This window comes from Anopheles ziemanni, chromosome 2 (assembly GCF_943734765.1).
Source record: "Anopheles ziemanni chromosome 2, idAnoZiCoDA_A2_x.2, whole genome shotgun sequence".
In the NCBI taxonomy this organism is placed as follows: Eukaryota; Metazoa; Arthropoda; class Insecta; order Diptera; family Culicidae; genus Anopheles; species Anopheles ziemanni.
The window spans coordinates 22,573,466-22,717,644 of NC_080705.1; the positions used below are offsets into that span (position 1 = coordinate 22,573,466).

General features: G+C 44.2%; 4 protein-coding genes across 4 annotated transcripts; 2 read left to right on the plus strand and 2 right to left on the minus strand.

Annotated features, from left to right (window-relative positions):
• Nucleotides 1–1,513: 1,513 nt before the first annotated feature.
• LOC131289987 (dedicator of cytokinesis protein 9) lies at nucleotides 1,514–69,384 on the plus strand. The gene is made up of 12 exons (XM_058319363.1): nucleotides 1,514–1,612; nucleotides 58,248–58,364; nucleotides 58,433–58,749; nucleotides 59,043–59,919; nucleotides 62,988–63,675; nucleotides 63,737–63,990; nucleotides 64,056–64,394; nucleotides 65,078–68,191; nucleotides 68,258–68,404; nucleotides 68,495–68,705; nucleotides 68,776–69,070; nucleotides 69,147–69,384. Exons 1-12 carry the CDS (start codon nucleotides 1,514–1,516, stop codon nucleotides 69,382–69,384), a joined length of 6,696 nt encoding a protein of 2,231 aa, XP_058175346.1.
• LOC131289996 (UBX domain-containing protein 7) lies at nucleotides 60,618–62,278 on the minus strand. The gene has a single exon (XM_058319375.1). The coding sequence runs from the start codon at nucleotides 62,276–62,278 to the stop codon at nucleotides 60,674–60,676; it is 1,605 nt and encodes a 534-aa protein (XP_058175358.1). The 3' UTR covers nucleotides 60,618–60,673.
• A 6,345-nt stretch (nucleotides 69,385–75,729) lies between the features above and the next one.
• On the plus strand, nucleotides 75,730–118,275 carry LOC131294835 (putative uncharacterized protein DDB_G0286901). The gene is made up of 5 exons (XM_058322883.1): nucleotides 75,730–76,982; nucleotides 77,019–77,078; nucleotides 110,014–110,151; nucleotides 116,514–116,719; nucleotides 117,985–118,275. Exons 1-5 carry the CDS (start codon nucleotides 75,765–75,767, stop codon nucleotides 118,136–118,138), a joined length of 1,776 nt encoding a protein of 591 aa, XP_058178866.1. The 5' UTR covers nucleotides 75,730–75,764; the 3' UTR covers nucleotides 118,139–118,275.
• Nucleotides 118,276–124,059: 5,784 nt separating this feature from the next.
• Nucleotides 124,060–126,884, minus strand: LOC131293192 (uncharacterized). The gene is made up of 3 exons (XM_058321272.1): nucleotides 126,324–126,884; nucleotides 125,516–125,606; nucleotides 124,060–125,441 (listed from the first exon to the last, which is right to left on the minus strand). The coding sequence occupies exons 1-3, from the start codon at nucleotides 126,882–126,884 to the stop codon at nucleotides 124,060–124,062; spliced, it is 2,034 nt and encodes a 677-aa protein (XP_058177255.1).
• Nucleotides 126,885–144,179: the final 17,295 nt, after the last annotated feature.

Consider the following 144,179-nt stretch of genomic DNA (forward strand, 5'->3'; position numbering starts at 1 on the left):
GACGTTCCGTTTTCGTCTCGCCAGCGTATCGCGTGCTGTTATCAGTTTTGAGCGGATGGACACTGCTGCACTGCGCGTTGGACAAAACCAAGCAAACGGCTTCGAACGATGGCATTTCCGTGCCGTTTTTGTGTGCCAATTTGCTCAGTAACGAGAAACCGCGACAAAATCGATTAGACGACTTTTAACCACGCAAAGGATGGTTTCGGAGTGTGCGTACAAACGGAGCGTGCTGTAGGTGTGCATATTTTCGTTCGAATTGTCCATTTCCAAGGATCTCGACTGGGCATTAGAAATTGTTTGGTTCATTGATGATTCGCTTTTAATCGAACGCCGTCGTTAGTCGGTGTGCGTTAGCGTCCGTTATCGGGTGTGTGTGAATGATGTGTTCTTCAAGATGATCTTCAGGATTTAATCAATCCTTGGAAGCGACACGGAGGAAGTGAGCAATAAAAGTCCCCCGAAGTGCCTGGAAGAGGCAGCAATTGCATGTGCTGGCGCATACTGGTGATAACAAATGATGTTCTGGGTGCTTCATTGAGAGCGAATATTTGCGAGTTTGATTCCCGCACATCCCCCAGCGAAAGTGATAAAGTTTGCTGACCACAATTCCCCGGGCGTGTCCCTTTTGGAAAAAATATCCCACACACGGCACACCGAGCATCCGAAACCCCGAACCAGTCGCCTGCGAGCCAGCATCCCAACCACAGGTGCACACGAGTGTTTCTCACGAAGCGTTTGGCGTTTGTTTCTAGTTTTTTTTTTGTTATAGGCAGGCCATGATGGTGGTGAACGTGTTGCTTGCGTGTTTTCTGTTTTTCTTCCTTCGCCAGAACAGAATCTTCGCCTTCTTCGGAGACGGCGGAGTCCTTCAGGAGGACCGGTTTTCTTTGTGTGGTCCCGCCTACCCCCGCGCGGTCCCATCGAACACCTTGCGCAAGAACGCGCATGAACGCATGCTGCTGTGTGTTCATTTTTCGTAACAACCGGTGTTTGGTGGCTTTGTGGAATTTAAAATACAAACCAAAAATATTCAACCAATTTGTAGGCACCTGCATCGGCATTAATTTCACCTTTCCCCTTTACGTTTTCAGGAGTGAGTGCTAATGTGATGTGACGAAAGTGAAACTTCCGAAAACGAAAAGTGTACAAAAAATTGTTACTATATAAAGTGGTTTGATCAACGCACCGCAGAGTGCCTGGTGAAATTGTACGATACGAAAGAAGCACGCGATCGGATGGGAAAGTGATCCATCGTCAGAAAAAGAGCGGTCGTCAAGTGTCGTCGACGCAACGTGCCACTATCGCCGCAGGGCATTTGCATTTGAATCGTGTTTGAAAGTGTGTTTGGCCAGTGAATGTGCCATCACGCCCGCTTACCATACAACCTCTCACTCGTCCCGTCGATGCATCTGACACATCCGGAAGGGTGGAAAGAAATTGAATTGAAACGGGAGCACGCAGAATTGATTAAAACTTCCAGCCCAGCACAGTTCGTCCATTCGACACTACAATGACCGAGCGGAAGTTCACCCGAGGGCTTAACAAGCCCGGCATGGCGGCCCAGCTGAGGGAAAACATCTCGCAAGTTGTACGTGAATCTACTTCACTTGTATGTATTTAATTTTGTTTATTTTAATTTAATACCTCCATCCCGATCCGTCCCCGTGCCCGAATTTTCCTACCCCTGAAAAAAAAACACCCCCAACATTTCCCTCCGAGACAAACACACACGCCCAATTGGAGTAAAATATTTTGCGTGTGCAAACAAAGTGAGATAATACATGGAAATAAATCTCGTCGGAAGTTACATCTGCGTTGGAGATCCGATGATGAGGCCGGGTAGGTTTGTGTGGGCGTAACAATCGATTCCCCCACCACTGCGGGGGGGGGGGGGGGGGGGGGAGTTGTGGGGCTGCTAAAGGGGTAGTTAAATTTAAAGTTTACGCTTGCATGGTTTCAAACTGAAGAGCCTGTCCAAAGAGGGGGTGCACACATCACAACAACCAACATTCCCCGCGGAAACGCGTTTTTCCGTGCATTCCCGGATTATGGGCTGGGGATTGCGGGTGATTTTCTTTTTCCGTTCACCCTCCTGCTGGTTTTATTTGGAGCAAAGTTTGCCAGTGGGCCATTCGAAGAGGGTTAAAACCGGGGGTTGCATCCGATTTGTTATGCGCTCAAAACTTTTCCAGCCGGTGTGTCGGGAAATTTTGCTCGCCTCAACGGTTGGATGCAACTAAGTGGATCAAACGGTGTTCGGTTTTATGTTGGCGTTTGTTTGGGAAACGATTGATTTAGCCAAACTCTTTATGGATTAGGCGCTTATAATGTGCCATGGAGTTTATTTGGGTCACTGGTTTATGGTTAGGGTTGGATTAAAAAGACACCAAAAAAAAAAATTGCAAAATAAGTTTATAATTATATAAGAGGCTTATTTTTTGGATCATTTCCACCATATTAACACCATTTCAAATGAGCCGTATTTCAATGAATCCATCCGTAAAAACACACGTTTCTTCATAGCTATCAGCACAAGGGTAATGTTTCCCCGGCACAAGCAATACGATCACTTTGGAATGCAATAAACAGACCGACAAAAAATGTAGAAAAAAAACACGTGTGCGCAGAATGTGTCAGTTTTCCGCCAAACCGCGTCTCGGTTCGCGTTTCTTCCTGCATCTTTTTTTCTCCTCCACGTTATCATCTTTTGGCGCTATTTGCACAATTTCGCTCCGTCGACGGGAAGGGTCGATGAGTCATCATCGCCCTATCCACCACCCAGCGTGCAGTCATCACGCCGACGTCATCGTATTTCCCGGTACGGCTGTGTCTGTGCGTTTCCCCTTGCCATTTGTTCCCGAAAACGCGCGGGAAGGAACAGATCCGCGATACAGCACGTGTTGTGAAACCTCTTTTATTTCCCGCCCTGATCAAATAGCAAACATGATCTGCAACATAATCTTTTCCCAATAGATGGTTTCCAATGGCCGGCTCTTTGTGTTGTCATTGTGCTTTTCCTGCAACTTTGGTTTATATTATTTCGTCATTTTTCCCGAGCCCCGAGAGTGGTATGCGAAAAATATGTTTTGCAAATAATCACGCCGCCAAAGTGGAACCCGTGGAATGGGCAATCAGTTCGACTTGCGGAACGAACGATTTATTGCAGCGCCATCAGAAATGGTAATGAGTCGAGTGTGGCTTTATCTAGTGGTGGAAGTATGCAGACTCTATTAAGTCGCTCACTAGCCAGGGATTGTTTGGGACTAAGCGGCTTTTCTTAGGTGCAAGTGGCAAACACTTTTTGATGAACATTTTTATGGCAGAAAGTTGAATTGAAAAACTCAAGTTCAGATAAAAACTTTCTCAGCTTCTTTTCAGCTTCCTTTAACGTATCTAAACGTATTTTTGCTAAATAAAAACAAATTCCAACTGTGAGTTCTTGCTCAAATACGCATCATTTTCACACGCCTCATGGGCCAAACACATTACCAACTCTTGAAAAGTGAATAAGTGAATAATTGGTACTTTTTAATATTTAGCTGACAAACATGGACCAACGTTCCAGAGTGATGAATTTATTTATTAATCGTTCGCCATTGTTGTGTGCGTTGCAAATCAACCAAATAAAAACGTACCTTCGGTGGGGGTGTGAATGAAAATCGACAAGAAAAGCAGCACGCGCAGTATTGGGAAAGGGAACGACGACGAAGAGGAGGGCATCAAGATGAGCTCATGGCGTGATGAGATGAGCCTGATGAAAACAAACTCGTTGTCGTCGTCGTTCCCACATCGACACATCTACTTGATGGGTAAACCACTTGTCAACCGGGGTTGACCTTTGACCGAAGGTTACCACGACGTTGCTCTGTGTTTGCGATTTCTTTCCACTACAGTTCGGTTTTCAGGTGATGCTGTTGTTGTGGCTGTTATTTACAGAAGATCAAGATCGCCTTGAGGCGCGATTTTTCATCTGATCTGTCCATTTCAAAGCGAACATTCCACTCGGTCGGTTTGTTTACCTTTCGGTGTTCACCGTGAACAAGGTGGGGAATCGCGATTTGAGTTTCGCGAGTGTTCATTTGTGCCATCTTCTCCCCCAGACGACATGTGGATGCTGTCGTGTCGGGGCGAGTTCACACTGTGTAGTTTTTCTACCCAACGGCGGGTCGTTTTGCTGAAAATATGTCGAATGTGTCCTTGCCAGGAGAAAATGGGATTAGTATCTTAAATAACCAGATTTCTGTGAAGCTTATAGCAGCACTTGATGCCAGTTTAAAACCGCCATTCAAGCAAGAGAAGTTGGTTCGCTGTGTCGGGTGCGTCACCCGGTCCGTCTAGCGACTGTCTGGAGTTTCTGTGGGAGTCGCAGATTTTGCGCAATGCCTCGACCTAACCTGTTCCAAAACCTACACTCCCTTTCGGTGATGGCAGATTTCTCCCCCTCCGTACTCGGTTTTTCATCCATTCGCTTTGCTTTGCTCGGGCGAGTTTTCATGCGAGAGCAAATCGAATGATGGAAGGTGATGCAATGGAAATTAAAAACACCCCCTCATATCTGGGGTTTCAAACAGAGTCTCTCGTTTGGATCGGCAGTGAATTGGGTCACTCCACGGTGAGGGTGAATTTTTGCGCAACGGAAACAGTTCGCCGGAGCCTTCGCCGAACGACCGAACAAACAAACAGGACGTGCCCACAGGATGTTGTGCCATTCTGCACGACGAGAAAAAGAGAGAGAGAGAGATAGTGTGTGTGTGTTGGGATGGGAGTTTGGCATCCGTTTTGTCTGTCTGGCCGCCGCCCTCTCTGCTTACTTACGTAACCCGATGCGCTCACGGCAGGATCCAATTTCCTGGCCCCATTCTACGTCCTTGTGGTGGGGCCGGACGATGAACTTTTCATCCCTGGAACTCCGACGGTGGTGGGAAGGATGGCAGGATCAATATATTTATTCAAGTACTTCGATAGTCGGGATCCTGTGATCTCTCTCTCTCTCCTTCTCTCTCTTTCCGCTGCAATTGTTCTTCAAACGTTCTCTCTTAATTGTTGCCATTGCGGTTAAATTGTGGCTCAGACGATTGGAACCTATTTTTTACCTTTGGAGTGGCCTGATTTCGAGCCTCCTATCATGACCAGAAAAGCGGGAAGAGTGTTCCGGTATGGTTCTAGTAAATGCAGCACCGGAAAGCAAATCTATCTACTAGTAAGTCTCTTTAATCCGTGCAATTTGTGGCAAATAAATACACAATCAGTCCATTCTGGGCAACCGTTTTACTAACGGTTGGGTGGAATTGGAATTTAAAGCTATGCTTGTGACGTTTTGGGAGTTTCATGGAAATAAAAACGACATTTTTTTTGTTAGGTTATAGATTTTACGGATTCTAGAAATAACGACACGAAATTGTGTTGTATTTAATTCAAAATTATTCTAATTTTATCCACAACATCTTTGGCCATTGTTCTCCCTTCGCTCCATCTGCGAAAGAAGGAAATCGCCTATCAACGCCATTAACATACTGTTACCCTTCTACACCCCCCGCGGTCCCTTCCTCGAGGAACGGCAGTTGATCTCTGAACCTTCCGGAGGTTACCACCAGCAGAGTTCTGAACCGAGGTCGTGCCCATGAATGTGCACTGCGGCGTTAATTACAAACAACTCGCTCGACTGTCGAGTCTTCCCAAAATCCACCAGCACCACCACCACCACCACCGACGTCTTGCCCTCCCAATGCCACTTAAGCAGCAATTAAATGCCTCAACCAACGATCTCGCTTTTGCTGCTGGCCGTAGTGGATGAAACGCAAACATGTTGCGAACAGTTTAAGCAGCTCCAGCTTTGAGAAGATGCAGTTTTGGGATTGTCTGTACTGTTCTATGTGCCCTCGGCTACACACATTCTCTAAATAAACACACCACGGTTCTGGGAATGGTGAGAAGTGAACGCAAACACTCAAGCGCTAAAACTACCATTGCGTGAAACATTCTTGTTGAAGTGGATCTTCTGGTAGATCCGCTTTGAGTAATCTGCAGCCTGCGGCTTGAACGTTTTGTAAAACATCTCTTCGATGAAATACTTTACGGCCTCCCACCGATCGGCTACGTTCGATATGAAAATAAAAGACCGGAAAAATCGTTCTCCAGAAACCCCGACGCACCCTCACTGGTGGAAGCAAAAGCGGGAAAAGCGTAGTACTATAAGCGATGTGCGCTCGAAAAACGTGCTCGTAAAAGTAAATGTACACCATGTTGCTAATATTTTGCATTCGGTAGCTCAAATGTAAACAACACCGGGCCGACTAAGTGCGACGCACAGTTTTGTTCAACAAGAGTGCGTACGTCATCGTGGGAGGTTTTTTCACGTTTCCTTCGGTTCGGATGGTGAAGGAAACTTGTTGGGATGAGGAGCAGTACTCCCGCCTTGCTATTTATGCACGCAAAACCTTTTGGTAGTGGATAATTTCTTTGAAAGTTACAGCGTTGTTTAAGTTTTCCGCTCTATACGAGACTAAATAATGGTATTTTATTTCATTCCATGTTAAATTGTGGTTCAAAACAAATCATTTTAAGAATAGAATTGTTTTACAAAGGAGTTACTGACGCTCAGCAGATGTTTGAAGAGTGAATGAATTAAAAACTTTCAATTAAAAAAAGATTATCGATGATGATTTCATTTTTATCTCCACAACCAGAATGTGATAATTGTAAATCCAATTATTTTTGTTTAGTAACATATTGAGGTACTTGATCAATGTCTGCTTGATTGCAATATTTTTTTTTTGACAACTTGTTATCGCTTACATTATCGTGTCAGTCATAATTCGCATAGAATACATTAGACACACCGATGAATATTTTCTATTACTTCATTTTGTGTACAATGGCTTAGTTTAGAAAGAGTCGTGCATTTTACCCCGGTGGGGTGCATCTTGCCACAGTTTCCCCTAACTTAACTACAAAATTCCTCAAGCAATAATCCATGTAAACATGACTCAATATATATAGATGAATTTAGTGATAGAATTGTATTGCAAGGTAGTTATGGTCGCTCCCACAAAATTCTGTATCATTTTGAGACCATATTGAAAGGTAAAAACCAAATCATTTAAATTTCTTCTACTACCAGTCGGTATAATTTTGACTTTTTTTTAACTAAAGGGACTATACTACTAAAAGATCTCTGTGATCTTGCAACTGCATGAATCTGGTGACGATGATTTGTGTTTATTATGTTAAGTGGTTGCCTTCGATTGGTATCGTTCCTGAAGCTTCTCGTTAGATCGTCATACCGTATACCAGCGCTATTAATTTAATTGATTCACCAAACGGTCCAACCTCTGCTAGCGAGATGACACATTTAGGGCAGAAAAATAAAGGTTGCTCACTTGCCTTGTTCGTACAACGATAGCAACACTTTCCCTTTCGTCGCCGTACTCGGTCGGATACGGGTTCTATTGATTGCTACCATATGGGCATAAATTCACCCTTTTGCTCCTCCATTGCTATACTCGTGGTGGATCAGGCGATTACTATCGAAATTCACGTTCCGCATCGGCCAAGAAATACCACAGATCATAGACAACGACGACGACGACGACGACGCAACAGGCGCAACGTTTGTTGGGCCTCGTTTTTGTGGATTTGTGGAAGGCAGAAGATGAAACAGCACTAGATCGGGGCGATCCCTAGCAGAAACAGCATCCGTTTGGCAATGGTTTGACTCGCCGTACGCGAGTGTAGTGGCGAGTGTCTATAAATAGTCATTTGTTTGGATCACGATCACGCGTCCTCGGTCCATTATGTCCCACCACTACCGTCCAATCCCCCCCAACAAGATCGACTGTGCTGTCTAAACAAGGCTCGCCAACCATCGCCCGGTCGGTGGATTTGTCATAATTTGACTCGAGTTCATTTCAAACATGCCCAACTGATCGCGACAGCTCGTCGGAGGGGCCTTAGCTTGTTGGAGATCACGCGTTGATCGCCGATTGAACATGGAAGGAACTGAACTCTGACACGCGACGAGGTCAACACTTGTCCATCGCGCGCAACAGAGTCCGCAGCCATAAAACGAGCGTTTTTAAAAGGCCATAATCCGCATCATCCACAACCCGTGAACGAATGGGTGTGAGTGCCTCGACTCGGTCACTCGAAGCACGCGAATCCACGGGGGAGATCGCGAACGCGCGCCATATGACGCGAGATCTGGTGGAGCTCGCGTGAATCTCGTCGTTCGCTGTATGCGTGTCAACCGGCCAGAATGGCGCGACCATGTGGAATCCCAGGGGCGGGAGGGTTTCTTTTTTTTCCTCGAGCCCCCCAACCTCCCCTAATTCGTGACTTGTTTGGTTTACGCGCTTTTATTGTGGTGTGGAGCTGCACGCTTGGCCACCTTCTCCGGTTCGGGGATGATCTCATCCCGTTTCGACCAATGCCGGTTCTTTCGCTTCCCAGTAAAAAGCGCATAAACGAGAGAAGACAACAAACACGACGGCACAGGGTGATTCGTCCAGAAAACCGGAAAAGAAACCGCCCGTTGTATCTAAAGAATGAAATCTAATAACTTGTTTGGCTGAGCGAATTTTCGAGGTATTGTTGTTTGGAAGAAAAGAACACTAGACAGTGCCCTTTTTTGATCGTTACAGAAGATTTTATTAAAGGCAAAGAAGACGTCACACGTTATGTGCACCGCAGAGAGCAGCTTGCTTACGATCGTAAATATAAACATTCCTAGAAAATCACATCTTGGCACCGTTTGTCCCTCCGAAGTGGCCGGATCTTTATCCGTTGGACGTTTGAGCGGACGGCAGCTGTCTTCGATTAAAGAAATTGCGATCGTAAAAAGGAACCCCCTGCTGGGAGTCGCACTAACTCACTTTAATCGACGTTTTGTCGCCTCTCGGCTTGGGCGGATCATCTCGGAAGATCATAAGGCGACTAGGCGGGGATGAAAACGAGGGATTCACACACCCCGAAGGCTGGCAGATAGACCATTCACATGCTTTTGCTGACTGCTGTCAATTGAAATAAATGGTTTGGCAAACATATTTTTCTGCCATCCTCGCAGAGCTGAGTGTCACCACCTTTGCGGTTCTTTAGCGTGCTCGCAAGTTTGGTCATAGCCAAAGGTGTAGTTCAGGTTTTCTGACCAGGTTGTGAGGTTGTGGCATCACGTCATCCCCTGCCTTCGTCATTGGAATTCAATTCGAATCCTTCCGTTCAATAATGGATGTCAGAAATCAATTCAGGAAGGTATCATATTAGGCGGCACAAATCTAAATAACCCGGGATGGCGATCGACACCAATGTTTACTCGGGATGGTCAAACGGTTTGACATTAGTTTCGTAGAGGTTCACGCCGTCACCCTACGAAAAAAAAAATACACAGCAGATCCACGTGAGGGGTCATACATAAACGGATTTACATAACAAGTTGCTGTCTAATCAGCTTCGTTCGTTTGTTACCCTTCGCCGCGCGTTTCTTCAGCTCCGTTGTGTCTTGGACCGCCTCCCAACATCGGGGCCTTTGTCAGCGAAAACGTGCCTGAAATGAATGAACCCTACGCGACGAGGCCTGCGGTCTTCGTTCGTTCGTAGTCAGCGAACGGTAGCTACTGCACTGCTGGCGTGTGAAGATAATGAGGATTGGAATTTGGTGGTTTTTTTCCCCCACTCCGCTTTAAGCCCTTTTTCTTCCAACGCCGACGAACGCAAGGAAACTGGACTCGCGTGGTAATGTTTGCTACAAACGGCGCGTCTAAGATGATCGCACATCGGAAGCCGGAAACGATCAAAGGAAGGCGGTAGGATTTTCTGTGCCCCGTGCATTCGACACGCAAATGATATGACGCTCGTTAATTTGATACGTCGGATGCATCAGTGCGAGGTATATTAAAAAAAAGTAATAAAATCACACGGCGTGTCAGTCTTGGTTACTTTTGCGTTACATGTGTATATTAAATGATAGACTGGGTGGAAAATTGTCACGTTTTCACTTAAGTACGCATGTCAATAAATATGTAACTTACTTTGTAGATGATAAGATTATCACAAGGAAGTCATTTTTCACGCTTACACGTACAGGACAAATAATTTATCCTTGAAGCTGAAGCATCTTCCTCGTATTTTGAAATTTTAGTAAAACTGTAACTTAACACTAGAATACATTGATTTGGAATCTTGGCCGAATGCTTTTTAGAGGTCATTTGGAAAAAAAGTTAATAGGTTACGGATTTGAAAAATCTGCAAAAATAGTGAAGTTATAGCGTTTTAAAAATAGGGGTAAAAATGACCCCTAAAAAGCATTCTAGGGATAGTCAAGTTAGGTCTCGGAACTGGTATAACAGAAAAATCTGAAATTTTTGTTTTGGATGTAGCTTTGGACTTTTTGGATGAAGCTTTTTTTTTGTAAAAATATTCAGCCGTTTTTGAGATATTAAAATCGAAAATTGCGTTGGGTTCAAAATGACCCCAATTTGGATTCTAGTGTTAAAAAAGGTTATGAAAATTTCCTATTTACATTCCTTAAGATACCATCTCGAGAGGTTTCCATTTACATTCGTTTTCTCTTATCTAATGATTCAATTAGAGGAATAAACCGCCGCACCCTTCGCAGTGTCCTAGCGTTTGTCAATATTTTCCTAACGTTGGGATCAAAGGTTGGAGAAGAAAAAACTCAACACAAGTTAAAAAAAAAATACAAATAACCATCGGCCATAGAAGGGCAGACCATTAATTGAGACAATGTCAAACAATCGATTGCCGGTTTCCTACTTCGAATCGATTGGCGTCTCAAACCGCGTTGTATTTATGCGGCGTGTTCCGTTGCCTTAGGCCTTTCCCTGTATGTAAATGTTTGCCCTGGGGATCTCTTTTTTCCTATCAGCACGGGATCCACTCGATGCACTTGATCAGCGTTTGCACGACATGTCGGACAGGTTCCACTCCCGTGCGCACGATTGAACCCTTCGGTGTTCAGTTCGAATTTTCACTTCGGTTTGTTTGTCTTAAAATAAAAGTATATATTTCCCAAATAAAACAAATATGCTGGTTTTAGCATATTGAACAGGTGCTTTTCATATATGGAAGCTACGTTAGAAGACACTTTAAAAGTCGTTAAATTACATGTTAAATAAGTAACGATGACATTTTACACAGAGAGCCACGAATGAAAGCGGAATTGATCAATCATCCGCAGATGAAAGTTGTTGTCCCCAACGAGCGGAGACCAACGCACGTTCACGGTCATCTGTTGCCAACCCTACGCTGCGACCCTTCGGAGTCGAGTTACGGGTAAAGCAACACGGGAAAAGCAAAAAACATTTCCCTCCGGCGCTGATGTGTTAACTGAAAGTGATCCCTATCCTTTCGCTCGTGCGTCGTCTTCCCATCGTCTGGCGACCGAGCGGTCATCTTCTTATCACCAAACACATTCCATTGCCCCCGTCTGCTGGACGCCACCCGGGCGGAGAAAAAAGGGAAAGCCAGCTGGCAGGCAGTGCGTTGCATCTTCTTCGGGGCCAACGTTACTCGTCGGTTCCTAGCGAAACCATAGCCCGGCTAATGGCTAAGCTCCCTCCGGGCGAGAGTGTATCGATCTTCTGCCGCCAGCTCGAAAGCAAGCGTTTCCCACATTTTCCAGTTGCACTTTCCTCTCTCTCTCCGAGGCGCTAAGCGCACTAATGTAGACACGGTCGACAGAAAGTGCGCCCTTTCCGGCTTTCCTCCAGCAGACGCCGGGAAGGCGCTGTCGCTGGTTGGCCAGAAGGGGACCGATTAGCGATAGTTAGTCGTGAAGAAAATCAATTACGGGAAGTTCCTCGTTTTACCCATTTCAGACATTTGTTTTCCTTTTTTTCTCTACCATTTTGAAGTTTTGTTTTTGTTTTTCAAATTTATGTTTTAGGGAATTCTATTTAAAAATAGTTCCAACAATAAGTAAAACAAAATCAATGCATAAGGAAGTGAAAAATCTTGTATCGAAGTTTTGCTCCGGCAAGCAAAAACACACCTTGCTATCCTGCTGCGTTTTCTCCATTAACACCACGCTGTGTGTGCTCTTAATTGCGTTCGTCATCAGGTTTAGCGATCAATTTCTGCAGCCCGGGCAGACCAACCGGTTGCAAATTGCATTACATTGCCCTTCGATGTGGGTTAACGGCAAGACGACATAAATCCCCAATCCTGTCCTGTCACCACACCCTTTTATGCCGGGCGTGGAAAGCATTTCCAACCGCCAGACAACTCAAGGTTACTGTGGATGGTGGCACTTTTTCAAGGGAGAAAAATGTCGAGGGCAGCAATTGGAGCAAGTGAAGTCCGGATTAAAAAACCTAAACGAAAAGAAACGGGTTACCGAGGGGAGGAAAGGGCATTCCAGTATGCGTGCACCAGACATCGTGGAGCAATTATGCTGACACCTAATTGTGTCAGCGCACGTCGTTAAACAGCAGCACGTTGAAACCGATTTTATTTACGCTCGTCTGTGCTACCGTTTAAGCAGTTAAGATAATCGGTACAATAATAAATGCAAATGCTTATGCAAAAGTGAATTTGCATTCGCTTTCTCTCCGATGCATTTTCAGTTTTCTATAGAAAAGTTGGAAATTTCTTGTTTCTAGCTGCGTTGAAAAGGGCATTACTGAATGTTGATTCTAAATTGTCTGAGAATTTTTTCGTTTTTGTTTATTTGCTGATCGTTTTCTTTAATTATTTGTAAAATATTCCATATTTCAATCGACAATTAGTATGGACATGTTTACACTCCATCCACAGTTGCTACTTGCCGCAGTATGTTTCACAAAACGCTTCACCCATGTTCTGTGCTTAATTTCACGTCAAAAGAACGACGGCTTAACGATTTAATGCAATCACCTTACCAATGTCCTAATTGGAGCTGAAGTTTAATGCTTTTTTAGGGCGCTTTACTTTGCGAAACGATTGCCTAAAGCTGGCCCAGGCAGGTGAAACAAGCCTACAGAGCTGTTGTTCCAGATAATGTGAACAACAAGTTTGTTTTGTTTTTCTGACCTGCATCACCGACAGTTTACATCCTTTCTCTCGAACATACAATTTTGAGTGTTTTTTTTCTTATTCGCCCGTACGCATGAATCATGAAGATATTCTACTTTTTATTCTTTTGCCGTTCTTCGGTTGATCAGCTTAAAAGCTGTTGTGTATTGTTATGTGTTTTTTGGTCCAAATTTTACGACCCCATAACCGTCACAAGCAATGTCTTGATTTAGATAATTTGTTGAAAGCTGTTTGTGCAGTTAACCACTTTGTTTGTGAGATAATCCGCCGAACCGACCTGTTGGAAAGGAAAGTAGCCTCTTTATCAATTCTGTACATTTATTTCTTGCATACCGATTCCCGAACCACCAATTTGGTTGTTTTGCATTCATGGACTCATAAATTCTCATTACATCTTGCGTTCTGCCCGTCACCTGAAGAAATATTGGATCGTAAAGATGAAAACCTTCCGTTACCATACTGATACTTGGGTCTCTCATTACGTGTGATCCAAATATGCTGTTGAACCAATCGAGATTAGCAGGGTATTTTGTGTTTTAATCAGTTTACAATCTGCAGTATGTTACAAATATTTTAATCTAGTTTAACTTCATTACTGCGTGATTATGTGCAACTTATACGTTTTTGTGTTGTATGCAGCCGGTTATGAAACTTCCAGCTTTCCTGTTCCTGTGTTTATCTGCATTAAAAAGGATATTCTTGTTCGAAAGCAGAACAAAATAAAATTAGATCAAATCGCCATGCGCCCAAAGCCGCTGTTGGTTTGGCAATACCTACGGTGTGCACTTTTGTAGTTAAATACAAAAAAAAAACAAAAGAATCATTCGTACCATGTTGAGAATAAAATAAAAACGGTAAAAAAAATGCAAAATCTTTCCCAAAGACATGCATCACTGTGGCATTTAGTATAAGAAAGCGGTCGTGAGCAGCATAGGCTAATGTGGCGCTAAAACGGTTGACAAACCAACGGTAAATTAAAGAGCATCCAAAGGAAAACAGGACGTTGACTAAAAAGGTGGATATATCTTCCATTGTTGTTTTTTTTTTTAAACCTCTTCAATTACTAATTTAGTAAAATATTTTAAGTTTTCTGCTTACTGTTTCTGCTTATGTTGAATTTTTTAAGGGAAAAAAATGAACCAAAGTTGCTTGATTAAGATGCAAAATCAGTCACTAGTGTGCATTTTACGATGTTTTCTACGACTTTCGCATTCTACGACTTTTTCTTCTCATTTTTTAAAAGTTATGATTCTATCCGGTTGAGCCACGGTTGGCGAAGCGCAGTGATTGAAATTTATTACCTATTTTATGCTGTTTTTGCATTGTGCATTCTTTTCGTTCGTATTGTGCCAACAAAAACGCATTTCCTGGGTCGCCCGTGCCTGCGTGATCAGACAAAGGGCAAATCGATCCCTTCGCTTTTTATGGGTGACCCTTTGCATCGATCTTTTTATGACTTGGCTCCACCACGATGCCAGTTGGTTGATGTTGCGTACGCTTTTGTGGTTATCATCTCTCTGTGGTTTACGGGTTGCAATGCGGGATGGTCGTGATCTTGCAGGATTACGATGATGTTTTCTTTTCTTTATTTCAATAAATAAATGTAAAGAATTCCAGGAAATTTGCTTATGCATCATAATCATTAATTGTTATTGATTTTATATACATTGTGCCAGGCCTTGCTTGTGGCGAGGGAAGATTACAATGGTAATACATCACTCTAGATCTCTTGGTTTGCTGTTTAACGATTTCTGTACACTCTGTTTTTTTTATACGCATGGTTCGTTCAATCTGAGAAGATTTGAATATTTCTGTCACACTGTGGTGTTCAAGTTCAGTTCAGTGGAATATTCCTTGATGACGCCGAATGCGGCTTTGTTGCATCATCTAATTAGTGTTTTGGGCCTTCAAAATGCTGCATTATCATGAACGAATACAAAGAGGAGTGAAATTAAAAGGGTATGCTTCAGTGGCACTTTTTTCATCTCTTTTCTATAATAATAATGCCATCAACTTGCCTTCAATTACAGATCACTTTACATACTGCATGCGACCGTTGGGCAGAAACTGAACGAAGTCCAGTATTATTTACTAAATCTCTTCTTTAGAAAAACCAGTTTTCAAAAATGTATTTCAATGCCCCATTTTGCAAATCATTTCATGCATCTTTTTGTGCTCAAGTCGTAAAATGCACCACAAAAGCATGACGAGTTGAAAACAGCAATACAATGAAGTGGTTTGCTAGTTTCCCGCTCCTTTGTCTCTGGGAGTAATTATAATGTATCCTACAGAGATCGTGTTCACCATTGTGTTTATCCAGCATTAAATATGCTAATCATCAGGATGTGTAGCAGTGTTCTTGCATACGTGTCTGTTTGGCATTTAACCGTAGTGCTAAAGGATGATGGAGTAGTTATTCATAATAACGTATACTTTAAACAAATGGACGAAATCTTACCGATTATAGCAAAACAAGTACGCAAGATAATCGGATGAAGTGAATTTTATTGTAAACTTACATCAGTTTAGTTACTAAAAAAATTCGAATTTTCAGTACCCAACAAAACTATGCTTGTTGACATGTTTTCAGCTGTCTTGTGACCTTCACGACCCCCTGCTGCTCCTTTTGAGCTTTAAAATGGTTGAGATTTGTTAAAGTGTTGTGTATATTTATGATATCTAAACGGTTCAGCACCTCCGACGATATTTAGGCATGATACTGTAGATTTGTCGAATACACTGCATCGTCCAAACGTATGATGTTTTCTGATAGAACTACACACTTCTGGAAGGCATTTCGTTCCGTAGGCACAATAGGGCCTTCTTTGAGAATGTTGTTTTGGAGGATCTCCACAACATTTCATATATGTTGTAATATTCTTCAAAAGGAACGTAAAGTACCAGTGGTTGCTACTTGTTGTTGGAATCAGGCTTCAAATAAGTTACAACATTCATAATGGTCATGATGTTGCAATTTTCCGAAAACATGTGTTACAACATTAAACGTGTCCATAATCTAAGATATAGTTGGAAGTGCAAACAAACTTTTCAATGTAGTTGGTTCGCTGTTTTGGCCGCAGCGGATTCAATTGAAATGATAACGATGTCAAACTTGAATGCCATTCTTGATTATGCTTTCTAAGGAAAGTTATTAGCATTTTTTTGTTTTTCCTTGAAACATCGTCAAAATTTGTTAATTTTTCTAAGTCGATTCATTATGATAATAGTTCTGTTCTTTTAAATCCTTCTTTCTTGATTATTGGTTCACTTCATTTAAACCAACGCATGTGTGATCATGCTAAAATGATCAAATCAACTTTTCGATTCCGTCATATTAGTGCTCGAAATGATACTTTGCAAATACACTGGCGCATCCTCGCAAGTCACTGCATTTAATTTGCATTTGCAACATTGCAACACAGTTTCGCTCAGCTACCTCGCGGGAATTTGTCAACGGGTGAATTGCCCGCCTCAGCCTGTCAAATGAGAAAAAAAACCCTACCAAAAGTACTTACGACGCTCGGTTTCGTCGCTCACGCAGATGGTGGACTGCAGTTGCAGGTGATGGTACCGCTGGCAGATCATGCTGGTCGCCATCCGCCGCATCCGGCCGCGGCTTATCACCTCCACCTCCAACAGCTTTTCTTTCCCTTCCGCACGATCGCCACCAAGGTCCTCGTTCGTCCGACCGTCGGTCACACGACAATCACCACCGTTGGGGTTGTTTCCCCCGGTCACCGACGCCTTCTCCCCGACCCCCGTTCCAACAACGGTGGAGGCGGAAGGCAGCATCAGTGCCGCCGCCGTGGCTACTAAACTCATCTGCCACACTACGCTCACGCACACACATCAACCCACTCCGACAGGGAACTAGAACATAAACATCCCGTCACGCCACTCGAACTCGCGCCTCAATGGTTGGGGGAGGGGGGTGGGTTTGTTGACTAACACTGGCGGGGCCAAGGGGTTGGAATATGCCACTCGGATGTCAAAAGTTGACGTTTCACTGCCCCTCCGGAGGTTTTTTTTTGTATTTCCCTCTCTCCTTCTCGGTTGCACTTGTTTGAACCACTTCACTTTAACAACCCCCGTGACGTCACGGGGAACGGTGATAAGCGTGACGAGCGAGTTGCACGTTTTAGCTAATCTCAAACGAGCGTTAAAATGAAACGCAAAAATTTGCGTCGTGAAACTGCGCAACGCACGAGAAGTAACACTTGAGTGTAGAACCTGTGGCGTCCAGCTTCGACGCGGATTCGGCACAAATGAAATGAAAAGCAACGATTTTCTCCTCTGATCATGGGGATTGTCGAAATCCCCACCCGTCGCGGAAAACCCGCCACAAACCGTGGTTCAAACGGTGGGGTAAAAACCCAATCCTCCCGTTTTGACAGGTCACCCGGGGACAACACGATCACGAACTTGTTCGAACTGACCGCACCGAGGGGGATTTGATCGGGAAGTCACCTTGCCACACGACGTTGCTCCCGAAAGGGCTCAATGATTTCACTCACAAGGCGGCGTCACCCCTTCCTCTGCACCTTCTTGTGTAGATCTTCCACCGGCCGAAAAAAAAAAAAGAAAACCGGTAGCCCGCGCGACCGATCGAGATCAGAGACTAGGTGTGTGCAGCGGGTTGCGCGATCGCGCTCTGATGGCGCGCACGAACGAATGGCTCGGTTCGGGAGTCCGGCGCACCGTTTTCCACCCAAAAACCCGGCCGAAAAACTCGAAAGGACACAAACTAGCAAACCACCACAACCGCCCAGCGCGGTGGACAAAGACGAAAGAACAACAACGCAAAGGTTGCTGGGGACAAACAAGCAAAAACAAAAAATCTAGAAATTACATCGCCATGAGATAACGAATGAGCGGCCGACGAAGCCGATCGTAGTAACGATGATGGCGCGACAATCAAGACACAGCACGAAGGCGAAAACCGGCGAGACACCGGCGAGTGTGGGGGTTAAGGTGAAGGTTGAGATTAAATCGTCCCGAAAAATAAATAGCACAAGGTTTTGCGAAACCCCCCTTCACCACCCTCGGCCGGTTGTTTCACGCTTTTCCCGTCACCCGGAAAGGGGGTGGATTCGGAAGGGAACGATAAAGCGTTCGGAAGGGGGGTGGGTGAGATGCAGTTTTTCTTTTTTTTTATGAAAGAGGTCGGGAAATAATGAGCAAACAAACAAATGTCACCAATTGTGTGTATGTGTCTGTGCGCGCGGATGCGCGTTTGACTTTGACAACGTTTTCGTCACGCTTTGCACATGCGCCTCCATTCTGTGGCGTAGCAAATTTTTGTTACAAAATTTATTATGCTTAGATTACACTCCACCTGATGCTCCATGCGGTGCCCTCGTTTTTGGTTATCACGTTTTCCTTCTTTTTTAAAGTTTTATTTTATTTCCAAAAACCGAATTGCCCAAGGTTATTCGTGGAATTATGTTGAATGATTTTTTGTTCGCTCCTGTTATAATCAAACGCAAAGTCGTGCTTTCGTTTTCATTCATTCGCGTTAACTATCAATTAGCATTGGGCGGGGAATGCAAATAAAAAAACAAAACGGAACCTAACCTAGGAAACTTTAATGAACATGACGTAAGTTATTAGAATTGGTTACGAAGCAGAAACATACACGCTTTCTTATCAGCGACTGTAGGAAGGCAGTTTTTATTCCATATTTTTTCTACTTGGTCCAAAACTATCCAACCAAGTGTGGTGTGTGAGGTAGTAAAACTATATTGCTTATTAAATGGACTAGGCTGTGGGGGAAGGTAGTTTTTGTGGTTCAATATTTCATCCCGGTTGTTCGGTTGTTATGGCAATTTCCATTTGGTGATTTCCAAATCATACTAATACGAACATGAAGGTATGCAAATTATCACCATAAATCTCTAGCTTTTTCCGAACAGAACACATGACGCATGACGACACAAATTACCGAATGGTGTGTGTATGTACCAATTTGCGCGGAAAGAATATCGCGGTGGCTCACTTTTGTGGTGCCCTTGCCCTCAAAGTAAAATAAAAAAGAAAAACGGTGGCTCCAACACTGGCTCCATCGAATGTCGTAACCTCATTAGCGTCGTTGTTAGAAACAGATTTTTTTTCCGAATTTTGTTTGGCGGACCACTTTTGCTCAATTGAACCTACGATAATAAATACTTTGGCAAACATGCTTTTCGAGGCGTGACGTTTTGCGCCAAACTGGAGTGGACGAGCGATGGATGGGAAGAAGAAAAATGGGCATTGCCAGTTGGAGGAAAAAAACAAACTAAAGGTATGATGCTGCACTGATCGTGAAATGGCGATCGGTTGGTCGGCAAAAGGCGCAAACGTAACATTTCGGCCAAGGTAAAAATGTATGGCAAAGAATGGGCGATATTTATGGGGAGTATAAAAGACTCAACACTTCAATTCATTGTGTACTTTTAATTTTTACACAATATTTTGACGAGTTTTGTGTTGTATATCAAGTGATCGGAATAGGTTCAATGTTTAACTAAATCCCCAAAAGTTAAGTTAAAATAACTTCAATTCTTAGCATTTCTAGTTTAGCTCGAATGGTCAAGCACACACCTTCGACTGAGAGCTGAGACTCGTACATATTTGCCACCCGGGAATAAATTTTACGATTTTAATGCTAATGACAGTCATGCGCGTCAAAGCGACGGTCGTTCAATGCCACTCAATCCCACTTTGAACGCCACCCGTAGGGCTTGGTATGGGTTTTTAGTCCATTAAACTCTTGGTGAAACGTGCGATGCGCCTCGCAAGTACCCGGGCAAAGGCACACAAGCTATGGAAATGTGACCGACCCCCGATGGGAGTTCCTCCGATGTTTAGGCAAATTTGCAGTCACCTTCATCGGCATTCCGGTTGGGTGATGTGTTTTTTTCCAGCCCCATCCGCTGGAACGCGATACACAAAAGCAGCAGACCAAAACTTTCCCCCGATTTGGGTGTTTCTCTATGCGATTTCAATGTTCGTTTTAACCTTCAAAAATAGAAAAAAAAACGTCCGTCTAGCCAGTGGGACCCCACGGCTAATAGACGCGTAATTAGTTAATTCCTAGTCGACGATTAGTGGACGTTGCCCGGGTTCGCTGTTGTGTTCCCAGCTGACGTGAAACCTGTCAAGAGAAAGGTGCATCGATTAGCCAGCTAGCTCGGTTTTAATCGCATCGCAATGATGGATTAAATTTCATTTTCGTTTTCACCGCAAGTGCGATGCAATGTAGGGTTTTTCGTAATGCCAATGCTTTGAGTTTTGTATTGTAACGTAATTTTGATTGAAAAGTTCGTCAGTAGGAAGCTACAAGTGCAATTCTAACTGAAACTAGGATTTTAACTACCCATTCCCTCTTACGGACGTTTTTTTACGGTCTTTCCTATTCAAACCGACATGTTGTAACCGATGTCTTAATGCGATGTACTTCCGCAAACCGAAGCTTCATTATTCCAAATAAGCACACAACGGTAGTTTTACGATAGATCTTACTTAATGTTTGAATCACCCGCATAACAAGTGGAAATGATCTAACGCTGTTTAAGCTCATAATGTATGCTTTCGCATAAAACCCTTAATGATGGTTCTAGTGAGGTAAAAACCCTCGATGCAAGGGGAACAATTAGTCACGCCATTCGGCTGTTACGAACGCACGATGTACTGAGCCCCGGGAAAGAAAGGGCATTTTGGGAGAAAAAGGTGCTAAAGGCCATGTTTGGAAAGGCGAGTGAGTCCAAAAACTGGTGGTGCTGTAGTTTTTTAATGGCAGTGGTGTTTGAGTTTTTTAATGTAAAATATAGAAAACGAAAAGCAATGAAAAAAAAAAACAAATAGTTGTTGGTTCTATTTTCTAGAACTTACAATATCATTACTCTAGGTCTGTCCGTAAACTGTTTTAAAGTTTTAAATATTTTGATTACATCTTGTAGAGAAGAGTGTGTACAAGATGCGGTAAATGGACCGGGACTTTTTGCTTTTATTTGAAGCTGGAAGCACATTCTTTATGATTGAATTGGAGGTAATAAAAAAATATCAAATTATGCAAAATAGCTCTAATTGAACTATTATTAACAGGGTGTGTCCTGTCCTACTATCTGGGCCATTTTGCCCCTCAATTTCAAATATCGTATGGAAAAGAGTGCTCCTAAAAATGTTTGTTTTGATAAGTCTTAATTTTTGACAGTAGAAGAGGAGACAGAGAATCGATTTGTGAAAATTTAGGTTATTTTTCTGGAATGGTATGCAAGAAATTAATGTGTTTGCTTTTTTTAACGGGTGCATCTTGCCTCACATAACCTTGTATTTGTCTTTCTTATATGCACCCAGTCCTCCCGGGATGCGTTTGTTTTCATTCGATTTACGAGTATTTTGTCCACTGTGAGGGAAGATGAAAATTGTAGAAGATTGAAAACTCCCTCAGTTAATTAACAACCCATCACTTGTGTAGGCCAAAACTGGACCTTTTTCATTCTGGCTGCTACTTTCAATGGCCGGGAAGCCGTTGGTAAATAGTTCCATGTTTAAGAAAGCAATAGAAAATCAACACCGGCGTACCACGTGAAACATTCCCCCGATGAGTTTCCCCCCTGGTGTTAATGCTGATGTACGGGGTTCTCGAAGGTGTGTGAATTTTAGCGACCTCACTGTCTGCATATTTGTTTGCCCGCCGAACGCTTTCTAATGGCTACATGTCGTTTGTGCTAAAGTGGGCCCACGAACGTCAAACAACAAATTGACCAACAAATCGAACGGGTGATAACCCAATCCCATGGTCGTGGAGTAGAAAGCCGAACTAATTTACGGTACGAACTACTTTACGGAACAGTTTAGCGCGGGTCAGCAATGTTGATCTACTTGTTCTACGCCTAAAAGACTTGTTTGGTTAAGAATTAGGGTTGTCTTCTCTTTGTGCGATAGAAACAATGGGGATATGAGAATGTGGTTCATTTAAATTGCTCAAACTGGAAACATATCCTTACTCCTCCTGTTTATCTAATCCACTATTTTTTTATTTTCGCTAGGGAAATACTGTAAATACATTACAAGCGAATGGCTTTTTTATAGCATACTACTTTAAGACAAAATGATAATAATACTTCCAGCATAGCAAATCTACCTGCACACACTTATCTGCTAACACTTTATGTACAGCAAAACAAATATATTTCGTGTTGTCTCTACTCACTTGCACCCCCTTGTTGTTCCTCAATGTCCCACCGTAAAATAATGAATTTGAAATAATAATAGCGTGTTTTCTTTCCGCTTTTTATTCTTTACTTTCAGGTAAGTCCACTCTTCAGAGCGCTGGATTTAGAAAGCAATGAATGCTGGAATAGTTTCGCCGGAATGTTCATAAATATTTTGTTTTATGACTGTTATGATGCAAGCCGCTTGCATTTATGTTGTGTCAATTTATGCTACAATCTCCCGTCGTCGGCCTTGCTGTGTTTTTTAATCGTTCTCACACATTTCTGCATATTATTAACACCTTAAGCTGCGAAGAAACGGCCCCACTTAGAGCCGTTTCCTGTAAGCTGGAAATTCTAATTATGCTCAGCCGAAATTAATCTCCTTCCCGGCGGGAGGTCCTTCGAGCCCGAAACTGCATCATCACCCATGGTGTGGCGCGTAAAATCCCCCCGTATTGCAATTGATCCCAACCGTTCCACGGACCTGTCCGAGCCGGTCGCCTTCGGGGGAAAAAAGGGATAAAACATTAAAAAAAACATCCTCCTCCTGCTGGGGTGTGCATGTCCAAACCGACGTCTCGCCGTCTGGCCACGTAAGTTCCGATTTCATTATGTGTGTGCCGCGTTTCACACCACCGTGACCAATAATCCTCGGACGGAGGAGTTCCTTCGGGGGGACGACAGTGTGTTCCGCTTTTCTTCAAGTGTGTCCTCGCACGACGGAAAAGGCTTTCGTCGACGGGCTTCTTGCTTGCCTCTTTCCTGTGTTACTTTCGGCACGCTGCAAACATTATACTCCGCTTTATGATTATCGCTTCCTCCTCCATGCTGCAGTTTTGCGCTCGCGCGCGCGTCTACGCATGGACTAGCGCGTATGCATTTTATGATTTATTTCCCTGATTTACGTACGTTACGAGTTACAGGACACCAGAAGGAAGAGGAAGAGGATCAGAAACCCTGGACATTGGGAAGCAGGGATTATTTTTTGTTTACCGGACGGGGACCGCAAACCGCAGTCCGAATCTCTCCCGAGGGGAATATAAATTTCTGCATTTTAACAGCATACCGTGGGTCTTATGATTGCTGCTCGGTGGAAAATAAAGAAGCATAATCTAACGCGCTGTATTGCCACAATCTCACCGTTCTTCAAAATCCACCCGAAACGGAACGGGCGGAACGTGACCGGACCGAGCGTCAGCTCTGTTCGTCCAATTGCTCCAAAACTTCCATCCAACTCGATGCACAATGCGGAAAAAAAAAATGCGGACACGAGGGCACTCGGCAGTGTACACAGAAAGGCTTGTTTTCTTGATTTTCCTCCATTTTATACTCTCTTGTTACATTGTTCTCGGCGGATCGGTACAATATTGGAACGATCGCATCTTGCCCCGGCGATCTGTGTCGATTTAAAGAGACCGCTATCGTTGGTATTTGTATGGTTGCCTTGCAGATGTTACTCAATGGATCGTTTGGGTAGTTTTGTTTGTTTGACTTTTTTTACCTTCTTTGAATCTTCCTACCCCTTATTGAAAGGGGTTTTTTTTAGATTAGATGCGGGCTTAATTAATCATAGTTAGTTTTTATGTTGTTTATGTGCAATTATGTTGTATGTACAGTATAGTTTTACGACAATGAATTTTATTTGAAGGTTGAGCAGCCCTGGTTTGCACTTTTATACAGTTCCGCTAGCGTCCACTAGAGGACGCTATGCCGCTGATAAATTAGAGAGAGACGAGCATACGAGACAGCATGATGCCAAGATACCGGTCTGTGATTGGCTCCGTTGGATGAATGGAGGGGCAGAAAACAAGAAAGTCGAGCTGTGATTGGATAATCGAACCGGTAGTTGTAAATTAAAGAACCGGTAATTTGAGCCTCAAAGTAAAAAACTGATGAGTTCTCAAAAATCTTTCTTCCCCAAATTTGTTTGTCTTGAAGAGACCTTTCATTTGAGGGGTCATTTGTCCAGATCGGTACAGAAACAAAAAAGTTTTTAACAAATTGGCTATTTAAGCCACCTTTTCAACTTGTGATGTTCTTCGCAGCTTTGTTCGAAAACCTTTTCGTGGAAATGAAATGTTTCATCGTCTTAAGCGAAAGCTGAAACGAAAAGATGTTCGAACTCAACTTTTTCTCTTCCCCTTTCTCCGCCCCGCTAGTACAGAGAGTTAGCGGGAAAACCGCGGGGCGTTTGTTCCGCCCAAGGTCAGCGAACCGGTTATCGGACGCACAGGTTGGAACGAATTCAAAACGGGAGATAGAATTGTTTATTTTGATACAATCAGTCGTCGCGTGCAGACGTGAAAGTGCCGGTGCTGCGGTTAGTCGCGGCGCCGCTTTTCGCGGTTGCACATCGCGACTCGTTTTTCGCGCGCGTGTTCTTGGGCATCTTTGTTTGCCTCCTAACACCTTTTCTTCGCTATTCTTGGATCATGGATCTGCAACAGATCCTTTTTTTTAACTATAAATAAGTGATACAGTGATCGTCTGCCACCCGTGTCTTCCCTGCTTGCGGTTTTCAACGCTTCAACCAGTAGCAGCTATTCGCTTGACAGATGTCAAATTAGCTCGTCGCGAACGTGTTTCGGTGGGGAAATTCGATCCAATTCCTGCATCACATGCGCGTGTGCACAGGATGGAGGAGCATCAAGAGATCGAGCGCCGAGATGCACATAACTTAACACCATAACACTTGCCACCGCCGAACGAAAGCCGACACCAAACCCCAGCGGTAGTCAAATGCAAATCAAATCAAGATTGGTGGGAAAACTAATAAATCTCCCGAGTAAATTATTGCAAACTATGTGAGAAACGTAGTTTTTCCGGTAAAATGTCTGACAACCACTCATCACAACAAGCCGCTTTCCATACATTGTAGTGTACAAACCGCAACCAAACCGACGTGTTATCGCCGCGTGATCGTGTGAAAAGTGTGATGATGGACGTCTAGAAAATGATCTATTAGTGCCTAATTCGTCCGGCGTAAAGCCGTGTAAATATGTTGTACCGTTAAGGAATAGTTAGTTAAATCGTCGTTCCCAAAAGCGACAACGTGTTTGTGTTGCAGTGTTGTGCAGAACGAAGAAATTCAAATCAAAGCAAAATGTTCACATAAATGTAACATATTTTGCATGCGTTTGAGCACAAGAATTTGTGTGTGTGTGTGTTTGTATTTAAAGAAATCGTTTCAAATCAAGCTAGTCTGAGAGCTGAGTTTGAGTTAGCAGCCGCAAAAGAAAACATAAAATTCAGGTAACGGTTCACGACAGTTTCATAAATTAAGTAACTTAATCAACCTTCCAAGAATCCGGTAGCCCTACAACCTTTATTTTCGAGAATCGAAGAATGTTTCAATGCAGGGGTATTAACAGTTGTTTGCGTGGAAGGGATTTGTGCCACAAATTCCCCAACCAAAAACTTTTCCTTTGCTTTTTAAAATTTCTTCTTTCCGATCGTTATTGGTTGGAATAACTCCTCTTAATTGTCCAAAATTTGTTGTGCCATAAAAAAGTGCCTACGGTAATCACTCTGTTTATTACACCTTCAAAAGTTCATATCCGTTATGTGCATTAAAGCTTGAAATTGGATTTATGATTTGTTCATGCACACGTTGGTCGCCGATTTTTTGTTTCCTTCCTTTCACCCTCCAAAAAGGTGTTGAGAAAAGGGAGAACCAACAAAAAAAAGCACAACCCAGCCAGCCAAAATCGAATTCTGTAAAACTGATTTACCGTGAAGCTGTTGAATGCCGAACGAATCGTCCCTTCGGTTCATTACCGCGGAATAAAAATAAAACTCAAAAAGGCGCAGCAAAACCCAACGCGGGCAGGGGAGCGAACGATCGTTATTAATGAATTAGACGAAATGCAAACATATTTCATGTGATCATGCATGTGGAGCCCCACGGATGGCACGTTGTTGTGCTCTTGTAGATGTTGTAGTGCGCGCTTCGGAGAAGCGAGCAGATCATCCTACAACAATGGACGAGAATTTTCATCTCCCAAGCAAAACGGGGCAACAATGTTACAGGCTAAACGAGGCCTCGGTAGCTTTTTTTTTCGTTTCCCCTTGAGCCCTACCACTGGAAGGTGGGCAGAATGAGAGCCTTTCCACTCGTCGGAGACCAACGCGAAACAATAGCATTCCTGCTGTGCCGGGGTGGTCACGGTTTTGGTCCTCTCGTGTACTGACGTCGTGTAGGGCAGAAGTGTGAGGATGGGTGTAAATTAAAATCAAACCAACGATTGCCAGCATTTGGTTGGTTCTTCGGGTTTTGCTTTCGGCACCTCTTGGGTGGTGGTCTGAAGTATTTTTATTCAATCTTTCCTTTTTCTCCGAACACAGCGAACAAGGTATTAGTTGGCGGCAGTTTGTTTTGGGATTAAGAGAAGCATTCTTAAATATTAGAACTACTATTTATGTTGAAATAGTTTGCACAATTTTTCTTCAAATATTTGGTATCATTTTCCTTCAATCGACTGATCGAGATTATTCCTCGCTGTAATATAAATTCTCGCCAGCATCTCCAATATCTAAATATATCCCGTTTTATGCTCTCCCAGCTTGAAAGACCCCTTGGATCTTCATTTCATCCGTCTCATTATGGCCATGCTGAATGCCTTTCCCCATTCCTTTCGGCATCCCTCTTACCCCTAAACCGATTAATCCTAGTCCGTTGCGGAAAGGATGGCCCACAAAAGTGCCGCCCCGAACAAATCAGACCGAAATCTTTCAACAGTCTAAATTCCTCCTCTTCAACCAACCTTACCGAACTCGGGCTGCGGGCACTTGAACTTCTGACACAAGTAGCTAGAAATTACTGCTTGGGTGCTGCCTTCCCTTGTTTCCCCTGGCTCCCTGCAGCTTGATCCGAGTTTTGGGTGTTTGGTACGTATGTTTTTCTTCCTTCCTAAACTCATTGCCCGTCAATCGCAATCGCGGTGGAAGTTGGAAGCTTAATTCGTGAATTCGTCGACAAACGGACGGCGGTTAGCTCCCCGGAGAACCGACGAGGTACGGCAATGTATTATTTTCATTTCGTACGAGTTAGAGAAAGCAAAATTCGAAGGCGGAAAGCTCGGAAGGGGTTGGGAAGAAATTACCTTTAACAAACCGGCCGGGGGACACCTTCTTCTAAGGCTGACACGGTGTAAGTAACGGATGACGGCGAGGGTTCACGGTTTGATTTGCCTGCAAGCCTCACCAGTTTCCCTCCCACATCCCATCTGCGCTTGGTTGTTTGTGGTTAGTAGTTCTTTTCCTCCGTTTTTTTCTTCCCTCCGTAAGGATGCTTTTGTTTTGTTTTCTTACGAACGTTGTTGTGCCTTCTCATCCTTCCTCCACATTCAAACCGGCGGAGGAAGGTTTTGGCCCTTTGGCAGGGGACGTGTTCCAGCAAATTGAGTTCTGCGGTTTACGCGAACAACCGGACATCACCCCGGAGTAGTGAACTCGTTGATGATGAGTTGTTCGACCCTCCACTTCCGAGCCATCGTTTCGGTTTGGTCCGATGATTTGTGAATGGGTTTCAATTAGAAACGTCCCAAAGAAATCAACGAGGGAAGGGAAAAGCCGGGCCACGGGATGGAGGTAACTTGAAGTTGGCCGACTCAAGTACGGATGTTAATTAAAATAATTATATTCGATCGGTGCCCGGTTTCGATGCGATTGTTGGTTGATTTGGCGCTGTGAAGTGTTGCGTCGCTTTGGTTGAAGTTCTAGGAATGGTTCTTACGCGATTCATTTGGTTTTTGGCAGAGGAAACAGAAAGTAAAGTGACACATCTTTAAATATCTCAAAAAAGCACTTCAACAATTGAAATTGATTGAAATAGACTCAACCGACTTCTTAGAGCTCCCTCGAAACACCTTTAACTCATTACTTTCTTCCTAGTCAATCGTTCTCGGTAACAAACATGGGTCAATCTCCTTCAAATTGCATGTTTTTCGCTGAAGAACAGCCGTTCGATTGATTGGGATCTGCAGTTTCTCCGGCCACGAAGCAGTACGATCGGCGATCCGCCCCACAATCAACACTTGACTAATCAAAATTAATGATATTTCTTCTCAATTCAATTACAAACGCCACGCAAGCGGGCGGCTTCACTTCGCTCTTCGGTGTGAATGTGTGTCCGTCTTTGGCATGTCGAAGACGCCCCAAAAAATATTAATCGATGAACTGCAAAGAGATTTGTTTATAACGAGAACACACTCCCTTCCGAGGGCGAATGAAGGGGCGGAGGGTGGGTAACAGTAACGATCGTGATTGTTGCCCACCTCGGTTGCCGCCTTCTCCACCCCCGAAAGGCAGCAGATAATCGTTGCTTTGGAAGGCGCAGAGGAACTGTAGCGTCATGGAGATCGTCCGACGATTGTTAGCACAATCGATCGATCGCAGCCGGATCAACTATGTTGAACTCGTTAATTTCTTCTAATCATGGTCCGGGCCTGTCTGGGTCGTTTGAGTCGCGTCTAATCATTCCGACAAAGGGATTGAACAACAGCAATATTTCTTTCGTTCTGCACGAAGCAACGATCGAGCTGGGAATGGATACAAAACCAAAGGTCAGCAGCAAAGATTTTGGAATTGAATTCGGTTTCTTTGGATGTTCAAAGCATTGATTCAATTCATTTTTTCTGAAAGTATGCAGAGTACAGTTAACCCTCTAATTACGATTTAAATCTAGAATTATTATTATTTTGGAATAAAAGGGTGTTGTTATTTGCGAGTATAAGTTTGACTGTTATTGCATTTTTCAAACATAAATACATTTTCTTACGAAGTTGCTATTTCATTCATTTTCATTTTGGGCTTTCTTTTTTTTCAGAACGTGTGAGCCACTTGGTAACGAATAGTTTGATTGGATTCTAAACAAAATAAAATAATGTAGAAACTATACTAACTGAATGTAACTGTAAATTAGTAAAGAAAATGAGCTGATAAGCATAACAGTTGCTTCTAGCAACTTGCTAGTGCTACAATTATGCAAATAGCAGATCAAGTATAAATTTTAATCAAAGAAATTTACTTAATCAACCAATATCCCTACCTACACTAATTATGTCAAAGGTGGAAATGAAACAAAACTTTTGGTTTTTATCAAAACTGATACTGGCGAAATATTATACACGTAAAAATATGGTACATCAAAAATGAACTTAGTCATTCAACGCCAAAAGAATGGTAAAAGAAGTTCATATAGTTTTTTATTTATGTTTGAAATTGAAAAAATTAACTAGAAATAAATTTATCGCATTCGTCACAGAATCGGATACAAAATACCTTAATGCTACAAAAACAAAATACTTAAATATTACGGATTATTCAAAACCTCATACAGGTTCTTTTCCAAGATTCTACTCATCCAAAGGATATTTTCTATTTTCATAACTTGACCATTTGTTTATTATGTACAAAGCTTTGCTAAAAACGGTTCTTATTATCTGGGGGTTTGGGGTTTAACATTCTGATTGTATTTGTATCGAATAGATTTGGAAAAAGGTTTATACCATTTGTCATCATCACAAGGATCGCGATTATTGCTTCATTGCATCACAAATGCTCTTAATTTTGTCATCATTCATTAGTGCCTCCACATTATTGATTCCGTCGTTCCCAGTAGGATATACCTCGATGCTTCATACATTCTATGCCATGGTGGAGATGAGGTTGAATGCACTCTTTCCTGAAGTTTCAATTGGATTCTGCTTCAATACTGGGGTGACCACATTTTGTGACCACAAACCCTCAAAATACAATGCATCGCACAACTGGGTCGGAACCGGAAATTGGCTTAGAAAGTGCCGCTGCAGCAGTGCTGACTCGAATGGACGGACGTTCCACTGTAGTCGAAGCGCGACCAGGGCACACCCAGTTTCCGATGGGGACATTAAACGACCCGCTGTCCGGCAGAACGACGAAACCTCACGGAGCAGCGCGCGTGGTTTTATCCGCTATGCGCCGCGTTGTCACAACATTTCCGGTGCCGCACCTTCGTCTCGGTTCGATTCGATTAAAGCCTATCCGCCGCCCCCAGTCCTCCCCTGTTTTGTCATGCTTTCAGGTGTCCCAAAGCTCGCACCAAACACCAACGCCGTCGCCGTCACAAAATCTTCGTTCTACCCGGGTGGAGTTCAACGAAAGAATATTTTAATGGGGATCTTCTCATTTGTTGGGCAAGCAGGTAGAGATCGGTCGGCAGAAGGATGAATATTTCTCGCCCTGGTGGAGGAGGGGGGGAGCGAAATCGATTTTGGGACAAATTTACGAGTTGTCTGCCCTCCGCCAACCCCTTCCGATCCGTTTTCCCGTTTCGCCCCCATCCTCGCGCTTCGATGGTGGCTAATTTATTAATATCCGATCTAACGCGTTTTATCGTCAGCTTTTCCCTCGCACAGCTGGAGGTGTATCTCCGTCACTTTTACCATCGTTCTAGCTTGGTTCCTGCGTTTCTTTTTTTTTATTCGCTCGCTAAGCCTCTCGCTCCAGCCGGTGATCCGTGATTTCGGGCATTCCCAATAAAGATCGCGACCGTCCGGTCGGAATCCGTCGATGCGCGCGTGTTCGGAGTTGGTTTTATTTGTCAACTTTATTTTCCCATTTATGACCCACCCGATTGTGGACCCCGTTTTAAACCGCGACCTAATGGAGATGGAACCGTCTTCAAGGGGGCATTCTACCGGTGATGAATAATAAACATGAACAAACATTGAATTTTACAGAAAGGAATATAACATCCAGGTACTTGATAGGAAAAACTCTTCAATTTTTGAGTGATTGGTTTGAAAATTTGTTCATCATGGTTTCCTATTTATAATGTAAGAATTTCATGTTGAGCTTCACGAGATTCCCTTCGTGCAGTTTGTCTTAAATTAATTTCTCAAATGTATGTCCCTCAAGCTTAAGGTGTCTGAGTGAGTCGATTTTGGGTCAATCAAACCACTCACCTAGTACGGTCTGAACTTAACTTCGATCACCGTCCAAACGGACGATACCGATAAGTGCAAGGATGCCGGAACGGGAGGAAATAATAATGTTTTGGCATATGTATATATCCCATCGACGGAAATCATGGACGTTGATGAGCCCATTCACGATTGCGAGAACGTGTCTCGACGGTGAAGGTGATGATGATGACGGCTCGATGGTGATGTGACTCGCCAAATGGACCCTTGGGCCGGCCGCAAAAGCCTCCGTGGGGTTACTTTCGATCGGGGTCCCTCTTTCGGGCAGCGCTGCGGAACGAACGCGGGAAGAATTATCGGTTTTGAAGGTGCGCGAAGTCCTTGCCGGCCAATTGGTGGTGCTGCTGCCAGGCCAGCAAACAAACCAGCCTGTTTAATTCCATTTTTTATTGAAATTGGTGTTTTCCTCCGATCCGCGTTAAGATCACCATTTGAACAAATTTATGAAGCTATTATACTAATTAATTCAAAATTTGTGATGGTCTGCGAACGGTGCGTGTGGACGTTCATACGAAAGTTTTTTATCCTTTTTCATTTAATGCTTGGTATTTTCCGGTTTTGAGTGGTTTGTTTTTGATTTAAAAAATATTTGTCGATAGGCAGAGGATAGTTAGTGAAAATAATGTTTGAAAGACCATTAATCAAAATATTAGTTTTCTTCAGTCCAGTTAATCGTTCTAAGCCATTCCATAGCAGTTAACGTCTCTTTTAAAGATTGTTCATAAAATAAATCGAATCATTCCGCGTTTGACTCAAGAAATCTATTTCCAGAAAAGAAAGGTAATTTAATCATAATTTGTTCAAACTACTTCCCCGAATTAGCAGCGTAATTGCATTAAAATTTAACCATAAACCTCTACCTCATTCACCAACATTCCCTCCCTGCCCGCGCGGTCCTGGGTTCGTCGTTTTGCAATCGTTCAAATTGTTTGATCTCCTCGCTCTGCAAATGAGGGGTTCAGTTAGCTCCTTACTTTTCTCGGCGCAAGAAAACGGGGGTTCGCACGTTTAACAATTATTCACATTTCCTTCGCTCACCGACTGGAAGTTGAATTTCCAACCCGCCTCGGTGGTGTGGTTAATTTCCAATCGACTCAAATACGCTTCAATCGAAAAGAAAAAAAGCCCACCCTACCACATTCGGCACTCTTCCCATCATTTATGGGGATTTTTCCGTCCGTCCAAAAATAGATTGCTGGTTTCGGGAGCTTCTACGGATTGAAGATGAAAAGATGAATGGTCATAATCGAATAAAGAAATTCACTGCAAGCGGATAGATCGCTGGCCTTCGGGTGTTTAGTTATTAAACATTCGTTCACCGGTTGGTTGGTGGAGCCGGCAATTAAAGTGCAATTAAACAATTTCGAGCTCGGTTTGGTGTGAACGTGCATGAATCATATCCATATACCTACCTCCTAGACCCCTGTATCAGCTGCTCGAAAGACATTTTGATGGCGTGAAAAACCAGTGTGAGAGGATGAAACGGTGTACTTTTTCCCGCTTCCAGCTTTGTGGGACTGAACGAACCAGCTCCAGCTGGCGGTCAGCAGAACGATTTAGTAGACGGTAAAAAAAAAGAGCAGACCCACACCGGATACCCCGCGCACCAGCGTGATGAGGTGAAATTACTGTTATTATAAAAATATGAATGGAACCATCGCACACATGTGTACAAACGCGCGCGCGGGTTCTGCTATTGAGTGTTGAAAGAATGTTAAAGATTTTTTTCTTTATCTAGCTCCCTGTCGTTACCGGACGAACGTTTCAACCGAATTTCATGGAAGGAAAATGAAACGGGCGCGTACAGCTCTTAATTATCCCGCCTTAAGTTGTGCTCCGGAGGAGGAAAATGGAAAAAAGGGGCTACGATTAGTTTTTCAACCTTTCAGCAGACTCAACAGCTTCACCCTAACCATAACAGTCTCATCAATCGAGGAAAAATGTAGACATAACCAAAAAAAAAAAATACAAGCTGTGCTGAACAACGAGGACTTGTGGACTGTGTGTTGCCACGTTAATTAGTCATTACCAGAAGAAGTCATTATGCTGCGGCACCAATGGGTCCCGAAGTGTTTTGGAGGTTTTGAAATCCTAAAGGTAGCATGAAATGTTCTTGAACTATTGATTTCTTCTTTACCGAGCGGAAGGAAGTTGAATCAAATTATAAGGTAACTTCTTTGCTGTTCAATTGATCTTGTTTAATAGAAAAAATGGTTAGACGATGGATATTTATTATTGCTAATTTTAACTCCGATAAATAAGTACATCAATTAATACCAGTAGAGAGAAAAAAAACTTAAATTGTTGAGAGCTAAGATGGTATTAATTGACAAATATTGCCGACAATAACTGACACAACTTCAGGCACCACAATCATGGTACAAAAATTGCTTCCACTTGATCCCATGCTCTCGCGATCAGATTTTTTTAAAGCATTCAAACGTCTGCTTAGGCGACATTAAACGCTCTGGATTCGTGCGAACGCTTGTTAACTCTAGTATGGAAATTGATTTCTCTGCCGAAATCATTCCCCCTCGCCGTCCGAAACGACACAAAGTGTGCATGTTTGATTTGGCACTCATTTGCATGTCAATTAATATGTGTTGCCCATTGTACTGCTTCGATGGTGGTAGCAATTTTTTCTTCTATGTGTTTGATAGTCTAACGGAATCTCTAAAACCTTTGCCCCTAGTTCTTGTTTGTTCGATCGCTAAGGCGCATAATGGGTTGGACGTCGCAAGCATCTTAATGAATACAGTGTAATCCTAATGCGTCTGTTTTAATTTTATGTGCCTTTTCTTTTTATGATTCAACTAGAAACACTGCTGATTTAAATAGTTTCGTTTTCAAAATTCATTCAAATAATAACAAATTTAGATTAATAAATCACAATATCAATCAAGAAATAAACTTTGTGCTATTGAACTACAAACTAATTTTAAAACATTTGGTTAACTTCGGGACGGAAAGGTTCCCGACAAAACTTTCTTGCTACATCTTCACATATGGCCTGTTTCCGCAAAGCCCCAATCCCAATTAATTAAGCTCCGGTTTGAATGGTGGGTAGCGAAAAACACCCTCGGTCGCGCTGCACGCCGAACATCAGATAATCGGATTAAGACATATTGCACTCGAGCACCACGGAGTCGCAAAACTTTTACAACCCAATATATTTCCACCTTACCTCGGTTCCACGTCCTTTCGCGCGGATTCGTCCATGTTTACAATGTTTTTTTTTCGCCTGTCTGTTATCGCTGTTCGCGAAGGAAGTGGTTTGTGATGTTTTAATGTATTTGCTGTCATTAACTGACTTAAAAATTAGTCGTCGGCAGCCAGTGGACGACTTCATAAAATACGAAATGAAACTCGACCGGTTCTACACACGTTCTGTTTCCTAATTGGAACTTAATTTGAAAGTAATTCTACTGTATAATTGTTTTGATAATTTGCCTGCATAATTAGCATTTATTGTAATTTGTTATGTTGTTACTGATCTTGAATTCATTGCATTGGACGTTGGGATCTTTCTGATGTTGATTATTGTGAGAGTACTCATTCAGTATACATTTATTTCATAAAAAAATCATGATTACTTCTTTATAAGTAGAAATATCCTCCGAAAGACCTTTGCCACATATTTTCGTAGGTGTCACAAAAAACCAATCCCCATACAAACCCTTACTCTAATTAAAGCCTTCTGTGGAGGAAAAATGTAAGGATGAAAATAAAAAACAAAAAAGTAGAAAAGACACAAAGAAGATGTGTCCATAAACTACCTTCAAGTGCATCGTGCACGAAGAGGAGTGGAGAAGTGAGCGTCTCGAAGAATCGAAAAGAAATCTTGTTCACGAGGATGTTGGGATGCCCACGGACAAACGATGGCTGCGGTTGACTTTGTGCAACCAGGCCGACCCTCGAAGGCCGTCCGTGGGCAACGAGTGCGTTATCATTGTCGTAAATTATGGTGCAACAACTTTATAACAACGCTGAAGGCACCGACCCGGGACCGACTTGAATCCGAGCTGAGCGCGAGAGTCGGAACGAAATTAGGAATGACATGAAATTTCCGATCCAACACAGCCTTGCACTAATTGAATGGAAATGAAAACCTTTTTATCGATGAATGCGGTTTGGTTGCAATCCATTCATTAAAGTTCCTTAAGGGTAGAAAATAAAAAATGAAATAACGTTATTTGTTAAACATTTCTTTCAGTTGTTTGATATATATTTCCTTTAAAAGAATCTGAAGGAATGTAGCTGTTCTTTACACATTTTATTGTTTTTATTAAATCATTATTTGTTCATACACTATATCACTTTAGATGATAGAAGTGTTTTCAACATCTGACTTGAAATGTTAACAAAACATAAATTAGGGAGTTTTATCGCTACATGCATTCTACAGACGTAACACATAACTTTACAAGAAACACGTTCCATTCCGCATGTTTGATAGAAATCAGCCAAGCAAGAAACTCCATAACGTTGAAAGTCATTTCATTTTCCCCATTCGCTTAAACGTAGAACCATTGCTCATTATTTTTTGCTTCTAAGAGCGATAAACAGTCCAACATTATGCAAAGTTTTCGAGATGTAGAATGCAATCGTGTACATCTTTCCTATGATAGGGCACGTTTTGGGAGAGATATTAGCAATACTCGAAGTTGTTCCTTTTTGCTTCTTTACTTTATCACACTTGGCGTTGTTTTCATGCCCTCGTAATGAAACAATGTTGTTAATCTTTATTTAATGCACAGCTTCCGTTTTCCTTGTCGTCGGTTTCTTTATTTCATTTCGAATCGATTCAAGCGTGTGGAGTTCTTTTCGTGCCGTAAAATGTAGTGGAAAACACCCCCTTACCTTTACAACCATCCCCCAAACACTACTCTTTTGTTCCACCGAGTCGGAGCCGAGGGTGAGGATAATTTAATTTTCCCTCATAATTTGAACGCGCCGCTGGTTTAATGAAGTAGCATTGATTCCCCGGTGTCGCCGCATCGCCCTGCATAAAAGGATGCACCGGGGCGTGGCATGTTGACGCATTAGCAGCCACAGCTTGTCGGCGGGCCTGGGGTGGTGTTCCACTACTTTGTCAGTACGATTGCAGCAGAAGAACTGCAGAAAACTGTCTGAGAAAAGCCAGAATGAAGCCAAATTGAGGGTAATAATTATGGCAGCATTGCTTCAACAATGTTTAAGTTTGTTGCCGGACTACTCTGCTTTAAATCACGTGTGGAAAGGAGAACTTTTTGTGGAGAGATTAAAATTGTTTTTTTTTCGCAAAATCGGAAGTCAACACTACCATGCCGAAGTTCGCCGCAAAGTGTTAATGTATGGTACAATTTCCTCCCTTCGAGGTCAGTAGCCCGTTAAGTAACCGTAGCAATGAGCGCAGAATGATGATAAATTGTCTACAAACTCATCATAACCACCACATTATCGTCATCAAAACGCCCGGGTGTCCGTCTGAGTACCGGTAAAAGAGAACAATTGTCACGCCAGGGGTGCAAGAGATTTGACGGGAAAAGTGTAACAGTGGCTATTAAAGGTTGCTTTTTGAGAAACATAAGAAAAGAGGCGTCCAAAGTTTCCGATTGCGTGCGTGTTCAAAGTGTATGTTTCGGCGATGTTTGTTTGTTTTTAGCAGCACATTTAGTTTCGCAATCAATGGGAAAATTAAAATGATTGGAGATATGATTTAACAATGTGTGTGTGATATGTTAAACTTTTTATCAGCCTTAAAATTTATTCACTTCACAAACGAATCTCTACGTTCTTGAAGGGTGCTTGATGATAGATTAGCTGCTGGCAATTAGGAAGTACGAAATTAATCGACAGCATAAAAATAAAATTGGAACTTGAGAAATATTCAACGATAGGACGATATTAAACTCGAGAGTGATGGATTATACATGCATCAAGAAAATGCCTGTGCTGATCAGAATACAGCTAATAATAATGCAGAGTTCGCAACCAATGTAGCCGGAATACTCTAAGCCGGTAAAGGTGAAGGGCATACGGTTTTGGTTCCGCATAATTACACTTTATCATACACCAATCTTTGCCTGCTTTCTAAGTGCTGTATGTGTGTATGTGTCGGTGTTTCCGGTGGAACGCGTTAGAAAAAAATATCCTCTTTTTTATCGCCCTTATACCATTGGCAGTATTGGTCCAAAAATGAAAACCCCGGAGAGTGATAGGGCTGGCAAAAACACCAACACACATACATAGGAAGGATACAAAGGATGGAGGGAAGGCATCGTGCATCGAATCGATCGACGAGCCACGGGAGGGTCCGGGTTTGGAAGGGAAAGGTTTGCGAAATCTGAAATTAATGATATCAAGGTAAAATTATTTTAATTAGTACTTTCGGCCTGCTTTTAACCCCGAGGCCCTCTGGCGGCGGGAACGGTTTCGGAAAGGCGAAAAAACGCTACAAAGCGGTCTGCCTCCGGGGGGTCTGCGAGGTGTGGTGCAAGACGGTGCTGGTTGATGTAATGGCCAAGTGTTACCGATGGCCGAACCGTGGCAGGATAAACCGGCTGGAAACTTCCCGGCAAAGGTGCAGTTTGACGCGGTTTTGGTTGCAACGAACAATTGTTTCGCCTGTTTTTCTATGCTTTTCGTGTAAAGTTTCACTATCTGTAATATTTTAATATGGTATTACATTTTATACAATTTTAACACAATTTTTACTTGTCGCTACAAAACCAAACTCCATACAAAATCATTTGAATTAGCAAATGCTTCTCCCATAAGTGCATCGTTGCGCTGTCGGCCATTGCATGTCCGATTCTCGCCAATTTTCTCCGAAAGGAAATAATTACGAATCCTCTTCCCCTGCCTGCAGTGGAATGTTCCAGGTTGAAGCCGATACCGCAACTGGCGTCGAGAATTTGGCAAGCTCTCCCGCGTGCAGGGGCCTAATTTTCGTGCGATTATTAGACATAATTATTGCGATCGGGTATTAAAATTATGGTTTTAATTATGTACCCCGATGCGATGCAAGTAACGGACGACGCCTGCGAACCAACCGGTGATCATGCGTTGCACAGGAAATCTACCAACAACACACACCGATGGATGGATAAAACAGGATGCAAAAATGTTTCGAACGACCGAAGGGTTTTTATGTGTTAGAAATTGTGGTGTGCTTTTTTCGCTCAGCTTTTCTTTCCGAATCCCCCGGACAGATGAAATTAGTTTGCACGTAGTTTTTTTTCACTTTTCTTTTCTCGTCGCAAAATGTCTATTTTGTGTTGCCCACTTCTGGGCAAGGCTTTTTGTTTTTCTGTTTTACCCCATCGCCATTTGGCAGGACGATTAAATTACAGATTGCATCAGATGGGTGGCGAAGCGAGCCGGCTAATTTGTTGTGCTGCATATTGGGGGTTTTAATTCGAGCTCGACCGAGGTTCAGCAGGAGAAAATTAAATCGTCAACCGTTCATTTTGGGCATTCTTTTGTTTGAAGATCCTTAGACGAGACACCAATTACTATCCATTTGGGGGTTTTCATGTGAAATTCGTGAATTAACTTTGCTCTAAATCACACCGTTTCATTGGTTTGATTTTTTAAAACAATTTGAATTCAAATATGCGTTTAAACGTAGCTGAAAAGAAAATAATTATTAAAGTAAATTGAAAAATATTCCTTGCCGATTCATATACATTTTTCAAGTCGTGTCTGAGAGATTTCTCTCTACTCATTGTCACCAAAAACCACCGAAACCAATCTACCCACACGATGGTCCATGGTCCATTAATCGGTGCCCAAAGTTGCCCAGTTTTGGGGGATAGTCTGTAGTTTTTTTTCCAATAAGAAAAATTAATAACTTAATGACTCTGTTATGACAGCTGAATAAATATTGAAAACGAAACGAATCTTACACGAACTGGAAGCGAGAATGAAAAATGCTACTTCGCCGTAGAAGGGCGGAAAGAAGAACCCATTGAGCAAACGAACGGCGTCCCATCTATCTCACTTTGTATAAGTGTCTCCAAACGGGTCTCGGAGGAAGGGGTCTCCGTATCGCTTCTCGCTGCTCACTTTACCTCCTCGCAAAATGTTGAAAAAATAACCTCACAAAGTTAGATAAAGGATTTACGATAAGGTAAGCCACCCGGAGGTAATCGGCTTCTTGGCTTGAATTTTGAGTATAAGGATGCTTTTAAAAGAACGGGTGCGAGAGAAACCCCAACACTTTCTGTCAACTTATGAGTGCGATCATTCAATGTCCATTGCCCTCCGTCGGAACGGTGACAGCAACCACTAGCTGGCATGTAATGTTTTGGCACACATACACTCCACTTTGGTTTCTTCGGAGTGGGGGAACTCGCTAAAATTCATGCAACTACCACCTTCGCGCCGGCCGCCTGGTATCACCCGAAACATAATTAATTACTGTCCATTAGGGAGGCAATGATCGGCTATCGGAAATTAATGAAGGAAGGAAAATCGCCTGCCAGGCAGGCAACGACTTCTTCGACGAGGGATGCATTCCAAAGACACTTCAAGACCGGGGCTTGAACCCGACGGCCGACGAAGGAAGGGGCAAGACGTCCATTGAATATGGAATGTAGGTGGCCGCGGCCTGAAGGTGGCCGTTCTTAGATTGATTCGACACTTTGGCTCGGTTTCGATGATCGAGCGGTAAGGTGAGCAGGGGGTTTTCTCGCGAGAAAGAAATCTTCACTCATTAATATCCATCCCTTTTGACGATCGGGCGCGCATCGTTGGTGTCCCGCCGGGACACCTCATTTGAAGGAATGATACGTTTCGTCATTCCCTCACCACGACCCCCTTCCGGGCCTTTTGCCACCTCCCGGTTATGCTCTTCAGATAAAGTGTGTTTGCATCAAACATATCTTGCCAACACGAGGTTCTGTAGTGTGTCGTTTCCTTCGTTCGGCAAATTGGTTTCTTGTGTCGTGTCTTCGTGCTGGGTAAGGGGTTTTCTTCGAAAAATACATCATTTGAAGAGCATACTTCCAACGATGGAAAGTTAATATTAGTCTATGTCAATAAAACAACATTTGAAGAGAGCAATGTATTAGGGAAGTCAAAAATAAAGTGATCATTTATTTAACAAACATATTCTAGATTCGGTTCCGTCAATACCCGGCGCCGATCGCTCCGTTTAATGGAGGCTTTCACACCTCGTGCCCCCGGAGGTCACCGCAAATTTTATCGCGAACCGAGAGCAAACATGAATTGAAGAAAGGCAGCCTCCAACCCGAACGACCAATCGAACCACGGAGTGGAAAGCGACGTGCCACAACCACCAACCACCGAATTGCTCCCGGTGGTGTGTTCGTGTGTGTGTGTATGTGTGTGTGTGCATAAGAATATATCTGAATAATTTATTCATCCTTCCGATGTTGCACCGCGAAGCTGGGTGTGCCTGTTGGCGGATTAAAATTGGCCCCGGAGGAAGACGAAAAAACGAACGGAAAAAACAACATCCCCGACGAGGCGTGGGCGAAGATTTGTTCGGCCGAGTGTGAAGATATGTATTTATTTCTGGCCGCGTCCGGCGTGTTTCTCTTGCTTTTCTCTTCGTCCGTTCTTCCTTCGTTCCTGTAGATCACCGGAGGCCTCGCCGATGCTGCGTTTCTTCCCTTTCAACCCTTTAATATGGCAAATTAACTTAAAATCAATCAATATTAGGTTTCATCATTTGTCTCATGTTACATTAGAATGGTACCTATGATGTTGTTTTTTAAATTTGTTTTTTAAAATATGTGAATTCATTAAAACGAGTACTTAACAGTCCGAGAAAAAATTAATCAAATTGTCAATTCTTGAAGGGTTACTTCGGAATCGCAACCGAAACTGGTGCACGTCTAGTGCTTGTAAGTTGACAAAACATTGGCCAAAAGAACTAGCTCTCCATACCCAAAACAGGGATGGAAGCCCCCGACCATATGATGACTGGCGGAATGATGTCATACCACCCCAATGCCGGGTTATATTTGTGTATGTTTTATTTTTACGATGAAATTAATAAACCAATTCCATCGAACACGTTCCACGAGCACACGCGGACATTCCTCGATCGAGGAGATCAAACGAACGATATTGGTTTCCTCACTTCGCTGCCCGGTGACCTATGGAGGTTTTCACCCCGAGATGCCTTTTGGGGCCGCCTTAATCTTACACACCTGATCGTTCGAAGGAGGGGAGGGATTAGTACCCTCTTTTGTGCTTCTTTTTCACTTCTTTCGTCTCGATTTTTGTGGCTCTTTTGGATCGACAAATCACAAACAGTCCCGGCAATGCCCAACCCATCCGCGTGCGCTTGCGATCGGTGGTGGTAGATAATGGAATTAATTAATCTACACCACACCAGGACCCCGGGGCCGGTCAGATCGATGGTTTATTTTATTTTATTCACCATCCGGCGCAAGAGGAACCCACCGGAACATTTATAGATTCATTCGGTCGCGTTCGTCTTCGTCATCTTTCCATAGCCCCGCGGTGGGGTGGAAGAAATGGAAATGGAATATACCGGCATGATCGGGTGATCATATCGCTGGATGAAGTAAAAAAATATCACTCAAATTCCCTGAGTCACACTTCTCGTCGAGGCACGAATGCTTACATCGCTGAGTGAGGCAACAAGAAGAAGGCGACCGTACTTGATGTGCACGATCTTTGCCACGATCACAGGTTTGATTCGTTAGCGTTTTCTTACGGTTGACCCGGTGTAAGGACGAAGATAATTGTTCCTCCGAATCGTTCGTCCCGTTTCACGTCACTTTAATGTGTCAAACGTGAAACACCTCATCGATCAAGTGAGCCGATCGATCGGATTTTGAAGAATTCGGTTCCGGGTCGTACATTTTTCATCTTCATTGTGGAATGAATATTCTAAAAAAATAAATTCAGTCGCATTTAAGTAATTTGTAACATTTTCTCACCTCGTAGAATTATCATAGAAAGTACAAAATCACGGTTTGATGAAATGGTTTAAACTTCGAATAGCCAACACTTCAACGACCTGCTAAACGATCACTAGGTCGGCCACGCATTTCAAAGATTACGAACGAATTACCGAAAAATGCAAGAGGTGGGATAATTTTACACTTTAAATTCCGCTCACTCCGTGTGAATAATTGTGTTTGCAGAAGTTTTTCAGTTCACAAATTAATTCTATTCGCTCTTCTCTTTTTTTTTTTTTTGAATTCGCACACACAACAGCATGTAGCGTTGTTCAGCAGGATGTGGTTCATTTAATTTGGAATTCGTACCCGGTGTCTCCCAATCATTAACCTGTATTTGTTTTTTGCGGGAACCAGAAGCGACACGTAGGCGGCAAATAGAAAAGAAATAGCAACGTTCCGTGGAGGAACGTGCCTTGAAGGAATAATTATTTAATGTGCTAACACGTGGGAGAAGGGAGAGACCCTTCCTTGTGTTGAATAAAATGTACAACCAAGAAATAATTTGCCTCGTGAAATAAGATTTTTATATGTCATATGTTTTATTCTTTTGTTCACACGGTTTTGACTAAATACTTCGGGTTCAAATTAAGCATCCTGGAACATTAATCATCACGGTTGCGGGATTTTTCAGATTGTTCGCAGTTTTCTTAAAATTCAGCTGACATTCTAACCATTCAAACCACCCCATTTCGCGGCGGCGACTGATGTTTTCTCCTCCCCTTCTCCGGCTGTGAAGCATTTGGTGGACGTAAGTCTGCTTAAATTCAATATTCAATGCTGCACCCCGACGGCTGGAAAAAAAGTGTACGCTTATTTATTGAGCCTGTGTCTTACCGGACTGTTGTTGCGTCCAGCATTTTGGCATTTCATCCATCCGATCGGGCCCCTCCTCGGGTGTTCTCCTCTGCTGGCGCTGGCTTCTAACCGGCATCCCAACGAACTTATGTAGAACACAATGAAAAAAACAGCAGAAACAATTGAAAAAGAAACACCAAACTCGCGACATTAATTGATTGACTGAGAGGCAAAAGTCGATTGAAGTATTTATGGGTCGCTCGTTTCATTTGCGACGCGTCTGGACGTCAGCCGGTGGCAACCTCATTTCGGTTGGGTTTTACGCAAACTTTGTTCTGTAGTTTGTTTGATCGATTTATTTTGTTAGCACAAAGCTGCTGCACTTGATTTCAACAACCGATTTATCAACTTTAATGTTTTTGATCGATTATTTCTACCATTTCTTTTCCAGTAACTTATAAATAATTGAATAAAATTAATGTTTGATTTCTTTCTTTTCTTTACAGGTAAGTTCCTGAAGACAAATTGGATGAACAAGAAATTAAACTAGTGCCCTGTTCCGTACATTCTTAGAGGAAATTTATCAGTTCTCAGTTTGCTAAAATATTCAATGGTTGTTTAAATTGATTGGCTTCTATTTGACTCGCAACGAATGCAGTCTAGCCTATGGTTTTAACATAACCAGAGTATCCTCTCCTTCTTTCTATCCTTTCCCAGCGTCCATTAGCTAGTAGTTGGTCTTGTTTGCTTGCACATTCCCAGAGCCTAGGCGGGACATTCTCACGCTAATCATAATAATGCTCTCGTCGTACATGACCAACGCAAAATGACACATTGGTTGGTGGCGTGAAAACCGGTAGCCTGGGAAAGAAAACTCATCAAGCGCTGTGTACGATGCTTGTTGCCCTCCTGGTCTTCCTGGCGATGATGGCCAGGAAACCGGTCTTCGTTCATTTTATGTCATTTTGGAAAATTTGCACAAACTAGTTCAATCCAGGGTGGGGTAAATTAAATCAGTTCTGCCCATTTTCTCATCCATTAGAAAGAAGGTAATAAACCTCGGTGTGACGATTGTCTATAATAAAGTATGTAAGGAGCAGGAAGTTTGTTGTTCTGTTTTTCAGTTCAAACGGTTCCCAATTCCTGCATTCTGTAGACTATCGGATTTTTTTGTTTTTGTCTTGAATTGAATTGCTTGATCTCATTTCCTTTGTTTGATATTTAGGTGCATATTTCTTGTCTTCTTTCTAAATTTAGTTTTTCAAAAATAGTTTATGCATATGCGTTTTACAAAAAAACAGCCTATTTTCAAAGAAGACAATTGCATCAAAATTCATCTAAGGTCATCTTTTATTCTACACAAGACAATGGGAAACAGGACGAGTCTCCCATCCGATCCGAATGCTTTGTTGTGTTTCACAAGGATTAACCCTTTCTTTTAGTTCAGCCAATGTTATGATGTTCCCCTGCTATACAGGAGGAAACAGCAAGTAGCCAGACGCTCCTTTTTTCTAATGCCAAGTGAGGTTGAGGTCCCCGGAAATGGTGGCTCAAATGAAATCCCGAGTTTGACCACTTCAGTTTCAGATTTTGAGAGATGGGAACGCAATTTGCAAAATACGCATTAAAGAATTCTATTGTGCTTCATTATGCGAGGGTATGAGGCCTTATGGAAGGGTGTCAAAAAAAGACATAAAAAACTATTTAATTTCAAGGACATGCGACCCTGTGCACGATGGGTTAATGTCTTTAGCTAGGATTCTCCCAGTAGGAACAATGATTCATTTACGTGTGAATAAGAGGTTCCCTGTTGCGAGCAGTTATTTTTTCATCGTAATCAAACAGTAAGCTGCTTTTAAAAGGCGTTTTCAAGCATATTTCCATGTACATGGAGTCTCTGGAATACTCTCCCTAAAAGGGCTTTCGAGCGGCAGAAATGCTATTCCTTTTCGGTGCTCCACGCTGAGTTCCATCTGTCACCTTCTGAACCCCGGTCGTGAGTTTGATTTGTTCACGCACCTTTTTCGAGCGCGTCACCTCTCGAAGCTTCTTTCTCCGTTCGGTTGGAAAAACACTTCCTCCTTAGCCTTAGCGGATGAGTTTCTTAAGCTCTTTTCACGCTTGGCAGCGAACTTTTAAATTCCCCCTCAACCGTCCAAACCAACGCCCAGCTAAGGGGGAAACCAGATTGGACTTTTCCACCTTCGCGCACATTTTTAAAACCGCACACAGTCCATTCCCCGTCGCACCCCGTTTCCCCCGCTGCTTCGAACGATAATTTATGGTTTATTTTTATTTATCGATCGCGGCATTTTTTGCGCTCCAAACAACACTCGCTTATCTTCACTCCGCCTCGTGATCTTCAACTTCGCGATGTCTTTTCGTGGAATGTGCGCGACGTGTGAGCAATCGCGGCCAATTCAATGCGGACCGCGGCTATCGGCGGTATTAAATCGGCGTCGATCAAGATCTCAAGCTCGTGGCGCGGACATGGCCCTGCACGGGATGGAAGGAAGGAGGAAGCGGAGCAGGATCGCCGTCGTGATGCGCGAGAACGACGACGACGCGATCGCTCGACGCCGGGATGACTTTCTTAATATTGATGTATGGAAGATGCATTGAATTCGAAGCTCCTGCGCCTCGCCAGGATCTCGCCAACTCTCGTTCTCGTGATGCAATTGCTTTGGGTCGAAGAGTTGGTGGACCCCGGGACACTCCATAAAAGGGATAAATATTGCCCCCGCCGAGATGCGCATTGACTCTTTTTCTTGCCCCAGCGGACGATATACTGGCCGGGCACCATTGGGCATCGATTATCCCGCCAAGCTGCACCTTTGGCGATTGCGGCGTGCGGTTTTAGAATGCATTTTCCCGCGCGCAGAATGATTATCGGATCGGTCGGATTTTTCCCTTTTCGTTCTCGATCGATCAATCGTTGCGATAAGCGAACCCTGGCACGGGTGAGCTGGATTGACGGTTCGTTAGTCGTTAGTCAGTAAAAGGACATCAAAAGGGTACACAAACACAATGGCCAGGTCGCCAGGTCTAGGCTCTTTTCTCGGATGAAAGGCGTGACGGAATAAGTGGCTCGTCTTGGGCCTTTCGTTGTTCGATTTGGAATGCTTCGGGTTGTCAAAGAAGTGGATGATGATTATTTGCGTAGTTTTTCCATTTAATTTCTTTTTTTTCAATAATGCTAAGTTTATATCGACTTAAAATTGGCTTAGCTACAATACTGATGTTCTTCGATTATTCCTTTTAATGCAACTCAAATATTAATTTTAGTCCTATCAAGTTTTATTTTCCTTTTAACCTTTAAATAAATGAATTTACTATATTTCAAACCTTTCTTTGACGCTTTGATAGTTCACTTATGAATCCTGTTACAGCTCTAGCTGGCACCATCCTGTCTCGAGCGAATGCAACCGATCGGTATCGTGATTTCAGCCCCTCCTCTCCTCACAGCAAAAACAAAAAAGATTAAAATGAAAATGATACCGAAGGATAATGTCAGGTGGCGGCTAGTTGAGGGAAAACGTCTTGCTTTGCTGGCGTTGAAATAAAGAGCAACAACCGAAACCGAAAGCAGCATTTCGCTGCACCACGTCCCGACGGTGCGGGGCGTTGAATGGGCGTTGCACATTAGCGCTCGCCCCGACCGATGCCCATTTATCACCGGGTTAATATGCGGCTCGCCAGGGCCGCCTCCGCTGAATCGAATCGAACTCCTCCTTTGGCTTGCCCTCTTCTGGCCGGATAACCCGCGGTCGGGTGGATATATATTGACGTTTCTTCCTCTCGGGGCCGAAGAAGTAAAAACGACGCGACGGCCGTGTCCCGATCGCAACCGTCTCGCGTTGATCTTTCACTTCTTTTTCGGAAAGATTGTCCGGTGGTCCGTGTGTGCACACACCTAACCTCGCAACGAGGCGCTGAAGTTGGCGAGTCCACGATGCCACACTCCAGAGTGGCTCCTGAACCTAACGCTCGCTATGTTATCTCGGCCGATGATCATCTTTCTCGTGTTTGAAGAACGTTGAACGCCCATCCCAATGTCTCGGGAAATCCGCGATCTAAAAGGGTGATACGATACGCGAACATCCAAAGCCGATCGCATTGTGTTAATATTATATTGTTCCGTGGAACTATTGTAAGCAGGTAAATTTATGTTTTGATAATCTTCTCGTCGTAGGTAAACATAAAAGAAAATAGCCATTTCTTGCGTTGCGCGAAAAACGAACTCGCTCGCTACATTTAGTGCAAGCAAATAAATATGAATGAATGGCCACCATCCCCCAACGAGCAGCATCGCTAATAAGACGCCCGGTAAAGCCGTGAAAATATGAACACGCGCGTGAGCAATGAGCCGCGGGGCCAAGGCTCTCGTATGGTGCCTTTTTGACACACGCGGAATGATTCGGAGAATCCAGCGTGGCCTGAGAGACCTGCGAACGGGCACTGACAATGGCCGAAGGATGCGGAGCACATAATAAAACAACACAAAAACCACAGTGGGCAGGAACCGAGGGCGGAGCTGGCTTGTTTATCTGTTGCATTTAGCACACGGGGTCCTTCGCCAGTTGTGTTGTTCTTTGCTTGCTTCACGCGGCCGCGCGAAGAGGGTGCACTTTTTCCCCCCCGACTGATCCCGGATTCGGAGGTCCATTTGTACGTGCCGGACAAACGAGATTAACACTTAACGAGATACCATTGAGCATTCCGTCTTGAAGATTTGTATTTCTACTGTTTTATTCCAATAAAGGATTTACTATAAAATAATGCTCTTAAAAATCTATGCAAATCGAAATTTTTAATAATCGTAATAAAAGTCTGGGATTTATTTTAAAATTATACTCTCCGGTTTCATATGCTCGGTCACGTTTGCCGACCACAATGGGACCCCGAGATTCATGTACCGAAGCCTTTGACTCGGCTTTGTATTTCCTCCCGAACCGCCCGATCAAACAATCGAGGCGGAACGAGGGCATCATCACGATCTTCACCCGCCGAACCCACAAGAAACCCCGAGGACCATCTCAAGGACCTTTCTGTTGTACGCCTTTGGAGCTCAAGCCCTGGCTTGTACGTTTATTACAATAAAACCGCAATCTCTTTTGACCCGGCGTGGACGATGCGCGTACCCTTTGGATTCGTCGCACCGATCTGTAATCGTGATCAACTGTTTGCGGTCAAACCGTGCCGTGTGTGTGTGTGTGTGCCGATGGATCCCCAAGAATGTTTGTAATCTTACGAGGTTCCTTTTTACGTGTCTTGTTCACCTCTACAATGGTTGACGTGCTTTAATTTCAGTTCTGTTGTGTGTTTTCTTCATCATCAGCATGTTGTCGATGCACCAACAACTCCTCCTACACGTGTACAGAATCTTTCAAGGAAAACTGGGCAGACGGGTCCACAAGAAATGTCGCGGACACAGTCAGAATCACCAGATTCAACTCGCACACCATTAGTGTCGAATGTGGTAAAAATTTCATTTATTTACACAAGTAAGCTACCGATCGTGTGGCGCAGATTTCGCTGCTTGTGGGAAGAATTGTGGGCGGAATCATTGCACGTATTAATTGATTATAATTTTTATTGCTTTCGGTTGCTAACGAGAAAACATTGTGCCTTGATGGTTTTTCTTTTTACAAATAGAATTGTGCTTCTTTACATTTACTGTAACAAAATCAATTCTGTTGCTGCCTCTGTTACATAACTTATATTTATTAGAATAGCGTTTAATACTACTTCTTTTCTTTTCTTTTTTTGCTTCTATAATAGACTACAACTTGTTCGCAAGTGTCCTGAACAGTTCGTAATCGGTTTCAAATTATTCCTTTCTGGTGACCAGGCGACTGTACCAACGCTCATTTCACGCTTTCCTTTGCTATTTTCTTCTCATTCTACCCTTCGGCACTACTTGTCCCGAGCGCTTCGGTTAATTGACTGCGAGCATAATTGTCCCGCCGGCAACAACATAACTTTGCCATGTTCCCCGTGCGCGGAGACATGTCCGCGAACGAGTGCGATTACACCGCGGGAGATCAGGAGCACCACACATATGGCGTGCGAGTTGAACAACTGTTGCATATAGCGACTCGCATTTCTCTGCAACCTCGCCTCGATCGATTACTCTAACAACCGATCGGAACGCGGAGGTTCGCCTTTTCTTGCGAAAACGGTTGCGATGGGATTGATTTCGTTTAACGCCTCTGTGTTTTTTTGGTTTTGATGTCGCCTCTCGGATGGTGGTGGTGGCAATTATAACATTTTCTCACCTTTCTTGGCACGCGCGCACGCTCGTTGACAGGCTGCCTTTGCGAATTGTCACACGCGCGGTGGAGAATTACTGTTCAATCGGAGCCCGACTCGCGCCCAAGAAGAAGTTGCCGAAGATTATATCGCCCGAGAAGAACGCAGCCGCTACGATGCGTCTTCGTCGTTGTCGTCGTCGTCGTCCCATTCGAAGACAGTAAGGAACCAGCAAACCTGGGTCGAGTCAATAACCGCCAATAAAATCCACACATCCTACTGCTGCTGCGCCGACAACGGGAGGAGGCGTTCGTCGTGATTGGCGTGAATCAATTAACATTCCATCACACGCCACGTACGTCGGGTCGGGGCGTGGTGGTGTGCGAGCAACGCGTGCAATAATTGTGACGCACGGAGCGTGAAGCGCAAGAGAATTGAAATCAGGGAAAAACGAGGACTTCGTTTCAATTCCGGGCAAGAGAGAGGCATCCTTAAGAAAGTTCACCCGTAGCGTTATGGGTGCGTAAGGAATGCGTGGAAGATCAAGAAAGGGGTGACCTTATTGCCTTATATTCTGCCTTTAAAAGAAGGAATAATTGTGGGGTATCGGTCCTTTGCGGTGTGTCACGATCGGTTCGATTTATTTCCCACTCCACCTGATGGTTCTTTATGGCGATCGATCGTATTTTTTTCTTGTTGGAAAGAAATTGAACTGCTTCTTTTAATGCAGGACGATAGTGGTTGAATTGCGTTGTGGATTTGTTTATGTTTTTATTCATTAATTGAACCACAGTTCATCGTACGTCACTCTTATACTTCAAGAGTACTCCATTTTCTAAATATTTATACATTTTTTATAAGTAGCAAATATTATTTGAACTGACGTTTCAGATGGTTTTTGTTGCAAATTTTAAATTCGGATTTTCTTGGCATAATTTTCCCCTTTTTACAGAGCACAAGTCTTAATTATAAGCCTTCCCTTGATTATACATCTTACGATCGTTCCTCACCCTTAAGCGTATATTGTTTATACCCCACGATTAACAACCACCCCGTGGGATCAACGGGATATGATAATAATGCCGTATCAGATATCGGAGTTAATTTACGCTCTCCCGATCGATCGAACGTTACTGATCCGTATCGATCGGATCATTATCTCGCGCGGATTCCGGGGGAAAGCGTTCCGATCGGTCCAATAAGGACGTGGCTCCAGGGACCGTAAATCACGTATCTATCTCCCCAGTTTTCCCACACGGTTAATTACTCACGCCGGCACGGAACGTGCACGATATTGCAATTATGCTGCCGATGGGTACGTCCTCTCGATTGTGATGCGATCGGGTAGAATTATGGCAGGAATCGTTCATCGATCACACGTCGTCCGCATGGCGTGGTTACCGGTTACCGAAGGCGTTTCGTTGGAAATTTTGCGCGCCCGCGTTGCAACAGAGTCCACAATTAGTCCATCGAGCTTCCCACAGGGGATGCCCTAATCCAAGGGAGCGCGCCATTGCGGAATAAAGCCTCATTAAAAGCAACAACTTCTCCGACCTTGGCCCGGAGTCGGCAATGTGATTGAATGTGTTTATCAATTTACCCGAACCTGGTGGCATGCAAAATGCAACGGAAATGACGCTCGGAGCCGGCTTACGAGCCTGTTCCCGGTCGGCAAAAGGTTCCACTCGAATACTGATGACTTTCGTCCCCAGAAGTCTGCGGTTCCCGTTTCGCGGATCGTGTCGAATGCGAGTTGATGAATCTCTCATTTCCAGTTCCCTTTTTTTTGTGTTGCGGTCATGGGCAAGGAAAGCAGGAGGAAAAACGATGATTGAACATTCGATATCGAATGCGCTGCGGTTTGAAATACCAATCACAACAGCAACACTCATCTCTCTTGCCCGAAAGTCCCTGCACCAGCGTGCCGTGCCAGTCCCAGTGTCAAATGAGTTGTTTGAGTTCGCGATCGCTAATTTTTGCCCAACCACTTGAGGGGTTCCCCTTAATAACATAAAATATTAATGACCGTGCGCGGGGAAATCGATTTTATGACATCGCGGCTACCTGAATTTTTGCCCTCTTTGCTGCTCCAAACGTCAACGACAACGTGGATTCCAGATCCGAAAGCGCGCAAGCGTTGGCGAGAGCAATTAATATTCACCGCGCAAAGTCGCCGTTTTATTTTCATTTATTAATGACACTTTGTTGGGCTCGATTCTGATTGCTCGTCGGCGTCGTCGGCCGAGTTCATCGGAATGCCCGATCCTGTGGGAACGATTCTCTAACCTCTTTGCCTCCTTTCTTTTCTACCATCCCAGCCCAGTAACGTCTTTCGTCAAGCGACATGGGGTGTGGGAAAGCAGAAGCAGAAATTAATTCCGCACAATTTTTGCAACCATGTACGTGTTTTTCATACCGAAAACGAAATCGCGGGATGAAGGATTCCTGTTCACCGGCACCGGCAAGAGGTGTCAAATGGTTGTCGAACCATAATTGATGATGATTAATTTGTAAGGCCAAAATTGGGCGGGACAAGAAACAATTGCAAATCAGATTGACAGTTTTTCCTACGCAGATTTTAATTATGTTTCACTTGACATGTATTGATGAGGTTGTTTAAAGTTTGTGGGGGAATTGATAGGGATTCTAAATGGGTTTCGTTCAACAAAATTAACGCTCGCTGTAATTTAGAATAAATTAAAATTTGGTTTAATTTTAACTGGAAAAAAAAGATCTCCATTTTGATCTTTAAGGTTTGTAAATAATATATTTGCTGCCGGCAGATTTGTTGTGGTTCTTCTCCAAGCTTTACCGATGCAAAAATTCAACTCGCCTCTTGTATCCAGGACAATCCGTTTTCCGACCCGAACGCGCGATGCAGCGGATGATAATTTTTCCCGCATCGCATTGTTAAGAGCTTATCAAAATGCAGGCACATTGCCAATTGGTGTGCTTTTTCTACTCTCCCCGTCAAAGTACACCGAGCCCTTTCGCTCTTTCCCGGTCGTGGGACGCTCCGTATGCAAAGTATCAATTAAACCGACATTATGTCAATCAACATGGCATAACGGGGTCCACCGCAAACAAGCCGGAGCCGCCCTCATCGTCGACGTCGTCGTCGGTCTGCGATTGCTGCAAAAGGTAGCACAAAATGATGCACCGCCAGTTTTGACGCACCGACGACAACGGAGCACGGAATCTTTGTGATGTGGAAGTGATGTTTTTGTGCGTGGTAGTTGGAAAGATCGGGGGGAAAAACTCGAACCGAAAACCAGACCGATGCGTCGATGATGGACTTTTCCTGTCCTGTCATCTCTGGACGGAGCTCTTTCTCTTCATTTGATGCACCCTTTTTGATATTGTTGCGTGAGGAAAACAATACGAAGGAAGGGCTGCTTTCCATTCTTTAGAAAGATGTGTGGATTTTTTTCTCTGCACGTTGTTTATGTTATCAGTACAAAAGGAAACCGATCGTCGAACGTATCGCGGGTCAGCCGACGATCGCGATTGCCCTTTCGAATGCTAATCAACCGACTTTTGTGCAGTGCCAATCCAACAATCTAAAAAAGAACCCCACACTGTGTACACGCAGGCCACAAATGTCCAGCATTAAGCGATCGTGCGTAAAAGAAAAACACTTAACGGGGACAGGAAGGTTTTACCGGGATGCTCCGTTGTGGAGAAATCATAAATTGAATCCCATTACAATCAATCTCCTTCTTTCCCCAACAATGCAACGCAACGGCTTCCCATTCCCTGAGTTGTCCTCTCTGCCCTCGGCAGGGCTCGCCTAAAGCAAGATTAATGGTCTCCTTGTGCGCCGGAACGAGCTTTGTCTCCATCCTCCTCCGAGATGTGCAGCAGATGCACCCTTGGATGCACTTTTCTGTGATTTTCTCGGAATCGAGCCCGTTTGCCCATTCATTGATGACAAACCCTACCCTTGGGAGTGTGTGCGAGAGTGAGAGATCGATGGAAGTGATCTTTTAAGTGCATTCGCAGAAGGGAAGTGGACAACAATGCTGCGACCTAGGCGAAGACGATGCAGCGGGAAGGAGGAAGGATCTGGGAAGCAGTTAATACAATGCAGCCGGTGGAGGGAAACAAACAGCTTTAAGAAGATCACCAAAATGTGATCGCTTTTCACTAAAGCGCGCGAGGAAACGGAAACCGAACGTAGGAAGGGAAAAAAACGCTTTCTTCTCCTCGAGAGCGCCTAAAGCAGTGGTGGTAGGTGGAAGATGTATGCTGGACTCACTTTGTTAGTTCGTTTCACTTTTTTCTTGTTTATTTTTGTAGAGCAGAATCAACAATGGGGTGACCGGGGAGGTTGTTTCGCCGTTCCGTGTTCCTGCATACAACAATAACGCGGCCAAGGGGGTAAAACACACACTCACAGACACATCCTCACTAGAAGAAAAAAAGGATACCGTCGAACGCCGCCCGAACTGATTCAAATGAATTTATGCAGCATAAATATTGAATGACTTCGCGAGCGAGCGAGCGCGGGGTCCTAAAGGGCCGCCGAGTTGCGAATGCTTAATGCTACAACACGAACACCAGCGATCGTATGACAAAAAAAAACAAACCCTCCAACTCTTGACCGGCACGATAACGGCACCGGTTGGAAGCCGGAAACCGGCGACAGGGCAACGAAAAGTTGGCGGGGGCCAGCATCAGCGGCGCGCGAATTGAGCCCGTTGTCGGTTGGCCGTACTCACTCACTTCCTGTGCGCATAACGAGCCGTTGTGATGAGGCCAGGGCTCGGGTTTTGCGGTTGACAAAAAGGGCCGAAAAGAACAAACAACCGCACAGCATAGGCAGCAGGCAAAGCATAAGCAACACACGGACGGCAGAGCAGACAACGTGCAAACAGTTCGCCCCAAAGAGAGATCAGCACTCGCCAATAATAATCTTCAAACAAAAGCTCCATGGAGCAGGAAGGGGGGTGGGAAACTGGTGGCCCCGAACTGGCCGAAAAAATAAAAGGACATCCAACGACTCTGTCGTGTGTTTCGTTTTTAGACATTGTGCCGCTTTTGATTTAGGTTGGTTTGTTTGTTTGGACTGTTTTTTTCTGTGTTTTTATTATTTTCCGCTGCACTTTTAATGCGGTGATGGTGCGATAAAATATTTTTCCACACATTTTTCGTGCTTCGTTAATTTCACCAAACGAACACGAAATGGGGGGGATGACAGGGATGGAAAGGGAATAAATATACCACCAATGGAACCGCGAGCGAGCGTATCTCGCTGATGATCGCTTTCTCAGAAGGACGATACATTGATGCAACTAGAGACGTCATACGGTTTTCCTACGACGCGAACTGGTTGCATCATTCGATGCTCCAAGAAGCCGACCCATCCCTGGAGCTATAATCATCATCTATTCCACGCTGGAAGCGTGTGAAACGGGAATTCCTTACCCAGCGACGCAAGGTTTCTTTCGCGCGAAGAACGCACATTTTTTCACTAAACCGATTGAACTACAATTTAATAAAATGGCGCCTAGGAACATGAAAGAATTTCCCGATGCGCTTTTTGCCCCTCCGGTTTGATCCTTCCGCGATGGCGCCGGTCGAAGCGAACAGCATCCCAACCGACCTAAAGACAATGGTCCATAATTTTATTTCCGGCCCCTCCATTCCGGCCTTCGGCACGATGGAGAGAAGAAAATAAAAGCATGGATAGATCTATTTAAAGGGGTATTAACGGGACGCCACGAGCGTTTTACTGGTACGCGTGTACTTTATTTTAAATAGAATTTATTGTACCGCAACAATGTGTACATCCTGAGCGTGTAATGAGCGCGCGTTGGCATTTTTGTCGGCGCTTTGCGGTAAAGGGGAAAATTGACGGTTAGTTCATGGTGTATGTTGTGGGCGAAAGGCAAATCTAAGGTAATTGGAAAAAATTATAAAGCATCGCGCATTGATAAACCACATTGACTTTATGTTGGGAATAGTCTTAACATAAATATTCTTTACGATGAATGGATCACCTTTAGGAGTTATTTCTTATTTTTTCCAAATTCTATATGTTTCACTTACGGAATATATTGACCCAGCGTAGGAATAATTAATGTAAGAATTTTAACGAACAAACGAACATACAAACATTTCCCAAAACAAACATTGAAATATTGTTTTAAAATAAATTAACTTGTTGTTCTATAGAAGTTGAGAAGTCGCAATGAGTTTCTATATAAGAAATGCAAGTTGTGAAAATTGAAACTATCATTGGAAAGCTCCTAGTCCGAACTATCATTCGAACCTGTCAAGACGATCACATAACGATCAGTTTCGCTCGTCTTGTTGACGGTTACTGACTTATCAACTTAACCTGTTTCGCGGTTGTTCGTGCACGCGCAGCCACTAGTTGTCATATATTCTTCCGGTTGAGAAAGCATTTGTTTCCGCCTGCAAATGGCCTCATCCCGTCATCCACCGCCCACATTACGTGAGGTTCACATGCAAGCATTACATGTTTGCGGTCACCTACTTCGTTACACAATCACCTGGCGAGACTAATTGCAGTGTTTTGGTAGTTGGGTTCGTTCGTTTTTCTTTCCAAGTAAACGTATCTGACTCGGTGCGGAAGAATGTGTGGTTTTCCTTGCCGGCGAGAGCATTTACAGTATTAGACCCGACGGTTGACAGTTATAAACTCGGTGGTCCGATGGTGCAGCATAACATGCAAATGGTATTCGTCGTGTGGGACGATGGTAGAGCAATGAAACCATGCGCATAACCGACCGATTCCCGATGTTGGAAACCCGTGCCGGGAATCGTTCCACATGGATGCGTTATTCATGAGAAAGAGGTTCAATCAATCAGAAGAAAGTCGAAACAGTCAAATTAGGGACGGTAATTAATTATTGTTTGATCGCCCTCGCCTTCATCATGAATATTTACCACATGTTTCTGTCAAGTGGGCTTAAATTACGATACCATTGTATTTAGATGATAAGATTTTATTTACTTTCATTCAACATTCATTTATTCTTTGTTGTCTTCGTTTTTTGAATCCTGAAATAAACCTAACCTTTTAATTTTCAAGTCAAGCCGTCAAACCCTAGAAACAATTTTTAAATCATTTCTCAATGTTCACACTCTATCTTTTCTCTACCTTTGCGCAAGATATTGCGGCCCGGGGTTCTTATCCTGTTACCTCCCATTCCCGTCGCCAAGTACCGATTTTTGACTCGTTTATGATTTATAAACGATCACGATCATAGCCACGGCCACAGTTTTGATCGATCGCAATGTTGCCGCGAAGAGAAACAGGAGATCAGCACATAAACCCCGAACGGTATCAAACCATTAAAAACCACACGTCCAAAGTAGCGTCCAAAGCTTTTCCATAAGCTCGGTGCCGAAATTCCCAACTGGCTTAATCGTTCGCAAATGCCGGGTGATCATGCTGCTCCGGCGGCGCTCCGGTGCATATCGATATCGATCGTTCGAGATCACTTCCCGTCCGAGATCCCCATTTCCCCGCAGCGATGGAGAGAGAGAGAGAGAGTAGGCCCACCGCGATAATCATTACGATCAGCATCATTATTAGCATGCGGTTCGGATGGGGTTTCGGATATGCACACGTCGGTGATCGCCGTCCCCTTCCGATATTAGGGTATCCCATCAGTAAAAAAAAGGAATGAAAGGAAAAAACTGCATTCAAGCTGCAAGCCGCGCGCCCGAGACAAGCCGAACGCGATGATGAATGGCCTCGAGTTTGCAATCAGCGCGCCCGCTTGCACACCCCATAATGAACATCATTGTAGGGACAATTAGCACGGGAAAGGCCGAGGGAAAACCCGGAGGAAAACAAAAGACTCAAAGCGACGAACCCCCCGCTTTGGATGGGATATCGAGCCTTATCGGAGTACTCGTTATGTGAGAGGGAAATAGAACGACAAAGCGCTAGCAGTGAACTTCTCTTCATCGGCCAGAGGGGGGAGGGGAGGACTCGATGAAATTCCGATTATCCTCGCCCGGCATACACCGGATGCAGCAACAGTGGGGTTCTCCTTTTCGTTCCGTACACTCTCGCCTTGAGTAGTAGTGTATGGCGTTGATTTTTTATTATTATCATTACTACAATTATTGTTATTATTATTCGGCACTCTGCGCGAGGGATGCGGTACCGCGACCCGGAGAGTGTTACCGATCGATTTGGCTGCAGGCTAAACTTGAAGCAGATACATTCCACCCGAAAAGAACGCATTTCACGATTGTGTGATGAACAGCGGGCAGGTGCGGGATGATGGAGGGAACGCCAAAGATCTGGCGCGGTAAAAACATAATCTTTCTCGCAATCCACTTGAGATGCGTTGTGTACGCCGCAAGAAACGAGCGTCGAATTTGTCGTGGATTATTGCGACGGTACGGCGAAGATGAAACCCCCAGAGAAAAAAGATTCCCCAAAATGCCCGGATCGGGTCCAGACGGGCGAAAATTATGGTTTAACACACCGACAAAAATGCTCCGTGTGTGTGTAAAAAGGAAAAAGAAACTGCTTGGTAGAATGAAAAAAAAAACGGCAACAGAGAAAATGGCTTAAATCGGACGGTACAACGCCTTATTACCCTTTTCCGCGCGAGCCCTTTCGGGTTTTCACATTTTCTGGTGGAAACCATATTGACCGGGGAAGGAAACTCCGCGTGCAAGCAGGTGGCGGCATCGAATGGGGCTGGTTGCCCCGTTTGTGCCGCCCCGGCAATGATTACGTATTGGATTTTTATTTTCAATTTAAGTTTTAATAATCATCGGCTGCGATTGTCCTTAATCATGGGGGCCAGATACAGAGGATACGGCGCACGTTACAGCGAGTGGCCCGTAATCGGTAATGCACCAGCCATTGGGAGCCAACCAAACGGAGGATGTAAAACAAGCGGTGGATTTTTCATTTAATTTCCTGTAGAAGACGAAGAAAGACACCATGGTGGATGGGGATGGGAAACGGCATTATTTAAATTCACCTTTAGGGCTCAATTAAATTAAACCAAAGATCGACTAAATGCTTATGGTTCTTTTCCCTGCTTCGGCGCTTTTCTTGCTTCCAGACGAAACCAGTTATAGTCGAGCCGATCGACTTCGAAGCGTTCGTCCTCAAGAACAGGACGCTGATACAGAACGATCCCCAGCGGGAACTGCTGCTCTACCCCAACGATGACGTATCGGTAAGCTAAAACCCGTCTCTGGCCGTCCCACCTCCAAGCGTGGTTAATATGTTTCTTTACCTCACTAGGAAAACCTGCAACCAAAGAAGTTCCGCACGGTACACAGTAACATTCCTGGCAACGCAAGTTCCACAGCGCCGGTCGCAACGAGTAATGGATCGCGAAAGGCAAGTAGTGACAGTAGTGGGTCTTCGGCCGGTAGTAGAAATGGCACCCCGACGAGCAATCGATCACTTCCGACGACTACGACGACGGCGGTATCTGGTTCGAACGTGGCGGGAGGACTTTTGTTAACTCGACAAGCGCTTCACACGTACGAGTCGCCGAATCACCTCATCCACTACAAGTACAGCAAGTACGGCGGAACATGCTACGAGTTGCCACGGTAAGCATTAGTTCTATGTAAAGAAAATAACTCTGGTAAGATTACAATACGCGTTAAATTACATAAAAACATCGGCAAAAGATACATTTCAAACGATTCGATCCGAAAATCCCTTTTTTCCCGTGTTTGAAAATAAATAAAGGAACCCCTTATGGCCAACTTCGATCAATTTGGTGTTTTATTTCTTCATCGGTATTTAAACTTCAAACTCAGTAGGCAGGTTTTAGATGTTCGTTTGCCTAAATTGAAAGTATTGACACGATGTTCCGAATCCCGTTCCGCCGCACCAACAGAATATCGCCGTCGGAGGAGCTGAAGGAAGAGGTGTACGAGGTGGACACCGACCCGGACCGGCTGGACGAGCAGATGACCCGCTCCCAGGCGGATACGATCGCGAAGCAGGGCTACCTGTACAAGGGTCCAGACACCAGCTCGGACCGCATGTTTGCGCACATCGGCTCGAAGTCGTTCAAGAAGCGCTACTGCGCCCTCCGGAAGGAGATCGACGGTGCGTACTTTCTCGAGCTGTACAAGGACGAGAAGCAGTCGGAGGCGAAGGCAACGATCGCCATGGAGGTGTGCACGGAGGTGGTACCGAATCCGAAGAAGGGCCGGTTTTGCTTCGAGCTGAAGCTGAAGATGAACGACGGCCCACCGAAGTCGGTTACACTGGCGGCGGACGACGAGGCGGAGATGGAGGACTGGTTGCGGCGGATCGCGTCCGTGCTCGAACAGAACCGGCTGCAGGAGGACAAGCGGTTGGCTTCGCTGGAGCGCACGATTGCACCGCCACTGCCGGCCAGCCCCAGCACGATGCAGTACGGCACGCTGAAGGGTCTGGAGCAGAGTATGAATCCGCAGTTGAACCGGTATGCCCGTGAAACGGACCAATCGATTGCACAGGCGCGACGTGATAACCGGAAGCGGCTGTTCGGCGGGCAGCAGATGCTCTTCTTACAGTCGGCCGGCGGATGTGGCACAACGTCGGGAGCGGCGGTAGCAATAGCGGCACAGATGAACAAATCTACCGAAGCGGCGATCGAACCTTACCGGGTACAGTTTGGCCAGCGGATACTGATCAAGTGCGATTCCTTGCGCTTCCGGTTGCTGGGCCCGATCGATGGCGTAAATGGGGCTCCACCGCCGGATTCTGAGGCACCACTCTGTCAGGTAGGTGACCATTTTTTTGAAATTTCTTTCCCCAAACTAATTTTTCTACATTCTGGCATGGTTTTGGTAATCTAATAACTCTTTTTTATTTTGGTTAAATGGTTTGTAATCATAACTTGATATTGAAAAGTGATCGACACGTATTTTAAAGTATAGTGAAACATAAGATACAACTTAACCATCTCGTTAGCGAAACTATGTTTTTTCCAATTTTTTTGATTCATTTGAAAACGGTTTCCTTGATAAAATATGCAAAACAGTTCTGAGCAACTAATTGAGAAAGTTGTTTTTCAACTCTTAAGGTACTTCTTAGTGAAGTTTTGTTTTTAATACAATTCTTAGTTTATTGATCGTTCCTGTTTGATAAGTTATTCCTTTCTTCAACGCCTGCATACATCTATACATTTCCAAACTCATTCGCGATGATCCCAGGGCGAATTGAATTTAAATCTGTTTCTTATACCAAATCTATCCATATCCTATCCATCCACTTCCACTTATTTGTCTTTTAGAACTGTTTAAAAAACAAAAGATTCTCTTGCGCCTTAAATTAACCGTCTCAATTTTCGGATAAAATAAACCCATGATTGTGGAAATATCTTATAAACAAATTATTTATATCCAGATACATTAAAAACAGAATGCAATGAATCATTTATACATCCATGCCGTAAATGGGACATTGGAGACATACGTTTAATAATGCAGGCAAATCGTCTGGCACACGTAAAAACGAACTCTCTCCCGATTCAATCTAATCGTCCGTTGTCACGTGAATCACGGCGTTCGGGTGAATCTTCAACTCGAGCAGCGTTTTGGCGGGATCCAGCGAAGACAGATCAGCCTTAATCGCCTGACAGAAGAACCGCACGTCCATAGAGTCGCCGCTGTTCGGGAAATGCTTTTCGTACTTCTGACGCAGCTTCGCCATCGCCCGCTCGAGCGTGCGGGAACTGCGGAAAAATAACCGCTCCGTCACATTTCCCGGCATTTTGAGTAGAATGCGCGTCTTTTGATCCGGTGCGAGTGTGGACTCGGAATCGGAACTAAGAGCCGTGGGTTTACTTGTCACATCTTCTATTTCCCAGGGTTGCAGCTCTGCTTCTTTGATTTCTGCTTTCGAGGGTTCAACAGTACCAGCATCATTGGCTGATTTTTCATGTGCTTCCACCTTTTCCCTTGCGGACGACGAAGGGCCTGCCTTCGGAAGTTTGCTGGCGGAAGAAGTTGAGCCTCCGGCCGATGGTACTACTGCCACTGATCGCGAATTGTCATCGCTTTCACTTTCACTGTCGGTGATCTCCTGAAAGTCATCGTCGTCGTCATCGATCACGGTGACCCATCGGTTCCGCTGGTTGTTCGTTCCGCTTGTAGTTGCTACCGACGATTGCTTACTGGTTCCGCTACTGCTACCTTGGCCACTGCTTCCCGCGCTAGTGCTGGTGCTAGTGGTGGCACTTCCAAAAATTTTCGCTCCGTTCGACGACGAGGAAGTTGACGGTCCCATGCCAAGCATGTAGCTTTGGCTCACGTTAATCTCTTTTCCGTGCGGCGATTTATTTTCCACCAGGAATGCTTTGAGCGTTTGCAAAAACCGGCTCGGTGACGACAGGTCGTCGGAGGAAAAATTCCGTACCTCCTCGCCGGTGCGCGGATCGATCATACCGATGTACGGTTCCGAGTGGACCTTGTAGAACGTCTTAAACTTTGCCCCGTCGGTCGTTTTGTTCGACTGCTGCCAAAACACAAGATGCCGCCGCATAAACTCTTTCAGCTGGGCGTCTGACCAAAGGTCCCGGTTGAGCGTTTGGCAGCTGAAGTTCAGATCGTCCTGTAAGTTTACCAGCAGCCACCGGTCGACCGAGCGACCGTGTCGTTGGGCCAGATCGAACCCGCCGGAGAAAAGAATATCGAACGGTGGCATAAAGAGTGCCTCGAGGCGGGTGATTTTCTTTGCCGACGGTCCATTGTCCTGTTGCATCAGCATCTGCTCCTGGATGCGTCCCTCGAGCTCGAAGTTTCGAAACGGGACCTCGGTAATGACGGCACCACGTCGCTTCCCGATCCGTGCCCGGTTTGTTTCAATCTGTGGAAGTAGAATTTCCGTCTTCCTCGGAATCGGTGCACGTACGTTGTCGTCGTCGTTGATGACGGCGGAACGTGCCGCAGCGGGTGCCGGATCCGAATCATCGTCGATTACAACCGGCGGTTCGGGATTCAGTATGCCCTCCGGGTTTTCAAAGAACGCATTAATGGCACCTTCTAGATTGCCGTTGTATGCCGTGAGAAGATTCGTGGCCGGTCCCTCTTCCAGGCCGGTGATTTCGGTCAAAGCCCGTACGTTTTCTTCGCTCGCCATCTAAAATCGAACACACAAAACGACACAAATCAGCTTCGAATTCTTACGTGAACCCGCGGTTGCTACGGCTCATTCGCACTTTTTGCAAACGATCAATCTAGACCTCCAGCATCGCACCAAACTTACCGTGTTTCAGCACCGAAGAAAACGAGGACCACACGGATGATGGCGATGTAGAAGCAGCTCACAGAGATGCTCGAAAATGTACAATTTACTGTCCGGCACGATTGTATAACACTGGTTTCAACGACTGGATGCGTTTATCTATCGATTTTCACCATTTTCAACACGAATGCACTCGAAATTCACGCACAGTATTCGCATTTATGAAGACGATATGCCGCGGCGTGCCCGCCGAGCGCAAGTTTGCAATACAAATCTGACTTGACAGAAAATTGTCGAAAACTTCAGGTTATGCACGCACCCAAGTCAAACGTCAAAACCGTGTTGTGCACAACCTGAATTCTGTACACACCTTGTTTTGCTTACCTCGGTTTATACGTCTTCTATGATGGTACCTTGGCTGTAGACATCTTGTCGCAGAAATGGCGCGTAATAGTTTCGTTGAATTTTTAACGAAGCGTTGTTCAATCGCACGTGGTGTTTTTCATTTATGTATTTAATGTTTAAAAATAAAGTTTATGCAATATGAAATTGTAGTGACTGTTTTTATGATTTGAACTTTATTTTCTCCTCTTCTTATTTTCAGATCGAGCCATATCTTACCAGCGTAGCACTGTACGACGCACGGGCTGGCCGGAAATTGACGGAAAACTTCTACTTCGATCTGAACAAGGACCACGTACGCGAGCTCTTGTCCAGCACTTGCAAATCGGAACGGCCCCTCTGCACTTCCCCAAAGGCATCGAACAAGTCCCACCAAAATGGCAATGGTACGCTAAAACCCGTCCGCGCAAAATGCGACACCAGTGACGATCTGCTACATTCCGATGCGGTCACCAAAGAATGGCTGGCTCGAACCAAACAGGCTATCTTTAACGTTACCGTACCACATGCGGACATTTTCATCGTCGTCCGCATCGACAAGATCCTCCAGGGTGCCATCAATCCATCAGTTGAACCCTACCTTAAAGCGACCAAGGATCCGAAGGTGCTGAGCAAGTTGCAGAAAGCGATCAAACAGTACGCACTGAAGTGTGGCCACTATCGGATGCCGTTCGCTTGGGCCGCGCGCCCTCTGTTCCAGCTGTACAGCAACGATCTCGATACGTCGTACGAGTTTCCAGCTATTTACCGGCAGGAGGGAGCGAAACTGAAGGACGAAGAGTTGTTGAAGCTGCTGGCGGAGTATCGCAAACCGGACAAATTTAGCAAACTGACTGTGATACCTGGCTCGCTGAAGATTTACATAGAACCCTTGAACGAACTGCCCAAAAGTGAGTTTGTGATACAAATATTTCTGCAGGGTAGTTAATCTGATTGATTTCTGTTTTTTAGACTGCCTCACGAATAGTTTGGTACCGCTAAACCCATTTCCGATACCACCTGCGACTGAACCGACGCTGGAAGTGACAGAATTTGCCAACAACACCGAACAATACCTCCACCCGTATGTCCAGTTTGTCAACCACCTGTTTGTGTATCCGCTTCACTTGAATTACGATAGCCAAAAAATCTTCTCCCGAGCACGCAACATTGCCGTTACTGTGGAACTACGTGATAGCGATACAGCCGAGGCAAAATCCATTGAGGTAGTGGAAGAGTAGTATTTTTTTTGTGGACTATTCTTATTCGTGTTAATTCATTTTATTTGTAGTGTATCTACGGTCGTCCTGGTCAGGAGATGTTAGTCTCGCAAATGTCCTGCCCGGTGCTGCATCACAACACCAACCCCACGTGGTACGAAGAGATAAAACTCCGTCTACCGCTCAACATTACGCCCCAGCACCATCTCCTGTTTTCATTCTTCCACGTTTCGTGTAACATTGCGAAGAAAAAGGACCTTACCACCACAAGCACCGAGACGCCGGTCGGGTACGCTTGGCTGCCACTGCTTACGAAGGGCAAAATCAATGTAGAAGAACAATGCCTTCCGGTGGCCGCATCTCTGCCAGTTGGATACCTCTCGATACAGCCGCTCGGTCTGGGAAAGGGGGTAAGTTTGGACGTGGTTCTAGCAAAAATAAGGAAATAGTGGACAAATTCGCAAAACGCATACAAAAATGCGCGATCGATAGTTTGCATGCATGCTCTCGTTAGCGCTAACACTACTAATAAGAAACGTTGCTCATAAACGGTAAACGTATCGTTTCGTATCATGTTCCATCAAGTAATTATAAAATTTATTCAACCATTTTTTGTTATTAAAAAAAAACTGAACATAACTGCTTATAGTTTTTGTCAGACATTTTATCTTCAAAAGCTTAAAAGTTAGTTCAGTCAACCCTCCCTTTATGTTACGTATCTATAAAACTAATCGAACATTACTTTGAATAATCCTTTACTTGCTTCAGCATACAAATCGCTCATCAACGAATGTTTTGCGTTTATAAGACACTTAACAAAGATGGAACATGTGACGAGGATTCGTAATATAATTTTACATTTACATTAGACAAACACGTTTACATTAACACTTGTAGAAAAATCTAACCTATTTCCATGTGTATGTTTTCTTATCTCTCTTCTCTCTGTGCCTGCGACCTGCTCTCTGTATTGTTTTGGCTCCTCTTTTTCCCCTCGTCATTGCATTCCCCTACCTCAATCATCCCATTTGCTCCTCATCGAAACGAAAAAAAACACTTGTTCCTTGGCTACAAACCGTTCCCATTCGTTTAGCAGAATGCCGGCCCGGATGTGCAGTGGATCGACAATCAGAGGCCAATCTTTACCATCAGCTTACGACTCGACTCAACCGTGCTCACCACGGATCAGCATCTGCACAATCTCTTCCTGCACGCCGAGCGGTTAATGGAGCACTCGAAAACTGTCGCCCCACCGGATACGACGGAAACGTGCAAAATCCTGAAGGCCGCCCATGCCATCCAGATCGGATCGCTGATCACGTTCCTGCCGACGATCCTGAACCAACTGTTTTCGCTACTCGTGGCCACGACGAACGAGGAGGTTGGTCTGAACATTATCCGGTTGTTGGTCAATCTGTTCCACATGGTGGCAGAAGAAGCGAAACGGAAGGAACTGCTGACGGCGTACGTGAAGTATGTGTACCGGATCGACAGTCAACCGGTTAACGGTTGCTCGCCGACTTCGCAGCACGTAAGCACGGTCCATGGGGAGCTGTGTCGCCATCTTCCCACGTTGCTGCACCCGAACAACACCGACTTTCTGCTGGTGAACAAATTCATGAAGTTTTCCGGCATCTTTTTCGAGGTGATCGTGAAGAGTATGGCACAGTATCTGCTCTCGACGGGACGCATCAAGATGCAGCGTAACGAGCGCTTTCCAAAGGAGTTTTCTACCCGTATCGAAGCCCTGTTTCAGGTGCTTGTGCCCTACATCAGCTCGCGCCATAAAGATCTACCACTCGAGACGGATCAGCTCAACCAGAGCCTTTCGGTGTTTGTGAAGCGGTGTCTCTCCTTCATGGACCGAGGGTTCGTATTCCGGCTGATCCGGGTGTATATGGATCGCTGGGGCCCGGGAGATTCGCGTGTCCTTCAGGAGTACAAGTTTTCCTTCCTGCGGGAGGTTTGCTCGCACGAGCACTACGTCCCGCTGAACCTTCCCTTCATGCTGACACCGAATAATCGCGCACCGGACCTTCTGCAACAGTTTTGCCTCTCGGAGGAGTACTGCCGGCAGCACTTCCTCGTTGGAATTCTGCTGCAGGAGGTGAAAAGTTCACTGAACGAGGTGAGCCACATCCGGCGGATGGGCTTGGTTACGCTAAAGGAGTTGCTGGCCAAACACGACCTGGACGATCGGTACCAGAACAAAGGTCAGCTGGGTCGGCTTGCGATGCTGTACGTGCCATGGTTGGGGATTGTGTTGGAGAACCTTAACCGCATCTCCGATGGATCGCCGCGAAGAAACAAAGATACGGTTGGAGGGAACAGGATTTCGTGCAGCAGTAGCTATGTGTTCGCACGCGATTCACTTCCAACGCTTACGAGCGCGACCCCATCAGCCGTTGTCTCGCAAACTAGCACACCAAAGTCTCGCTCGAACCGGGTGACAATGTTCATCGAGTACACGAGTCCCATCCGGTCGTCCTTGCACCTGAAGGATAACAGCTTTCTAGCCGCCATCGCCGGGCAAACGTCGAGTAACCTCTCGAACGGCCATTCGACTAGTTCACTCAACTCAGACTGTTCCACCCTCTCGCAGGACGGGACGGTAGTGATACGGAACCACTTTAACGAGTCGCACTCGAACTCGGCCCGCCCGAGTCATGCGCGCTCGGTCAGCGTAACCCAACCGACCATCATCCAGCGGACGGATAAGTTTTCCGTGAGCGAAACCAAAGACCTGCTGATAAGCTTCCTGTTTGTGGTGAAGCACCTCTCGCCGGAGCACATGATCGCCTGGTGGCACAACTGCACCGAGAGTGAAACGGTTCAGTTCTTTACCGTGCTGGATCTGTGTCTGCTGTACTTCCGCTACGTCGGTAAAAAGCACGTGCAGGTACCGAGCGATGGAACGAAAGATGCACGTAGTAATAAGGCGGCTAAAGCGAGCACGCTGCCGGCACGAGTACTCCCGGCAAGTGTTACCAATGGGGAGTCTGGGTTTGAGTCGGGTACACTGAATCACACCGCCAACCGGGAGAATTTGGTCGAAGAAACGCTCCGATTGAAGCAAGCCCTATACGAATCGAACCTTGCGACTGAGATCGGACTCGTAGTACTCGACTGTATGGGCCTCTACTCGGTACAGTTTCGCGATTCGATGCTCGAAGGCACCGTGCTGCCAAAGATTGCTCGGGTTTACCTTCGCTTCCTGCAACTTGGACAATCGGAATCCCTCTCCCGGCATGTGTTTGCTGCGTTGCGTGCATTCATCAACAACTTCTCGCAGGCACTCTTCAAGGGTACGGCCGTACTGTGTGGGCAGCTTGTGTACGAGCTTCTCAAGTGTTGCGATAGCCGGTTGGCAAGCTTGCGCCAGGAAGCGTGTGCCGTCCTCTACCTCCTGATGCGCAGTAACTTTGAGTTCAGTGGACGCAAGGGATTGACGCGAGTGCACCTGCAGGTGATCATATCCGTGTCGCAGATGATCGGCAATGTGATCGGGCTGAACAATGCCCGCTTCCAGGAGTCGCTTTCGACGATCAACAACTACGCCAGCAGTGACAAGGCGATGAAGGGTACCGGGTTTCCGATGGAGGTGAAGGACCTAACGCGTCGTGTCCGAACCGTCCTGATGGCGACCGCACAGATGCAGGCGCACCACATGGATCCGGAACGGCTGCTCGAGCTGCAACACTCGTTGGCGAACTCGTACGCTTCCACACCGGAGCTTCGCCAAACGTGGCTAACGTCGATGGCCAACAATCACCTACAGAACGGAAACATATCGGAGGCGGCCTGCTGCTACTTGCACATTGCGGCGCTCGTTTCGGAGTACCTCAAGCTGAAAGGTTGTTCGTCGGTGGCGCAAGGTGCGGAATCGTTTGGGCGAATTTCGCGCAATATCCCACGGGATGAGAAGGGTTTAAAGCTGGACAGTGGCACACAGGACTCGCAGTACACGGAACAGTTCCTGCTGGAGAAGCTAAAGGAGTGTGCCGAGTATTTGGATCGGGCGGAGCGGCTCGAGTGTCTCGGTGAGCTTTACCGGTTGATCGTTCCGATACTGGAGTCCCGGCGGGACTACCATGGGCTGACGCAGTGCTACGAACACCTGGCGCAGGCGTACAATCGTGTGATCGAATTTACCAAATCGGGCAAGAGGCTGTTGGGGCGGTTCTATCGTGTGATTTTCTTCGGTCAGGTAGGCTTTTCCTTCCCCATTGTGTGTCTTTTCCGATATCTGACGTCTGTTTCGTTTCTTTTCTAGGCATATTTCGAAGAGGAGAATGGAGTAGAGTACATTTACAAGGAACCCAAAGTGACATCGTTGAGTGAAATTTCCGAACGCTTGCACAAACAATACCGAGACAAGTTTGGGCCCGATAACGTTAAGATCCTTATGGATTCTTCACCGGTGAGTAGATGTTTCCCCGAACACGTCAGTACGTTTAGGACCGGTTTTGCATGTTTTCTAATACTTCTGCGCTTTGTTCTTCAACCATAGGTTGACCAGTCGACGCTAGATCCAAAGATTGCCTACATTCAGGTGACACACGTTACGCCATACTATTGTAAGGACGAGTTGGAAATGCGGCAAACGGAATTCGAACAGAACCACGACGTGGATACGTTCATGTACGAAACACCATTCACCCCATCCGGTTCTGCGCACGGTGCCGTCGAGGATCAGTGGAAACGAAGAACCATTTTGACAAGTAAGTGTCCGGAATGTGGCCTATCGTGAATTAGGTGATGATTCCTTGTTTTTACGTCCTCCTCTTCTAGCATTACACAGTTTCCCGTACGTGCTGAAACGTATTCCGGTGCGCGATCGACAATCGCACGAGCTAAGCCCGATCGAGGTAGCGATCGATGAGATGCAGACAAAGATCGCCGAACTGGAGGAGATCGTGATGGGACCGATCGATCTGAAGAAGCTGCAGCTGCGACTGCAGGGCAGTGTTGCCGTAACGGTAAACGCTGGCCCACTGGCGTACGCCTCGGCCTTCCTAGATCCGGCCAAAACGAGCGTCAAGAAGTATCCGTTCGATAAGGTGGAAGAGCTGAAGGAAGTGTTCCGGTAGGTAGCGGAAAACGCTAAACGTATGATAAATGAACGATTTCTAGCTGACGCCTTTGGTTGATTATCTTTTTAGGGATTTTATAAAAATATGCTACACGGTCCTTCAAATCAATGCCAACCTCATCTCGGCCGATCAACGCGAGTACCATAGTGCGCTGAAGGAAAATTACGAAAACCTTTGCTCGGCACTGAGCGATCTACTCGGAGAAATCGTTTACCCGCATGACGATGGTAACAATAATGCTCACCGACACAGTCTGGCACTGTTTAGTGCTATCAGTGGTGCCCCGACAAATTCCAGTACGGCTTAAACTGTGCCGCTACCTACGAGCTCGTGATAAACAAAAAATGCACAAACATAAAACGGAAGCTCCGTTTTAGAGGATGGATGGAGGAGGATATTCGGCTGGGTTTCAAAGAAATAATATTGACTGAAGATCGTCTAGGTTTGCGCAGGTTCGTGCAATGAAACGCGCAGACGAACAAAAATTGAATTTTACTCACAAACAAACACACACACACACACTTTTTCACACGTGCTCAAACAAATGTTAAACCACAAAAATATGAAAAAATCTACAGTATGCTTCACGATATTCTACAAAGTAGATAGTGACCATTAGAAATTCGTACACTAAGCCGTTGGGAATGGCAGTTGTTTTGAAAATGAACGGTGAAACAAAAATATATCAATACGTTGTTACTGATATTTTGATCAAAAGTGAAACAAATGTCAAAAATACTTATAACAAGCGATATTATTTCGGTTAACTAACCGCCTAGCGGTTTGTTTCATCGATATACTTTCCGTTTCCTGTTTGACTATACATAACTATAACTATTTGAAATATTTTATAAACTACGTACAACAGTAACATTTGTATCGTTCAAACTCTTTGGAAGCGCACACGTAACACCGTTTATATCCTTTTGGGAACGACTACACTAGCAAAAGATAGGAAAAAAAAACAATTTACTACTAATTAAAGGCATTCAAATCATTAAGCGAAAATTTTCAACCAATCGTACTACGCTCCACGCAAGGCCTTCGCGCATTGGAAAAAGGAAGGGTAAAAAGTTGCTCTCTGACCTGACCGGAGCGTGAACCTTTGCTTGAACGCCATTCGGTTGGTTGGACTTTTCAAATTGGAACTTACCTCGCATAACTTAGTTTCAGTTTTTGTGGTCCTATTTGTGTATTTGTGAAAAAAGGAACAGCAAGAAAAGCCTTTGTCCTTAGAAGAAGTCAATTCGGATTTGGACAAGGTAAAATATGTGTGTACATAATGTAAGTTAAGGAAGGACAGGAGCTTCGGATAGCTCTTTGTGTCGTAACGTTACGTACACGAAATGTGTATGTGCAAAAGTTGATGTGATCGCGAGATCGAGAAAGGAAATATTTATTTACTTTGCATTGTATCAAAAACTCCGATTAATTATACGCTTCAATTGTTAGGTTTTGTGCACCCGTACGATGTATATTATGATAATTTAATGTAAGTTCTATAGGCGTTGTTATTCTTAGTAAGAATGCGATCATATGTCTCCCCGGGATAATTGTAGATTTTACGCAGAATGTCCTTAAAAGAAGCTCATGTTGACGACAACAAAAGTAGATTTGAATCTCAACCCACACTCTCTAGCTGACCATAACGTTTCTCGATTATAACAACTCTTACCCTATCTGAAGTAAAGACTGTCTCCAGCGGAATGAAACAAATGACTCAATCTGATCGAATCTTACAGGGCACCTTTTTATGACACTTTGCACCGGAATAATACTTCCACATTTTTCCACCATCGATAAGTATATATCACTATATCCAACACCAAGCAGTTGACATATGATAAGCAATTTCCGTTTCGCTTGTAGTGTAGTGTACTGTATCTGTAAGTTAACTTTTAATCTACGTGCCAGCTTTTTACGTGTGACACGAAGCAGTAAGGAACAACACCAGAAAGCAGTGCCATCCGGTGAAACCGGCGTGGCGTGGAACTGGCGTCACCGATTGGTACTGGATGGCACATTTACATATGTTTAGGTTTGTGAGTCTCCTCTCTCGCTCCCATGTACATTTTGGATAGTAATTTATCGTCTTTAATTTGTGTATCAAACCACACCCGTTGAATAGTTTAAACTCCTATCGTACAAAAATTCTTATCAGCAAACAAATATAGAGTTTTAAATTTTTACAACGGGTTAGCCTATTGCCTATTGATTTTGAAATGAGGAACGGTTCCCTACAGTGTATGTGTCGTTTCCTTTCCGTGATCTTTTATTATTAATATATAATCGTGAACAAATGTCTGAATTTTTTGTGATCGATTGAAGGATCATGCAGGACTATGCGCTAGTCATAATGCTCAGAACAGTGGTTATGCTTCGCTTCGCTTCGGAATAGAGTATAGAAAATGTGTGTATCTACTACTTTTATCAAACATTGTTGTTGGCAGCGACCAAGTAAACTTAATAAGTTCATGACTGTACCTATATGTTTGCGCGGACCGAGAGTTAGAAGAAAATGGTAAGGAAAATAGAGCTGACGCTTTCCGATGCTTAGCAACCGTTGTTATGTGTTTCCTGTTGGTTTGGATAGCAGGATTCATTTTGTGGTGTTTATTAATGAATTAGGCTGAATGTCAGTCGGAATTATTATTCACTGTACATGTGTTTCTGGATTGTAAAGTTTAATATATTCGTCTATCTATTTGTGTATGATCGATTATCAACCAACTGTACTCGTATCCTTTACTTCGCCTTCTTGTAGAAGTTGGCTTTCCCAGTTCTCATATTGTGGCATTTGAATTAGAAGGCGTTTAAATTAGAAGGCAGCCTTACAAGCGGCGTGAAAAGAATCAAATTTGAAGAAAAATTCCAATGACATTATTGAACCGACAAGAGAGTGGGTTTTAGGCGCCCACATAGAATCTGACAAAACGGATTTACTCATCTAGCGTATAAGTAGGCCATATTCAATGCTTGTATACTATACACAATCACGAGCAGGAAGATATACAAGCAGCCGTACACAATTACCAGTAAAAAAGGGTTTAAAACTAGGAAATTTATCGAACTTTAAAATACCACCTCTGTTCTGTGTGCTCCGTGTGGATGTAATGCATTGAAAACGGTAAGGACGAGTGGGTTAACGCTACTGCACCGTGGTTAATTCAATAAATAACAATAGAAACATTACACTCGATTTGTTCAACACATTTGTGTTGTTTCCGAAAATGATAAATTCAGCATCCCGTTTTCCGTTTCCTAGGCATTTGGAACCGCCTCCCTGTTCCGGTTCGTTCAACGGAAATATTCAAATTAATCGATGACCAACTTCCGGGGGACTATCGAAATTTGCTCATGGATGGACGTTCCTTAAAATTCTAGCTCGTGGAAATGAGTACCCCTGTGTGAGTGTTTGTAAGTTTTCCTTGCTATTCCTCCGACCCTACCCTTTTCCCTCCACATCTGCTCATGGGTGGAAAATATTCGAGAGAAGAGTGCCCTCCCGCTGAATCTCCTCTCTAAAATAATCAAGGACTTGTTTGTATTGTTTAGGTAGCCTCAGCAACGCGCCTCACAACGCCTCCTATTCGAAATGGAATAAAAACATACCCAAACCGACACAAACACACCCGCACGATTTTCCCGCTGCGAATGTGTGCGCGCGCATCCTCGTGTACCGCGGTATGGACTAGTTACACGGTACGAGCGTATGCGTGTATCCTGTGGAAAATTCGATCGTCCTTTCCAGGGGCCATTTTTCGGAGACGCTGGGAACCATTGGTATTCTCAAAAGTCGTGCTAGATTTTTGTCCTGATTTGTGCCTCTCACACTCTCGCCTTTTCTCTCTCATAACTAGGGAAAAGAAAGGAACATGTTTTGCGTTGCGTTTCCTTTTCCCCCTTGCTTCTTTGTATCCATAGCAAAACAACAGAATGTCCTTTAACCTTTCAATGCATGGTATTTCGAATTGTGGTTTTTAAACAATTTGAGTTCAAAAAAAAAAAGATTTAGACTGATAGAAGGTCAGGTTGGCCCGGTCTATCAATCGCCATCAATCGTTTTATACCCTATTTTACTTCCTTGGTTTCCATGACGTTTAGGTTTACAATGATACATTCAGCACTTTCATTAAAACACATTTCTGTTCGTGCAAAGTAATCGTAAGCGGAAAACCTGTACTATGTAGTTTGTTAGTCCTTCTTAGAATCTTCTGTCATACAAACAGCTTCAAATTGAGTAAAGAACAAAGCCCGTTAGTATAAACTAGCTTCGAACGATTTGTCAAATGACGTAAAACGAGGTCGACGGGATCCAGGACCAGTCTGTGCAAAATAATGGAATACTTAACCTATTGCATGCCTTCAATGGATAGAAAAATAATTGTTCATTCTAGACACTCAAGGGTTTAAAAGAAGGTAAAAAAAGAGGGACACAAACCAGCAACTGCTTCGAGCGGAGGGAGACCGATTTTTTGGCGCCGGCGCCTTACACCACATTTGCCAATCGATGATTGAGAAAATAGGGCCTCTCCCTACGATATCAAAGTGTGCGTTGTTCGGTAAGTCGAAGCCAAGGCAACGTCGGAGATAGTCCTAGTAATAATAAGTCCTCTGAAGATATAATTAAATGCAAGTTTCTTCAGTCTGCAACGATTCAAATCTAGTGTAGTGTAGAAATATCCTTAGTGGCAGGTGTGAATCACTATCGCTGTATATCTCGGTCGTGTATCAGTATCCGCGAGTGAGCCACTCTCTCTTCCTGGTACTATCTGTTATCAGATAATCTGACGAGAGAGTAACCTTTTTTTTCATCGCATCTGTGTGTGCGAAATGCGTCCAAGAAATTCGAGGCTTCTAGTCCGTGGTCGGTTCACAGAATGGTTCAGTCAGAACGAGAGTGCACGGTCTGGACGGTCGGATTTTCTTTCGCCTCCCCGGTCGTGTCGCTCCGTACGTCGTAGAGGAGGTAGCAGCAGAGGTTAGTGGTGGAAGTGGATAGTAGTGATGGACCTCAGTATTGAATGAAGCAATAAGCAGTGTATTAGCAGTGGCATTTCATTGTGCAATATCTCCCACTCCATCGGTGAAAAGGATTGTGGTACGATTTTTTTTCAGCTAAGCTGTGTTAAAAATTGCTTTTTTGTGTTTGCATATTGTCTGTTTGAGGACGGTATGATAAACACTCAGTAGCAAAGTGTGTCAAACAAATCGTCGATTGAAAACTTTGTGTTTTTAGAACGCTAAAGGATTACTTGGAATCATTATTATACTTGGTTGGAACTTAAAACGGCCAATGAACGAAACGCAAACGAATTTTATTCCATACTGTTGTTCAGGAAATTCTCCGTGCTGTTTCGTAGAACATAGCAATCTCCTAGCTTGAAAGAACCGAGTAAAAGAGAGGCATCGCCTGCTACTATTGCTCCACATACGCAGTTATTACTTTAGCAAAACATCCATGCGTATGCGTTGCGTTTTTTTTGTAACGCGGAAGTGAAAAACTTTTGCATTATTTTTGCATTTCCTGAGTGAAACTTTTATTGTCTCGTTGCTTGTGGATAATTTTTTAGAGCATTCCGATTGTGTTTTCGTAAAATTGGTCCTTCCGCGCTTGCGTTCCACAACATGAGGAGTTTTTAAGAAAACTCTTTTGCTGACCTACCACGTTTTGAGAGGATAGTTTTGGGAACAATTTCGCACACCAATCCCAGGAAGTCAGTATACACAGGATCACGAGTAAGGAGGCCATGAAGTAGTATGTGTGGCGAAATCATTGTTACGTGTCCTGAGGAATTCCGAGTGGAAGAATATCACGTTGCGGAAAATGTGACCCAGAGAGTGAGTTAGGAAATGGGTATCGATGAATCAAGGGTCGAAATCTGAGACATTGAATGCCGACACAAAGTGTTTCTGGGAAACATTGCCGCATGTGAACTCATCGACATTTTTCCCATTTTTCTCCATACTCCAGGACTTTCCCGTGTATCACACACAGAAGCGTAGTGTATACAGGACTCTTGTGTTTGGAGTCCTCCGGTGAGGGAGAGTGAGTGCGTGCCTGCGTTTAGGTGTATTTGTTTCGACGACGAAACTTACCGTGATGCAGTGAAATTCTGTTGTTTTGCGTCGAAGCAAAGTGTATTTCTTGGAGTAAAAGAAAATCCTCTTACACCTTTCTAGACAACTGCTTACATATTTAGCAATAAATGAAACCCGTGTATGTGGCAGAGCTGAAAGAAAGAGAACGTGAGTGAATATTCCTTCGTTTATGAATGAAAAAAGAAAGTTTACTGAAAGCATCTATCGAAGGTGTTGATGGAGCAGGAACGATAGGTTTCCCCGAGGAAAAACACGCCAATGAATAACAAAACATACTAACACGAGCAAATAAAACGTGAGCACACACGCGCACACGTTAATAAATCGTTCGTCGTACAGTAAATGTGACGTGTGAAAATCCTTTCCAGCCTCTGCGAGGCCAACTCCCTTTGGAGCGGAACAAGAACAAAGCTGATATTTGGTTGGAAAACAGGCTTTAAGTAAGATCGGACCAAATTATTGGCATAACTAAGAAAGAGAAGGTGACATTTACAACGGATTTTCGCAGTCGTAAAAAAAAGCAAACACAAGAAAAGTCTAGTAAGGTAGGATACTGGAAAGTTCCCCCCTTCCACACTTTCCAAAATGGGAACAGTACTGAGCTTTAGCCCGCGGGAGCGTCGACCCATCTACTCGACGCACCACCACAGCGCCGGCACCCTGTCGTCCTCGAACTCGGCCGACTTTCCGCTCAACAACTACTCGTACGAGCAGCTGAACAATGCGAAAAACCGCGAAAACGCGCAATCGAAGCCGCCGAACCTGATCCAAACGGTGCCTAACAACAACAACAACCATAACAACAACCACAACAACAACCATGGGGTGAACACGATGAGCAAGGATGACTGCAAGAACAATAACAATGGCGGAAGCGGCAACAACCACAGCGGCGGGGGTGGTGTGGGTGGTGGTGTTGGCGGTGGCGTCGGTGTCGGCGGTGGTAACCACAACAACAACCACAACAACAACCTGCTGATGCTGCAGCAAACGCACCAGAACAACATCATGACCGGCAGTGCGAACATCAACAACATCAACAACAACATTAGCGGCGGCAACAATAACCACGGGCTCGGTGGTAACCTGAACGGCAACAGCATACAGGAGCGGAACAACCACCACAACAATAACAACAACAACAACAACAACGGGAATGGCGGCAACAACGCGGACAGCGCACGCATCCTCTCGGAGAAGAACGCGCTGGAGAAGAACCTGAAGAAGCACTCGCTGTTCATCAACGCACTGTCGTGGAAGCGGCTGGCGGCGTCCCACGGCAAGAAGAAGCTGGACAACAACAAGAACAAGTCGGCCAACCTGACGACGGCGGCCAGCTTCCGGACGCCGCTCACCGACACGATCCACCCGCTGCTGGACAAGAACAAGAACCTGCAGCAGTCGCAGTCGTTCACGCAGACGATCAGCAGCCAACAGCTGCAGCAGCAGGCGCAGCAGCCGGCAACGATCGTGCTGAGTCAGTCCGGTGCCGGTGGCGGTGGCAGCGGTGGCTCCGGCCTGGTGGGGTCCCACGGTTCCAGTGCGTCCATCGGCGGGGGCAGCTCCGGCGCAAGCTCACAGCACCATCAACAGCAGCAGCAACATGGCCAGATGGTGGTGGTTGCCCAGCAGCAGCAGCAACAGCAGGGCGTGTACTTTACCCCGGGCGGTCCGAAGGCCCTGCTGGCGCTGGATCTCGTGCGGGCCAACAACACGAACCCGCTGTCGCAGCCGGACAAGCTGGCGCCGAAGTTGCCGCTGCAGTTGCCTCTTCCGCTGCAGCCGATCGTCAACCAGCAGCAGGTGGCACAGCATCACCACCATCAGTCGCACCCACAGGGTGGCCCGATGCCCCAACAACTTCACCACGGACATGGACCGCGGAAAACTGTCATTCAGGTAAGTGCCAATCAGGATGAATATGGTCCTTTTGTTGATGATAGAATTTCATAAGCTTACTTAACACATTACATCAATTTCAACATACAACTAATTTTATTTTGATTTCATATTATATCTTTTTTGTTTTCATGTTACTTTTGGCTTGGCTTAGTCTGAAGCTTCTTTTTACAGACTCAATTGATATCTAGTATTTTCTCGTATAATTTCCACTGAGAGATTCCAGAAAGGACACGAGAAGTGCATAAACTTTAATTAAAACTCCTTTTATCAATTAGAAGGCATAGGTTTGAACTTCCATTTCTAGGAAGGATAGCATTCCCTCAACATGTTGATTAAAATTCGTTTTATGTTCATGGCATCTGTTAGTGGTTGGTATCCATAATAATTCTTATTCTTTCATTCGTATTTGTTTCCTGGTATTGATGATTATTGATATTGAGATTCCAAATTGGTTTGTTTTTTATGGTAAAAAACAGCAACACATTTTTTTGTGTAGAAAGACTCAACCTTAGTATTCTAAGCACTCCATTACCAAATGATATTTACTAAATAACAAAGTTAATGTTTATCTGCGGTCCACGGTTGTTGTTGCAGAGCAAACTTTTTGCTAAGAGTCTGTTCGGTTTCATGTCATCCCACGCTTTATGCTGGTGCAGCTTGCTTGCGTCATACCGTTTCTCTAAATTTATTATTGACGCAATTGGGAATGTCCTTGGAATATCGAAACCATTCTAACGCCAGATATATCGAAACCGGTACCTTTACTCGTTGATACTAAAATATCATTGTTGCTTAAGACATTTGTTAATATTCCCGACATCAAATGCATTTTGCCGGAAAACTTTTATGATATTTACAACCCTCAAGAAGCACGGTGGGGAATGTCTTCTAAACTTGCCTCGCGTTCTGCTGTTGATTGTGCTTCCAACGTCAAAACGAGGGTTGAAAATTATTCATCGTCCCCGGAGCGCACACCTTTCCGAAAGTTTTTGACAAGGTAAACGATCGGGGATAGTTTATCTTAATCGCACGCAGAACCCGCCCGGCAAAAGGGGTTCAACTTTGTTTTGGGCTTTTGGGGCTGCTTCTTGAAAGTAAACCCCGATGCCTTCGGAATGCTGCCCCGTGTCATGGGTTGGGTTCCCTTTCTTCCGCTGGATGGTTACCTGCCCGAAGCTGGTGGAGAAGCTTTTGGGGTTGGTTAATGAATTATTAATTTCCTTTGTGACAAAGGTGAGGAAAACACATTAAACGTCGACCATATTCAACACAAGGTGTACTGCTGCGAAGAAAAGTTTTCCCAAGGCAGTCGAAGTTTTCATGCCAGTCACTCAAAATTGTAGTACAAATCAAATTAAGTATGATGAGGCAATTGTCCAATTTTCCTGTCTTTGGCTTTGTGCGTGTGCGTGGACACACACACACACTAAAATCAATTCTATAACGCAATGGAAAAGGAAAATTACGTAACGTGCATCATCGACTAGATGGAAATTTGATTACATATATATTTATAGCTCCTCGATTTGTCTTATTCAGGTTTGAAATGTCATTTAATTTTCTCCATCACGTTCTCCTCCGGCCGAAGGCATATATTGTTCTGTGTCGGGTCGATGGTATCTCGGTGGCATTATGATGATTCCATTTGGATAAATAAAGACCATCCTCACGTCCGCGGTTTTCCCACCCAAGTGATCATTGGTTATGACAATGGTTGGCTGCTGATGCTTTATTTATTCGCCTCGCCAAGGACTCCGCTTGACCGGAATGGCTAATGTGGTTTTTCTCCACCTGAGTGTGTCTGTTTGTGTTGTGGTATTTTTCGTTTTATTATTGTCTGTGGTTATTTTCCAGCAACATGAGTATTAATGCGGGCTACGTGACATGGTATTCGGAACATAAAAGCATCTATGGAAATAGAACTACCTTTCATAAATCACCATTTGGTGGCGAGGCTTTTCGAAACATGTGCGACGAAGGTTATGCCTGCAGCGCACCTGTCCGGTAAACATACTTTTAAATGCTTGCTTCTGGCGTAAAACAACCATCCGCCTTTGGCAAGAGGAAATGAACTGAAAATGCTGGGATTATCGAACGTTCACTTGGGCTGTTGTAAACCCGGAACACCGAAATCCGATACACTACTGCAGATGTCCGACGGCGACCACCAGCTCACCGTCACCGCACCGTCCCGTGAATCACGTCGTACGAGAAGCATAGATGTTGCTATGTTTTCCCACCACCAGGGAAAACCATCGACGCCAGTATGGAGTAGGAAAATAAAAATCAAAAAAAGGAAGTAGGAAGGATTTGGCGCACAAGTCGAGTGGTGGAGGGTTCAAGGGTGTGCACTGCTGGCCGTCTGAAGAGGGCAGCAGGCGAAGCCACCACACGTCACCCGCGGGTGAGGTGTTTTTCTGTGCGGCTTATGCATGGCTTGCTGCTGTTGTCTTCCGTCGGTCACATTTTATCCGTCCGCATGCGTACGACAACGTGCCGCTCCGGGGCGCTCGGCTCGCTGGGTTGGCGTGTCCTGGGACTCGGACGGCATTAACCCGATTTTAGCATCAAGCCCCCGGAGGGTGGGAGGACACCCAGCAATCCGTGAATATTCCGCACATTGGACGGGTGGTTTTTCCACATCTCTTTTCTGCATGCCTTCAGCAGATCTTTGCTTCGGTTACAGTGAGGCGCTGACGCATATTTGCCTGAGATTTTGTTAACCATCATCTCCTAACATGTAAGAAATTTGTTTCCTAAATATTTACTTCAGTCCTTAAATTTTCCGGACGCGGATTGAGAAGCGAGTTTTGTTGTCCTAAGCCATTATAAAGACATTTGGAAACCCTCCCTAAAAATAATCCTAGTCTTAGAAGGATATACGTACGTTGCAGAGTTGTGTAAATCAGATTCAGATTCATACATCTGAATGATTCTTTGCGTTTAAGAGATTCATGGATCTTTCGCCGAGAGATTCATGAATTCCAAAGACACACCAACTGATGAAACGTGATCAGCAAAAATATGTAGAGGGACCCCTTTTTTTGATCGCATGGTCCACACCAATGAAAGATGAAGATTCATGAAGATTCATTATGCTTTGAAGAATCGATGCCGCAACGATTCATGAATCCATCTGAATAAATCTAAGGTTAAAGATTCATATGAATTAATCTCGTCAAAAGATTCATTAAGCACAACACTAGTACGTTGTCGATTGGTTTTGTAGAATAAACTTTATTCATTTAGTTAAACAAAAATCATACTTAGTTAAATGCTTCACCAACAAGCTGCTTCCATTACAAGTAAACCAATCACTGTATTCTGCAACCCCCGCGCGACGGAGGTGGAGCGCGGAAAACCCCCCGGGTGTAGGAGAGGAGTGAATTTTGCATACGTCAGCATGACGATAAGTGAAAACGTCGTCAAGGGGTTTCATCAGGGGTCAGGGGTTCAAACCTATTCATAGGTTTTTGCGGTGATTGAACGATAGAACGGTTTTAATTCTACATCGTGTCGTCAAAGTCGTCACCGCCGCTCGGCGTATGGTTTGGGAGCAGGGGAGGCGGGATACGTAGCAGGGAAACGAAGGGAAGGTCCTGTGCGCCGGTGCGAACTCCAGAATACTGCGTGCAGTCCATGCCCGAAGCTGTTTAGTATGCAATCAACATCCGTCCAACGGCGGAGTGTTGTTGGAACGTGCCGTCTTCTGGATGCATCACGCTTCCTTCTTCCATTCTCTCGAACCCACCTACACATACATTCTGTTTACATTTCCCCAGAGTGCCAACTGATGTTGCGATGTATTTTGTACGAGCTTGACGTGCTGTAATATTGATGGATGCATTCCGATCACATTGGCGTTCGTTCGAGCACACATCGAGCACTTTTTTTTTGCGGACCAAACAACACGCGAGCGTATGTCAGCAGTAAATAAAACGATACTCTTCAGTATCTTTCCGCGCCTCGGAAAATCCCTCTACGCTACCCGGATGCCCCCTTGATCCATTGCATTGGGGTTTTCTTGGCGAGTGGAAAACCTTACATCGGCCATCGTCCTGATCATGCATCGTACCCGCTGTAATCGGAGGTCGATAGGGTCGAGTGGAAAAGTCGGAACGCAAACGCGCGAAAGAGGGATGGAAAATCGAGATAAAAAATACTGAAGCGCACGCAACACAACCACACCACGACGGCATCGCTCCGACCGACCGACCGGTGTTTATTTATATCCTACAGGACTCCATGGACACCTGCGCACTGGGCCGGGGCATGAGGTGGAAGCTCGCGGCGGAGGTGTGACGGCTGCAAATGGAACGTTACACCGTTTGCGTGTCCTGTAAAATATGGAAATTGGAAAATCCACCGTCGTCGTGTGCGTGCTGACAGGTGCCCTCGAACGTGTGTCGGTATTGCGTAATGGTGGATCCTGAACGAAACAAATACGACGAAAAAAGGACGCTTCCATGCTTTCGTTACTGCCGCTCGCAAAAGATTCGGAAAGAAACATTCTACTAACGTTAAGCATTCTACCTGATGCACAATTTTTTTACAACTTTGTACCTTTCAAAGGTTACTTTTAGAAGGGATCGCTAATGATATCCTTTTTTCCTTTTAGATTTGGACAGCGTTAAAAATAATCCTTCTGTATCTTTTTGGCCCAGACAATGTAACGAAGCGAAAGAGGGATCCTTTTCACCGGGAGTTTAACAACCTGTCAGTTCCACCAGCTTAGAGTGTGCCTTTTCCGCGTTTGGAAAGTGCACTGGGTGCGTGCGTTCGTGCGTGGTAGCGTTTTTTTACGGGAAAATAAGCCCGGAAAAACGGGGCCCACAATGTCGACTGAACTCCGCTGCGGCTTCCGCTGGGAATGCAAATGATATTTCCAACGCAAAGGGAATGCGACTTTTCCGGCCGCCACCCGGAAAGTGGGAAGCCGGTTCGTAGAAGGTTGCTTTTAGCTTTGTTTACTTTTCGTTGTAAAAGAAAAAATAGAACAAAAAAACAAGTGGTAAAAAAAGAGCCCCGCGTGAAGCGTAAAGTTTGTAAAATTTTCCCTTTCGGCAAATTGTGGTAGTTTGCAGAAGGGGTCGGAAAATTGACGCAGGAAAAGCAAAGGGAACTGAAGGCAAGTGTGTTTGGGGTAGCTGTTTTCCATGAGGGGAGCTAGAACTGGGGAATCCATTCACGCAACCGCCGAAATAAATGATGACTTTATTGCTCTCACAACGGCCATTTTGGATTTATTCTCCTGTTGTTTTTATTGCATCGAAGCTCATGCCGATAAATTGGAGGTTTATTTTGTTATGTTTAGGTCATTACTGTTGGCTACTTCATTCAACACCTCCCTCAACGTTGCCTTTCCATCTCCTTTTTGGGGACACACTTGTCCTTCGCCAGACACTTGAAATTTGACCTTTTCCGATGGGTTTGAGTTTTCGTCCTCTTTCTTCCCGCTTCCCTATCGATTTCACAAATGCTGCGAACTGTTCGGTAATATTTTTGGGGTGTTTTCGGAGCTCTGAAGTGGCAGTAAATGGACCCAACACTGTGTATTTATAAACAGTCATTATCGTTTTATGACCATTTTCAAATCACAACTTGTGCCCGCGCGTTCACTCGGTGACAAATGGTCTGGTCCTGGGGTTGTCGGGGAAAACTTTGGATTGTAGCGCTAATATTTTTTTTCTTTCGTTTTCCCACCCTCAAATCTCGGCACAAGAGAGGCCCCCGACATCCCAAGGACACTGACGAGGGGGATGAAGTTGTTGAACAATAATAAAATCCTCGGTGTGCCAGAGGACAGTGCGACATGATTTGATTGGAACTGTTGATTCAGCTGTTCGCGTCGCAGTAAATCAAAATCGTTGTACAGCAAGCGCCATTTGTAATTGTCAGCCCTGTGACAGTTGGGCTGATTCTGGGCTGGACCCGGCTGTCTGTGGGGAGCAAAAACTGGGCATGCAAATAAGAGAAGAAGTGCCCGGAAACGTTGGTATCTAGTTGAAGCGTGGACGAAGAAGTGTCCGCTGCAGACCGGGAGGTCGTTGGATGATTTATGTTTAATTAAAATTGCACAGAACGATAAAGCTTATCGCGAAAAGTGGTCTCGACAAAAAAAAGAGATGACGGTCGGGGGCGAATCTTCGAGGAAATAAATTAAAATTGATCCATTCGACAGGAATAACGAAAAAAATGGGAAAACACTCTGGCTTCTCTTGACGTGACGCTGATCCAAAAGCCAAATTTACTATCTGCTCCGACAAGCGGATGATGAAATCTTTCCGAAGGATAATCTAAAGAGGCGCAAAAAAAAACGAAGGAAAATCCTTCCGTCAGCCTTGCCAAGGGGATCATTTGTTGGAAGATGTTATCACCTTTTGCTGACCCCAAAAAAGGCCACGGTTCGGTGGACAGTTTAAAAAGACCGCTGAGTTTAAGAAAGCCTAACCCCTCCCGCATGCCCTAGTCTCTCCCGCCGCACCCCCTCAAAGGCTTCCGGAATTTGATATTTTCCCAGCCTATCCGATTCCGTCCCGTTTTTCCACGGATCGCCGCGGCGGGATGAACCGTTACCATTTTTTGATGGGTTTGCGTTTGGCGTCCATAAACGGAAGGGCGCAATGGGAAAATCTAAAGACTTCATGGCCAACAAAGCCCGCGACCCGGCACCGGTTTTCGGGCGGCTTTGGTGTTTTCTTTCAATTTCGGATCGAGACGCAAGGGACGGCGCATCGGGGAAGCTGGAAGAAAAGAATGTCGCGATTGACACTTTTCTGCCATTTTCGCGGCAAGCTCTCTCGCCCGCCGATAAATGGGAAATGTAAATAAGGCATCAGCACAGGAGCACATTTTCCGCGTATCCCACGGTAACCCCGTGATGCAGAAGCACCATGCTTTAGGACCTCGAATCTTCTCCCTTTGGGGTGGAATTTCGTATCGAGTAGGATAAGAAAGCGCTGGATAAAAATGGAAGAAAATAATGTCTGACAAAATCGGTCGTTTGGTGTTCGCGGCTCATTATCCGGTCCAGTGGCTACGGATCGGAGACGACGGTATCAGGCCATTTGCCGAGCTTTAATCTCTGCCGTGTCTCGGAGTGTTGCCCTTCGCTTCGATGGGGCTGAGATTTCGCCGCCTCGAGTACGAGATGGGGAGGGCTTTGCGAATAATTGATTAACGCATCGCTTGTCTTGTCGAAAGGAATTTGCGAAAAGGTACCTTATGCCATGGCAGGCTAGGGTTTACGCGCACAAAGGAATTAGCTTGCAGAACATTAATTCTTTATTGCAGTATAAGCCCATTTTAGGTATACGGAAACAGATAAGAACGCCAATTTTGATGAAGACAATGAGAATGTGTGTGAAGGAACAACATATATGAAAAGTTTATTGATTGAAAGATTTTTCTTATCAGAACAGAACCATTTATGTTAAACATTAATGATAGTAAATAGAAGGATACGGTAACGATGTTATGCGTTTATTGTCCGGTCGCATAAAGGTTTATTATCCAGCCTGCCGGAGTTTAATATCCTTTTTATAATTTTAGCCTAACACTAATGCTTAACACTAACTTAATGAATTACTTACTATAAAATAAACTCTACTATTGAGGTACTATAAACTAAAAGCGTGTCTATACTCCAAAACATCAACTCAAGAACAAGCTGTTTTAAAGAGTATGAATGAGTTGTGCAAAATCGCGCTGGGATACTCTCCCTCTGTTCGTCAACCTTCGATTTAAAATCAAAACCTACACTTTAAACTGAAAGGCTAAAGTTTGTAGTGCAAAATCAATAACAATTATTCGAGCGATTACGTAAGCAATTCAGATTTAGAACCAATTTACCACCCGATCAAACTTCCCTCTTTGTAGAACGATGGTTTTTCCATTCCGATTACTTGCTCGGGATGATTTCACTCTTCCCTATCTCCCTCTCTCTCTCTTTTTCTGCTCATGATCCATAATCTCTTTACTGGTGTACAACGTGTACAAGTACTGAAGGAAAATTGGGAGGCAAGGGTAGAAGCCCCACGTTCAAACTCCAGCATCCAAGAACCATGCACACTGTTTGCCTTGAGGGAGATGGAACTCTGGGTAGCACAACTTGATTTCCGTAAAACCACGGCATGATTTTGTAATCGTCGGAAAAGAAGTTCTCGCACTCTTTCCCCCTTTTCTGCCTTGTCCTATCCAGCACCAGCTCGGAATGCTATTCTATGCGGGTCCCAGACACGAGATAACGCAATCACGTGCCGGTGAACATTTTCCAACGCTGATGTCACCGCTTGGTGCAGTTGGTTTGGAGCGGACATTCCTGCCTGTTCACCGCGGTCTCCCACACTGTTCGCGGTGGAGCCGGCTCGAGCCCGGGAGCTTATGGACGGTGAATGAAATTATAAGCAACCCACCGGGACGAGAAGAAGTACACTGCTATTAATAAACCACTCCTGCTTTCCGGTGGTGTGTTTGTGTGCCCGTGTTCGACTTCCCTGCTTCGAGTCGGGAAACCATAAGCCGCTGGAGCCGATGGGTTTATGTGACGAAATAATACTAAAGGGGCAAGGTGGTGGACCTGCGCAACGTCCGGACCGGTACGAAGGGAAGGTCCTTGACCATTGATTTTATCGCATTCGCCACCGGTCTCGGATTCGTTGTGTGTAGGACGTGGACGAGTTGGAGCAAAATTGTTTTTATCGATCCTTTCGCGTGCATGGGGGGGGAGGCATGAGCACCCGGAAACCACCAACCTGGGTTCCTTGTCCGGCGTTGGTGTCGTGCGAGCTAGGAAACCCAAAGTCCGGAGCCGGTTTGCTTCGAGGAGCTTTATTTGTGCTCGCCCCGGAAAGGATTCGATTCGCTGATTCCCGGTGACGATGAAGTTGATAATTTTACTGCCACAGTAATTCCACCGCCCGCAGGAGAGGCAGGACCTGAAGGTGACCTTTTCGGCTGGCCGAGAGGTAATTAAACTTTCCTCAATATGTGTACAGCGAAGACATTTTATTATGCAAATAAATCACCGTCGTTGTGGGGGTTTATTAAAATTTCCCGGAATTGTCAAAATGGGTTCTGATTTATAACAATTTCAGGCAAGCGACCGACAAGCATTACTTTACCAATGACAAATTTTGTACCCACAGAAAGGAAACAGAAAAAGCGTAAAGCAAATATTTTCATGAAACTAGCCTCCGGTGCTGCGGTATGCAATTTGTCGCTCGAGTTTTCCCCGGCGAAACCGTGGGACACATCTGGGCTGGAAATTGACCGTTTCTATCCGAGTCCATTTCCAGCAAGCCAACTGAATTGCGCTACCGTGTTTTTATTTCTGGAAAATTGCCTTTTCGGCAAACTTGGTCCCGGACCCGGTGGTCATTAGGCGGCGAAGGCAGTTATTTGCTGCTCGTTTCGCGTGCACTCTCTAATTATCATTAGTGTGTGTTTTAGTTGTGGCGCATCGAGTTTTCCGAGTCCGGGTGTGAGGGTGCGGCTGAAGCGAACGATAAATTGTAGGACGTTGACTGCAACGAACGGGTTTGGAAGATGAAGCAAGCCGGGATTGGGGGTTTTGCACTTTTCCGCTACCTTTCGTGCCGGTGATATTTTTATTAAGCTTAGGCTAGTGTGAAAAAGGTAAAAGAAAGGGGATTTTTTCTGCTGTTTGTTTGTGCGATGCTAACGCATTACTTAACATTGCAGAGTTATTAGTTTCTCTATTAGTTTCATATAAATCTTCTGCTTCATTTATTCCATTAGTCTACTGAAAAATGAAAGCTTTTGAGTGCCTTTCAACGGTTCATCAATTTATTAACCAAATGGACTGCGTTTCCACGTAGGTTTTTACTTGCAATCGGTGGGCGTACGGTCCTCCGATCCCCGAGCAATTAAGGTTGCTTCATTACGGCTCGCTCATTCACTCACGCCCTAATCGCACTTCTCTGCGTGGCTAAGTGCGAAAATAAATTAACAGCCAAAGGGCGGATGTGGGAATCGAAGTGTGTCGTCCGAGTCGATTTCGGATTTCGCTTCATTCGTCCGAAAGCGAACCGTTTCGATTGCCTGCAGCTTTTACCGAGTTTTTTGTGCTCGCGTCACAAGTAATGACCGTCTCTCCTCCACCAACTCCCGCACACTCCTCCTTCGTTGGCACTTATTTTCCAATTCGTTTATTTATAAGCCCGAGCGCACCCGACCGTACCGTCTTTCTATGCCCCCCGAGGGAACACTTCATTACGGTATATATCGCTGGCATCCCGCGACACCGGGAGATACCTCCATCGGAGGAGGAAAATTTGCCGTAAGGCAGTTGGAAAGACATTTCGTATAAATTCAATTACCCGGTCGAAATGTTCCCGCAAGGCTTTTTTTTTACCAGGCGGGGGGTGATTTTAAGGACATTATCTACGGCGCTCACGAGGAATCGATGTTGGATTACTATTTTCCTTTTGCTCGATTGGTTTTCCGGACGTCGTGAGATGGCAAATTACGGCAAGCAACAACACGTCGCAGGGTCATGTCCTACAGCCTTATTTAGGTTATCTTTCGTTTTAGAACTTCTAATGGTTCTGTCCTTCGAACTCGTCTCCACTCGACTGTCGGGTCCGTGCCGTGACTATGTCGATATCTGAGAAAATTCCAATGGATTTTTCTAATCCTTGGTGGACTTGGTTTTTTATTGTAACGCTTGTTTGCGATCCAAGCCGTAACTATGTCGACCATGGAGAAAACTCAGTAAAAATATGGATAAATTTAAAGAAACCTCCAATGGGTTTGGTACGTGGCAATGGAGAAAGCACCTCTAAAATTTTCAGGTAGTTGTTTGCACATTGCATGTTCCGATAGCGATACGTAAGATGATAGAAAATCCTAGAAGCATCCTATTTCCCGCAAGAATTGAAAAAGTCTTAACAGTTTTATGTACAGCAGCAACTGGGTTCGATCCCTTACCGGCCTTGTGTGCAGAGTTGCCTCTAACCACTAAGCTAGCGACGACTACGAAACTTAGCACACTGCACAGCGTACCCATTCTCTTTCCTGTGCGTCCACTGGATTTATTTAACCTTGCTCTCCTCTCTCCTCTCTGGTATTGCTTGTATGTCTGAGCGGCGGGTCCCTTTTCCTGTTTCAACAGGCAATCTTCTAAAATATCCTCTTGGGATTTCTGTACTGAAATGGTATAATGCCTCTTTTTTCTCCCTTTAACTTCGCTTGAAGTGTCGCCTACGCATGGTAACATTTAGGAAAGTTATCGTCACGTTAAAAAAATTGCTTTTCCATCGTTCCCCCAAAGCTGTTGTGTGTCTCTAAGACCTGAAGGGGAGAGGGTGGAGAGGAGTAAAAAGAAACCGTGTCTAAATTCCTCCGAATCGTTCATTTTTGTTGCCCAACCCTCCAGATTACGCTGTTCATTTGCACCTTGCTGGCGGGAAATATCTTTCCCCTTCCTTCACTCAGGTCAGTGTAGCGTGATATTACTTTCTCGCTTTTCCGAACACAATGACACACATACACACGCAAGCACAAACGTACGTAATTCCTTTGCAATATGCACTTGCGTTTATTAAACGCACACTAATGGGCGGCCCCGCGGGTTTCTTTTCGATTAAACGTGCTGAAGAAGGGGGCGAGAACCCTTCCCTCGAAGGGTGGAAATGTTATCGGAAGGAAAGGCGTGCGGAAAATCAGCAACCCACAACAGGGGTGACTCTGGTGGCCATCCGGAACTGCCGGAACGCACGTGTCACCGTGTAGACAACAGGGGTTGTCGTCGTCGTCTGGAACACACACCCCGAGTGTTTGTGAGTGGATCTGTGTGCGCCGGTTGTCTGCTGTAGCCCAGTCACGTCACCCCTAGGTTTGGGGCAAATTGTCGATACCGACGATGAGGACGCCGAGCTAGACAGACAGACAGACTGGAGTGGGTTGAGATCGGCTGTTCCCCGAGAATCCGATGGTAGGAAAAGTGAATATTTGCTACAATATTTGTTGCACCATGGATTCGATAGCCCTTTCCACCGAGCAGTCTGGGCCATTTCATCCCAAATTCGAAGGGGGAACTCTCGCAAGGACACGGTGGACTTACCGTGCCTATAATCCTTTTTCTCCCCCCACCCTGACCGAGGACGCCGGATTAACCAGACATGATGCTGTATTGCGTCGGGAATTCGGTTTCCAATCGGGGGACGAGGCCCAGCGAACCGTTTGTTCAACCGCTTCCAGACATTCGAAGGGATATCCCTCCCTTCGTTACTTCTTGCCAGATTTGTCCCTTGCTGTTTAAAAATCGTAGGCAATATTTCAACGTGACACCATCAGCGTACGGTTCAGTGCTGATCGATTGCGGAGTCTACGGACGGAGAGTGTTCGGGAGTAAAACTGCTCTAGAGTGTGCCCATCTACCGTGTCTGTGTACACATTTCGAGTACAACCGGAACTAACCTGGAATATATTTTCACCCTCCAGCCACACCGCAACTGCGCCGGTTTTCCCGAGCATTGCACAATTGAACGGCGAAGGTTTGCTCACCTAAAACGAGGGGCTTCACCGGTGCCTTTGTTCTGATTTGAAGTACTATCCTTTTTCCGCACGGATGACGGTTTTCGATGGAACAATTACTTCCGGGAGTGCGAGCCGGTCTGAGTGGAGCTGGTCTGATTTGCCTGCCGATGTCGCAGATTTGTCGCTTGCCAACCCTTTCACGGGGTCGGCGAAAGAAGGAGGAACGGCTTTTTATTGACGTTGCTAACGCTTTGGATTGATATCGTCGATTGCTGCTGCTGCTGAAATTCGTGGGAGGTTAGAGGGTGGGAAAAAGGGTCGCAAGGGGATAACATTGTACACAAAAGGATTCCAATTTGTCCGCCTTAAAAGAAGGAATAGTTCATATTGACTCTCTCTCTCTCTGCCTCAACAAAGGCAACAAAGCATATTCTTTTCCTCCACCGTGGAGTTCAGTGAACCCACGAACGCAGGACCCCGAATGACGACATCTGGCGGAGCGAGACGGTACTCGGGGGGTGGTTTCGGAGTCACCCCTGTTCGCGCGAGATATGCAGATAAACACTGGACGGGGGATTTCGAGCCATTTTTGCGCCGTACTCTTCAGAGGCGTTTTCCAAGGAGCGATCTCAACGAGTCTGGTGATGGGAAAAGTGCACTCGGTCCTCCCGCGGGTTGGTCTCTTTGTTTTCCGCAATCCGGGAGAAAACGAGACGGTGTACATTTTCTTTCTTTATGCTCGGAATGATTTACTCGAGGTGCCATAATCCGGAAAATAATAACGCTGTGGGCCCTCGCCAGTAGGGTTCGTTTGTATGCCGCCCGAAGGCTCCCTGCGTCCACCGATGAGGAGAAGTAGGTCCTTGGGGAGGTGCTTGCTTTTTCCTACTCCACGCTAAAATGCGTACTCACGGAAGTTGCAAAAAGATTTTTGAAGTTCCCGTTTGCACGGGTTCCGGTTTTCGAAACATTTTACGGGGGAGGGTTGCATTAAAAACGAAATGCTCACCTAACAAAACAAAGAAACCAGGAATGGTGCCTTTATACGTGCACTTACTGCATCTTGTTTGAATGGGGGAAAATTTCCACTTGGCAGGCTTCTCATTCATTTTCTTCATCCGAAACACGTGCACCCAAGGGTGAGTTATGGATAGAAAAATGGGTTGTATTTTTGCACAATTTGCTAGTAGAAGCACGCACTAGGAATGGGAAAAAATCCACGGCTTCATATGAAACTACCATCATTCTCTAAGCTCCACAACTTTGGTCCACCAAACCATCCGTCACGTTCGCTTGGGCCCCTGTTGATTTCAATTGCATTTGCATACACATTGACCGAGTGGCATGAAGGCATGAGGCAAACAAATTTCGGCCACCATGATGAACATTGCAGTGCGGTCAATGCGACATCATGATGTATGAATTTGTTTATTCTGTTTGTCCATCCCGTCGTGCCGTCAAACCCGAACGATGGACATGAATGCTCGATTTAGTTCCGGTTTTAGTTGCGCTCGGATGTTTGCTGTGCTAAAAGAACCGTGCCCATTTTAACGTGCTTGATGGGATAAAAAATGGTATAGAAGGAATAAATGATGCTTTTGGAGCGTAGCTGGGAGTAGCTTTTGAATTTATTTATGAGTGTTTCTGTTCCCTCCATTTTAGGATATCATGAACTCATCTGATGTTGAATGCATAACGTGTTCTGTTTTTACCTATAAATTTTGAATTTATAAACTAAAACATACATAGTTTTAACAACATGTGGAAATTTAAACACTCATTAGAAATGTAATATTAAAGCAGTAAATTCTATATCATCTCAAGGCTTCTAGTTTTCCAATCATCGTAATTTGTTTAACACCCAAACAACCTTCTTTAACGAAACGTCAATATTACACATGATTTGGTTCACGAGAACCCGACATTGATGGGAAAACCGTCCCTGCAGATCATCTCGAATCTCCGATTTGCGTCTCTGTTGCGCGCGCGTGTTAACTTTAACTTTCGTTGTAAATTACATCTGACATCCGGTGCGTTTCGATTTTCCCCCATCTCTCTTTCTCTCTCTCTCTCTCTGGGGGAAGACGAAGCAAATTTGAACTGTTTACGCACGAATGATAATTTTATTGACATTCTCCAAATACAAGCGTCAACCGAATCGAGGGAACTCCTCTGCTTCATCACATCCCTGTCTTTTCCGTCGTCTCTGCGTCTTGGATCGCTCGTTTCAGTGGGATTTTCTGAGTAGCTCCGGCAAAGAAAACCACCGTTGATGGTAATTTGGTCGCCATCGAGATAGAGGTAGCTCTGGGAAATTACTTGCCGTAATTTGATGCCGGTTAACTCACCGGAAGATAGCAGACGGATGAGAGGGGGAGAGGGGGCGGGAGGGGGGGGGGGGTGGCACGTTGAGAGGGAACGACGTCTGCGTAATCAATCAGGTGCGATCGTGGAGGATGCTTGAGCGGGGTCTCCATTACGAAAGGATACTCCAAAGCTCGAGACACTAATTCTAATCGAGTGCAAAGGAGAAGCACAAAAAAATATAGGAATAGCGTTGTCGCCCGGTGTGAAAAGACCAAGGGCCGGTCGACATGCGGTGCAAGGGATTATGGCCATGTGACATCGTGCTTTCCTGTCCCTTGGTGCACTTGTCGATACTCCCGACGGCCCACGAGCCGTTCGCTTTGCACGTCTCTTCTAAGCTAATAAGCGCAAACGTGCTCGGTAAACGTTTCTGCAACGCCACCAGGCGCCTCCATTGTGACATGTGCCTTGAAACGAGACCGGAACATCCTGTCGCATCGTGAAAGCTCGCCCGGATTTAGTTCCATTTTTCTACACCCCATTTCGTGTGGTCGATGAACAGAGGGTTTCTTTCACCGGTTTTATCATGTTTTTATCATCGTTCGGGAACGGACCTCACCGTTTCTTTGCCATCTTCCGTACCCGCCAGTTCCATTCGGGGTGGAGCATTTTCATTTATTTACTCCGTGTTTGATCTAGGGTTGCAAAAAAAAAAGGGGTCCGCAAAGTACGAAGCTACTGCAAATCTTCCAACTCGGATCTCGGATGATGAATAAATAACTCGGTTTAAAAATAAACTATCCAATTCAACTTCGGCAATGGAAAACGGGACCCAGCTCGAGCTCTTTTCTTCGCTGGAGCGTGAAGTGGAAATCGTTAGCGTGGATGGGAAAGGGTCCGGTGGAAAAGCTCTCGCTAACAACCACCGTTGAGCCCGATTGTTTGGGAAGAAAAACACATTGCGAGAAAGATGGCCCTTCGGCACATGGCAGTTGCTCTCTCCCCTCTTTTTCTTCTCCACCACCTCCAAGTGGATGTTTGAGTTGGGAAACATTCTAGCCACGGCAATAAAAAGTGCCAACAGGCAGCCAAGGCAGACACGAGCACGATGTAAGAAACCACAAACAGCGCGGCCGGCAGTACACGGCTCTGATAATTTATTTAATCAAAACTCCAGTTGTAGTTCGTTCCGGGCAGATGTTACTTTCCGGTGGTGTGTCCTTTGCAGATGAGCTTCGGTACGTCGGCGTGGTTTGAAGTTATTGGGTTATGGTATACTCCTGGTTTGAAAAATGAGATAAAAATGAGACAAAAGGAAGGATGAAGATTTAAAAAAAGATTAGACAGATTCGTTGAGAAGATCTTTGATTGATTGATGAAATTCATGAAATTATATGAACCTCCGTTTTTTAGCAAAACGATATAAAATTTGTTCGTTGTTCGTTGAAAATTAGTTAAAAACAAAAACCACACTTTTTAAAAAAATTGCTTCAACAGTTTGGATCGTTTTTTTGACCTTTCCAAAAGTGTAAACTGAAAAGTAAAACGTTGCTCCTGATGAGTTTTTCTTGCACCAAGTGCACCCAAAATGGTTCTTTACCCGTCGCTTTCAAGTGGACAACATCACTGACGTTAGCAAAACCAATCGAGCCGGTGACATTGAAAAATCGGCTTTCCACGACGCGGGAGACATTCCGATCGCAATGAGTATGGACAAGCTTAGGCGAGTGTTTTCGCTCGAAAATCGATACAGATGGCATTGTGCAATCGTTAAGGCTCCGCCTCCGGTAGCCTTCGTCAAAGGACAACCCCCGAAACCACCACCTCTGTCACTGTCCATCAGACGGAAAGCACGGAAATGGAACCAAACGGATTCTAGTCGTTGGAAAGAACGGAAACACACTGAAAAAATAATGAAAAGCTTTGCCAAAAGTGATTTTAAGGCTGCGTCTGATGGCAGCCTTCGAATGCCGGTCAAATCGATTTACGCCGGACGGCGGCGGCATTGGATACTTCTCGCCCTTCCGGCCGACGCCGAGGCCGGACGGTAACGAACTTTGGCCCCAAGCATTCGTTTATGCTTCTGCTTTTCCGGTTGAGTCATGTTTTTGCGCCAACCCGAGGTGTCAAGTGAACATCAAATCTTGCGGCTGGCTAAACCTTGAACGACTCAGTCGCGGTTTTGCTCGTTAACGATGGAAAGGACATCGCAAACCGCTCAGATTAATTGTCCTCCGAAAGATAGATGGATGCTAGCATTAATGACCTAGAAATAAGTTCTATCTTCGCTCACGATTGACCTTGTAATACAAAGATTCTCAAGGTTTTTTTTTAACAAACGGCTGAGGATTTTTAGATGTGTAATGAGACGTAGTTATTCCACGGTAAATAATGAAATAGTTTTACGAAGGTATGAAGAATTCCTTTCGCTCAAACCCATAACGTTTAGTTTGATTTATAGTCACGCATATGGGAAAATATAGTAAACACGCTAGAGCCCAAAGCGAAAATAAAGAGGGAAACCATGAATATGCGGAATTATGGCTCAATCCTTAAAGAGTTTGTTTGGGGCAAAAATAATGGCGAAATAAATCGTAAAACAACTCAAGTTATTTCAGTGCATCTTCCATTGCATTCCAACCCAATAGACTATAATTTGAGGCACTTTGCATGTCGGTTGGAATTGAACACATTTGCCAGGCAATTCCTTTGATGATACTCCCCCCCCCCCCCCAAACTCCACATGAAGCATGAAATCCAATTTCCGTGGTGGTGGAAAACGAATCGAGGAGCTGGCTGGTTGGGAAATCAAATGCTGACAAATCCGTTCTTCCCCATTTCAAAGTGGAGAGAAGTGTTCCTTCACGCTAACAAACCATCCAAAAGGACACTCATCATTACTCCTCATATGTTGGGGTGTTTGTTAGTGTGTGTGTGTGTTGGTAAGAGTGAAAGAGAGAGAGAGAAAGTGTGTGCCGTTTGTTTCGTTTGCAAATCGCACCATTCGTCAATGACCGGTCTCGAGGGAACGCCTTACGTCCGGCGAGGGGAACAACGGCTCGGGAAATGTGCGTGCTTCGGAATGTGGTAGAGAAGAAGGAGTGGATTGCGACTTTTCCACTTGGTGGCATTTGTTTGCTTCTTCGCTGGTTAAGGAAAGCTTCAGTTTTTATTTTTCTTCCGTCCATGTGTCTCTTTGTCCATGTGTTTGGTGAATCATCTTCGCAACAAAATCGCATACGCCACGTGATGCAAATCCAGGAGACGGGCGAGCCGGAGGGCAGCCAACGGAATGCGTCGTGGCGAGGAGAAAGACACACGCCATTCGAAAAGGAGGGTTATTCAAAGTCCGCGCCCAGGCACTTTGTCGGTTGCTCGTGGTGTGTCCTTCTTCATTCCGTTTGTGCGCTGTTGTGTACTGCCCCGATGACTCATCCGGGCCAACGAGGGGGCCACCATCGGAATGCTGATATAGACGGGCGGTCGCTGTTATTTCCCCGCTTTTGCCCCCCTCGCGTGGAAACACCGTTACCGTGGCGGGTTGCCGGTGGTTATTGGTTATAACATATAAACTAAAATCGGAGTGGGGGGAGGTCAAACCCGGCTGCGGGAGGGAAACGTTCCGGTTTGATAGCAAACGTCAAATGGGAAAATGCTTTCACCACCCTTCCACCACGTTTAGCAAAAACAAAAACTAAACGAACGCCTTTCGGACAGCGGTGGGAGGGAGAGAAAATAACAACACAGCTAGCAGAAAATAGGATCAATACAATGGAAAGAAAACGTCCTGTGACTCAGTATTCCTTTTCGAAGGAAAATCGGCGTGAGCAAAACAGAAGTGGGGGCTGGGGGCATTATTAGGGTTGACAGACGGACCCGATTCCACCATGGGAATCCGACATCGTCCGTCGTCGGTGGAATATGTGATTGGCGACCCGGAAAAGAGGAAAAAATAAACTACCCGACACTAAAATCGTGCTGCCATCAGATGGTTTTTTGGTTGGCGGGTTGAAGAGGAAAACTAGAGAGAAGAAAAAGAGATGGGCAGCATAGAGAAAAATCGGTGGTCGATATTTGGCATACATAAATAACAACGAACCATAAACATATTCCGAAGCACATGGCGGAATGGATGAGGATACACTTGGTTCGATTTTTTTATTTTATTTTGGAAAGGGTTTTGCGAATTGCTTCACTCAATTTTCTTCCCCATTGTGGCAAGCTCGTTGGGCGAAACGAATAATAGTTAACAGGAGGTGTTTTGTGGTGTGTTAAAACATCAAATAAAATCGTCACGAGTATTTCGAGGACCCGACAAAACCAACTTTTTTTTTATATTTTAACAGAAATAAGATAGTTCATACTCGTATGAATTATTATATTCAATTCATTCCGTTCTTAATTATCTGACCTATTCCGAGATCCGAACGTTCAAGATTTACGTTCGTGATTCGATATTTGGTATTACCAAATTCGAATTCGAGATTTATCAAGGTGTATGTAAAGGTGTTCTATTCAATATTCCGAATAAACCTTTGACGACGTTTCGATAATTTGATTTGATTGTTATTATTACTTTTGGAGCGATGATTGGTACGTGCGTGCTATCTACGTACATTCAGTAGTATCAATTTATATAAATTTTATCACGGAACTCTAAAATTAACAAACGATTTTTTTCAAATTCATCGTCCAAATTTTTAATGACCATTTGATTTTGACAGCTACCAATCCAACCTCGATTCGAGACGAGAGCTTGCGTTCAAGACAATGTCGAAACGAATCTCATAATAGCTCTGTATATCTGTAAATTCATAAGTCCTCAAAGAAGTGCTCACTTGACACTATCATCTTCACTCTATTACACCGATATAAACTTACAATGGATAAAACGTTTTCTCGTATCTCACATCGATCCACTTCCGGCCGTTGGGTCCCCTTGGTTGGGTCGATGACCATGCCACAAGTGCAACATAAATTCGAGAAGACCATTTACGAACCTCCTAGCTGGATACTAGCTGAAAGATGAAGACCAGCAGTAGGAAACGGGGCAGTAATTAAATGAAGAATATCCGTTCATCGCAAGCGGTGAGCTTACGTAAATGGCATCAGGCACCCTTCCGGTGTCCTTGAGATCCGCTGCGTGAGAACAATCTTATCCGGCCCAGGTCCTCACGCCGGAAGTGGTCGGAGAAACGGCCAGGCAATGTGGGACGAGTGACGTGGATAGTGATGTCCTTAGAATGTTTCTTGTGTCACCATCTTGAGTTGGTTGTGGTTTGGGAATCTGTGCAGCACTGCAGTACCGCCACCGTGAGCTCATGAGGCGACTTCTGTCGAACCGACAGAATGCGATGATTTGCGAGAAAGTTGTTCCGATCCCTTGTGCTTTGTGTGTGTACGTGTTTCCGTTGTGTCGTCATCTGGGACGCACCGATGTTCAAGTCCAAACGTTTTGGCGTATATGTTCGGAAACTTTCTACTGCTTGTCACGTATGTCTCCGAGCGTGCCTGTGTGTAGGTTGGTCTTATCCTTGGCGTTGGAAATTTATTCCACCAGGGTTTTCCGGCAGCCAGTGACGACAAAGTTTTTCCCAACGGATGTATACCCACAAGGCAAACGCGGGCAGGTCCAGTGGAAATGCCGAAAATAGTTGTGAAAAATAGTTTCCCAGCTCCCAACCCGCGCCCCGCGGAGCATGGTCTTATCGATCGATTGATCCCTGGAGTTAGGGGTGATTGCAACTGTTGTATCATGCACACACACACACACACACAGAGGATCCCCGAGTGAGGTCTTGTACGTCCTCCGCAAACATTATTGCAAACAATAAAGTACCGCCCGGGTGATTATGTAAATTTATGATTTTGTGCAGGAAAGCAGGCACTACACAGCCACCCACGCACACACAAACAAGCTTAGAGTGTCATCTAGTATCGGCCTTGAGGTCACCTACCATACGGCTAGATGGGAACCGATGGCACGTGTGAACATCTAAGAAGACGGAGGGTTTGCTGTTTAATCTGTCAAGAAGACATCGAGTGGTTCACTGTCATGGTCACATTTGAAGCGAGGGGTAAGGTAGTCGACAAAGAACCCCACGCACATAAAAACACACACACACACATACACGTAAAACTAAGCGCAAGCAAAGACCGGAACAGGAACGAAGAGGCTTTTATCGACGAAATAAAAGCTACCCCGAAGGCTTGGCCTAAGCTACTTGGCTTAGAAGATGCCTTTATCTCTTTTCTGATACCTCCTCCCCGACCTGATCCACCTAAACTCTTGTTGACTGGCGCCTTGCATTCCACGAGCGAGGAATACGTCTCGATCGTCGGCTGCACAATTTGCAGCCCGAGATAGCAGCGTTCTGCTGATGGTGCAGTGCTACTGCATCACCGCTACCCGTCGTCAGCAATTACCACCATCGTGCTGCACGTGCATGGGGGACAATAAAGAGTTTATATTTGTGTACGCCCGGGGTTTGCCTATCGGCGTCGAGCCATCTGGCGCTTCGTGCGACAAGGTCAGAGAGCAACAGTTATTTTACCCGTTTTATGGCTTCCCCTCATGTCGTTAAGTGTGAACATTATATGTGAGCCACAGGCTTCGATCTGTCTTCCAGTTGCAGCCATTGGCCATTGTTCGAGCGTAAGAAAATCCGGGGGAGAAGGAAAAGGCTGTTTGAAAATCGTATATTTTAAATATTCCTTCGGGAATCATTGGTTTAAAGTATCGATGTTAACCATTTTTCAATACGATCGGTATTTGCACAAACATAATGCTCAACTCCTTCTGTATGCATTGCCTGACTTGTTGCTTCCGGCCCGCATCAATCTAGTTTGCCCACAAATGTGTGTCATGTTGTTATCCCCTCATGTGAACTTTAGGGATAACTCTCTGCACTCGAGGATGCTGGTTGACAATTATCCTTGAACGAAGCCCTCGCCCTTATATGAATGCGGTTGTTCACCGAGGTCAACCAAGCGCCATCCTCATCGCAGACAACTTTAATGAAAATGATTTTAATCACACAAGAATCCTTTTCATACATCTGCTGCTTAGAACATCACTCATGAACCTTTTTGAAACAAAGTGAGGCACTTCGATATTTATTAAGCGTGAAAAGCTATCCCCTATGTTCTTGTATGCTGCAATAAAGCGATTTTAAAGTTTTTCCTTGCTGCACGTAAAGCACTGGGCGCCTCCATTTGCAAGTGGAATTTTCCCAGACAATAAATCATTCACTCGATGGCAAGCAGGCTAAACAATCTCACGTTGAAGTGCGTTTTAGCGTGGAGAAAATCATCTTGTTAGCCTAGACGCCCTCACAGTGTAATTCCATTCCATGAACTCGGTTGAGTTTTGGCATGCCTAACGATAAACAACTTTTCATTTGTAATAATGCCAAGATTGGTTAATGAAATGGCTCATCAAAACTTTCCGCATAAATTATTACATCCCAATTGGTCTATTTAATTCAAGTTTTTCTGTTTATCGGTTAGCTGTTTTGAGCGGAAAATTTTTCGCTTTACGCTAATCTTTTGCTTCCAGTAAGAGACTACTGTCAAGTCCTTCAACTCTGCGTGTCCTCAAAAGGCTGTACATTAGGCGACCAGCAACATCGGGGATCGCGTCAAAACTGCTTGATTTTCCTTTCAATTACCCAACGTTTACCTCGTGTTGCCGTCGGTTCGACATAGGACGATGCTGCAGCGGACAAAACTGGTTGGGTTTTCCTTCGGTTCGATTGCTCGTCATTTCCCTTCCATTATTCACCGGAGCCTTTCGAGGCGAACCAATTATCGCAAACGAAGCCTGCTGCAAGCAGGACGTCAGAAGGGTTTGAGCAATATGTGTGTATGTGTGTGTGTGTTTGTATGTGATTGTTGTTCACATTTCGGAACGAGGTTCGTTCTTTGGAAAGCAACCTCCGTTCAGCTCCGTTCAGCTTCGTTTCGGCCCCGGTTAAATGCTTTCACCGAGCGTTCCGCGAGTAATTTCCTGCCACTCTGGAGGCTTGCTCCCTCTACGGGTGTATGCCCATTTTCCGTTCCACCGTGATCCGTTTCGCAGACGGTTGAAGTGTTTACGCCACTGTACGCACTGGAGAGGTTTTCCGTATAGCCGTCCTACGGCAAGCTGGGCTAAGTGAGGCTGATTTCGCGTCCTCCGTTTGACTGCATCCAGTTTGGTTCGTTGGTTAACGGATTCACGGAAGGTAGGTGTGTGTGTGTGTATGTGTTTTTTCCCCACCTCCTCCCTTCGCAGCCACCACATTCTCGTCATTTCAACGTCGAATCCATCTTTGATCCGCAAAGACGTGCAAACAGACGCCCAACGCTGCGCTAATGCTTCGTCGTGGGGTGACGTGATGCATGTTGATGGGGAAATTTTTGCGCCCAGTTTTTGCTTGAATTTTGCGTCCCGTTCGCTGTTGCGAGCGTTTTTTTGTTTTGTTTTTTTGTTTGCACTACGCGGGAAGCTGTTTGCCAAGCGGTGACGGCTAAGAATCCGCTCGTTATTTACTCTTGTGCGTGGTCCTTTGCGTTGGTGGGATGAAAAGTTTGCGGCAGCTTTTCGAAAATGTTTTACACACAGTGCAAAAATTAACCCCATATACAGGGGGAAAGGGGATTACATTACGTGCCTTGCAAAAAAAATTTAAAATAAGCATTCTTTACACCCGGAAAATGGTACTGAAAAAAAAGTTCTTTCGAATGCTACTTTTGTTAGTTACGATTCACAGCTTAATTATATATTTGCGGAACTCTAACGAATTAATTACATCACCTACAACCTTCCATTCCATTGAAAATTTAATATCGGTTCAATAGTTGTTCGAGTGGCATGCAAATTTGGTATCCACCCGCGGATCCAGCCATTCCTGGAACTGTTCAATCAACTGAAAACGTGTCAGAGCTCCAGCATCATCACAGGAGGCACTTCGTCACGGGTTTGCGTTTCGCCGTTGGCAACAAATGAAGGATGGCGCACGAGGGTCGGTAATTGATGCCCGGTTCCGATCAACGATCAACGGTGTGTGTGTGCCTCCTCACCGCCCTTGATGGCGTCCAGGGTAAATGGATGTGCGCCGGTTTTATGAACGAAAGGCGTAGTGCTGATTATGACATTCCAATCTGATTACTTGCTTGCACTTGCGTTACCCCGAACGATGAAGGCAGGATGGCCCGTAAAGCAGCAGCAGTTTACGGGAATACATTTCATCCATGGCACCGTAAATGGAATTCGTGTGCGTCGTGTGTGCCTGGTAGCATAAATACTTCCTGGACACATACTTTATGCGGGATCGATCGCATGCATTTTCTTAGAAACCGAAGCATATCGACCGTGTCCAGTCAATTGATCAAAGGATGGTTTCGTTGCAAGTGTTGTATTTCATCAAACATGAATGAGTCTGTAAAGCTCATTAAAACAAGCCAGTGCTGGTATAATTATAGCTTTTCATGGGTCATGGGTTCAGCAGTTTTGTATGAATCAACATTTTCCAATGCACCATTTAAACTGTAGCGTTTCAGGAGAAAATGTTCTACTTACAAAATTTAAAAGCTCACTTAAAATAATCTCCTCTTTGGATCGGTTCTAGTGGTGTTAAACTTTTTCCTTCCATCACCACCACCACCCATCGCCTCACAATGGCCTCATGACGCGTCCGATTATGACTTTATCGGGCCATAAAAGTAATACCGTTTCCGCGGGCGTTACATGTTTCCCGCGCACGCACACTAACTTACACTCCGGCCGGCTCGCAAAGAACCAAACGCTCCATCGAGTCGATCCCCTCACTCTCTAGTGGGGGCTTTCAGGGGGGTGGGGCAATGGCAATTTATAATCCCTAACATAATCCCTTTCCACTGGAGAGAGTTTCTCCCCGGTTCCGTTCGGTTTAAAGACAGGAAAGCATCGGAATATCGGAACGGCACGTCTCATAAGTGCCGCACAAGAAAGTTTCCTCCTAACGATGTTAAGCTCCGGCAAACTGTAACGTCCCCTCTCTCACTCTTTCTAGTTCTTTCAATAAGTACCAACTGGGCCAAAGTATCCTGGGTTTCAACATTTTACAGGATGAAGCTCTTTTTTTCCAGGAAAAATGAATTTCCATTTGCTCTCGTTGGGAAACGATAAGAAAGTCTTCTTGTTTTATCGCTTATCTTCATCGATAACATTGGTCTTATCTGGAAAGTTTTCTCTATTTTAAATTCTCTAATGTTTCCAGTGTTTCAGTGTTCATAGATGGCGATTAATGAACTTAATGTTCATGAAACTTCAGAAATTGTTTATTTGTTAAAAGTAGTACTTGTTGTTATGTAATTTCAAGGATATTTATTTTTAAGTCTGCCTGGAAGTTACAATGGTGTCGCGAGCACCTAATGCGACGGATTTGTGTCTGGTTTTGGCGCGATTTTCATGTGGCGCACGAAACAGGCCACATGCTGTGCGGAATGAATTAAATTTAGCAGACGAACGAAAGGATTAACTGATGCCGAGACTTTACGGTTTGTAAAACCACTCACACACACACATACCCTTGTTCGCAAACATGGGGTGTTCGTTGTGCCAAAAACTCATCCGGCCACCATTGGAGTGCGCGTCGGAGCTTGGAAAATAACATGCTGCAAACAAAATGATTAATGTCGGCGTGGAGACATTGTTTTTGAGCCGTTGAGAGGAAAGGAGCAACGGGGTGGTTTTATCCTCATTGGAAGCAAAAACCATTGCGCCAACCGAAAACGTTACCATCATTTCGGTCCCATCAGTGTCGTGGTGGTGGGAAAATAAACATATTTTGCAAATAAATTTCCATTCGCCATCACCAAAAGGAGGGTGGGAGAGTTTACGTCTGGAAAACTGGATCCGCTGCATCCGACATTATCATATAGATTGGGACCTGGATAAGCTTGGTGGGTACGTTGTTGTCGTCCTAAAGAGAAGAAAATAGATTTATTATTACCAATACGTTCTAAAGAATGGCGTATGTCGTGGGGTGTGTAATCAATTTGCTAAATATTGTCCCTTTATGTTTTGTTTAGATGTAGTGGTTTAATTATAAAAATGATACAGTTCGAAAAATCATGATTAAATACATGCTTTACCTATTTCAGTTAAGTTCAATTGAAACAGAATAGAAACATTTAATTTGGGTGCTTTGGGAGATAAGAAATGAGAGTGACAATTTTTCACGACCAAAATAATATGTTTTATTTCTGAGTTCATGATCCTCATGCAGAACTCTCTCATGGTAAAAAAGGATTGCTCTTTTCTGCGTTGTCAAATATCGCCTATCAATAGAGGTTCCATGTGATAAAATGAAGATAAATGTGTTTTCTCCCATACTGATTGAAAAACGGTTTCAAAGGGATATTTAAGCAAGAAAAGGGACTATTTTCAGGAAAACAAATACTAGAGGACGGGATCAAATAAATGGACCGAACAAGATCCTTCTAGTATATCATGTTGCAGAGGATGGTGGTAACGTGTTCACAAATGGTTCGTGGGCGTGTGTTATTCCAAGGGGTACAGTTTCACTAATTAAATTTCTCACCTTTTTCACCGACGACATGCTGTTACTTCTGAAAATTTGGAAGATGGGTTTTTGTCCATGGGTGAATTTCATTTAGACTGAAACACGCTCAGTTGATTTTTAATCTCCTACCCTTTGATACGGCTTACGGTTATCGTCGTCTGGCATTCTAGAACATGGCAAGTGCACTTGGTAAGCAATAAATTCCAAGAAAACCACATCCAACCACACGCTTGTTAATGCGGTCCAGAGAGATAGAAATAAGATATAAGGAAAATGTAGAATATAGAAGCTGCCACTAGAAAATATTCACAGGTGAATAAATCCGAGATTTTCTACTGATTCACCTCCATAGAATTGCTGGGAATGTGGAAAATGTCACTCGAAAGTGCAGTTGGATTTCCGAACAGGAAGGAAGCGGGTGGACGGCTCTTTGAAAAATTAGAAACGTACCAACAACGAACGACACCTGCTACTCTGGCGATGTCAAAGCTCCTGTAGTGCCAAAGAACTGACGAGTAATAAGTAAAAATACTTCACCGTCCTACCGTTCCCTGGCGACAAGCGAACTGTGGGTTTCCACCATGGCATTTATCTGCTTTGGACCACGGGGTTTTCCCTCATCCTCGCGTGACATAAACGCGCTCAACAACTGTGCACACAGACTCCGACTCCGGGCCGCGTCTCGCAATGAATCAGATATTTTTCATTCCGCGCGAAAAACTTTCCCAATGAAGAAAATGGAAAGTTGGGCGCTATGTTATTTTTTCGCCGTTCAGTAAGAACATACCAAGCGTGAGAAATGTTCCATCATCGAAACTTTTTCATATGTTACGGACTGCCTGCTTGGGTCTCTTTTCGTCGACGTGAAGAACGGACAAAATGGATTGACAACCAGATAAGCAATCGGGTCTCGACGTAAGCAACAGTTTGAACAACATCCGTTACTTAAAAAGATCAAAACAGAAAAAGAAAATAAGCAAAATCAATTACTTGAAACTAGAAAACAACTTCAACAAATGTATATTTGTATCTATTTTCCCATAAAATCAAACTCGTTCCTTTTTGGCAGTTATCGTAGCCGTGGCAACGATCTTTTAAACGTGTCGAATGTTGTTTGACAATTTTTATGTCAAACGGGCGCCGTATAATAAATTACATTACGTTTACGTAAATGGGTAAAACTGTGATTGTATAGAAGCAACGCGCGTCAAACAGTTGGGAATGTTAATTTGATTGCATTTATGAAACGATAAATAGAACCTTTATCCACCTACGTCACTTCATCCAAAGTGCCAAGTAGCTTCGTACGGTGTGTTCGTGTATGTGTGTGTATTTCCTTGGTATGCGATGGTGGACGGAAGCAAAGAGCCGGTCCTCGCCGGTGCTTCCATGTCACGTTGCGTCGGTGTCGTCAAACGACGTTTTCCACCCACCCGGGGTTTGGGTTTTCGTCCATCGTCGTCCATGCTCGTATCATTAAATTTTATCTCGTAATTGAAATTTACCGTTTCAGCAACACGCGAGCGTGTGCGGGTGTTTATTGGTTCGTGTTGGCGTCGATTCGACTTGCACACGATGATGTTACAGCAATGTTTTTAGGGGTTTCATTTTTTGAAAACAGGAAAATTATTCTCAACAGCAACACAACAACACCGGAATGATCGGAAGGATAGGCGGAAAATTGATCGATGGGGGCCAGATGAAGGTGAACCCTGTGAGCACTCCCGTGTGGCCATCGGATCCTTTGACGGAGACGAACCCGGTTCCCTCGGTGGACGATTGGAAAATAAACGGAGCGGGCAAACAAAACTGCCCCAGCACGACATCAATAAGCAATAAATCACGTCCCACGGTACACACAACAACACGCCCGGGTGGAAGTGGTGTGGGTGTGTGCCAATGTTTGCTAGTGCGGACCTACTCCGGCCGGGCAAGCAGAGGACGAAACTAGGATCGGACTCCTAGGAGCCCGCCGTATGGAGGATCGCCAGGAGATGCCCTTGAGAATAAATCATTTTAATGTTTCAATTCGACCGCGCCTCGAAAGGTACGTGCGCGCCGGTATTCGATGAGAACACAAGCAGGTCTCCGGACGCTCGCGGATATGGTTTTTCTTCTTTTAGATTTCGTTGTTTTGATGCATCGATGTTTTGGGCGACATGAAAAATTGGCCAAGGACCGTACAACCCGGGAGCGTGGGACGCGTGCATGGAAGAGAAGCAGCATTCCAGACGAAAAACAAGTTGTAAACCGGCCCGGTTGGCTCACGTGCGGCCCTCGAAGGGTGTTAGTTTGATTTATTGGTAGATTGTTCAACGGAAAATAGACAACTGATCAGACGACCCTTCGCGAGACTCGTTAAATTGCATCGATCAAACGTACTTCGCGGAGTTGGAGGCTTGTCTTAGCGTATTTTCTATTCAAAACGCTTTTCCGTTTGCTACTTTAATCGGTAACACTCTTGAAAAGTTCTTGTTAATACATTCCATTGGAGGAATTTAGATGGAATGTTTAATATTCACTACGATATTGAAAAAGGGAAAACTTTCCAGTAGCAATTTTGTTTTCTTTCGTTTCCACTCCCCGGTACGAAGTGTAGTCTCGCAGAGCGTGACTTAATTCGCTTCTTAAATATAATTTTCATCTTCTGCAATCCACCCCTTCGTTAGGCATCGGACTCCCCTTCATCATCTCTCCGTCTTTATGTTACATAATCTGGTGGGTAATAATAGTAGCCCGACCTGCCTCAGCCCGCGGTTCAATAAATTCTTTATCGATTCACGGTTGTTTGCGTCAACCTAAGCCCGACGAATGCCGGTCAAACCTCTTCTCGAAACCCATTTCTGTGTTCTGTATTTTTTGTTGTTGTTGTTGTGCTACCTCGTTCAAGTATGTGCCTTCGATTGTAATCGATAGAAATTTTATGACTTGGAAAATGATGACCGTTGCTTCTCCATACCGAGGTAGACCCTTTCCACAAGAGGGTTCTTTTTTTGTTCCAAATTGTCCACCACGAAGAAAAACGGGAGGTTTTATTTTGGATTTACGAACGTTCGCGCGTCAGCAACCTTCCAGCTTGCGTGCGGTTGACCTTCGAGATTCGATATCCGAACAGGAAACGCACACGGCAAAGCAACGTGCGTCAGCGCCGGCAATGATTTCCTTATCGGCGCGACATCTTGGCATGTCGGGAAAACCGGGGAAAAGAACCCACGTTCGCGGGGGTCGTTTCTTGGACGGAAGAATTTAATTATACCGAATTCTGTGTTCGGCCATCGATTACGTTACTGCCGCGCGGGAATGTGAAGAAGTTTCCTCCCGAGGTGGAGGAAAAGCAACCGGACGGCACGCTAATGGAGAAGGTAACAACTGTGTGCCTTTGAGCGGCCCCGATTTTCGTCCTCCTACTAATGTATATTTGCACTCGGGAGTAACAAACTTCTTCACCAAACTTTTCGATGCTCGAGCTTAGTTACGAGAACATTTGCTGTTCGCTTTTCTCGTGCGCCATTCAAATCGTTTGCTTCTTGTAATGGGAAAACGTTAGCCTGTTAAAAATATCCACACCCAAGAAGGTGCCCCAGTACACCGCACAACCTCATTAGCATGTAACAGCTCATTTCGGCTCACCGCCGTCTGTCGTCGCTTTGCCCGAAACATTTCCTCCTGTGGCCTTCAATATTTTGTCGATTAATATTATAATTTTTTGGAACTTTCTCTTGTCGGCTGCAAAGTGAATTAGATTATCTTTGTTAGCTCGGACCTTAGAGGTGGGCATCCAGGGGAAGGTTGTAATCAAGTCACTTGGAGAAAGAAAATGCGCAGTGGAAAATCTCTTAGTACAGGCTGATGTCCACCCGCCGGGTATTTTTAAACCCAACCCGATATTCCGTTCGTCCCATACCCCAACCCTCAGCCTGTGGTGGGATGCAGGAAACACTTCGGTAGGACAGTTCTGCATCAGCCGGAGGCATCAATTTAAAATGAGATTACAGACAACCGGAGTGGCAACGCGAGGACAAGCCTTAACAACCCTGGACCTGGACAAACACACACACACACAGGTCTCGATGAACAGAGAAAGTAAAATATTACGCAATCTTTCGCACACCATTCCTTCCGTTCGTTCGAGGGAAAGATAGTGGGCCCTTTGGTTCGCCTGATTCCTTCCATCGAGTACCGCTTTTCACGACGTCCCAATTACACGGAAGTGTACCACTCTGTGCCGCTGAATTGGATTGAAGGAGAAAAATCGAGTCCAACAGGAGGAAAACTTTCCTCACCACACACCCCTCCCGCCGGCAGGGCATTTGCCTCCAGGAAGTCCATTACTAGCGAAAGTATGCCGGAGATCCCTCGAGGGAATTTCCCTTTTTTTTATGACCATCACCACGAGCGGCGCTGAGTGAACGAGAGCTCCTCAGTTGGAAAGAGGATAACGAACGACGAGCGAATGGGAATGTGTAGGCGCCTTGAAGTAGTAATAACACTGATCGGCTTCCCGTTGGACACTCACTTTTTGTGCAGTGTTGTGTCTTCTTCTCCCCCACTACGTCGTGCTCGGGGTCGCTCGGAGATGGTTCAATTTACAATGTGTCTGCACCATAAACTATGGAGAAAACGGGCCAGGAACTTTTCCACCAACAACTGTCCAAACTTGTAATGCCCCATCACAAACCTACCTGACGACGACAGAGACGATGATGGTGATGATGCTGACGGTAAAGTTAGTTGGCTAAAGGTCTTGTGGGAATTTGGATACACAGGCCATCAATATCGATGATATGAGGGTTTACGTGCTTACGTAGAGTGTGAGGTGAGTTAGAGATGATTTCAACTGCTTTTTGAAGTTTAACGAACTCTCGCGGGAAAACAAGATCTAGTTCTGTAAGGGAAAAGGGGATGTGATAAAATGAAAATAATAGACAATTGCAAACATAACGTATTTTTTCTAGAAAACATCGTTTTATCTCGGGAGAAGAAGGAAAATTATTTTTCTCCTTTCTCCTGCATGAAGCATTCTTTGGATTTTCTCTGATTTATGTTCATCCACTCGAACAAAGACCCCAAAGTGCCCCGACCGTGGGCACAAACATCGTCCAACGACTCATTGCCGCTCATAAACTTATGAATGAAAGTGGCCACATAAATTATTTATACTGATTAAATCACAGACGTCTCCACGCTAGGGGAAAATCGTGTCCCTTCCCAGGTTGTGGCTATGTTCCAGGATAAATTTTATTCGAAGAAGAAGAAGCACATAATGTCGTACGCTGAAGCAGAGCTTACTCGTACTGCATTTCTCGCTTTCCAATTTGTCTGATGCAATGGAAAACGTCGCACTGCACCGAGACTTTTCCCCCGTCGCACGTGCTGGGGGGAAAATCAGTTCATCATCATTCATGCTGCTCCGTCTTAGCGTCGAGGAGGTACATTTTAATGTTCACTTGAAATGGGGGAATTGGGAAAACGGCAAACAACTGGCAGGAGGGGAGGGAAGCGTTTTCCAGCGATAAGTTTTTCCACTGACACATCTGTGTATGTATACCGATTTTATGTCTTTGTGCATCGGTTTCAAAGTGACGCTCATTTTTTGCCACCATTTTCTCTCAAGTTTTTCCATTCCATACTTTCCTTTTTCTTATTTCACACTCCAATCATGCACTACATGACAGTCGTGACATAAAATGAAGCACCCTGTATGCATGTATGTGTGTGTGTGTGAAGGAAATAAAATAGGTTGCAAAAGTACATCGGGGGAAAAGAAAATGGAGCAGCGGGAAAAAGGACTCGACTTGTGCTCGTTTGTGACGTGACGTTTGGTGGCCGTGTTTTCGGCGCGTGAACGTGCACTCGCTGCTGCAGCTGACGTTTCGGTGTCTTGTGTTAATTGAATTCTGCCATTGTGCTATTCTAGCTTTCACCAGCGTTTCCGGGTTTCCCACCCCTCCCACCTAGCACCCCCAAAGTGACACAATCCAGGGCGACTTGTTTTCCACGAGCATGTTCCAATTCGCCAAACAAACAAAGAAAAAAGACACACACAAAACACTGCTGCTGGAACCGTTTTCGTTGTGCTATGTTGTTGTTTGTTTTCCACATACAAATAGACACTTATAATAATTTGAAGCGAAATTGTTCTAGTCGGAAAATTGATGAAATTAAATTGCGCAAAAAGGATCATCGAATATTACTATTCGCCCTCTTCTCGGAATATTGAAAAGTCTATTTACTTTTGTCTTACCATAAATTTTTAAATTATTAATTAAAACAAGAAGCATCCTCAAACAATGGGAAATGTTAATATTTCTATTGAAATTAAATGAAAATCATGCATGTTTTTGATTCGTTTTTTATTTTTTATTTCTGTAATGTTTGATGATTAAACCACCTACAGGATTTTAGAATGTAGAAAAAGGTATTTTGATTTATTCTAAAATTCACTAAATTATAATTTTAGAGAGATCAAACTATCTTTTATCTAGAAGCTTATAATTTCTCATCAACAAATAATATGCTGGTAAGCCTCGATGTTATTCTAATGACTCGATTTTCTTTCCCTCACCCAACCTTAGGCGTCCACCTCGGAGCTGTTGAAGTGCTTAGGAATGTTCCTGCACGATCGATGCCGCAAACTGCGCGACTTCCAGGCCGGCGACGCTGTGATGTGGCTGCGGGCGGTCGACCGAAGCTTACTGCTTCAGGGCTGGCAGGTACGTGCTGGATAGGATTAGAAGTGCTTGCGATCCAAAAAAAAAGGAGCACAAGCATTGCCTGCGATTGCGTTATTTGTCGATTATTGTCGTATCTTTTTCTCAAACAATCGTACCAACCTTGTGTTGCATTCAAAGGTGATGAAAAGGCCATTTGATCTCCGCGGGAAGATAGAGCCGGGGTACGACCTGCTCGCACGGAAGCGCACACTGTTGTGGGTTTTGATTTAATTTGTAGAGCATACCTTGATGGCGCCACGAAGCGCCCCGGAGGACGATGTAAATATTCCGTTTTCCCAAAGGCCACCGGCAGGTTTAGAATTAATAAGGTTGATCGCAGCATTAGCCATGAGCTTTTTTCGTGGGTTTTTGGCTTTTAGAAAAAGAGAACGTCGATGGCGACACGAAATCGGATCTGAAATCGTCACCCTTTCCCCATAGGAACAGGCGACAACGAACGAACCGAAAGCCGTTTGATTAACGTGTGTAATCCGATGAAGGGGTTTTTCCCCCTTCTTTACCCCTCTTTCGCTTCCCAATACCCTTTGGCCTTTGTTTAATCCGCTCCGAGCCAATCGTTGAGATGGCGAAAGGTGAGGAGCCCAAATTAGACCAAGCGCCTCCATTCGTTAGCGCCAGCAACTTTGATTCCAAAGTGGCGCTGACGTTCCTTTCCCTTGCCTTCACTCCCCTTCCCCTCGGAGGAGGGGGGAAATGGTTTTCCTTCAGCGGGTTCGAAAGTTTTTGAAATTTTCTCGCGCTCCGAACTCCGGCAGAGAAAGTTTTCCATCATCCTACCGCGCGCGCGGTAGGAGCCTTTGTACGAGGGGAACTTTCTAGAGGCGGCAGCCCCAACAGGTGTCCCACCGGTGGCCCTTTGGAGCCGTTGGCTAGGCAATAATAACGCTACTAATGATCCCATTAATTACGGGTATTGTGAGCGTAGTGTGTGTGCGCGAGAGGGTGCAATAGAGCTAATTTTAAAAGAATTTCTAGAGAAAAAATTGCTTTATAACTTCTTGCCAGGTGTCGAGTGAGAGTAATTAATAGTTCCGGTATTTCCAATTAAGTATTGCCCAGCTTGAGGCTAATCTAGGACTTATATTAAACTCCTCGTTCAGTTTAAATCACTATTAAATTGTGTGTGCCCACTGGGGAAGTATAATCTACAACTGGACCTAAAAAGATCTTATTATTATATTATCAGGAAAACAGTCTAAAATAACAACTTACCAAATGTCAATAGAGCTTATTCAAAGTACTTAATTATTAAGTTGTATACAGCCCCGAGTTGTACAATTTTGAGCAATATTTTTCCAAAAAGATGTTTGGCTTAACGAATGCGAAACAAGTTTGTACGAGAAAGTAAACAAATAAAATGAAAATGTGAAAAATATGCATCTGAACCGATCTTTATTGAGTTTTGATGAAGCAAATGTCACCAAATGTCGCCTTCCAGCGTTATTCCTTTGATTGAAATAAGAGTATTAATGCGCCACCGTATATTTATGTCACCGGATTAAAGATTTCAATCCAAAAGAGAAACATTTACAGAATATTTTGAGGATAATTAACATATATACGGGTTGGCATAAGCACATTTCAACCCATAGAAAATATGACAAAATTTGATAAAAAGAAGACTTTTTCAGTTTTAAAACGACTGAAAAGTTATTTGGTTAAGAAGTAAAAACTAAATTACTAGTCAATTTGTTTCATATCAAATGAATGAATATTTATTGAAATTTTATATATTCTGAAAAAGTATCGTGAATGTAGTGTATGCTCCTGTGTGGGGCTTCTAGAACGCCTCATCCACCGCTGGTTGTATTCAGTGTTAAGTAATATCTACTTGGAAGGGAGGTTTTCGCCTAAGCTAGGATAAAATTAAGAACTTATTTGTTGTTAGATTTTATCTTTTTAAATCTTTTATTGCTATTTATTTTTCAATAATTAAAATTAAAATAAAACTTAAAAAAGTATCAAAACGGTAAAACCAACACGAAGCAATCACAAAGAAAAAAGCAAAGCATTACAAGACATAAAATAATACCTCACAAATAAAAACGTGACCGTCGGAATCCATTTTCAAGTTTCCTTTCAAGAGTTTCTGCAACCGTCTTGCAGCTCAATGCAGTTGTGTATTCAGCAATCGATCCTTGTGCAAACAAAGCTTCATTAAGCTCCGCATCGTTGGATCTAGCCGAAGCAACAAAGCCTTAAGCAATGTTATGTAAATCTATACCGTACCGTTGTATGCGCGAGGGAAAAATCATCCCTTTCCTCGACCGACTGAGACCGACTCTTGGGAGCTGTCTTCTTTTTCCCTGTTTTGTTTGGACCCCTTCTTACTCCTTCCCGATGTAGGTTAAGCACAGCGGCCGCTGACGGGCCTCGCTTAAAAATGCGCCATCCAATTAAATGTTGCCGCCTGACCTGTCACCCGGCAGTCACCGTTGACATGGGCTTCGGGTCGGTGGCCAAGACAGCCAGGAGCAGCACCGGTGGCGTGACGTATTGAAATGACCGCGCGCGGTAGTGCCCCCCGGTGGGCCGCTGGAATTGCGACAAGAATGGATGATTGTGTGGGCCACATTCCAAGTGACACCTTTTCGGCAAGTCCCGCCGTGTCAAAAAAACGTTTAAAAATGCGACTCCGGTCCTTTTTTACACTTTGAAAAATAAAAACAGAAATTGTTCGCCGGGGGTAGCAGGGTGCAGTCATAAACCAAAGCACAACGACAAAAAGCTGGAAGCAGGTGATAGCGAAAAAATCACTGCCACATGATGGTTGCCATCAACGCGAGATCGTGCCGGTCGCCGGTTTTACGTCCATCCGTCCATCATCACCACGCGTTCCAACCGTGACTTGGCTTCCGAGAGAGCGAGAGCAGGGACCCTAGAATCCCTCTCCTTTCTGTCTTTTTTGCCACCACAGGGCCACCACGGCGGGGGGTTGCATTTTGTCCTAATTTTCAGATCGTCGCCGCCTGCGCCATTTTTCCACCCACAAAACGGTCGGTTGGTTATGTTCCGCCCCTTCTTTTTATGAACACCCATAAAGCTTAACTTCAAACGTCTGCCGATGCCGAAAAAGAAGGACTCTTACGCCGTCGAATGGATAGATGTGGTGAAATGCACGAGCGGAAGGCGAAGGACCCCCTCCCGGCCTGTGTTGTTAGGCTCGACTCGGCGTCAATCTGGATCATGGTTGAAAATTTAATGAGCTCCCAGTTTTCGGGAACCATTCGAGCCGAGGAAACCCGCGAGTGGTCAAGAGAGTTTTTGTCCTTTACCTTTTCTTTACGACCAAGAATTACCATTATTTTACCCTTTTAGGTGGAACGAAATCTTATCACGGTCAAGGTTAGCTTCTGGGGTTTTTCTTTCTGTGCCATCACTAGGTTTAAAGTTTCGAAATTACCTTCAGCTTACTCGATGGAAGTCCAACAGGAGATCTTAAGCCTCTCTTTTAGACATTCTTTAATATATTGTGGGTATGAAAAACATATTATGTTGTTGCTTAAACCTTCTTAAACAATTTTCATACCAATTCCTATTTCCTATAGACCCGGGAAGCAAATAAAGTGAAGTAAAACATCGCCAGGCATGACAAAGCTTTCGTAAAAATGGAAAAAAACTCTGAGAAAAGAACCTATGGAAAAGAAAAACAAACCCGAGCGAGAGTTATCGGTGCCTGCCGCACAAAAGGAAAACTTTTTCCATCAACCCCAAATGTGCTGAGATATGCTGCCCCGTTTAGCCGGAATGTTGCCACTTTCTAAGGTAACGTCGGTTGATTTATCTCGATAATGGCGGAAAGATAGTTTGTGGTGGAGCTTCGTGTGCTCGGCCTTGCAAGCGCCATGTCGTTTCGGGTGGATGTAACGTAATTCCCACCCCACACCACGTTTACCGAGTAGACACCGGTGTGTGGTGGTCAGCGTTTCGGGAGTGATTAATGTTTGCTGCTCGCCTGTTTGGCCAATCGCCAGCCTAAACTAGATTTTAGCATTACGAGAAAAAACTAGGCCCGGGAGAATAAAGCACCCAAAATATGCCCGTGAAGAAAGGTGATAAGTATAAATTCCGATTCTCACGGTCCGATAAATAATCGGCAGCATTTACTCACCCGGCCGCATCATGTTGTTTCCCTCGGTGCCAACCATTTTGGGGGGCAAGCGTTGGTTGGGATAAAGGATTACATAACAGCGCTTTCGGATGGTCGGGGAAAAACGGGATGGGAGTTTTTCGTTGTTGCCGTTGTGCTGCCGATCGAATAGTGGAGAAAATCCTTGTTGTGAAACCTTCCCGCTGGATGGAGTTCCTTTTTTTTGCGCGATGAAACGGGGGGAAGCATCGCAATCGGATTACAACCCGAAGCTCTCTATTGATAGTTGATTTGGCTTCCATCAACCGCATCAATAACCGTTTAGCGACGAGGAAGGAGAGAAAGGGTGGGGGCACGAAAAAATAATTGTTAACGATCGGATAACAAGCTTCGATCGATATTAAAATAAATGTGAAAACCCCGGTCAGCTTCAAAACCAACCGTTGGATAGTTCATTCAGGTTACCAGAAGTGAACTGTTTCAATCCTAAACCGGAATGAAATTAATCTGAATCTTTAAACTAGAGCTTCATCAACATTAAACGTTTCATTGGAAATTCATCGTACATTCAATAATGTCACTTATTCACATGTCATTTAAAAACGGATTAATGTGATTTAGAAAATATTAAAAATTTGAAATCGGTGTACAAAATGAAGCAGTTTATGCTTTTGTCTTCCTGGTCCACCGTTTTATGCATTTGGAAATTCATGCATCGTTGGTGATAGTTCATGAATCTAGAAAGACTAAATAATCCTAGGAAATTCGTTAATCTCGTAAATATCAATCCCGTCGAAAGATTTTTAAGACACAACTTTTGTTTCATTCGTATTGGAGACTATTTAGTTTAGGTGTTTTACCAGATAAATTAAAATTATACTTTTATAGTTTCAACAATTTTTAAGGATAGAATAAAGACTCATATAAACATAGCTTTTCATCAAGAAAAAATGCAGAGAAATATGTAAACTAATGTTTACCTGCCGTGTTTACGGCTTCGTTTAACATAGTTGAATTATTCAAACTCCTCTTGAATGCTGACGCTCTTAAGATAAATGAAAACTAGACCGTTCGTTATCCTGGAGAAAAAAAACACCGATTTCCATACTGCAAATATGGTCCTTCACGGCCACACACATGACTAGTTGTATGTGTGCCACTATAGTAGGTACACGTGTACCATTCACGGACACCGACTGAAGAATGAATGAATTTCTTATCGGCCGTCAACAATCACCGAGCGTGCTCAGGATAACGACGGAACGCGACGGCTTAGCTTTCGTTTGATGAAGACCCAGGTCCGGGCCCGGGCATTCAGATTACAAAACGGAAGGCATATAAAAATAAGCAAATCGTACCCTCCAAAACATTTGGAGGGTATCTCATTCCCGAGTGCGGTTTTGCGAATGTCAGTTTGAAAAGCTAGAGACTCTGCCGGCCGGTGGGAGAAGAAGGACACACCGACGCCGGCGACCTAAATCCGTTCCCGGATGAATAAATTACAACACTATCGCTCCGGCAGCCGGCACTCCAGAAGCGATACGGCATGTTTGCCGCCGGGATATGTGAGGTTTGCAATCTAAATCTGTTTTCCACCGGCAGGGGAGGTTTTTTTTAAAGCCCAACAAATCTACAACCCACAACCCTCCTCTGTAGCTTCGCTGGCGTTCGTTGACGCAGGTTCCACCATTGGCGTTTCATTGGCGGATTTAAATGGAGTATTTGCATATATCCACACCGCAGTTTGGTAGCCAGCGGATGGCAAGTGCAGTTGAGGTTAGGGTGGTTTTTGCAGTTGTCATTCGGGAATTTAATTGAAACTCGGAATGATGCTGGTGCACCCGATGGCATAGATTAGATAAATTTCGCGGAAAAGACACGTGTCCTTTGAAATATGTCACACTCTACGTCAAAAGCAGACGAGAAATGTGTTAGTGTATGATAAGATTCTGCAAATGTTTCGAGTATTATACCAACTGATAAGGCTCCTCAGTAGAAGCGAACAGTAAAGGTACGTCAGTGAGTAATGACGCACATTTCTCCGACGCAAGTCTACCGGTCGGGAAGGGTTCACTTGCAAATGATTTCCATTTTCTACCACGACCAGTCTCGCTCCGTCGAGTTGTGAAAGCTTTTCCACCCCCCAAAACCCCAGCCCACCAGCCGATGCTTTTATGAATCAATAAATTTACACTCATCACCATATTTTGCCTTTCACCTCGACTTACTTCCTCTCTCTCTCTCTTTGCAGGACGTTGCCTTCATCAACCCGGCGAACGTGGTGTTCGTGTACATGCTCGTCCGCGAGCTGGTCGACGGCGAGGAGACGAAGGAAGCGGAACTGCAAGCCGCCGTCCTCACCTGCCTGTACCTTTCCTACTCGTACATGGGAAATGAAATAAGCTACCCGCTGAAACCGTTCCTAGTGGAGGACTCGAAGGACAAGTTCTGGGACAGGTAAGTGCGGAGCGATGGTGGCATTGGTTTCGGTTTTCGGGCAGTAAATCATTGGACCGACCCGAACCCCGGCCGGGCCGGAAGGATGGAAAATTGAAAATATGCGCTCCGCCCGTTGATATTTAGCCCGGGATGAACGCGGTAATTCATTGGCGCGCCATTCGTTATTCGCGAATTCGTTGTCCCCAGCGCGCTGGAATGGAGATGAGATTTTCCCCGTTCCGTTCACCCACCTGTAGCAGCGTCCGGGTGCGGGAAAACTACTGCCGACGACGACGACGACGCGTGAGACCGGTTTTCCCTCACGCTAATATGCTGTCTCCGGTAATGCCCTCGACGTTATTTATCGTTGTTTGCCTTGAGGACAATTTATTTTTCCGTCCACCTCGAGGTCGTCTAGGTTGGTCTAGGCCTTCAACAACAATGATATTTGTGTAGCAATATTTCCTACCTGCCCCGGGACATTTCTATCAAGATAAAACAAACAGTATGAAGTGTTTTTAAACTTCCTATTAACATTCGAATAGAGTCCTAAAGTACGTTTAATTTAACTTCCAAACTCAAAGCATTACCTTCAACAAAGACTGCAGACATTTGAACTTCCCTGTATTGGGGAGGGAGGAAGACATCCAGAATAGAAAACTCACTTGGACACCAGCGAAAACCGAGACACAATTTCCGCTCATCATGCAAGGATAGATTTAGCGCAAAACCTTGAACGAACTCCTCCGTTCCGCCAACGGAGAATGATGACCATAGACCGGACACACGGAGTGCGTGGGCTGCGTTGATGTATGGCATCGTCGAGACCGCCGTGTGCTTGCCGTGTGGAAAACCCCACCGGACGTAATTGAATGCCCCGCGTGGGCGAAAACTTTTCCCACGGGGAAAAGCGCTTTTGTTCGCGTGCGCTCGTTAGTTGCGCTTAAGAACAAAGTAAGTTTTCCGCAGCGAACCGAAAGCGTTCGGTGTTGCCCGTGTTAGTGTTGTGCTCGAAATGAAACGGTGAAAAATTGGGGGAGTGCTTTCCTGTGGGTGGAAGAAATTACAAGACAGATCGGTTCAAATATCTCTTCCCGTGCTAAGAGTGTAACAGCTCAATTCGCCATACGCCCAGAAATAATTTATCATCGCCCGCCGCCCATGTACGGGTCGTTGTAACCTTCCGGTTGACCACCGGATGCCGGTGACTGGCCTTCCGGAACGAACATCCTTATTGAATCAACCTCCCTGTTCTCTCTCTCTCCCATTCTCCCTTGGCGCAGATGTTTGCTGATCGTCAACCGGCTGTCGTCGAACATGCTGCGCATCAACGCCGAGCCGGGCTTCTTCACCGAAATCTTCACCGAGCTGAAGGCGTGCGGCATGAACGCGGCGAGCGCGAACGCCAGCGGCAACCTGCCGTGCGGTGCGGCTTGACGCACCACCCGCCATCCACGCGAGGTCGTCGTCCGGCTCTCGATTGCCGGCCAGCAGCAAAAGTACCAGCACGCCACCAGCGCCACCCTGCAGGAGCTGACCAGCGTCGTCTGATGACGTACCGGTCCTGACGGCGGATCCGGTCCTCCTCCTCTTCCGGCGAGCGCTTCGCACGATCAACGGGACACACCGTTTCAACCGTGTCCTCCCACCACCACCACCACCACCACCAGCAACGGTACCTGCATGGGTTACTACAGTCTGTGCAACTACTCGCCAACGAATGGGAAGTGAGGCAGCACGGGAGAGGGGAGAAAAAACTAGAAAAACTAACCAAAAAAAAAGAAGAAAACAAACTCCTCAAAGTTTTGTTTACCGTAAAACGATATTTTGTAACACTGAAATACTCATCCCGGAAAACACACTGGTGGTGTTTCCAAAACAGTGCACTAGAAAACCATTTCTTTTAAAGATTTTAAGGACTAACATTTATCATGAAATGACAATTAACTTTAAATACCCTTATTTTGTACTTTGTTTTTTAGTATTTGCTTGCAAAACCAATGAATTCAGATGTCGAAACTGGTGGTTCTACAAGAAGTTGAAAGTGTGAACCCTGGAGTGTTTAGGAAACGGGAGTAAACGGATTAAGGAGGACGTATCGTTTGACTGCTCAAATAAGACATCCCGAACAGAACAGTGAAAAAAGTGTCCTAAAATAAATGCAGCGCCACTAAACGGAAGAAATAATAATCTATCGAGTGTGTATTCAAATAGAAACAAAAACAAAACCTAACAATAGAAATTCTGTCGAAAATTTGAACAGGATCAGGTCTGGAAACTGCAAAAATCGAGATGTATAATGGTAGTCCCCGTAGAAAAGAGTTATCGTTTTGGTTTTAAAACACGCTCAGAGGCGTTTCCTATGGAAGGTGCAGACCAGAAAACCACCCTAGTCATGTGATTTAAAATGTACGAACAAAATAGGAAATCATTAGTTTTCCGCCATGCTTATTCTATTTCTTGTCTTGTCTGTGCTAGGATAAAGCAATGGAGTACTAGACATTTAAAACAATTTCTAATATCCCTTTAAATTTTATTGGGAAGGAAATGTCTGAGTCGAAGTGAAAGGTTCATTGAAAATTAAGTACGAACAATGACCGATTGTGAAGCCTTCCATAGGAACAACATACGATTTGTTGGGAACTAGCAGTCCCCAATATGTAAGAAGAACGAATGAAAACCAAAAACGGGCAGACTCACTGAAATGGCCAACACAACAACGACAAATGACAACCAAAGCAGATTGAAGGGTTTCGACTGCTGTGAGAGAAACCCTTACAATACTTTACGATAACCTAAACCGAAATTAGAACAAAACGTACAGAAAAAAACCCATGGAAACACTGCCCTGTTCCTCGAAGGTGAAACACAAATGACAAAAAGTAATTCAACGGAAAATTCCAAAGAAAAAAAAATTGATCTTAACCCGAAAAAACAAAGATCGTGTACGAATGTTGCAGCTCGATCGGGAAAATGAAGCACGTTTCCCCAGCTCAAAGGCTTTCGATCGATTGGTTCATTGTTTGGAGAGCTTCCCTCGGAGCCACCCAAGTCTATAGTCAGACTCTAATTTACTTCTCCATCATTCTACTCTCGAAGCTCCCTTCCCCAAAACACGTTTATTTTGACTCCTCTTTCCACCTTTGTATAGTGCGTAAGTAAATGTTAATGTTTTACGATTGTAGCGGTTAGGTGCAGTGCAGGAAAAAGTGGAGAATTAGTCGTGTGATACACAAGGAGCAAGGGGGCAAGAAAGTAAGGACGAAAAACGAGCAAAAGGTTTCCACGTGCTTGGTTGGTTGGAAGGCTTGGGAGAAGAATCGGCAGGAAGGCAACCACCCACAGTTACATGTGCCGAAATTCAGTGAGGAAAAAACTATGAACGTTGTGGTAAGCGACAAATGATGTGATTTATGTTGGTGATTTTCAGTTCTTTATGTTTTCCATTAGGAACGCTAGGGATTCACTCGTTTTCTTTGGTACACGCGGAGCAAACAAACGCGCTCGCGCTGCCCCGTTACACGTTCGTTTTGTGATCTTACGTAAATACATTCCGTCTAGAATTAATTTTAACATATCAGGAATGTGAATACATGTTGTTTGCATCATCAACTCTACCACCCAAATGTTCTCGATGAAAGTACTCGATGCTAGGATATTTTTAGTTTTACTAGATAACCAAACGATCAGTTGGCACGCTCTGCATATCGTTTACATTATTTACAAACAATTCCAAGCTTATGTGATATTCGACTTTAGATATTCCTTTCCTTTTGTTTTGGAAACCCCAATGCTCTTACGAGTCTCAATTATAATTGAAACGTTTATGGTTATTTTTCACAACGTTTCTTAATTTCTTTTAGATTTTTAAGAAATTTTCTAGAAAACTAATTCATTTTCCTTATGCTCTCTGAGTGAAATACTCTTATATCTCTACTTAACAACTCCCTGTTTCTAACAACTATTCCGTCTGCTTTAGGGCTTTCGAAACTTTCAAGCTTTTCTCTTATTCATTGCGTTACTTTTTCTAAGTATAACAACTATCCATCCATTGTCCGCCGTTTTGTCGGTCGCAAGAAATAAGGCAAACTATATTAAGCCACACATGCTAGTCGTTAGTTTCATAGATTCATTTTTGCTACCGCAAAAGGCAGCCTAATGGCAAGTCTCGAATGGGCAATGGGCGAAGGGTAAGAAAATGTGTAAATAATTTGCAAATGGGTGAAAAGAAAATAATTCCACATTTCCGCGGAAAGTGAAAGTATTGAATGCAGCAGGAGGAGGAGTGACATTGGTTGAAATATGTTTCAGGAACTGTAGTCTGTAGCGAAAGGCGGTCCATGTATTCCATCCAGTTTGTTTCGGGGGAAAAATGTTCAGTTTCTCTCCATTTCCGTAGATTGTACACACCTAGTTGGTGTGAAGGTATCGATAGTTTTTAACCACCCGAGGGTCTTGGAGAAGGGACGCGGAGTGGTAGGAAAGGCTCTTCGTGAAGGTTGTTGTACCGGAGCCGACACTTACGACGTTAAGATTTGGCTCTTTGGTGAGTGAAAGCTATCGCAAATGTGTCTAGTTCGAGATCGAATGTCGTACCGTTCGATTTAATTTCTCTTACGCTTAGTTTGTGCATATCGTTCTGTCCTTTCCGCGAGGGGGAGTACGTGGCCGGAGGTACGTTGGGGCAACCACAAACGAGTGGATGCATTCAGGCAAAGATTAGTTGTAAGTGCAGTGCAGGCCGGATGATGTGCAATTAGAGTGGATAGAATTAACAGAGCAGCAGCGATGGACAACACACTTGTGGAACGCCAACGTGCTGCACTTGGGTGTGATTGGGTGTGTGCAATAGGATATAATGGTACAGAATTGGAATGCCCTCGACAGGTAGTGGAGGAAGGAAAACTCCTAAACCCCCAAACGCAAGTATTCTTCCACTTAGTCGGTGAAACTAAACGAGTTCCAAGTTTACGGTCACATTCAATTGAAACCGAGTCCAAGCAGGGATTGTTGAGACGACAAAACTACAGTAATAGAACACACACACACACCCTAGACCCTTTAGTAACCCTTTTAGTGAGGTCGACAACATGAATCAAGACGGTTCACAAATGATAGTAGAAAAGAAAACCTTCTCATTCAAGAAGGGGAAACACACACACAAAAATTAAAACAAAACTATTACAACTGTACGTTTAGAAACCCTTGACTATTATGGATATAATGTTGAATGTTGAATTAAAAATTGATAACCCCTTTAGCGAAAACAAAGAGTGAACTACCGAAAGGACGCGAACCGTGCATACGAAAAAGAAACGACAAGCGAGGCGCACCGATAGGCGAAGAGGATAAGATTAGACTAGCGTGTGTGGGCTTGGTGTAAATACACATCACGTTACGAAGAAGCCTGGACGGACCGTATGGTTTGGGAGAAATATTTTCGCGGGCACCGAATTAAGCTAAAATCTATAGTCCCAGTACAAGGAACGAAGAAAATATATGATGCTATGATGCCTCCCAACCGACGCGGGAGTATGTTGGCGGAATGTTCGGTGAAAAAAAAGAGAGTTTCAAACTGTAGAAAATATGAACCGAACGAACGCAGAACGAAGGAGAGAAACATTTTATTGGCCGTTTTACCCAGCAAACGAAAACACGGATATATGCTGCAAATGAATCGGAACATTCAAGCGAAAAACAACCTTTTACAAAACCAATACGTCTAACTCGAGCGACCAAGCGAAGAGATTGAAAGATCGCAATCGGTGGTTTCCTAGAACATTGTTTGTGTTGCCAATTGTGGCAACGGGAAGCTAGATATACGTAGTACTTTACTGTGCCATCGGACCCCCGCTGGAAACTACACTGAACAGTGAATCGGGTTGGATTGGAAATTTCACAATTGTTGGCCAATGTTGAGAAAACAAACTATTTTACTTTTGCAGTAATCTGGGAATTAGTTTCAAAATTCAATTCATTTGAATAATACAGTACAGAAAGTGCAAAAAAAGAGAAACTCGTTAAAGAATTGAAGTTGAAGGGGAAATATAAGCCAAAAACAATTTTTTCTCATTTGTACGACTTTGGTTTGCGGGGTTCGATGGGTTTAAGCATTCATTTCATCTCTTCAAAGATGTTTGCAATGGTTGTTGCAACCGGAAAGGAAATTTTAAAACAATACGTTTCCAATAATAAAACCCATTAGACTCGAAAGATCGAACACGGTTTATTACGGTTCAGAGAAGATTAGCAAGGGTGTAGGAAAATGGGGTAGCGAAAGTTTTTCCCCTCTGAGACATAAAGAAAAATTGTTCAACTCACTCTAACAAAAACCAAACGAATGTTAAAAGGAAGCGATTATTAAATGAACTAGCGCGAGTTGAGATCAAATCGAACGATAAGTATAATGCATAAATTTAATTAACTACTTGGTACGTAACTTCTTAACTGCAACAATGAGTGGAAAAGTGGACAAGAAACATAGAAGAGAGAGACACACATAACAAAAGAAAAATACTGCAACTGGATAACAGTAAACACAACAGCACTCAACCACAGAATGGCCCCGGTGAACGGGGCTCGCGGTGCTGAGGGAGGATGATTAAAAAAAAACATTGAAGAATTATTATGACAAATTATAATTTTTTTAAGTAGAGAAAATAAAACCAATGAAAAAGTATATAAAAAATGAAACCAGTTGTTTCTTTACTTTTTTTAAACTTTTCTATACTTCTTAAAGTAGCGCAAGGTACTTTGTTGTCTTCATGTCATCCAAATAAACAGTTATTTATACTTCAAATATCAATTATAAAACAAATAAGTAATTATCAACGGCCATTTCAAAAATAATATCAATGGCATCTTTTTACGTACTTGTGCGAAAGCCATCTCAATCTTCTAAACCTTGAATTAACTTGGCTCTATACACCTTGAGTGCTATATTTCGTGTAATATTTCAATCTGAATTTTTTTTAAATATTATTATGAAATATATCATATTTAAATCGATCGGTCTGAAAGGTACGACAAATTTATTTTAAACCGATAAATTGAAGAGAATATCAACTCAAAACTGAAAAATAAATTTATAAATATGTGCCTTTACAATAGTTTTTGCCACACAATTCATTGAAATTGTAGTTATTATCAGTATTAAAGGCGGACTTATTCCTTGTAAACCTAATCTTGTTTACCGTTGCATGTAATTTGCCACAAAACGAATGATAATCAACTTATCGAAAACCAATAGATTACATACACCCTAATGGGTAGGGTTATCTCAACACGAAACCAAATGGTGGTATATTTTAAGAATTATTTATTGTTCAACTAAATGCTGCCCGCTTGGTACGTCGCCCCTAATAGAAGTCGTACGCCGCCAGGGGCAGCTCCGGGTGCATTTGCTGCACCGCCGACGCCTGAAACGGAACGCCACCGTGAATCGTCGGTGACGATCCTTTAAGGTAATTGTTGCCGTACCGGTAATTATCCGTACCAGCAGCGTACACCGTTGAGGTGTAGTGCAGCTCCGACTGATGCTGCTGATGATGGTGATGATGCTGCTGCTGCTGGGTCATCGCTGCCACGGCTTTCGGAGAACCCGATAGCATCGTTGAGGTCGTACTGATATAGCTGGATGCTCCGTACGGCTGCTCGAAGCTGCTTCCAGTCGAGATCGCCACACTTGGTCCTACCGAGTCCGCCTGTCCATGATAGCCATAATTGACGCCATTGCTGTTTGTGAGTGGATGGTGATGGTCCAGGTGAGCCTCATAGCTGTTCGGGGTGGATTTGGTCACGCCACTCGTGCAGATAATGCTGTTGTTATTGGCGGCGGAGTTACTATTGTTGTTGTTGTGGGCAAAGTAGGTCCCCGCCGTCGAGGACGGTCTGTAGTGGTAGGCCGGCTTTTTGTACTGACCCGGTTCGCAGTCGTATGGCCGTGTGGTACGGGACGTGACCCCCGTGCAGTTGGCATCGGCTCCGAGCGATTGCTTAGCTGTAGTAGAAGCCTCTTTCTTGATGTACCGTAGGATATCTTTGGATGGACTTTCATCAAGCGCCGGAAGACTGCCGTAACCATCGCTGGCGAAGTACTTCCCGATCGGTTGTTCCGTAACCGTTTGTCCAACACCCATTCCATCAGCCACCGTGGTGTGACTCCCTGCCGATCCTCCACCAGTGGCATAAGAGCAGGACTGGTAACTTCCACCCACCAGATCCCCGTTGTTCGTGGTTCCACTGCTGGCCGTACCGAAGATGTACTCCGGGCTGATTTGGTTGCACTTCTTATAGATCGCGCCACTCCCGAGGTCCAGCAACGTCGTCGGTGTCGCGGTCGTTAGGTGACTGACGACTGCCGCCGATCCCGCACTCGACTGCTGCCGCAGTGGTTGATCCAGTTGAAAGATCTCATCCGGATGGAAGCACTCGTTTATCAGGCTGGATGTGCGCAGCTGGGAACAGCCGGGGGTGCTACTGGCCGACGATGTCTGGCAGTGGCTCATACTCGATCCATTCGCGTCATATCCGGTAGAGGCTTGCGTGAAGGAATCCCCTGCCGCAGATTCATACGCAGACCAGGCGGAACTGCAGTGATGCTGCTGAAGGGAAGGTTGTGGATGGGCGGATTGGTCGAAAAAAGATCCATTTTCTTCCACAGCTCTTGCTAGGGAAGTACTAATTTTCGTCCGACAAACGCAGGGAGTTCGGGTGCAGGATAGACACTTCGTAGTATCTCCTGAAAAAGAATAAGTTTTCCTCCATTAGTATCCATTTATTTTTGGTAGCTCTGAAAGGGTTTGTAAATCTTACCGTAACTGGGATCGGGAATCAACGGTGGAGGCTGCAATATCTCCGGTCCTGAAGCTCCATTCGACTTGGTTGAGGACTTCAAGGACATTAGCTGTGGTAATAAAGTAGAATTTTTATAAACCTGGAGTAAAGAAAACATTTGCTAGCCGTTCAGCATTTCTTGATGAGATCGATTAAAAGAGAGATCGGTACAAAGCTATTTTCTGCTCCGACATTGGTTTGACAGTTGGTTCAAACAGTATTTACAATCATACTTGCAAAATGTGAAAGATCTTTGCAATAATCTTTTAAATGATATAGGTCTCCAAAATATAGATGATTTAAATGATATAGCAAATTTGGGATCAAAGTCTAGAGTTATGGACCTTGCAGATATTGTAGTAAAATAATATCCGTGTAGTCGAAATCCGTGGTCCTCGATGCGAAGTCATGGGATATGGATCATGTTGGTCGCCATGATATGACCGAATTCTAGTATGCTGGTCTTCCACACGAGCAACCGTCCTACAGAACATATACCGAACGCTTCAATTGCCTGTCCAATTAGTAAAAAGTACTAAATTTTCTGTTTTACACAAACTTTTCGAAAGGTAAAAACATTCAACCTAACTGTCAAAATTATTCTTATAATTTCTGACGCGTTGCAAGGTATGCTGTGACCTTTCTTTTTACCGATCTTGGATTGGTGTTACATCATCGATTTTTCCATGGTAACTACTTCGGTCTCCTTAAGAGTTACTTCGATTAACAGATGAAAAATTCCCTTTTCATCCATTAATGCTGCAGGGTCATCGCTCCAATCGCTTACCTTATTCCCCAGGGCGGCATCCCGCAACAGCAACACCGAAAGCTTCTTGGCCTTGGCCGCCTTCCCTCCGGCACCGATGATCTTCCGCGTCTCACCCGACGTCTTCGACTCGGGCTGCGGATGATCGTGCGCGCCCTTCGCCTGGAAGAAGATGGCCTTCTCCGTGTGGCGCCAGTAGTGCGTCACCGGGTAGCCACAGTGGCCCCGGCACGGAAGCACCTCCAGCCGGCCCGCCTTGCAGTTGCGGTTCGGACATGCCCGGCCCTGCTGCTTCCGGCGTGCCTTATCACAGATGGCGGGCCGCAGGTGAATGTGGCCGCCAGTTGGGAGTTTGCAGCGGGCCGAACACACCAGCACCCCGAGGCAGCTCTTCTTCAGGATGCTCACGTTGTGGTTGTTGGTGTTGCGCATCGCCCAGCCCGAGATGTGCTTCCGGGCATGGTCGTCCGACGGATGGTACACGTAGCGCACGTGCCCGTCGGACCACTCGTTGAACTTGTCGTACACGAGCTCTTGGATGAACGGGATGTGCGCGTCGTTGATGTCCCACTCGCCGGCCATTTTGTAACTAGGATATTATATCAGATTATTATATGATTAAAACAATAAAAAGAATGCCTTTGCGAAAGATACAAATATGAAGGCATGTCGACATCAGACACTAACGGCGTTTGAATGAATTAACAACAGTTTGACAATCATTGGCACATTTCCTTTACGTATTGTAAACCATTTTATTTAAGTTTTCAAGGCACGTTAAAATAAGTTAAAAAAAAATAAGAAGGTTCGTAAAAATGTATCAAAAGTTTTATCATTAAAATCACAACTGTTAATAAAGAATGCTTTCTTTGACTAAAAAAGCACACAAGACAGTTCAGAAAACTTAACTAGCGAAAATGTACTACTTTCATCTACAAAATGTTATAGGAAAAGCACACTTCTAACGTCTCCATGCTAAGCTTTCAAGAGCAAAATCTTTTCAATTTCGATCGTTCCAAGTTTGAAAACACGTGTAACATCCAATTATGTAATTGAGAACCAATCAAGAAGAACAACAGAACAGGCCTATAACTGCTTCCAACGGCATTCCTCAGACAGATTACTAGCAATTGGGCTTTAATTATTTATTTTGTAGAGATGATGTTGCTTAGCCATCAATTCCGATTGGTTAATTCCGAATCGTTGATCGTGAAAAGGTTTTTATTGTTCAAATGAGGCTTCTCCAGCAAAGTTCATTGAACAAACAACCAATAAGGATTCGGTATGTTTTGATAATTTAAAAGTGTGTACATTTCAGGGTTTCTCCAAACAAAATTGTGGAAAAGAAAGATGAACAGAAAACATTAGGGAAAAACCAGTCACCAGTTGAAATCAAAGCAAAGTTATAAAAAAATATATTCATTGAAATTATCGTTATGATTAATTTGATAAAAAACTTTTTTAAGTATCTATTTTTGATCTCATGCACATTGTTTAAACACATCATACGTACATTTTTAACGAAAACTGGATAGAATTATTAGCGCCCACCAATTAAGTATCTCGAACCTATTCTTCAATTTATCACATTCAACACATTTTTAACTTCTTTCAGCTCAGCCACAAATTGCTTATTTTAAGACTTTACACTTTTTACATTTCACTGTTCGCTCGAAAAGCGGCTTTTTTAATGTGCTTCGTATGCAAGAGATCCGATGGTTTGTTTCACTTAAAATATTAAACTTTTCTTACAACCAACTCAAAAGCGAACAGTTCACAACAACAATTGAATTCACAACACTTTTCGAAACTTTTAATTGCAGAACCGGCACGTAATAAGTACACTAAATTATGTTTTTTCACACAATTTTCACCCAAACGAGATCGAGTGTCTGTTCATTTATCCCCGCTCAGTAAAAAAAAAATGCCGAAAAATCCGACACCGCGGCATCGAACCGAAACCCCGAACCCTTCGACGGACGATCGAACGCACTATCGACGGGCGCGAGCTGTGGAAAACAATTGGAACCGAATTTGACGAAACGCTTGTTTGCTTCTTGTAACGCTATGTCCGTGTAGCGCGGAGTGTCGATCTGCCCCCTTTTTCTGGGCTGCTCTCGCTGTTTTTCGTGTGCTCTCGCGGGCTCTCCCATGGGGTTGGAAAACCCTCAACACATCCTCTCGCTTTTCCGTGGCGTGATCTCGCGCGCGATGCCAAACCGTTTTGGAGCATTTGAACCAAACAACCTAACGCGCTGGGCTCGAGGGGTAGCTTTCTGGACCGGCGTGCGGTTCTCTCGGGTTCTCTCACCCTCGCACTTATATTTTTTTAAATGCTTTGTTTGCTCCCTTTTTCTCACGCTTCTCTCTATATCTCTCTACTTTCGTCCCTTGAGGGCGCAAGGGGGAACATAAACGATTCCTAACGAATTATTGGTAGAACGAACCGATTCGGTGGCAGCGTAAATTACACAACCAAACACCGCCACCATCTTCTAGCAACCATCATCAACATGATCATCATCATCATCATCGTCGTGTTGATCGTCGTAGCCGGCATCTTTCCTTTGCGGTGCATCTCATTTGTCAAGCTCACCCACCGAGACGGGATTGCATTCCGCCATCCCAAAGAAGAAAATTCTCTCGCCATATTTTACCTCCCCTATTTTTTAATTTAGTCTCTTTTTTATTCCGATCGAAAGAAAATGGGGGCGCATTGCTTCCTGTAATAAACATTAAATGCGAGGGTGCAATGTTTTTCTTCATCGCGTAGGCTGTGAGCGAGTTTGTGTTTTCTCTTTCCCTCGTGATGATGATTTCTATCTCACGTTCTTTGCTCGCCGTTTACTTTTAGTCGCCGGAGGGATGAAAATGCATCTCTTTCCTTTCTCGATCCCACATTTTCCTTCGTGCTTGCACTTGCGCATAATGGTTTGCTTAAAAAAGCAGGCCCTTCCCTTCGCTATAACCCTTCAACTAGTGTTCAACGTGAAACAGGCGCAAGGACAACGAGATGGCGATGTGTTTCATCTCGCTTTTCTCGCTTTTCCTTTTTCGCCCACGCAGTCTCAAACAGGCACGCTTCTGCTCAAAAATACGCTCTCCAAACGCTGCTTTTCCAACAGCTCCACCTTTTTTTCACCTTCCTTCTCCCTCGCTCGCTTTCTCTAGTGCGTTTTCCAGTCCTACTTAGCGCCGCCTGTTGCCCTCCGTTCAAGAAAGCTTTCCCATCCGAAAGGGTTTTTCCTGCGAGGAATCCACTGGCACGGAATGTGCGTTAATCAGTGTGGCGGTTTTGCGGCTCCGAAACCGAAGATTGGCGGATTGTATGTAGGATTAGAGTAACCGCACGGTTGTCAACACGGTCGGTGAAATTGTTACATTGTGCTCCGTTTTGTTGTGGCCAGCGCAATGTTTGCTCGTAGTGTGTGTTTGTTTCCGAGAGGATGAAACAAGAAAACATTTTAACCGTTTAAGATGTGGTATTAGGTTGAGTTTGATGGGAAATAGTACATTTGATAGCTCATTTTTGTTTCTGAAAATTAATCAAATATTTGTGCCATTCTATGTGTTGCAATACCACTTGCATTAATTTTTTGAAATATGTTCGCTTATCTACATAAGATGTCCAACACACAAATGAAAGCTACTCTGAAATGCTCATTTGACCACAAAAAAAAATCCCCAATATTATTCTTTTCAGATTTATGTTTCATATTGTGAGTGAATATTCTTTTTCCATTTTCCCTTATTTTTCATTGATATTGTTAGTTGATTTGTTTTTGACTCATATGGCTCAAATGTAAAAGTTGGATGCAAGAAAAAGGATAGAATGGTGAAAATAATAAGTATTTTTGCAATATAAAAAACAAGTGAATTCAAATGAAAAATAAAATTAGACGAAACATAGAAAGTAAACGATGATTTAACAATGAAAGAGAAGTAAAAAGGTTAAAATGTAAATCATAAAACGAAAAGAATCTAATAAATTAGAATATTTTTTTTGTAATCTTTTACTTACTAAAATATTTTTCATGAAACACATTTGCCAGCTTTATTGCTTTTGTATGATTTGGAGCTACCAAATGTTGACCTATGCGATCTTCCATTTCTAATCCATTACATTAACGTACGTACAATAATCCTCCCATTGAAAATTTTCACTTTCACACCGCCGGATTGGCGAACGGTTAAGCGAAAAGTTCCTATCCGTCTTTGGTAGAATTGTCACTTGATTGATTATCGGCCTCGGAAAAACCAGTCCGATGCGTACCCTGAACTGAATCGCGCACCTTTGGCACGGCCACGAGGGTGGAAATGCACATTTTCTCACCAATCGACTTTTGACTCGCCGTTATCGATCACTGACGGGTGACCGACGCCCTTCTGACCCGTTTCGGGGTGCGTGATTTACGACCGCCGTCCAATCGATCTATCGCAGCTATCGTAACGATCATCTCGCCACCACCGGCATGAGCGGGCCCTTAGCGCCAACGGGGATCCAACTGGGAAAGTGGAAATCGATCTGATGAAACAATCCGCCCAATTGAACTGGACCTACCGCACTCTTGCAGGGGATGCTGCTGCGATTGGAGACATTTACTATCGCTTACCGAAATCAACATTGAATGATTAATTACTAGAGCATATTTCATCAAAAGATATTAGGAATTGACTATAAGCATTGGTTTGAGGCATGGAAACGTAAACGTATGTTCCACTCATCACAAAAGCAAGTTATCGATTTAGAAAAGAAAGAACAACACTAAAACAAAACAAAACAAAACTATCTTTTATAACAAATAAAAAAATTATAGGAAATTTACTCCTTAACAAAAGAGAAGTGGAATTGATTTCATTCTCTAAACGGTAAAACTTGTTCAACTTAAATTGTCTTGTTGCTTTTTTTGCTTGCTCTAGCATTTGCTAGAAATATGACAGTAATTGTATGTAAAGTCAAGCAAATATATAATGTATAAAAATATGACTAGTGCTCAAGAAAGCTGGATGAAATTTCAAACAATTTCTCAACCATCTTTTCTTCCAGATCGAACATTTAACGGCTAAAATAGTTAGCTCTCTCATCTATTTGTTTACATGATCTATTTATTTAGATCTATTTATATGCACTAAATATGCTACCCATTTCCGAGTATTTGAATGAACTAAATTTCACACCGATTGATTTATTGTCAAGTTGTTTTTTTTCTCTCTTTTCGAGCCTTCCGACAGCCAGTCGCGGAGACAGTTCTCACCAAACAATTGCGCCGGTGTCGGCAAGGGCCGGCTGCTTTCGCCAGGCGCCCGCATAATCAAGGCCCGCGGGACTCCGTTCTGGCCCGGACGATCCCAGGAGCCTCCTGGTCTGGCACGGGCTTATCCCGACGGCGAGCCCGATTGCAGCGGGCTTGGAAAATCTCATCCCGCTCGACCCCACACGTCACACAGCCGGATTTACCGACCGAGTCAGTGATTTGAAGCGCAGCCGAACGAGAGAAAACAGCCCGAACCCGCGGCCGGCCCGAAAGTCGTTTGATGAAAATTGATTATTTTTTATTTTATTGGGACTTAATTGATGAAAATCCAAACACTTTCCCGCCGCCGCCGCCGCCGTCCGATCCGGTGCCTGGTTTTTGCCAGTCGCACCCGCAGGCCGCTTTCACCACTCCATGGGTTTTTGTTAAATTCCCCGTGAAAGTGTTTTACACCCCCGGAAGAGTTTTTTTTTTACAATTTTTTGTTGAATTCTGGTTTGCAAGAAATGAAAAAATATTGCACAACCCTCGTTCAACACGACCAACATTGCTTTCCGGTGGGAAAAAGTGGGAAAACAAGTTGACATTTAGTGTTGAAATCGCATCGATATCTGGGCCATATTTTCCGTGTTTTTATCCAAACACGAAGAAAAAGGGTCACAGCAAATCGTATTTGAAGGATGCCTTTTGTTTTTGACAGTTCAATGACGCATTTAAGGGGAGACTTTAAAAAAAAACATCCTAAAAAGATATCCCGCGTGTCCTTGTTTTGGGAACGAGGTCGAGATGATGATCGCCGACTATTGTTGGGCAATCAGTTGTTGGTGGTTTTTCTTTCCGGAACGACCCAAAAGGCGGAAGGACCACCCTCATAATTTTGCCCCTCGCGACCCAGAGACCCGAAGAACTCCGAAGGAGACCCCCAGGGGGAAAGGAAGTGAACGGCAGGGAGAGAGAAAGAAGGAAGAAAAAAGGCAACATCAACTCAAACTCCCTTCCGACGAGAGCCCTCGACGCACGTTCCCACGTTCAAGTGCTAATAAAACCATCATCTTCGTCGGCTGCAAAGGCATATTTGGCACTTCCACCGTTTCCATACTGGTTGCCGTCGTTCGGAACGACGTTGGGCATTTTTGGGGTCAGGACTTTTCTCAGGAAGCGACACCGCGATCCGATCCGGAAAGGGAGCGCGCGATCGTCCTTCGAGCGTCTGATTCGAAAGGGGAGATAATCGGGACGGGTCATTTGGTAGTGTTTTTGTTTTATCGATGATGTTTCTTTCCCTTCCGCTGCACGGGCGCGATCCTCAGGCACCGGAAGGACGGAAAAGCGAAGGTGCGAAGGACCTTCGCCTCGTGCGCTAATCAACGGTGACGGACGTTTCTCGGGCTTATCTGAGTGTTTGTGTCTGTGGTTGCCGATGTTCGGCTGGGTGTCGATGTGTGCTTGTGGTTATTTTCGTATTTTCCTTAGCCTGGGATAATCTGCGCGGCTAAGGGGTGAAAAAGGCACACTCGTTCGATATACTTTACAGGGTAATAAAATTGGAACACCTTTTTTGTCGGAACGATGGGGGCTTTTTTTTCTCGTGAGAATATTTTTTCACCAATTTCTTGTTTTGATGTGCTTGTTTGGCTTTTCTTTCGCAGAGACTAATTGATTTCAAATTGAGATGTTTGTGTTCACCGGAAAATTTAAACTTATCGACGAACACAGTAAATGCAACAAATGAAGTCTTACTTTACTTTTACTCAACCATGTGATAGGATTAGTTAAATTTCTTTCAGGTTTTCCAATAAAAACTCTAACTTCAACATGTAAGCCACGAGAAGAACTGCGTCGTCTTCCAGATCAAACTACACACTGATGAACTGAATTGTGATTGATCCTGTTGCCGGTCGACTGACGATGAAGTTCGATCTGGTCAGTTTACATATACTTGTTAAGTTGCCTACTTATTACATTTCTATGGATATTTGGTGTAAGTGGTTGGCCCAATGTGTTTTCTTTGCGTTGGCTAACACGTTCTGCGCTGACATGTTTCAGTTTGAATTTGGTTATTTCATTATTTAATTCAATGTTGTGTTGTAGCCTTCTTTGATTTTGCGACACGTGTTCGAATCTTATGCAAGATCTTTCTGAACGTTACGCTTATCAACATTTTTGATGCGAGCTCTTGCTACGTTTGTTTTCTATGAGTTGTTTCATCATTTGCATTAATGTGTACAACATATTAATTCGGTTTCTTGGTTTTGATCTGCTGAACATGTTCTTGCATGTTGTGTTTTGATATCTGACATTATTGTGTGGTTCTAAGGAGCGATTAATTCTTTCTTTGTAGCAAGACTTTGTTACCAGATTGTGACATTCTGCTATAGAGTGTTTCCTAAACATATGAAATAAAATAAAACATGAACTGTTCAAGTAATGATTAAACGATACATAGAGGGTTTAGAATGGAATCCTATCCTCACTGATTCTAGACACTATTTTTTAAATTATAAACTTCAATCCCAAGATAAACTGGATCAAATTGCCAAAGAGGGACGATTTTAATTGATTTAGAGCTTAGCTTAACTGTTTAGAAAGTTTACTTATATTTTATTACTAACATTGTAGCAATTCTTGCCTGTTGAGTATCTTCGATGTTTTTAACAGAATTTAAAAAGATTTAAAATCGGATACATTACTATTACGATGGATTGACACAAATTTTCAATGAAACATTTCCTTCATGGCAGAGCCAATAAACAAGCATACAACGGTAAAAAAGTTAAACATAATTCTAATACTATGGTTCATATTCCAAAGTGTTCCATTTCTGTCTTTTTCTGCTTTCTAGTTTACCGAAATAAATTTATGTTGTGACTCTAAACTTTGAATAAACCCTTTTAAGATAAAGGCTTCAAATAGTTTCGTAGCCTTTTCTCAATTTTATACGCGATAGTTTAAACATGATATTTATAGCGAAAGACTATCTTTTCCTTTTGACTCACTCATGTGATTGATGCTATATGGTACTTAAAATTCCACAGTGAATATTTGTGCTGCATTATAGATTGAAATGGACCGTATGTCGGCAACACAACGATGATAGATCGCGATGACGATGCAACTAAACACAGCACGAAACCGATGCTACCTATCAATCGTAAATCAATAGCTCTCCTTGATCATTCAGTGCTCTTCAGCGTTTGTTCCAAACCGTTCAGCCGTGACGTACCTCATTTTCCACCACGTGTCATAACGTTACTTTACCTCGCTTTCATAGTACTTTTCCATCCAAACGCACCCCCATTGTATTGCATTCCCTCCCCCAGGGAGACGGGGACAGTAAATTTCGAAACATCATCCGAAAAGACCACCGACATCCAAGCAGTCGTAGAAATTAGTCATCGCTATCATTCCGGCAATATGTCCGGCGCTTGCCGCAGAACCGGCAGCTGATAAGGCGTACGGCACGCGAATGGCACACGAATGCATCGGATGCATTTCTCCGCATCACCCCACCACCTCCGGGCAAACCGTGCATTACTGTACATTACTTTACGACCCTTCCACTCCCACCTTGGGGTGAGTTTGAGTGTCCGGAGACCCCTAGGGGTGGCATTTTAGGGATGCGGAAGCCGATAGAGGAACAGAAAAAACAGATGTTTCACTTTGTACCGCGATTTCTTTGCGGGAACAAACGCGAATCAATCGCGAATGGTTTCGAACGGTGGAAAATGCACCCCGCAAACAGGGGGTGGACTGCCCTCCGACTCTGCTCTTTAAATTGCCTGTCGGCGAGGTCCTTTTATTTATCGCCGGCTTTTATTCTCCCAACTGGAACGGGTAAACCTCGTGACGATGCGTGAATAAATTTAATGCTCCACTGACTGCAGGAGGGCCTTGGCTCACGGAAGAACACACACTACAAAAAAAAACCTACAAACCCTGATATCTGATATCTGACCCCCCCGAAAATGAAACCCAAAAAAAGGTCTGGACAGTAAAACTGTACTTGTGGCGCAAGTGGTGGCAATTTAAAAATTAAAGGGCCCGCGGAGGAACGCCCGTGATGATAGGATCTAATGTATTCGCGTCAAATGCTGCCCCCGGAGGAGCGGACTTTGCGTGTCACGCTTCGGCCATATGGTACCCCAGGGTAGGGTCATCACCACGCCAGAATTCCATCAGCTACACCTCCCACCACCGATACGATCCGATAGGGTGGACATGCGACACGTGTTCAGGACCTTATCCGATGCAGGGCTATCTTTTGCGAGGCTCTAAATCAATTAAAATCGTCCCTCTTTGGCAATTCGACACAAATTCCTTCCCAGAAATTTTGCTGAAGTCATTTAAAGGATTTAAAATAAAATGTTACCTATAAAATGAGGTTACCTTGGAGTTTTTGAAGTTTATAATTTAAAAAAAAAAGATTTGAGATCTGTGAGGAGGTTCAAAACTAATATCAATGTTCGACCAATTCACTACAAATTAGTATTACTTCATCAACATCTTCTTCATATTCTAGTTGTTTCATAAGTTGAATGCCCAAGCGAAATCCTGGCGCACGCATCCATCCGTTAAGAGCCATCGACAGCTCCGTCGGCACGATCGTCGATAGATAGATGCATATCTCTATCGTCCACGGTGCTTGAAGTGGCCGCGATAAAGCTGCCCCACGCCAGCTCGCACCGATATGGTCAGTTTAATTGCATGCTAAGTGAGAACAATTTTGACACGTTCCACGTTCCGTAAAAGCTGAAGGTCCAACGCTCAATTAAACCTCCAACCTCCCGGTCCCTGCCCCCCTCCCCCCGGGGAAGGGCTTTTGTTTTAACCTTTCCCTCCCCTCGGAGATGATCTCCCGTTCTGGTCAATTTTGTTTTATTTCATTTTTATTCACTCCTCAACGCAGGAACGGGTCGTGTCTTCGTGAAGCCCCGAAGGAGGGGGGAATGCAAATGCAGTGCAACGGTGCAGTCGTGTGCGGCGTTGGTGCATCTGCTACCGCGTTCCGTCGGAGGACCATATGGTGGCCTTCAATTCGGGGTAGCGTGAGGATGACACAACGTGTTGGGAGGGATTTTTTTCATTATTGCCTCACTAAGTGATTTCTAACGTGGGCTAATCCTGGTGGGGGCGCGATGTTTAGAACGTTTTTAACCAAGAAAGAAATAGAAAAAAATTAACCGAAGTGATAATTACCTGTTATCCGAATGTAAATTACTTTTATTATAACTGACACCTCTGAAAAGCTTTTCGAAACACGAAAGAGGGCCTTTTGTTGGATGAGATAATGTTTTTAGTTCATTTGGTAGACTTTAAAATAACAGAAGCCTTTTGCCTGTTTTGTGTAGTTTTTTGACGCAATTTGTATTACTCTACTCTGTTCTTTTGAGTTTAAAATAATTAACATGTTGACTGCTAAAGCTATCATTTTTTAAAGCCAACTGCCACTAGTTCCAGAAACGTTTGTACTCGATAAATAAATGAAAAAGCAAAGTAATATTAAAATTAATTCTTTGGGAAGCTAAGTCTTTGCTTGGCCTTTGCAACCGTAGGTTTAATAAATGTTGTACATCAATTTTATCAAACAAGATTGTACTAAAAAAGAGTCCGAAAACACTCACGGCAGGCAGTCAAGTACAAACTGTGAAATAATATAACTATCTTTGCAGTATCAACCGAAAAACCACCAAACCATCAAATAAAAACTAAAATGAAACCACAAAGAAGAGATGATCTGGTTCGAAATACCATTGTTCCTTCTATTTCTTTCAGCTTTCCCAGCTCATCGAAGCGGGTTTGCGTATCTCATTAAGAAGTTCATCCATGTCCAGCTTTCGAACTATTTTCTCCGTCAACTGGGTGGCCAGCCAACGGAAGGATGGCATTTGCACTGTGGAAAAAGAGTTAAACAACTAAAAACGACATAAAACAAACAGAAAATGTGACCTCCCCATCCGACCACATCGTGAAACGGAACACCACACGGCCACACGGTGTGGAAAATGTTGAAAAGACGACAAAAGCCTGTCGCCGGAAAATGGGCGATGCGGGTGTTTTAATTGTGCTCAGGTGATATTTTTTACCGCACATTTTTCTCCTCTTTTTTTATTTTATTCCCGCTGCCGCAATTGTCTTCATTTTTTTTCATCTGTTTTCCGGGTCGAAGATCGGTGTCTGGGGAAAGCAGTCTGGTTAAGCGGGGGGCACGGGTTGATGAGAGCCATCGTTTGTCTTACAGTGACACTCGGCAGATTTCTCAACTGGCCTTTTCCCGATGATCGCTTCCATCGGTTGGTCTTTTTTAATATTCCATGTTCTGTTCCGAGCTTTAAAACTGCATTAAACTAACCAAAAGATGGCTTCAGTGTGACATCAAATAAATGACCAAACATGTGTCTAATGGCTAGAGATAAAAGCATACGAATAGAATATATTATTCGTGTAGTATTTAAATACGTGTTTCTTAACACTTTTCCCAATTTTAAACCAATGAAACTTTGTGTGCTTTTTATTGTTTGATTTAGCATGTTTATATAAACGGATTCCCATTTTAACATTCAAATTTTAAATGTTTAAATGATATCTGTTTTTATATATTTTGTCATCCTTATTTTGAGCTAAAAGAATTCAAAAAATATTTCTCCTCTCTAACTTGCGTGTTTTTTTGACAATTGAAAATTAGTACAGACGAAGAGAAAGTACTTCGATCAAATAATTCTGTAATTTCCACATTTTCCTAGGCCCTCATCGTAACGCAGCCACTTTGCAAAACAGTCAAATTAAACAAATTTCCCAACAAAGCCAACTCATAAATTCCAATCATCGGCCCGATAGAAACCAGCACCCCAATTCATTTTTCCACCGTTGTGTGCGCGTTAAGAATCAAAACACTCCAACCCAACAATCAATACCAATATTAATGAACCCTGCGCTTCCGGGTCCCATTATGGACTCGCGTCGTAAACGAACGAGAACAAATTTCCATGCGCATCCCATTCGCATCACCGCCGGACACTAGCTGCCCAGGAAAAATCGCTTCTTCACGGACCCCACAGAAAAATGAACAAACGGGCCCCTTCGCTTCGGTCCATATCGTCGGTCCATTGGTTTCCTTTGTCCGGAGTCCGATTCGAATGACCACGAGTCCTGCGGTTTTCCGATTTGTACGCCACGGCAGCGTAATGAGTGGCATGATTGTGCCTTTTTGTATGTGCGGTGCTGAAACGCTGAAGTGCAAACAAACACCGCGCGAAGGCTCGTAAATTACTCCGACCGTCCTCCGTGTTGGCCCTCCCGAATTGAATGATCCTCGTCCCCCGGTGGACGCTGGTCGAGGTAATACGATTGATATTAGGACATTGGAAGGACCGCAAAAAGGACAATGGTAGGCAAGCGGGCAAGCAAGCTTGTAGTCCCTCGATTCCGTGCTAATTCCGTTTTCACGACTGCGCCGTCCTTTTTAAAAGGACAACAACGGTGTCAATGACAGTCGAGTCGGATGGTCGCAAGTATCCGAGGAAGGAGATGAAGGAGGACGGGAGGAAAGGTGGAAGGCATCGTCACCTGGCCCTAGCCTTGAACACCTTGTGAAAAAGGTAGCAGAAGGACAGTGAGTGACAAGAAAAGTGTAATCCCTACAACAATGAAATAAACATTCAGTAATCTAAAGCCCGTTAAGAATCATTGAAGAATTTATAACAATAAATATTTTGATTCTTTTGAATTTTAAGCAGAAAACCAAAACGATTGCGTTATAAATTTTAAACCGAAATTACATTAGGTCCTTGAAGAAAATATAATCTGAACAGTTGCATTTCAATATCCCATACTAATAATGTAAAGAGTCTTCATCATTAATATTAAAATTATCATGATTATTACTTTTAATTGGCACAGTTGGTTGAAGAATTTTCTCTTAACCGTAATTAGTTCCAACGTTACATAATTATTGAATAACATTTATCTATAGAAGGTACTGGACTCATCAGTATATTCCTTACTATGAGAAAGAATGGTTGCTTCAAGATTACTCCACAAATTACTCAAAATATTAAAATAAAAAAAAACTATTGTATTTGTTTGTACAATTTTGATGGTATATACTTGCAGGTTTCCAAACATAATATCTTATAATAAAACTTTTTAAAGTACAAGCTTACCAGCACTGTATGTAATGCGATCACCAAGAACAGTGGAAACCACAACTATCCTCGCGATCCATTTGCCAGCGATCATGTTGTTTTGTCCAACTCTAAACAATAGCGTCCTTTATGTGACGATTTGATTGACCACACAGTTCCTTTCCAATCCCGAGAACATACAAGCTACGTCCAAAATATCCTCACGTATACGATCTTGCTTTCGAAATGCACGGCACGGAACGAAGTACTTATTTCTATTATGGACCTTCTTTGCTGCTATCTTTACCGTTTGCTTCATGCGCCTTGTTTTATATTTTTTTTCTAAATTTCAATTCCTCTCTATCACCTCGGGCACGTGCACGGCCGTACATGTTTTGATAAATCGGCCCATCGGGGCCCACAGGCCATCCTCGTGCCTCGCACCAGGCCACTTTTATGCTCGCTTGTTTCCGTTGTTGTCGTTGCGTACCGCGTTTTACCTACAGTTTGCACACAGCGATTCCAACTCGTGTGGCTCGTGCTATCCTCTGCCCATGGGCCCATGTCGAAGGCTGCTGGTTTATGCTCTCGTCTAAAAATTATGCGATTCCACCAGCCTTTAGAACGTTTTTTCGTCGTCCCTTCCTTCCTCGTTTTACCTCCATTGCCCACTAATTGAACAATAGGCAAATATGGGCAAAAAGGTATCGGACCGGTGCACGCGGCGCGTATCTAAAACTGCGATGCATCATCCTCGTTTTTTTTTCGTTTGCACAATAAAAATTTCACCTTTTTTCGCATAACACGGACACCGTACCAAACGAAAGGAAATAGAAAAAAAATAGATATCGGCATTATGCTATGCAACTGTGCAAAACAACTCGAACAAAAAATAGGGAAACGATTGAAAAAAAAGCATACAGAAAGCAACGAAAAAAAACCTTTGCGGTAGGGCACGGCACAAATATAATGTCTATGCGACAGTAATTAAAAATGCTTTCATTTATGCTAATGAACGGCAACAATTAGATACTGCCGGCGACGGGTGTGGGCTTTCCGGGGCTGTTCGGAATAATTTCCCGTGATGATGATACCGGCGGAAACTGTCAGCCAGAACTATGCACAACACGGTTTGCCAGCTGAAGTGTGTGATTGATTGGGCGGATTGGGAAACCCTCAATTTTAGATTATCGGAGAAAGTGGACACTTAACTGAAATAGAAAAGAAAGAAAAGTGTTCATTAACGTGTTTTTAATTCGCATAAGCATAGCAATGCATATTTACCTGTTTTGCAAGAAGCACCAAACGATCGTATGGACCAAAGCTTATTTTTCCGAAAATGATGGATTGCGTAGCTACGTCCGTGATGTGTTGCGAAAATCCAAACAATGCTTTAACTGAAAAAACAAAAAAGAAGAAAATTGAAATCAGTATTCATGTAACACGAAACATTTTTGCAAACTAAACAAAACCAAAAAGCACTATGGATACATCAGAAACCAGATAATAAGCTATCAAGTTTTAATAATAAATGTATCGAATATGTTCCTAGTGTTTGGCAATGGAAGATGAATTATTGTAAAGGTTTACGTCGATTCTCAGTTTCTGCTGATAGTCTTATCGATTGACCCACATTTGTCCGGCAGGACAGACAAAAAACAACCAGAAGTAATTAACGAAGGCTACGTAACACACCGTGCCGTGCATAAAATCCCTCCAAAATCCGGCATATGCAATCGAATCGCGCGTCCTAGACAGCTGCGCCACTCGCGGGCTGAGGCTGGAGCAGGTTTTCGTTTAATTCCTCCCCAGATTGGGACTCCACCGTCGAGTCATCGGGCTTCACCGGTAAACGTGCGCCATTAAGCTTTGGCCTCGATAAGGGCTTGCTGGACGAGGCAGTAATTAAAGAGGAAACGGAGTGTGGGTCACTGGGACCCGATGCCGTTTGTGTGGATCAATTTGCAATACCAGTTCGCATATTTACAACCATGGCGCAGCTGTGGCTTTCCCAAGAAGAGATTGTGTTTCATCGCGGTCTGGACCGTTTGGGCATCGGGAGTCCTTTATCGTTTATTACCTTTGTGAGAAGAAAAGGGCAACCGAGGGCATGTGTTTGGTGGAGATGAAAGGAGAAACTTCGCTAGAATGAAAACAAATTGAATTAATACAATGCTCATAGTATTCAAAACATGAATTTGGGTATAAGAACCTAAACGAATTTCAGCACAATGCATGCAACAAAAATCGTTTAAAAAAACAAAAAAAAAATTGAAAGCTTACAAGCTGTATTTTATTTTATGGGATACAACTTTTTCTTTAACTATTAAAACTAGAATAAATTTTAAATAGATGATGAATTTCAAACAACAACTGTAATTCTTCAGATTGCAGTTAAATCTTTCTTGGAATGGAACGATGTTTTCGGTAAATGGAAATAAATTCTAATTTTACAAGCCCGGCCAGAGAAGTTTTCTTGTTGTAAACTAAATACACCGTGGATAGAAATCATCTTATTTCAACAGAATGGGTGTAGATAAATTTTTCAAAAACATTCCGAACTGATTTCTGACTTGTGGTGTAAACAGAAAAAAAGGTTATTTATTTCACAAGGACATTTGTAACCCTCCTTTTTTTGTTATTTTCTATGCAATATTAATGTAGTTTTGAAACAGATTTTTACAACCTTTACCTAGACAACTTCTTCACAGCCTACTAACGAGTGAAACTAGACAAACGGCCAAACCTAATCATTTGCAATCAGCGGACACATTCCAAGCGCCCACGTGAGAAGAAAACACGTGCAGATCTCGAGCGATCCGCTTCACGATCACGACCGACCGACGTCGCCGGTACACATCCTTCGTGCTCCGGCCGTCCGGAAAACAATTTCTTTTGCGCATGCCTGCACCGGGCATGAAACATTTTTGTTAGATTCTTCTCGGTTTCTCGCGCCAAGCCCGTGATTAATGACTCGCGAGCGCTCCCGGGGTCACCCAGTTGACTGGTGAAATAGATATTTTCGATTGTTTACCTTTCCTCGCGTTTGATTGTTTTCTTCTCCTCTTCCCCCTCCCCGGATCGATTCCTAGCTCGAGGTTTTCGTGGAAAGATTGATTAATTTACAAGCGGCTACAAGCTGCCCCGAAGGACTGACCGATAAAGGGTAGCGCGAAGTGGTGAGTGAAAGAAAATCCCAAGACCACAGGCAAAAGTCAACGAAAACATGAGTTTGAAATAGTTGACGGGAAACGATCTTCACCGGCGTGTAATCGTGAATGTGTGCGTGTGTGTGCCGGTTGATTTGTTGGTGAAATGAAAAATTGTTTATTGAAATGTTAGAATTGCACCCGGGACCAAGACGTTCCCGCTCGAAGACGATGATCGTCTTCGGATCGTCTTCGTTGGAACAAATTGATGACTTTTCTCGTGCCCCTTCGACGTCAGCGACAGGTACAGCACCTTGGCTCATCCCGAGACAAATGGATGATTGTGATCCCTTAAAAATATGTATCGAAGAATGTACCACGAGAGGGAGAAACAACACGCAAACATCCCTGGGCCAGCGATCGTGGCCCGAGGTAAAGCTCGGACCTGTCAATCAGAAAATTAATTTAATATCACCACACCAACGCTAGACAAATAGTTTCTTCGGCGTGTAGGCATTACGGTAGACTGGATGGGCCGTGACGAAACGCCTCCCCCGAAATGGGTCGCCCGAAAACGACTTCTTCACCAGCCAAAAACCATAAATCCTAGCGATTAATGGGGGAAAAAAACAAACAACAAGTAACAAGCTACTCTCTAAACACTCCGGATAACTCGAACTCTTTTTTTTCTCGTTCAACAATGGGCAAAGAAAGGTAAGTGGTAGTTTGTTTGGCCCTCGTACCTTTTTTTTAAACTGTTTTGGTTCATTTACATTACATTTCAATAAATTATTGCCACGCACCGAACCGTCTGCTGTTGCTGCTGCCAGGCTTTTTTTTGGTTGTTTCGTGGAAGGATTTCGCTCGAAGAAGCCACATGAGGAGACGAATCGCGTTGATAAGCCTTACGGAGCAAAAACTGCTCACGGTGGACCATATTGTTTCAATAAACTCCGGTGTCGGCTGCTCGTTGTTTGCTCATTCATGAGCGTTTTATTGTCGAATTATTCACCCCCTTGAAAAGCGCCGATGGAATTGAAATTGTCCCTCAATGTTGTGGGATGGAAGGGTTGGTTTTTTTCAAGTGGAGTTTTTTGTTGTTTTTTTAGATGCTTTTTTATGGTTGGCTTTGTTGGTTTTTTGTGCAGCTTGTCGCGTTTGTAACGTTGAATGTTTTTATACGACATAACCTCAATATTATGGTACTTCTTTTATCATGTTAATTTTGATATAAGCATAAGTTTTTTTACGAATATTATGACATTCAGTGGCAACTGAACTGAAGTATCAAAACTTTTTAAAACTTTTTTACTTTTTACTCTTTACTTAGTAAAGTAAATGTGTATTCTATTC

Coding starts and splice junctions, on each gene's coding strand:
- LOC131289987 (XM_058319363.1), top strand. CDS start 1,514: ATGACCGAGCGGAAGTTCACCCGAGGGCTTAACAAGCCCGGCATGGCG. Junction 68,192..68,257: donor GTGTGATTTTCTTCGGTCAG/GTAGGCTTTTCC, acceptor TTTCTTTTCTAG/GCATATTTCGAAGAGGAGAA. Junction 68,405..68,494: donor TCCTTATGGATTCTTCACCG/GTGAGTAGATGT, acceptor CTTCAACCATAG/GTTGACCAGTCGACGCTAGA.
- LOC131293192 (XM_058321272.1), bottom strand. CDS start 126,884: ATGGCCGGCGAGTGGGACATCAACGACGCGCACATCCCGTTCATCCAA. Junction 125,607..126,323: donor ATGCCGCCCTGGGGAATAAG/GTAAGCGATTGG, acceptor TTATTACCACAG/CTAATGTCCTTGAAGTCCTC. Junction 125,442..125,515: donor GATTCCCGATCCCAGTTACG/GTAAGATTTACA, acceptor ATTCTTTTTCAG/GAGATACTACGAAGTGTCTA.
- LOC131289996 (XM_058319375.1), bottom strand. CDS start 62,278: ATGGCGAGCGAAGAAAACGTACGGGCTTTGACCGAAATCACCGGCCTG.
- LOC131294835 (XM_058322883.1), top strand. CDS start 75,765: ATGGGAACAGTACTGAGCTTTAGCCCGCGGGAGCGTCGACCCATCTAC. Junction 77,079..110,013: donor CGCGGAAAACTGTCATTCAG/GTAAGTGCCAAT, acceptor ACCCAACCTTAG/GCGTCCACCTCGGAGCTGTT. Junction 110,152..116,513: donor TACTGCTTCAGGGCTGGCAG/GTACGTGCTGGA, acceptor CTCTCTTTGCAG/GACGTTGCCTTCATCAACCC.